This window comes from Amphibalanus amphitrite, unplaced genomic scaffold (genome assembly GCF_019059575.1).
Source record: "Amphibalanus amphitrite isolate SeventyFive unplaced genomic scaffold, NRLGWU_Aamphi_draft 000893F_arrow, whole genome shotgun sequence".
In the NCBI taxonomy this organism is placed as follows: Eukaryota; Metazoa; Arthropoda; class Thecostraca; order Balanomorpha; family Balanidae; genus Amphibalanus; species Amphibalanus amphitrite.
Genome location: NW_024882387.1, coordinates 31,659 through 173,350, shown reverse-complemented (window position 1 = coordinate 173,350; position 141,692 = coordinate 31,659). Strand labels below are relative to the sequence as shown.

The 141,692-nt window shown below is 50.0% G+C and overlaps 6 protein-coding genes and 1 non-coding gene across 12 annotated transcripts; 2 read left to right on the top strand and 5 right to left on the bottom strand.

The window, feature by feature from the left end:
• Nucleotides 1–1,089: 1,089 nt before the first annotated feature.
• On the bottom strand, nucleotides 1,090–3,997 carry LOC122367735. 3 transcript variants are annotated; one of them, XR_006254111.1, is made up of 3 exons: nucleotides 3,509–3,997; nucleotides 1,276–2,370; nucleotides 1,090–1,192 (listed from the first exon to the last, which is right to left on the bottom strand). XR_006254111.1 is itself a non-coding variant. In XM_043341091.1 (2 exons), the coding sequence occupies exons 1-2, from the start codon at nucleotides 3,683–3,685 to the stop codon at nucleotides 1,327–1,329; spliced, it is 1,221 nt and encodes a 406-aa protein (XP_043197026.1). In that variant the 5' UTR covers nucleotides 3,686–3,996; the 3' UTR covers nucleotides 1,090–1,326. The 3 variants fall into 3 exon arrangements, 2 of the variants coding, with proteins under 2 accessions (XP_043197026.1, XP_043197027.1); XM_043341091.1 differs by having other exon boundaries at nucleotides 1,090–2,370; nucleotides 3,509–3,996; XM_043341092.1 differs by lacking the exon at nucleotides 3,509–3,997 and adding an exon at nucleotides 3,397–3,489 and having other exon boundaries at nucleotides 1,090–2,370.
• A 39,022-nt stretch (nucleotides 3,998–43,019) lies between these two features.
• On the bottom strand, nucleotides 43,020–48,385 carry LOC122367739 (pupal cuticle protein-like). Its single transcript, XM_043341098.1, has 3 exons — nucleotides 48,256–48,385; nucleotides 45,913–46,022; nucleotides 43,020–43,541 (listed from the first exon to the last, which is right to left on the bottom strand). The coding sequence occupies exons 1-3, from the start codon at nucleotides 48,262–48,264 to the stop codon at nucleotides 43,358–43,360; spliced, it is 303 nt and encodes a 100-aa protein (XP_043197033.1). The 5' UTR covers nucleotides 48,265–48,385; the 3' UTR covers nucleotides 43,020–43,357.
• A 14,820-nt stretch (nucleotides 48,386–63,205) lies between these two features.
• Nucleotides 63,206–96,449, top strand: LOC122367732 (epidermal retinol dehydrogenase 2-like). 2 transcript variants are annotated; one of them, XM_043341088.1, is made up of 8 exons: nucleotides 63,206–63,510; nucleotides 78,016–78,140; nucleotides 85,833–85,943; nucleotides 89,914–90,075; nucleotides 90,756–90,838; nucleotides 91,251–91,367; nucleotides 92,185–92,327; nucleotides 95,605–96,449. In XM_043341088.1, exons 1-7 carry the CDS (start codon nucleotides 63,291–63,293, stop codon nucleotides 92,276–92,278), a joined length of 912 nt encoding a protein of 303 aa, XP_043197023.1. In that variant the 5' UTR covers nucleotides 63,206–63,290; the 3' UTR covers nucleotides 92,279–92,327; nucleotides 95,605–96,449. The 2 variants fall into 2 exon arrangements, with proteins under 2 accessions (XP_043197023.1, XP_043197022.1); XM_043341087.1 differs by lacking the exon at nucleotides 92,185–92,327.
• Nucleotides 80,050–82,885, bottom strand: LOC122367731 (L-threonine dehydratase catabolic TdcB-like). Its single transcript, XM_043341086.1, has 2 exons — nucleotides 81,824–82,885; nucleotides 80,050–81,353 (listed from the first exon to the last, which is right to left on the bottom strand). Exons 1-2 carry the CDS (start codon nucleotides 82,418–82,420, stop codon nucleotides 80,421–80,423), a joined length of 1,530 nt encoding a protein of 509 aa, XP_043197021.1. The 5' UTR covers nucleotides 82,421–82,885; the 3' UTR covers nucleotides 80,050–80,420.
• Nucleotides 96,450–96,897: 448 nt separating the features above from the next.
• On the bottom strand, nucleotides 96,898–108,205 carry LOC122367733 (translocating chain-associated membrane protein 1-like). 2 transcript variants are annotated; one of them, XM_043341090.1, is made up of 9 exons: nucleotides 108,008–108,205; nucleotides 107,108–107,284; nucleotides 104,835–104,950; nucleotides 104,254–104,395; nucleotides 103,544–103,623; nucleotides 99,783–99,892; nucleotides 98,924–99,068; nucleotides 98,429–98,586; nucleotides 96,898–97,472 (listed from the first exon to the last, which is right to left on the bottom strand). In XM_043341090.1, exons 1-9 carry the CDS (start codon nucleotides 108,131–108,133, stop codon nucleotides 97,468–97,470), a joined length of 1,059 nt encoding a protein of 352 aa, XP_043197025.1. In that variant the 5' UTR covers nucleotides 108,134–108,205; the 3' UTR covers nucleotides 96,898–97,467. The 2 variants fall into 2 exon arrangements, with proteins under 2 accessions (XP_043197025.1, XP_043197024.1); XM_043341089.1 differs by having other exon boundaries at nucleotides 96,898–97,436.
• An 871-nt stretch (nucleotides 108,206–109,076) lies between these two features.
• Nucleotides 109,077–138,274, bottom strand: LOC122367736 (serrate RNA effector molecule homolog). 2 transcript variants are annotated; one of them, XM_043341094.1, is made up of 19 exons: nucleotides 138,140–138,269; nucleotides 137,071–137,181; nucleotides 136,487–136,633; nucleotides 134,480–134,575; nucleotides 133,452–133,628; nucleotides 131,640–131,706; nucleotides 129,159–129,361; nucleotides 126,433–126,554; nucleotides 125,733–126,154; nucleotides 122,176–122,316; nucleotides 120,530–120,718; nucleotides 119,451–119,618; nucleotides 118,871–119,008; nucleotides 113,835–113,946; nucleotides 113,292–113,464; nucleotides 112,802–112,965; nucleotides 111,796–111,939; nucleotides 109,885–109,977; nucleotides 109,077–109,338 (listed from the first exon to the last, which is right to left on the bottom strand). In XM_043341094.1, the coding sequence occupies exons 2-18, from the start codon at nucleotides 137,160–137,162 to the stop codon at nucleotides 109,914–109,916; spliced, it is 2,619 nt and encodes an 872-aa protein (XP_043197029.1). In that variant the 5' UTR covers nucleotides 137,163–137,181; nucleotides 138,140–138,269; the 3' UTR covers nucleotides 109,077–109,338; nucleotides 109,885–109,913. The 2 variants fall into 2 exon arrangements, with proteins under 2 accessions (XP_043197029.1, XP_043197030.1); XM_043341095.1 differs by lacking the exon at nucleotides 109,885–109,977 and having other exon boundaries at nucleotides 138,140–138,274.
• LOC122367740 lies at nucleotides 114,264–114,355 on the top strand. Its single transcript, XR_006254112.1, has one exon. It is a non-coding gene; the product is annotated as a U6atac minor spliceosomal RNA (small nuclear RNA).
• Nucleotides 138,275–141,692: the final 3,418 nt, after the last annotated feature.

Below are 141,692 nucleotides of genomic sequence, written 5' to 3'. Positions count from 1 at the left end.
TTTTACATACCACACCTTCAAGGTCACAACGATGACATTAGAGGACCAAATTCTCCTGGTGTTGATGAAACTGCGACACAACTTTGGGCACACAGATCTAAGCGTGAGATTTAACAAGAGTGTAGCCACCGTTACAAATGTCTTCAGGACATTTGTGTCCATCTTCGCTGAGGCTCTGTTCAAGCCTATTTTTGGGAAGGGTATGCCTAGTAGAGAAAAGAATTCTCAATCTATGCCAGCATCGTTCAGGAAGTTCAGGCACTGCAGGACGACACTTGATTGCACAGAAATTAGGATTCAGCGACCTGATAGCTGTGAGGGCCGCTCAAGCACCTACAGTGCTTACAAAGCTGCCAACACCTTCAAGGTCATGGTTGGGGTGGCACCCAATGGCACTGTGAACTTTGTCAGTGACGTTTACGGCGGCAATGCCTCTGACAAGCACATCGTGGAGACTAGCGGCCTGTTGGAGCAGCTAACCACAGGCGACCTCATCCTGGCTGACAAAGGTTTTCCTATCAAGGACATTGTACCTGATGGCGTCACCGTCAACACACCTGCGTATCTATTTCAGCCTCAGTTCACCAAGCAAGAGGTGATGCACAACAGGGAAGTTGCCGAAGCCCGCGTGCACGTTGAGCGCGCGATTCAGCGGCTGAAGTATTACACCATTTTAGATGGCATACCCCACCAGTATAGGAATATGATAGACAATATAGTTCGTGTCTGTGCCTTCCTCACCACCGCCCAGAGCCCTATCATAAGCCACGAGAAACTTAGCAACATGTCCTCTTAAGCCGGGTAGCAAACTGCGCGTTATTAGTGGTATCACCCTGTTAGATGCAACGTTTGCGTAGTTATCAATTGAAGTAAGTCAATAGCATTGTCTGTGTTTTTCTCACCAACGCCCGGAGTACTATCGCGGGAAACTGTGCATTTTGTCCTAAACTGGTTTGCGAACTGTTTGATATGTCTTCACTGTCTGATGAAACACTTCTTGAGTTATAGCTGTCATGGAAGTATGATAATCTGGAAATTGTTTCAGCTGTGCGCTGTGGTACGCGACATTTACTTGTCAATAAAACTGTCCACAAACATGTATGTTTATTATTTGCATTATTTACACACAGTTTGACGTTTGAAAGTGAAACACGACAACCAGCCTGGCGCGCACCTGTACAGTGACACACATTTACTTACGCACCTGTACATTACACACAGTTTGACGTTTGAAAGTGAAACACGACAACCAGCCTGGCGCGCACCTGTACACATTACATCACAGTGGCAAATCTCATATCGCCCAGCAGGCATGAGCCCTGCGGGTTAAGCGGACCCGATGATGCTCGGCACCATGTGGACCCTATAGAACTGTTTTAGGAGTTCTAGGTTTACAGTCCATGAATCGCTTCTGGCGATGGTAACGATGTGTAAGTCACGAGTCGTCCAGACAACAAAGTCACACTTGGTGAAGCCACTTAACCACATCTGGCCCTGTACCTGGTGGAAGTAATCGTGATCTTCTTTAAGATTCAGGTTTTCGTCCAAGAAAAACTTTCCATCTGCTTGCACGGCTTCCTGGATCGTTCGACACCTGTGTGTCCACGGACACTTCACCTCTAGGAGTGTATCCCCCACTACACCATCTGGAGAGGCCCCAAGCATACCATCTTCAGAGAGAAAAATCCCATTCTCTTCCACCTTTTTTCCAGTGCGATTTTCATACGCTCGCTTTGCAGCTGCTTCGTGGGTTCGTCCCCATTTTACAGCTGCACTGCCGGATGGGTCATAGCCACCAAGGAGCCTTTTGAATAGTGACTTTGGGTATCTTCCTCTGGCAATTGCCTTCAAGACGAGGCCGAAGTTGCTCGATGTCAGCCTTCCCTTTCTAGCAACAAACCACTTGGGGTTTTTGACCTGACCACTGGTCACCCTCTGCACCTCTGCAATCTCTTCCTTTGAAAGAGACAGCATTGCTAAAAGGAAGTGGGACTTGTCAGCTGATGCATGAAACTCAGCACTAGTTAGGATGCTGTCGATGTTTGGTACCTTCTCTTCTGGGGAAGGCTGAGACTCTGGAGCCAACAGCCATGCCAGCCCACATGGCTGCTCCCTCACCTGGTCATACAGCCATGCCAGTTGGTCCTCTTTGACAGAGCTCACCAGCAAAGAACTGTCTTCCTGGGGGAACATCTCCTTTGCTTTCAACATTGTCGCGTTGCTGGATCCTCGGTTCCATTGACACTGCCGATCAGTCTGCGACCAGTTCTTCTGTGCATACAGAAGGATGGCAGCCATGTGGGAGCACCGATGCTGACCATTTGGGCATGTGCAGCTTCCATCCACTGGCTTCTTGTTCTCGACAGTGACCTGAAACACAGAATAACAACAATTTACACCTTTGCAGCAGGTAATCAGCAAGCCTTATTCAGATTTTTATTAAATACCTGCATGATATTTTTCTAACACATTAGTTCAAACCATATTCAATTAATATCAAAGTGGACGTTTCACTCAAGTGAAATGTTTATCATGAAAATAAGTTCACAAAATGAGCACAATTGATTGCAGCTGTTTATATTCATAGAACCTTCCAAATATGCATTATAATCATAGTTGATATTACAAAACATAAATGTTTTGGACAATGACTTGATGTTAGATTTTAGCAAAAAGGGATTGCTTTTTAAAAGTATATGCTGTATATCTGGGGATGCTTTAATAAAAGTAAACAAAAATAACTGAAATTTGAAAGCAAATTTCTTTGAGTGATCTTGAATGAAGTGAGACTGAAGATTAGATACATCGCCTAAACCAAATTGCCATTTCCATTTCAACTTATAAACCCTCCTATCCATTTAATTCCACTAAATGTCCATGGTTGCACAGGATGCCACACAAGTCTGCCGCACACTTGCTACGTAGATCAATTGATCTATCATTTTACTATACACTTAAATTTAAAACCAAGCTAACATCAACTACACTCCGGGCTGGAGGAGGTCAGGTCCTCCACAAACAATACCAAGTGGCCTCGGTACTGGTAGGGCAGACATAGCACGAGCTGCCATGTGAGATATCATAGGTTGAAGGTGGTAGGTTCAAGGTTGTAGGTTGTAGGAAGTAGATTGTAGGTCAGGTTACGTATCTTTGGTTAGGTGTTTTGATTTGGTTAGCAAAATGCATTCTGGGGCATATGGCAGCTCGTGCTACGTCTGCTACCGTGGCATCTCATTTTTCCTATTCAGCTTTTGCTAAGGTAAAATAATGCAAGATGCCTGTCACATGGGGATAATATAAAGAACTATGGAGTACCTATGTAGACTCGAATGAAAATATATAATGAAATGTTTCTTTTATTTGGTCATGTTCACTCAATACTTTTGCCACATTCACCTCATTCTCAATTGCAATTGCAATTTTGTTCCCACATTCATGCCACGATTTCATGAAGGCAGATTTCATAAAGTACTTGAAATGCCTATCACAAGCATGAAGAAATACTCACTTGAACATCATAGGTCCTTTTCTTCATGCTGGCCTCAACAGAAGCCACAATGTATTTGCCATCCTGCAGGGCAATGGATCGGATTTTGCCACCATCCAATGCTCTTTCACCCTTCTCAATCACACTGGACATAGTTTGAAAAAAATCACCTATGGCTGCAACACTAACGAAGGCCATGATAGCTCACACCATGCCCAAACACGTCAAACACAGCCTGCAGCCCAGAAACGTGCAAATGTCCGTAACGTACTATTGTTTTCACGTGGTTTTCACCAAATGTCACATATGCGCCACAAATGCTAACACCATTGTGAATTTAGTAGCCTCACATTTCTTTGGGCTTTTTCAGCCAAATTTCGATGAAACTTGAAGCAAATCAATTTCAGAAATGTTATTCATCCATCTAAGTTTCCAAAGAAATTCCAAATCAGGGTCGGACAATTTTTGAATCGCCACAATACACCTTTCTAGATAATCCCCTATCTCTACAGCATTAGCGCAGTCAGCTGTTGGAACCGTGACGTCACACTTAACAGCCCTATAAGTTTATCTTAACCAGTTCCACGAACGTATTATGCAAACTAAGTGTAATTACGTCAAGGAAGGTACAAAAGCGAGTTGCATCATCAGATTCCTAGCTCCGTTTGGGTTCTGATCCCCGATATAACCGTTTTTAGTGGCTGCAATGTCTAAATCTGAAACTCAAAGAAGCGTTCTAATGACCTATCTCATTGGCATCCATTCAGCAAACTTTTCGCCAAATTTGAAGTAGTTCCACAACTATTTGTCACTATCTAATTGAGTAATATTCTTTTAAAAGTTTTTCTTGGGGTAAATGACGTCCAATTTTAAATTGAAGCTATAGACGCATTCATCAACTATTCGCAAAAAAGCAATGTATGTTACGTAAGGCTAGGTGGTGCTGACTCGTCCTGAGTAGCCGTCCCATTATAAGTTTTGATGTTAAACAATAAGGTAAACCATTCATGATGAATGGAGTGGCTTGTATTGCCACAGGCAAAATTTATGGGGGTGGACAGTGGGAATATCGGCTATTGCTGCCAATGCCATCGGCAGGGTCAATAATATTCACCTGCTACAGCAGATCTGTGTTTGCCGATATGCCACACTGTGGGATGCCTCCTCGTGGCGCCCCCGGAGAGATGGTTGCCTGACGTCGAATGAACTTCACAGAGTTCGCTGCATAATTACTTTTTTAGTTTCTATTTTGTCAGTTTGAAAAGTGGTTATAAGATCAATGCAGAACGTATCATACGATCATAAATGTACGACTTGTATTGCGCTTTATAATGAGACTTCTTGACGCTTGATAATTGTTGATACCCAGCACGTTTCTAGCAGCTAACTGTTGTTAAAAATAACTTTCGCACGCAACCATCTCACTAAACGTATCCCGCTATCTCAAGCTATTCTTAGTGTTTGTTGTATTCGTTACTACACGAAAATAGCATACAGGATATACCTATCCAAAATTATGGCACGTGCCAGGACAGACCGTTGCCGGGCAATACAATAAGACATTTTTATACGGCTACCACATGGTGTGGGTCAGATATGGGGCGATTGAAAAGCACGTGCCACGTGGAAACGTGTTTGATGGGGGAACCTCGTGGAAAATCCGAGGATGCGCTTTGATTGAGGGTGGCTGCTTAAACGGCAGAAATGAATGCATCATACTTGCCGAACGGCGCCATATTTGTCTTAATAGGTCAGTGTTTGCGTTTTGCGGACGGCGTGTGTTTTTTGCGGCGGCGTTTGCGTTTTTTTCGGTGTTTGCGTTTGGTGGCGGGCGGGCGTTTTTCCGTTTTTTTTTTTTTTTTTGGTGTTTGAGTTTCGCGGCGGGCGGCTGTTTTTGCGACGTTTTGCGTTTGGCGGCGGGCGGGCGTTTTTCTGCGGCGGTATTTGCGTTTTTTGCGTTGTTTGTGTTTGGCGGCGGGCGGCGGTTTGCGGCGGGCGGCCGTTTTTTGCGGCGGTTTGAGGCGGGCGGCGTTTTGCGGTTTGCGGCGTTAAGCGATTGCCGGCGGGCGGCCGTTTTTTGCGGCGTTTTGCGGTTGGCGGCGGGCGGCCGTTTTTTGCAGCGTTTTGCGGTTGCCGGCGGGCGGCCGTTTTTTGCGGCGTTTTGCGGTTAGCGGCGGACGGCCGTTTTTTGCGGCGTTTTGCGGTTAGCGGCGGGCGGCCGTTTTTTGCGGCGTTTTGCGGTTGGCAGCGGGCGTTTTTTTGCGGCGGCGGTGTTTGCGTTTTTTGCGGTGTTCGCGTTTTGCGGCGGACGGGCGTTTTTTTGGCGTGCGATGCGGGCGGTTTGATTTTTTGCGGCGTTTTTTGAGTTTTTTTTTCTGCGGTTTTCGGCGGGCGGGCGATTTTTTTTTTTTTGCGGCATTTGCGTTGGCGTTTTGGGCGTGCGTTTTGCGCGTTTTGCGGTGTTTGCGTTTTGCGGCGGGCGGGCGGTTTTTCACAATTAAAGTCCCAACCTTCGGATCCGCAGTGCTGTTCGATAAGCGCTGCCCGGGCCTATCCGAAGGTTGGGACTTTTCAATTAAGAACAATCACTATTCTTTAGAATTGTGATTTTCTATTGAAAATCCCAACCTGAGCTACCTCTCTAGGGGGGTGTTTAGCGTTTCTGCCGCGATTTGGGACATTTTGACTCCCGCAAAAACGGCACGGTAGAATTTCTTGCCATTTTCAGCGTTTGGTCCCCTATGGGGGAGCTACCGGCTGGCATCGGTCGCTTGAAATATAATTAACCTGTTTTGGGGTAATCGGCACGTGCATTTTCCCATAAGGTTAACATGGGGAAAAATTTAAAATGCGATTTGCGCAAAAACTCCACGTTAGAAATGGATTTTTTTTTTAGGATGGGTTCTCGGGTCGGGACTCCACCTGCCGGTGGATGCCGTTTAAAATATAATTATACTTCCTTGGGGTAATCGGGACGGATAGTTACCCCATGTTGAGCCTATGGCGAATTCGAAAAATTATTTTCAAATCGATTTTGCCAAAAATTTCCACGTTAGATTTTGAAAATGTTCCAATATGTTGTGCCCCGGGGTGTCGGCTACCACGTGGTATGGGTCAGATATGGGGCGATTGAAAAGCACGTGCCACGTGCAAACGTGTTTGATGGGGTAACCTCCGGGAAAATCCGACATTGACCAACTGGGGGTCCTATGGCGTGGAAACGACTTCATCTAGCGACACCAAATCAGTGCAGCCGGTGAGCAGATGAGTCCAGCTTGTAGCACTGGTGGTCATGTGGCGCACGTGCTATTGCACGTGCCGTGGCACGGGGTCAATTTTTATTCTTAAATACACTCGCATTGTGAAATGCAAGGAATGGGGGAAATAGCCGTCAGGCCGTCAGTTTTTATGATAGAGTCGATCTGAAAACGGGTATAGACAGAGAATGAACGGTGCTAGAAAACTGCTATCTCGGATTTTTTGTAAAATGAAAAATTTAAAATTCTAGGGAAATTATATATTAGAAAGGTGAAATTTCCCTAAATTTTCCCGTTTTTCAAGTTTAGCCGTCCACTCTTCAGAGACGGTGACACCGGCCGGGGTCATCTTTTACATGCCGATGGCCACTTATATTGGTCATGACGTGGCGTGAGCCGTTAAGCTGTCAAAGGTCTGGCACGTGCCACGTGGCCACGTGTTTGAGCCGAGTACCTCCAACATAATGGTGTTTTGTCCAACTGGTGGCCGTATAACGTGGAAACAGAACCAGCCAAGAACACTAAATTGGGTCAGTCGGTGAGGGGACAGGTCCTGCTTTCATCACCAGTGGTCACGTGGCACACGTGTTCAGCTGGGCTCCTCCTTTGCGGAGATATTTTATCGTGAAATATTCAAACGTCCATAACTTTCTCAAATATGGTCCGATTGGGTTCAAATTTGGTGGATGGATGAATTGTTAAGCGACATGAACGAATGCGCCATGTTTGTTGCAGTGCGCCACGTTTGTCTCAAAGCGCCATTTTTGCCGCAAAGCGCAGAATGTGCGTAACTTTGTCGAACATTGGACGATTAGGATGCGCTGTAATTAAGGGATGGCTGCTTAAACGGCAGATATGAATGCACCACATTTGCCGCAGGGCGCCATATTTGTCTTAATGCGTCAGTGTTTGCGTTTTGCCTACGGCGGGCGCTTTTTTTGCGGCGGTGTTTGCGTTTCTTCGGTGTTTGCGTTTGACGGCGGGCGGCCGTTTTTGCGTTTTTGGCGGTGTTTGCGTTTGGCGGCGGGCGGCCGTTCTTTGCGGCGTTTTGCGGTTGGCGGCGGGCGTGCGGGCGTTGCGGGCGTTTTTTGCGGCGGTGTTTGCGTTTTTTGCGGTTTTTGTGTTTGGCGGCGGGCGGGCGGGCGATGCGGGTGTTTTTGCGGTGTTTGCGTTTGGCGGCGGACGGCCGTTTCAGCGGCGGTTTGCGGTGGGCGGCCGTTTTTTTGCGGCGTTTTGCGGTTTGCGGCGGGCGGCCGTTTTTTTTGCGGCGTTGTTGCGGTTTGCGGCGGGCGGCCGTTTTTTGCGGCGTTTTTTGTGGTTTGCGGCGGGCGGCCGTTTTTTGCGGCGTTTTGCGGTTGCCGGCGGCCGGGCGTTATTTGCGTTGTTGCGGTTTGCGGCGGGCGGCCGTTTTTTTGCGCCGTTTCGCCGTTGGCGGCGGGCGATGCGGGCGTTTTTTGAGGCGGCGGTGTTTGCGTTTTTTTTCGGTGTTTGCGTTTTGCGGCGGACGGGCTTTTTTGCGGCGTTTTTTGCGTTTTTTCTGCGGTTTTCGGCGGGCGGGCGATTGTTTTTTTTTTTGCGAAGTTTGCGTTTGCGTTTTAGGCGTGCGTTTTGCGGTGTTTGCGTTTGGCGGCGGGCGGGCGGTTTTTCACAATTAAAGTCCCAACCTTCGGATCCGCAGTGCTGTTCGACAAGCGCTGCCCGGGCCTATCCGAAGGTTGGGACTTTTCAATTAGACAATCACTATTCTTTAGAATTGTGATTTTCTATTGAAAATCCCAACCTGAGCTACCTCTCTAGGGGGGTGTTTAGCGTTTCTGCCGCGATTTTGGTCATTTTGATCCCCGCGAAAACGGCTCGATAGATTTTCTTGCCATTTTCAGCGTTTGGTCCCGTATCGGGGAGCTACCAGCTGGCATCGGTCGCTTGAAATATAATTAACCCGTTTTGGGGTAATCGGCACGTGCATTTTCCCATAGGGTTAACATGGGGAAAAATTTAAAATGCGATTTGCGCAAAAACTCCACGTTAGAAATGAATTATATTTTTAGGGTCGAATCTCGGGCCGGGACCCCACCTCATGATGGTAATTATTTAAAATATAATTAACAAAATTTTGGGTAATCGTTAAGGACAGTTACCCCATGCTGAGCCTATGGCGATTTCAAAAAATTATTTTCAAATCGATTTTGCAAAAAAATTCCACGTTAGATTTTGAAAAAGTTCCAATATGTTGTGCCCCGGGGTGTCGGCTACCACATGGTATGGGTCAGATATGGGGCGATTGAAAAGCACGTGCCACGTGCAAACGTGTTTGATGGGGTAACCTCCGGGAAAATCCGACATTGGCCAACTGGGGGTCTATGGCTCCGAAACCACTCCACCTAGCGACACCAAATCAGTGCAGCCGGTGAGCAGATGAGTCCAGCTTGTCGCACCAGTGGTCACGTGGCGTACGTGCTATTGCACGTGCCGCGGCACGGGATCAATTTTTGTTCTTAAATACACCAACATTGTGAAATGCAAGGAATGGGGGAAATAGCCGTCAGGCCGTCAGTTTTTATGATAGAGTCGATCTGAATACGGGTATAGACACAAAATGAACGGTGCTAGAAAACTGCTATCTCGGATTTTTTGTAAAATGAAAAATTAAGAATTCTAGGGAAATTATATATTAGAAAGGTGAAATTTCCCTAAATTTTCTCGTTTTTCGAGTTTAGCCGTCCACTGTTCATCAACGGTGACACCGGCCGGGATCATCTTTTACATGCTGATGGCTACATCGATGGGTCATTACGTGGCGTGAACGGTGAAGCTGTCTCAGGTCCGGCACGTGCCACGTGGCCACGTGTTTGAGTGGAGTACCTCCCAGATTATCGTGTATAAGCCAACTTGTGGCCTTATAGCACGAAAACAGCAGCAGCATAGGTGTAGCAACGTATCTCTTTGGTGAAGGATACCTTTCACCAAAGTTTTAGATTGGTGAAGGATCCTTCACCAATCTTGAGCAATGCAGGTGAGGGTCTTCACCAATGCTGGAACGACTGGGTTCGACGGTCGACCTAATGTTAAAAAAAGCAATGCCGAATGGGATGAACAAAAAGGCTAAAACGGCAACAGGTACCCAATTACCCCATCCTTTCAGTTATGAAGCGTTATGCCCACCTTTTTTGACAATTCACGCCATTTAATAAATGATAGGTAATATATAATACTGAACAAGGCCGGTGTAAATAAATTTTCAAGACCGAGGTCCATTCCTAACTGAATTTTTGAACGAGGCCGAAGGCCGAGTTCAAAAATCAGTAAGGACTGAGGTCTTGACAATTCATCACCGGCCGAGTTTGGTATGTATTTTACTGTATGCCAATGATAAAACAATTGTCTAGACCGAAGCTCTTAGCGGTTTTTTGAACGAGGCCATCCCAAAATGTTGACTTGGTAATGCATTTTTGGCCGTGGTCACTTTGCTTACACCAGTTATTACCACACCCCTCAGGCTAATGTATTTGAATAGGCCAGGCATACAGTAATATAAAATACCACACGGGGCCGGTAAATGATTTCTTGAGGACAGAGGTCGTTGTTTGATTTTCCACCCTCGGCCTTCGGCCTCGGGCGGAATATCAACAACGACCGAGGTCCTCAAGAAATCATTCCGGCCTAAGTGTGGTATTTATTTTACCATATGGTGCACGTAGTTGCAAAATGAGCCTTCTCAAAACTACGCTTCTCACCAGTTTCTTAGGATTTGGCTTTGGTGATGACAATTAATATTGCATTGAGTTTTGTTATTAAAAAATAAAAAGTAGGGAAACGCTAAGAAAAAAGTGAACAATACGTGAAGAAGTTGAATCCTTACTTCGAAATATCAGTTTCCAGCTCCCCTTATATCGTGTTCAACATCAGTACCTAACAGTGGAATCGTGAACATCAAAATGAAGTAAGAAGCACGGCACGGTAACACCCGGAGCTGTCAACACTGCCCTGTCGACTAGTCCAAAATGACGTGTACCTACCTAAATAAAAATTTGATTATTGGCGTTTATTTGCGTTTCGTACCTACGGATAGAATCGCCACATGGCCCACCAAAGTTATCGCGTCTTCTGGGCAACGCAAAGATAAAAGAAGCATAGCTAGAAATGAGCTTTGTAAGCAATGTTGAAAGACGGGTCAATGACCTCAAAACCAAGCTCAAAACAATCTGCTGGTATACGAAAAATGACCACGGGCCAAAACTGTTTCCCAGATACCTAAAGCATTAGTATGAGCGGGCCGAAAGCATATACCAACATTTTCCGAACGCTCGTGCCAATACTACCCAGCCAGCAATTCGCTTGGGCTGAACTGTGGCAAGCGTCGGGCAGCTTGGGCTTAGCTTGGGTTTGCCCACTTTGATCAAAACCAATGTATTTTTTACTAGGGCTGAGCTGGGGCATGCCGCGGCTATGCCCACGTGCGGATAGCAGTAGCTCAGCCCGACATCTGCCCGCGCATCCAAAACAGGCTTAACTTGGGCGGAGCGCGGGCTGATCAAGCTGGCTGTGTCCTTCGGCTAACTGGAGTAAAGCCGGAGCTTAGCCATACTTGTTCGGCTGTTCGCGCATGCGCAGCTCTGCGCCAATCATGTGCAGCGTTTGTGACAGTCTGCGCGCTGTGCGACGAAACGACACACCGGTGTTGGGGCATTTGATGGTTGATGTTTGGGCGCGTGTGACAGCGCGAAGAAGGGATAGTGCTCACTGCTCTTATCAAGTGGACTGGCATGGAGTTTTACGGTAGGTAAGTGTATTGAATGGTGCGCTTGATCGTATGTAAACGTCATGATTTTGACTGAGTTTGACGCCATCAAACATGAAGCTGAATAGCTGTTCAGCCTGGTGACTTATACCCTCGCTCAGAAAAGCTGCATTCCGTGCCTTTATATCTTTGTGAAATACCAGCACTTCTGACCCAGGAAAATGAAATACAAAACACAAATATTTATCTACTTGTCACCGAGCACGCTCATTCTCTGTCCGCATTTAAAATTAAATGAACATTTTATACGGATCAATGAGAAGTGCTTTTACAGCATCAATAAGTTATTTTTCAAGTAAACATGCAATGTAAATTAAACCAATTAATCTCTTTTTCAGGTACGTACCATTAGAGCAAATGGTTCCAAAAAATGGAATAGTTATACAAACCAGGACCGGGTGGACGCCGTAGTCGCCCTCGCCAAGTGGTTTAGCGGAAACTGCCTGCTTATAATTAAGTAGGTATACTTACATATACGGAAACTGCGCCGAAAGCTGGCCGACCACCTACTGCAGATGTGTGTGTGTGGAGGAGCCAGAAGTCTCCAAAGCTCCCATTCACCAGAGTGAAGTTCCTTATAAACGATTGTTTGCTTATTGCTTTAGGTATGTCTTATGAGCGATTACTTGCTGTCCTTACTTTATGCTTTCGGTTGAGTGTTTAACCAAGTATTATGAACGGGGAGGGAGGCTAACGGGTCTTGTGAGATGTGATTGTTTTATAGTTTTGATGGCGTTTTTTAATGACTCATGCCATATTACTGCTGCAGTTTGCGGTCCACTGTTTCATGTATTTGTGTTTGATTTGACGTGTCTGTAGTCGTTTGAAATATACATTCAATCAAAGTCAACCACTACTCTCCTTTTGCAATGCTCGAGCCTCGATGACCGGTTAAAGGAACTATCCCACCTTCTAAAATGTTGTTAAAACCAGTTAAATTGTGCCCGACTTTATAGATTGAATGACCAGGAACACGGTTCTGGCATTTATTTTTCATTAAACATCTTAGGCTTCCCATATTCCAAACACAAATTTTCAAATATGTGACGTCACAGCACAAAATTACCTCCTTCCACAGGCCACATTACTGTCATAAAGCTGATTCTTTTTACTCCGTAGGCACCACAACAAAGTTCAAACCAAGTTTTAAGAGATTTTTCAACGAACAAAACCATTTAAATCAGAATGACTAAACGAGGTGACGTCACACTAACGGTCGCTCCATGTTGAAGATAGGGCCTTGCGCAAGGCCCATTTTCAAATGAAGGGAACGAATTTCTTCAACACCAAGAGGCCGCGGGGGTTGCAACCTAGATAGATAGTGGTTTCTGAACCTCGCCGCAAACTTTGCTATCTCAACTCAAACCCCATGTTAAAGGTGGGATAGTCCCTTTAACAGAGCATATGAGTGACCCTAACAATTTTAAATATGCATTGAAACCGCACGACCTGCTGAAAGTGCATTGGCTGCTCCTTGCTACTTGATCCAGTGTGAAGCAAAAGCAAGATGAAGTCAAGTCGAGACTTGAGAAAACAGGAGCCGTCACTCGAGCCGAACCCGAGCAAAGCCACAGCAGTTTGCAATGTATAAACCCCATTCACTTCTATGGCTTAAGTCGGGATAGACAGGGCACACAGAGTGGGCTTGCCGGAGTTCAGCCCGCTCGGGCCCAGAGTAATCTCCATTATATAAATGGATTCACTGCTCGGGCTTAACCCGCGCCCCGTAGGGCTACCGGCGGACCCTACCACCCGTAGGGGGGGCCGTTTCGGCCCCCCCTAAGATCTCGGAAAGTTACCGGCCGATTTTCAAAATTCAAACGGCGTTCGATAGCCCCACCCGGGAACTACCATGTGACCAAATTTCATTGACCTAGGTCAAACCGATGACGTCACAGGTCAGGTCAAAGGTCAGATTTTCACCGTTCACAGGCATTTCAAGAAATGTGCTGTGAAAGCGAGTAAATTGGTAATTTATTGAAAACCATCGATGGTACATTGTTCGTCAAACACATACTTTGCTATCTGAGGTCACTGATACCAGGTCAGGTCACAGCGAGGTCAGGTCACCGGGGGTCACAATATGAATGTGTCGTGTGATACATGTTTTATGGTCCATTTTACATGACAAATGCGAATATGTGGGTTAGGCAGCCTTTGGGGCCAGCCTAGGTCACGTTTTTGTGAAGGTCAGGTCAAGGTCAGGTCAAATTAGGTCAAATTTCAAAGTTGATATTTTTGCATAAAATGGGTATCGATTCGATGCAGCTCGTCACGGGGAGTCTAATGGTGGTCTTTATTTTGCTCTACAATGTCTAGAATTGCCAAAAATTGAGTTTGAAAATTTGACGTCATCATTTTTGAACAGTTTTTTTGCTATAACTTGGCCAAAAAACGAGGTATCGATCTGAAATTTGGTATGTAGATAGAAGACGGTAGGCACTATCACATATATTCCGGTTTTTACGAAACTCAAAAAACTTTTTGGATTTTTTGGCGAATATATCCAAAAAAATGTTTTTTTGATTTTTGGGGGTCAAAACTCAAAAATTTCAAAAATTCGAGATAGCAAATTTGTAGCCCTGTCAATTCTACACCTTTTATGTCTTGATCATTTTTCTGTATCTTCAAAGCTGTAGTCCTGACAGGTCTTCTCGCGAAGGTCTTTTTTCGGTCGAAAATGACAGAACATGACGTCACTCTGACGTCATTTGTGGCCAACCTATCATACCCCTGGAAAAATTTTTGGTCACAATGTGTAAAATTGATGCCCGGAGGGGTCCTGAAAGTTTGGTGGCGATATCTCCAGCCGTTTAGGAGATATCGACCGAAAAGGACAGGGGGGGCCGTTTCGCCCCCCCCCCTACGGGGCGCGGGTTAAATCGGGCTAACGCCAATCGTCGCTCAACTAGGGCTAAACTGCGGCTGTCCGGAGCTCGCAGAGCGGGCATACCTCCGACAGAGCATGGGCTTTAGTCGGCGTTTTTGTGTCATACGCCGACTTTAGCCCAAGCCCTAGCCGACTTTAGCCCGACTAAAAATCTCGGGCAATCCGCACTTGAGCCTGCTTGGGCCCGGAGCAAAATTGCTGGCTGGGTAAAGAGCTACTCCACCATATGGTAAGGCCGAAAACTGTATTGAAGTTGGTAAACGTGTAAATGTGTCTCAGTAAATGCCGTGAATATCGAAATAAATTGGCTTGTTTTTACTCGTGGGAAAGTTGTAAGACTTTGGTCACGAAAAAATGCAGTGGAGCATACCTTTAGGTTCCAAAGGTATGCTTGGATGGTGGATACCTTTGGTAGGTATCCAAAGGTATGCTTGGATACCTAAAAATTCAATTTTAGGCGTGTAATGAAAAGTTGACGTTAATTAGATGATAATGGCGATTGGCGTGAGACATTTGCGATAAAAAAAACAGGAGTTGGCGAAATCCCCCCCCCCCCTCCACTGCGGTAAGGTCCTGCACCCTCTCCGAAGGTTCAGGTGACATCCTTCACCAATATTTTTGGCGCTCCTACACCCATGAGCAGCAGTGAGGAAGCCTGAAATGGAACAATCGGTGAGGGGACAAGCCCTGCTTGCACCACCGGTGGTCACGTGGCACACGTGCAAATCTGGGCACCTCCGTTGCGGAGATATTTTATAGTGAAATATTCAAATGTACATAACTTTTTCAGTTTAAGTCCGATTGGGCTAGAATTTGGTGGGTGGATGAATTGTTAAGCGACATGAACGAATGCGCCATGTTTGTTGCAGTGCGCCACGTTTGTCTCAAAGCGCCATTTTTGCCGCAATCGCAGAATGTGCGTAACTTTGTCGAACATGGGACGATTAGGGTGCGCTTTGATTGAGGGATGGCTGCTTAAACGGCAGATATGAATGCACCACACTTGTCGCAAGGCGCCATATTTGTCTTAATGCGTCAGTGTTTGCGTTTTGCCTACGGCGGGCGTTTTTTGCGGCGGTGTTTGCTTTTTCGGTGGTTGCGTTTGACGGCGGGCGGCCGTTTTTGCGTTTTTGGCGGTGTTTGCGTTTCGCGGCGGGCGGCCGTTTTTTTGCGGCGTTTTGCGGTTGGCGGCGGGCGTGCGTGCGTTGCGGGCATTTTTTTGCGGCGGTGTTTGCGTTTTTTGCGGTTTTTGTGTTTGGCGGCGGGCGGGCGATGTGGGTGTTTTTGCGGTGTTTGCGTTTGGCGGGGGGCGGCCGTTTTAGCGGCGGTTTGCGGTGGGCGGGCGTTTTTTGTGGCGTTTTGCGGTTTGCGGCGGGCGGCCGTTTTTTGCGGCGTTTTGCGGTTGCCGGCGGCCGGGCGTTATTTGCGTTGTTGCGATTTGCGGCGGGCGGCCGTTTTTTGCGGCGTTTCGCCGTTGGCGGCGGGCGATGCGGGCGTTTTTTTGTGGCGGCGGTGTTTGCGTTTTGCGGCGGACGGGCGTTTTTTTTGGCGGCGTTTTTTGCGTTTTTTTCTGCGGTTTTCGGAGGGCGGGCGATTGTTTTTTTGCGAAGTTTGCGTTTTCGTTTTGGGCGTGCGTTTTGCGGTGTTTGCGTTTGGCGGCGAGCGGGCGGTTTTTCACAATTAAAGTCCCAACCTTCGGATCCGCAGAGCTGTTCGACAAGCGCTGCCCGGGCCTATCCGAAGGTTGGGACTTTTCAATTAAGAACAATCACTATTCTTTAGAATTGTGATTTTCTATTGAAAATCCCAACCTGAGCTACCTCTCTAGGGGGGTGTTTAGCGTTTCTGCCGCGATTTGGGTCATCTTGATACCCTCGAAAACGGCTCGTTAGATTTTCTTGCCATTTTCAGCGTTTGGTCCCGTGTGGGGGAGCTACCGGCTGGCAAAGTTACAAAAAATATAATTGACACGTTTTGGGGTAATCGGCACGTGCATTTTCCCATAGGGTTAACATGGGGGAAAATTGGAAATTCGATTTGCGAAAAATTTCGTCAATTATATTTGCTGATATTTTTAGGGTCGGATCTTGGGCTGGCACCTCAACTTTTGGTGTTAATTATTTAAAAATCATAGGGTACAATTTCGGGTAATCGGGAAGGACAGTTACCCCATGTTGAGCCTACGGCGAATTCGAAAAATAATTTTCAAATCGATTTTAACAAAAATTTCCACGTTAGATTTTGAAAATCTTCCAATATGTTGTGCACCTGGGTGTCGGCTACCACATGGTATTGGTCAGATATGGGGCGATTGAAAAGCACGTGCCACGTGCAAACGTGTTTGATGGGGTAACCTCCGGGAAAATCCGACATTGGCCAACTTGGGGTCCTATGGCTCAGAAACCACTCTACCTAGCGACACCAAATCAGTGCAGCCGGTGAGCAGATGAGTCCAGCTTGTCGCACTAGTGGTCACGTGGCGCACGTGCTATTGCACGTGCCGTGGCACGGGGTCAATTTTGGTGCTTAAAAATACTAGCATTGTGAAATGCAAGGAATGGGGGAAATAGCCGTCAGGCCGTCAGTTTTTATGATAGAGTCGATCTGAAAACGGGTATAGACACAGAATGAGCGGTGCTAGAAAACTGCTATCTCGGATTTTTTGTAAAATGAAAAATTCAAAATTCTGGGGAAATTATATATTCGAAAGGTGAAATTTCCCTAAATTTTCCCGTTTTTGGACTTTAGCCGTCCACTGTTCAGAGACTATGAAACCGGCCGGGGTCATCTTTTACATGCTGATGGCCACGTCGATGGGTCATCACGTGGCGTGAACGGTGAAGCTATCAGAGGTCCGGCACGTGCCACGTGGCCACGTGTTTGAGTCACGTACCTCCCAGATTATCGTGTGTTGTCCGATTTGTGGCCATATAGCACGTAAACTGCACCAGTTAAGAAGCCTGAAATGGTGCAATCAGTGAGGGGACAAGTCCTGCTTGCACCACCGGTGGTCACGTGGCACACGTGCAAATCTGGGCACCTCCGTTGCGGAGATATTTTATAGTGAAATATTCAAATGTACATAACTTTGTAAGTTTAAGTCCGATTGGGCTAGAATTTGGTGGGTGGATGAATTGTTAAGCGACAGGAACGAATGCGCCACGTTTGTTGCAGTGCGCCATGTTTGTCTCAAAGCGCCATTTTTGCCGCAAATCGCAGAATATGCCTAACTTTGTCGAACATTGGACGATTACTGTGCGCTGTAATTAAGGGATGGCTGCTTAAACGGCAGATATGAATGCACCACATTTGCCGCAGGGCGCCACATTTGTCTTAATGCGTCAGTGTTTGTGTTTTGCCTACGGCGGGCGTTTTTGCGGCGGTGTTTGCGTTTTTTCGGGGTTTGCGTTTGACGGCGGGCGGCTATTTTTGCGTTTTTTTGCGGTGTTTGCGTTTGGCGGCAGGCGGCCGTTTTTGCGGCGTTTTGCGGTTTGCGGCGGGCGGGCGTGCGTTGCGGGCGTTTTTGCGGCGGTGTTTGCGTTTTTTGCGGTTTTTGTGTTTGGCGGCGGGCGGGCGGGCGATGCGGGTGTTTTTGCGTTTGGCGGCGGGCGGCCGTTTTAGCGGCGGTTTGCGGCGGGCGGCCGTTTTTTTGCGGCGTTTTGTGGTTTGCGGCGGATGGCCGTTTTTAGCGGCGTTTTGCGGTTTGCGGTGGCCGGCCGTTTTTTTGCGGCGTTTTGCGGTTGCCGGCGGCCGGCCGTTTTTTGCGGCGTTTCGCGGTTGGCGGCGGGCGATGCGTTTTTTTTTGCGGCGGCTGTGTTTGCGTTTTGCGGCGGAGGGGCGTTTTTTTGCGGCGTTTTTTTTCTGCGGTTTTCGACGGGCGGGCGATTGTTTTTTTGCGAAGTTTGCGTTTGCGTTTTGCGGTTTTGCGTTTTGCGGTTTTGCGTTCGGCGGGCGGGCGGTTTTTCACAATTCAAGTCCCAACCTTCGGATCCGCAGTGCTGTTCGACAAGCGCTGCCCGGGCTATCCGAAGGTTGGGACTTTTCAATTAGACAATCACTATTCTTTAGAATTGTGATTTTCTATTGAAAATCCCAACCTGAGCTACCTCTCTAGGGGGGTGTTTAGCGTTTCGGCCGCGATTTTGGACATTTTGATTGGGGCAAAAACGGCTAGTTAGATTTTCTTGCCATTTTCAGCGTTTGGTCCCGTGTGGGGGAGCTACCTTGTGGCAAAGTTACAAAAAATATAATTGACACGTTTTGGGGTAATCGGCACGTGCATTTTCCCATAGGGTTAACATGGGGGAAAATTGGAAATTTGATTTGCGAAAAATTTCGTCAATTATATTTGCTAATATTTTTAGGATCGGATCTAGGGCTGGCACCTCACCTTCTGGGGGTAATTATTTAAAAATCATAGGGTACAGTTTCGGGTAATCTTGACGGACAGTTACCCCATGCTGAGCCTATGGCGATTTCGAAAAATTATTTTCAAATCAATTTTGCCAGAAATTTCCACGTTAGATTTTGAAAAAGTTCCAATATGTTGTGCACCGGGGTGTCGGCTACCACATGGTATGGGTCAGATATGGGGCGATTGAAAAGCACGTGCCACGTGCAAACGTGTTTGATGGGGTAACCTCCGGGAAAATCCGACATTGGCCAACTGGGGGTCCTATGGCATGGAAACGACTTCATCTAGCGACACCAAATCAACGCAGCCGGTGAGCAGATGACTCCAGCTTGTCGCACTAGTGGTCACGTGGCGCACGTGCAATTGCACGTGCCGTGGCACGTGGTCAATTTTGGTGCTTAAATATACTAGCATTGTGAAATGCAAGGAATGGGGGAAATAGCCTTCAGGCCGTCAGTTTTTATGATAGAGTCGATCTGAATACGGGTATAGACACAAAATGAACGGTGCTAGAAAACTGCTATCTCGGATTTTTTGTAAAATGAAAAATTAAGAATTCTAGGGAAATTATATATTAGAAAGGTGAAATTTCCCTAAATTTTCTCGTTTTTCGAGTTTAGCCGTCCACTGTTCATCAACGGTGACACCGGCCGGGATCATCTTTTACATGCTGATGGCTACGTCGATGGGTCATTACGTGGCGTGAACGGTGAAGCTGTCACAGGTCCGGCACGTGCCACGTGGCCACGTGTTTGAGTGGAGTACCTCCCAGATTATCGTGTATAAGCCAACTTGTGGCCTTATAGCACGAAAACAGCAGCAGTCAGGAAGCCTGAAATGGAACAATCGGTGAGGGGACAAGCCCTGCTTGCACGACCGGTGGTCACGTGGCACACGTGCAAATCTGGGCACCTCCGCTGCGGAGATATTTTATAGTGAAATATTCAAATGTACATAACTTTGTAAGTTTAAGTCCGATTGGGCTAGAATTTGGTGAGTGGATGAATTGTTAACCGACATGAACGAATGCGCCATGTTTGTTGCAGTGCGCCACGTTTGTCTCAAAGCGCCATTTTTGCCGCAAATCGCAGAATGTGCGTAACTTTGTCGAACATGGGACGATTAGGGTGCGCTTTGATTGAGGGATGGCTGCTTAAACGGCAGATATGAATGCACTACATTTGCCGCAGGGCGCCATATTTGTCTTAATGCGTCAGTGTTTGCGTTTTGCCTACGGCGGGCGTTTTTTTGCGGCAGCGTTTGCGTTTTTTCGGGGTTTGCGTTTGACGGCGGGCGGCCGTTTTAGCGTTTTTGGCGGTGTTTGCGTTTGGCGGCGGGCGGCCGTTTTTTGCGGCGTTTTGCGGTTGGCGGCGGGCGTGCGTGCGTTGCGGGCGTTTTTTTTGCGGTGGTGTTTGCGTTTTTTGCGGTTTTTGTGTTTGGCGGCGGGCGGGAGGGCGATGCGGGTGTTTTTGCGGCGTTTGCGTTTGGCGGCGGGCGGCCGTTTTAGCGGCGGTTTGCGGTGGGCGGCCGTTTTTTTGCGGCGTTTTGCGGTTTGCGGCGGGCGGCCGTTTTTTTGCGGCGGTTTGCGGCGGGCGGCCGTTTTTTGCGGCGTTTTGCGGTTTGCGGCGGGCGGCCGTTTTTTTGCGGCGGTTTGCGGCGGGCGGCCGTTTTTTGCGGCGTTTTGCGGTTTGCGGTGGGCGGCCGTTTTTTGCGGCGTTTTGCGGTTGCCGGCGGCCGGCCTTTATTTGCGGATTTGCGGTTTGCGGCGGGCGTCCGTTTTTTTGCGGCGTTGCGCGGTTGGCGGCGGGCGATGCGTTTTTTGCGGAGGCGGTGTTTGCGTTTTGCGGCGGACGGGCGTTTTTTGCGGCGTTTTTTTTGCGTTTTTTCTGCGGTTTTTGGCGGGCGGGCCATTGTTTTTTTGCGAAGTTTGCGTTTGCGTTTTGGGCGTGCGTTTTGCGGTTTTGCGTTTGGCGGCGGGCGGGCGGTTTTTCACAATTAAAGTCCCAACCTTCGGATCCGCAGTGCTGTTCGACAAGCGCTGCCCGGGCCTATCCGAAGGTTGGGACTTTTCAATTAAGACAAATCACTATTCTTTAGAATTGTGATTTTCTATTTAGAATTGTGATTTTCTATTGAAAATCCCAACCTGAGCTACCTCTCTAGGGGGGTGTTTAGCGTTTCTGCCGCGATTTGGGTCATCTTGATACCCTCGAAAACGGATAGTTAGATTTTCTTGCCATTTTCACCGTTTGGTCCCGTGTGGGGGAGCTACCTGCTGGCAAAGTTACAAAAAATATAATTGACACGTTTTGGGGTAATCGGCACGTGCATTTTCCCATAGGGTTAACATGGGGGAAAATTTAAAATGCGATTTGCGGAAAAACTCCACGTTAGAAATGAATTATATTTTTAGGGTCGAATCTCGGGCCGGGACCCCACTTCATGGTGGTAATTATTCAAAATATAAATGACAAAATTTCGGGTAATCGGGACGGACAGTTACCCCATGCTAAGCCTATGGCGATTTCGAAAAATTATTTTCAAATCGATTTTGCAAAAAATTTCCACGTTAGATTTTGAAAATGTTTCAATATGTTGTGCCCCGGGGTGTCGGCTACCACATGGTATGGGTCAGATATGGGGCGATTGAAAAGCACGTGCCACGTGCAAACGTGTTTGATGGGGGAACCTCCAGGAAAATCCGACATTGGCCAGCTTGGGGCCCTATGGCTCCGAAACCACTCCACCCAGCGACACCAAATCAGTGCAGCCGGTGAGCAGACGAGTCCAGCTTGTCGCACCAGTGATCACGTGGCGCACGTGCTATTGCACGTGCCGTGGCACGGGGTCAATTTTGGTGCTTAAATATACTAGCATTGTGAAATGCAAGGAATGGGGGAAATAGCCGTCAGGCCGTCAGTTTTTATGATAGGGTCGATCTGAAAACGGGTATAGACACAGAATGAAGGGGGCTAAAAAACTGCTATCTCGGATTTTGTGTAAAATGAAAAATTCAAAATTCTGGGGAAATTATATATTCGAAAGGTGAAATTTCACTAAATTTTCCCGTTTTTCTAGTTTAGCCGTCCACTGTTCAGGGACGGTGACACCGGCCGGGGTCATCTTTTATATGCTGATGGCCACGTCGATGGGTCATCACGTGGCGTGAACGGTGAAGCTATGAAAGGTCCGGCACGTGTCACGTGGCCACGTGTTTGTGTCGCGTACCTCCCAGATTATCGTGTTTTTGCCGATTTGTGGCCTTATAGCACGAAAACAGCACAAGTCAGGAACACTGAAATGGTGCAGTCAGTGAGGGGACAAGTCCTGCTTGCACCACCGGTGGTCACTTGGCACACGTGCAAATCTGGGCACCTCCGTTGCGGAGATATTTTATAGTGAAATATTCAAATGTACATAACTTTTTCAGTTTAAGTCCGATTGGGCTAGAATTTGGTGGGTGGATGAACTGTTAAGCGACATGAACGAATGCGCCATGTTTGTTGCAGTGCGCCACGTTTGTCTCAAAGCGCCATTTTTGCCGCAAAGCGCAGAATGTGCGCAACTTTGTCGAACATTGGACGATTAGGATGCGCTGTAATTAAGGGATGGCTGCTTACACGGCAGATATGAATGTACCACATATGCCGCAGGGCGCCATATTTGTCTTAATGCGTCAGTGTTAGCGTTTTGCCTACGGCGGGCGTTTTTTTTTTGCGGCGGTGTTTGCGTTTTTCGGGGTTTGCGTTTGACGGCGGGCGGCCGTTTTTGCGTTTTTGGCGGTGTTTGCGTTTGGCGGCGGGCGGCCGTTTTTTGCGGCGTTTTGCGGTTGGCGGCGGGCGTGCGTGCGTTGCGGGCGTTTTTTTTTGCGGCGGTGTTTGCGTTTTTTGCGGTTTTTGTGTTTGGCGGCGGGCGGGCGGGCGATGCGGGTGTTTTTGCTGTTTGCGTTTGGCGGCGGGCGGCCGTTTTAGCGGCGGTTTGCGGCGGGCGGCCGTTTTTTGCGGCGTTTTGCGGTTTGCGGCGGGCGGCCGTTTTTTGCGGCGTTTTGTGGTTTGCGGCGGGTTGCCGTTTTCTACGGCGTTTTGCGGTTTCCGGCGGCCGGCCGTTATTTGCGGTTAGCGGCGGGCGGCGGGCGGTCGTTTTTTGCGGCGTTTAGCGGTTTGCGGCGGGCGGCCGTTTTTGCGGCGTTTTGCGGTTCGCGGCGTGCTGCCGTTTTTTGCGGCGTTTCGCGGTTGGCGGCGGGCGATGCGGGCGTTTTTTTTGCGGCGGCGGTGTTTGCGTTTTTGCGATGTTTGTGTTTTGCGGCGGACGCGCGTTTTTTTGCGGCATTTTGTGCGTTTTTTTCTGCGGTTTTCGGCGGGCGGGCGATTGTTTTTTTTTTGCGAAGTTTGCGTTTGCGTTTTGGGCGTGCGTTTTGCGGTGTTTGCGTTTGGCGGCGGGCGGGCGGTTTTTCACAATTAAAGTCCCAACCTTCGGATCCGCAGTGCTGTTCGACAAGCGCTGCCCGGGCCTATCCGAAGGTTGGGACTTTTCAATTAAGACAAATCACTATTCTTTAGAATTGTGATTTTCTATTGAAAATCCCAACCTGAGCTACCTCTCTAGGGGGGTGTTTAGCGTTTCTGCCGCGATTTGGGTCATCTTGATACCCTCGAAAACGGATAGTTAGATTTTCTTGCCATTTTCACCGTTTGGTCCCGTGTGGGGGAGCTACCTGCTGGCAAAGTTACAAAAAATATAATTGACACGTTTTGGGGTAATCGGCACGTGCATTTTCCCATAGGGTTAACATGGGGGAAAATTTAAAATGCGATTTGCGGAAAAACTCCACGTTAGAAATGAATTATATTTTTAGGGTCGAATCTCGGGCCGGGACCCCACTTCATGGTGGTAATTATTCAAAATATAAATGACAAAATTTCGGGTAATCGGGACGGACAGTTACCCCATGCTAAGCCTATGGCGATTTCGAAAAATTATTTTCAAATCGATTTTGCAAAAAATTTCCACGTTAGATTTTGAAAATGTTTCAATATGTTGTGCCCCGGGGTGTCGGCTACCACATGGTATGGGTCAGATATGGGGCGATTGAAAAGCACGTGCCACGTGCAAACGTGTTTGATGGGGGAACCTCCAGGAAAATCCGACATTGGCCAGCTTGGGGCCCTATGGCTCCGAAACCACTCCACCCAGCGACACCAAATCAGTGCAGCCGGTGAGCAGACGAGTCCAGCTTGTCGCACCAGTGATCACGTGGCGCACGTGCTATTGCACGTGCCGTGGCACGGGGTCAATTTTGGTGCTTAAATATACTAGCATTGTGAAATGCAAGGAATGGGGGAAATAGCCGTCAGGCCGTCAGTTTTTATGATAGGGTCGATCTGAAAACGGGTATAGACACAGAATGAAGGGGGCTAAAAAACTGCTATCTCGGATTTTGTGTAAAATGAAAAATTCAAAATTCTGGGGAAATTATATATTCGAAAGGTGAAATTTCACTAAATTTTCCCGTTTTTCTAGTTTAGCCGTCCACTGTTCAGGGACGGTGACACCGGCCGGGGTCATCTTTTATATGCTGATGGCCACGTCGATGGGTCATCACGTGGCGTGAACGGTGAAGCTATGAAAGGTCCGGCACGTGTCACGTGGCCACGTGTTTGTGTCGCGTACCTCCCAGATTATCGTGTTTTTGCCGATTTGTGGCCTTATAGCACGAAAACAGCACAAGTCAGGAACACTGAAATGGTGCAGTCAGTGAGGGGACAAGTCCTGCTTGCACCACCGGTGGTCACTTGGCACACGTGCAAATCTGGGCACCTCCGTTGCGGAGATATTTTATAGTGAAATATTCAAATGTACATAACTTTTTCAGTTTAAGTCCGATTGGGCTAGAATTTGGTGGGTGGATGAACTGTTAAGCGACATGAACGAATGCGCCATGTTTGTTGCAGTGCGCCACGTTTGTCTCAAAGCGCCATTTTTGCCGCAAAGCGCAGAATGTGCGCAACTTTGTCGAACATTGGACGATTAGGATGCGCTGTAATTAAGGGATGGCTGCTTACACGGCAGATATGAATGTACCACATATGCCGCAGGGCGCCATATTTGTCTTAATGCGTCAGTGTTAGCGTTTTGCCTACGGCGGGCGTTTTTTTTTGCGGCGGTGTTTGCGTTTTTCGGGGTTTGCGTTTGACGGCGGGCGGCCGTTTTTGCGTTTTTGGCGGTGTTTGCGTTTGGCGGCGGGCGGCCGTTTTTTGCGGCGTTTTGCGGTTGGCGGCGGGCGTGCGTGCGTTGCGGGCGTTTTTTTTTGCGGCGGTGTTTGCGTTTTTTGCGGTTTTTGTGTTTGGCGGCGGGCGGGCGGGCGATGCGGGTGTTTTTGCTGTTTGCGTTTGGCGGCGGGCGGCCGTTTTAGCGGCGGTTTGCGGCGGGCGGCCGTTTTTTGCGGCGTTTTGCGGTTTGCGGCGGGCGGCCGTTTTTTGCGGCGTTTTGTGGTTTGCGGCGGGTTGCCGTTTTCTACGGCGTTTTGCGGTTTCCGGCGGCCGGCCGTTATTTGCGGTTAGCGGCGGGCGGCGGGCGGTCGTTTTTTGCGGCGTTTAGCGGTTTGCGGCGGGCGGCCGTTTTTGCGGCGTTTTGCGGTTCGCGGCGTGCTGCCGTTTTTTGCGGCGTTTCGCGGTTGGCGGCGGGCGATGCGGGCGTTTTTTTTTGCGGCGGCGGTGTTTGCGTTTTTGCGATGTTTGTGTTTTGCGGCGGACGCGCGTTTTTTTGCGGCATTTTGTGCGTTTTTTTCTGCGGTTTTCGGCGGGCGGGCGATTGTTTTTTTTTTGCGAAGTTTGCGTTTGCGTTTTGGGCGTGCGTTTTGCGGTGTTTGCGTTTGGCGGCGGGCGGGCGGTTTTTCACAATTAAAGTCCCAACCTTCGGATCCGCAGTGCTGTTCGACAAGCGCTGCCCGGGCCTATCCGAAGGTTGGGACTTTTCAATTAAGAACAATCACTATTCTTTAGAATTGTGATTTTCTATTGAAAATCCCAACCTGAGCTACCTCTCTAGGGGGGTGTTTAGCGTTTCTGCCGCGATTTTGGTCATTTTGATCGCCGCCGAAACGGCACGGTAGAATTTCTTGCCATTTTCAGCGTTTGGTCCCGTATCGGGGAGCTACCGGCTGGCATCGGTCGCTTGAAATATAATTAACCCGTTTTGGGGTAATCGGCACGTGCATTTTCCCATAGGGTTAACATGGGGGAAAATTGAAAATTCGATTTGCGAAAAATTTCGTCAATTATATTTGCTGATATTTTTAGGGTCGGATCTCGGGCTGGCACCCCAACTGACGGTGGTAATTATTTAAAATATAATTGACAAAATTTCGGGTAATCGTCACAAACAGTTACCCCATGTTGAGCCTATGGCGAATTCGAAAAATTATTTTCAAATGGATTTTGCAAAAAATTTCCACGTTAGATTTTGAAAATGTTCCAATATGTTGTGCCCCGGGGTGTCGGCTACCACATGGTATGGGTCAGATATGGGGCGATTGAAAAGCACGTGCCACGTGCAAACGTGTTTGATGGGGTAACCTCCGGGAAAATCCGACATTGGCCAACTGGGGGTCCTATGGCGTGGAAACCACTCCACCTAGCGACACCAAATCAACGCAGCCGGTGAGCAGATGAGTCCAGCTTGTTGCACCAGTGGTCACGTGGCGCACGTGCTATTGCACGTGCCGTGGCACGGGGTCAATTTTTGTGCTTAAATATACTAGCATTGTGAAATGCAAGGAATGGGGGAAATACCCGTCAGGCCGTCAGTTTTTATGATAGGGTCAATCTGAAAACGGGTATAGGCACAGAATGAAGGGGGCTAGAAAACTGCTATCTCGGATTTTTTGTGAAATGAAAAATTTAAAATTCTGGGGAAATTATATATTCGAAAGGTGAAATTTCCCTAAATTTTCCAGTTTTTCGAGTTTAGCCGTCCACTGTTCAGAGACGGTGACACCGGCCGGGGTCATCTTTTACATGCTTATGGCCACGTCGATGGGTCATCACGTGGCGTGAACGGTGAAGCTATCAGAGGTCCGGCACGTGCCACGTGGCCACGTGTTTGAGTCGCGTACCTCCCAGATTACCGTGTGTTTGCCGATTTGTGGCCTTATAGCACGAAAACAGCACAAGCCAGGAACACTGAAATGGTGCAATCAGTGAGGGGACAAGTCCTGCTTGCACCACCGGTGGTCACGTGGCACACGTGCAAGTCTGGGCACCTCCGTTGCGGAGATATTTTATAGTGAAATATTCAAATGTACATAACTTTTTCAGTTTAAGTCCGATTGGGCTAGAATTTCGTGGGTGGATGAATTGTTAAGCGACATAAACGAATGCGCCACGTTTGTTGCAGTGCGCCACGTTTGTCTCAAAGCGCCATTTTTTGCCGCAAAGCGCAGAATGTGCGTAACTTTGTCGAACATTTGACGATTAGGATGCGCTGTAATTAAAGGATGGCTGCTTAAACGGCAGATATGAATGCACCACATTTGCCGCAGGGCGCCATATTTGTCTTAATGCGTCAGTGTTTGCGTTTTGCCTACGGCGGGCCTTTTTTTGCGGCGGTGTTTGCGTTTTTTTCGGTTTTTGCGTTTGGCGGCGGGCGGCCGTTTTTGCGGTGTTTGTGTTTGGCGGCGGGCGGCCGTTTTTTTTTCGGCAGTTTGCGGTTGGCCGCGGCGGGCGTGCGATGCGGGCGTTTTTTTGCGGCTGTTTTTGCGTTTTTTTGCGGTGTTTGTGTTTGGCGGCGGGCGGGCGGGCGTTGCGGGTGTTTTTGCGGTGTTTGCGTTTGGCGGCGGGCGGCCGTTTTTTTGCGGCGGTTTGCGGTGGGTGGCCGTTTTTTTTTGCGCCGTTTTGCCGTTTGCGGCGGGCGGTTGTTTTTGCGGTGTTTTGCGGTTGCCGGCGGCCGGCCGTTATTTGCGGTGTTGCGTTTGGCGGCGGGCGGCCGTTTGTTCGCGGCGTTTTGCGGTTGGCGGCGAGGGATGCGTTTTTTTTTGCGGCGGCGGTGTTTGCGTTTTTTTGCAGTGTTTGCGTTTTGCGGCGGACGGGCGTTTTTTGCGGCGTTTTTTGCGTTTTTTCTGCGGTTTTCGGCGGGCGGGCGGTTGTTTTTTTCGCGAAGTTTGCGTTGGCGTTTTGCGCGTTTCCCGGCGTTTGCGTTTTGCGGCGGGCGGGCGGTTTTTTCACAATTAAAGTCCCAACCTTCGGATCCGCAGTGCTGTTCGACAAGCGCTGCCCGGGCCTATCCGAAGGTTGGGACTTTTCAATGAGACAATCACTATTCTTTAGAATTGTGATTTTCTATTGAAAATCCCAACCTGAGCTACCTCTCTAGGGGGGTGTTTAGCGTTTCTGCCGCGATTTGGGTCATTTTGAATCCCTCAAAAACGGCACGGTAGAATTTTTTGCCATTTTCAGCGTTTGGTCCCGTATGGGGGAGCTACCGGCTGGTACCGGTCGCTTGAAATATAATTAACCCGTTTTGGGGTAATCCGCACGTGCATTTTCCCATAGGGTTAACATGGGGGAAAATTGGAAATTCGATTTGCGAAAAATTTCGTCAATTATATTTGCTGATATTTTTAGGATCGGATCTCGGGCAGGCACCCCAACTGACGGTGGTAATTATTTAAAATATAATTGACAAAATTTCGGGTAATCGTCACGAACAGTTACCCCATGTTGAGCCTATGGCGAATTTGAAAAATTATTTTCAAATCGATTTTGCAAAAAATTTCCACGTTAGATTTTGAAAATGTTCCAATATGTTGTGCCCCGGGGTGTCGGCTACCACATGGTATGGGTCAGATATGGGGCGATTGAAAAGCACGTGCCACGTGCAAACGTGTTTGATGGGGTAACCTCCGGGAAAATCCGACATTGGCCAACTGGGGGTCCTATGGCGTGGAAACCACTCCACCTAGCGACACCAAATCAACGCAGCCGGTGAGCAGATGAGTCCAGCTTGTCGCACTAGTGGTCACGTGGCGCACGTGCTATTGCACGTGCCGTGGCACGGGGTCAATTTTGGTGCTTAAATATACTAGCATTGTGAAATGCAAGGAATGGGGGAAATAGCCGTCAGGCCGTCAGTTTTTATGATAGGGTCGAGCTGAAAACGGGTATAGGCACAGAATGAAGGGGGCTAAAAAACTGCTATCTCGGATTTTTTGTAAAATGAAAAATTCAAAATTCTGGGGAAATTATATATTCGAAAGGTGAAATTTCCCTAAATTTTCCCGTTTTTCGAGTTTAGCCGTCCACTGTTCAGGGACGTTGACACCGGCCGGGGTCATCTTTTACATGCTGATGGCCACGTCGATGGGTCATCACGTGGCGTGAACGGTGAAGCTATCAAAGGTCCGGCACGTGCCACGTAGCCACGTGTTTGAGTCGCGTACCTCCCAGATTATCGTGTGTTTGCCGATTTGTGGCCTTATAGCACGAAAACAGCACAAGCCAGGAACACTGAAATGGTGCAATCAGTGAGGGGACAAGTCCTGCTTGCACCACCGGTGGTCACGTGGCACACGTGCAAATCTGGGCACCTCCGTTGCGGAGATATTTTATAGTGAAATATTCAAATGTACGTAACTTTTTCAGTTTAAGTCCGATTGGGCTAGAATTTGGTGGGTGGATGAATTGTTAAGCGACACGAACGAATGCGCAATGTTTGTTGCAGTGCGCCACGTTTGTCTCAAAGCGTCATTTTTGCCGCAAATCACAGAATGTGCGCAGCTTTATCGAACATGGGACGATTAGGATGCTCTTTGGTTGAGGGATTGCTAAACGGCAGATATGAATGCACCACACTTGCCGCAAGGCGCCATATTTGTCTTAATGCGTCAGTGTTTACGTTTAACGGACGGCGTGCGTTTTGCGGCGGTGTTTGCGTTTTTTCGGTGTTTGCGTTTGGCGGCGGGCGGCCGATTTTGCGTTTTTTGTGGTGTTTGCGTTTGCCGGCGGGCGGCCGTTTTTTTGCGGCGTTTTGCGGTTGGCGGCGGGCGTGCGTGCGTTGCGGGCGTTTTTTTGCGGCGGTGTTTGCGTTTTTTGCGGTTTTTGTGTTTGGCGGCGGGCGGGCGGGCTATGCGGGTGTTTTTGCGGTGTTTGCATTTGGCGGCGGGCGGCCGTTTTAGCGGCGGTTGGCGGCGGGCGGCCGTTTTTTGCGGCGTTTTGCGATTTGCGGCGGGTGGCCGTTTTTTGCGGCGTTTTGCGATTTGCGGCGGGCGGCCGTTTTTTGTGGCGTTTTGCAGTTTGCGGTGGGCGGCCGTTTTTTGCGGCGATCTTGTGGTTTGCGGCGGGCGGCCGTTTTTTGCGGCGTTTCGCCGTTGGCGGCGGGCGATGCGGTTTGTTTTTGCGGCGGCGGTGTTTGCGTTGTTGCGGTGTTTGCGTTTTGCGGCGGACGGGCGGTTTTTGGCGGCGTTGTTTTGCGTTTTTTTTCTGCGGTTTTCGGCGGGCGGGCGATTGTTTTTTTTTGCGGAGTTTGCGTTGACGTTTTGGTCGTGCGTTTTGCGCGTTTTGCGGTTTTGCGGCGGGCGGGCGGTTTTTCACAATTAAAGTCCCAACCTTCGGATATAGGAGACGAGGTAGAGTAATTAAATTGTCTTGAAGGTGTTAAATGATCCATACGGATCAGTTGATGACCATCGTGAACTTCTCAAGTAAGGGCATGACCTTGATCTGCGGTCACATTTTGAAGTTAAACTTTTTATGTGAAATTATAGGTATTAACATTCGATGCATGTTAACAAGAGAATGATGACAAAGTAAATGTCTCATAATTTTTCTCACCAAAGTTCTTGCAAAAGTTTTTAGCAAAACTATTTTGGTAAAATGCGACTATTTAGATGGTTTTGCCCTCTGCTCTGTTGCCAAACCATTGACATGAGGCATTGAGGTCAAATCTTAAAAGCGAAAACGTTTTGAAAGGCCTATCGAATGAGTTGTTCCGCGAAGCTCTAGCTCTTTGGTTCACTAGTTATACGGTTATTTGTGAAAATATAAAAACTAGAATTTTTTCGTCGTAATCTTGTCTTTCTGTTTATCATAATTTTATCATAATTTCATCTTCAATGACCTCAGCGATGACCTAATCGAAAAATGACCTCTACGATTCTGAAGCATCCTACAGCTATCTGTTGCTTTTCTCGTCTTTCTAGCCTTCTTAAATTATGATCGGGTTTGGCCGATACGCCCCCCCCCCCCCTGGCTGATTGCAGGCGTTAGAGAGCTATCGAACCCACTTTCAGCGCGCTATAGCTTTAAATGTCCTCGAGTGTCGAAATAGGCGAAAATTTTCCTTCGATGAACATGATGACGTGGGCTTTGGTCTGAACTGCAACATGACTGAAGTAATTTCTCCATGATTTTCGACGCTCTTTAGAAAGCCGCCTACCGCCGCACTTGTCGCTACGTGACCCTGGAGTCAGGTTAGAAGGGAATATTCAAACATCCCCTAGGGGCGTAAAACTGGAAAGCCTGGGGCCCTGCTCTGCGGGGCGCGGTCGAGCTAGGCTAGAGCCAGTTCGGGATGTTTACAAGCCCTCGTAAAGCTATCAAGAATCTGCATAGAGCACAGGCCTTCCAAGACTTGGGGGTTTAGCTATCAACAATCAACATGGTCTTTTGAGACCTGCGTGGTGGCTATCAGAGGTCGGTGGGCCCCTCAAAAGCCGGTGCAGGAGCCTCAGGTGTCAGTTTGGAGCCATCATGGACCGGCGTGGAGCCCTGATTAATACCTAGGCGTCAAACCTCTAGACGTCAGGGTGGGGCCGGGCGGTGAGGCAGGCACAGGCCTGAAGAGAAGAGGAATTTTCAGATGTCGGCTTGGCATCTTAAGGGCCCTGCGCGGCTTTCTTAGAGGCTGACATATCGTACTGCGGGACCTCCATGAGCCTCAAAAACCTCTATGGGCCCCCTCACGCTTGGGGTAGGCTTCCTGAAGCATAAAATCTCTGAGTCTTGAGATGGGCCCATTAGACATGAGCTGGGCCATCAATATACCGGGTGGCCCAGAAAAAACGTTCCCAACTTTAAATCAATATTTCTCAGAAAGTGATAAAGATACAACATTGAAACTTCGAATAGTCAATGCGGCACACATTTTCAGTAAATGGTGTGATTTTCATGGCGTTCGGTAAATAACTTTTAAAACGGTTCGTGTTTCAAGCATGCCATGTAAAAATTATTTTTTTGCTCCGATGTTTACTAAAAAATGTGAGTGAACGGGTCACTTTCACCCCGCGGCACCGCGGCCTAGAGCCATGACTTCTACTGGCAGCTAGTCTCATTGATGGGTCGGGTCTCAGGATGACACATTCCCTCAGGCAACCACGATGGCTCTGTGCCAGCGGCATCGGAAGAAGTTTCCAGTTTTCTAACCATCTTGTGGCTCAAATGCTTTCCTGGCTGACATTCCTGGGAAAAGGTAGCTTTTCAACAAGTTTTTTTATTGTCATCTGCTGGCAATGTTGTTTTTCATAAGCTTTTCTGTGGTCTTCTGGCACAGGAACCAGTCTGCTTTAGTTTGTTTTCCTTATCCGGTCGATTTACTATTTGATCTACTGAAAGGAGGGTAATCAGCAGTAATCCATGCACCGTGCCACTCCTGCTCGAAACATGATTTGGTGTTGAAACGAATGACATCCATGAGCACCATTTTGGCTCAGTATTTGAATATTTTGCACATAAGTGAGACAAAAATATTTAAAATAAGAACATACGTGTTGGTTTCATTCACGTGCTCTATTCTTTATTCTTTTTTTATAACATGGGACGTCTAACCCAATCATCACTATCGTTTGACATCGGCAAAAAAAGCAAAAACGTCTTGCTTAATTCAACTCAAGATTGCCAGCTAGAAAATGATGGTATAGTGTTATAATTTGGCATACCAATGCGCAAAGAAAAATGACGCAAGCTTGATGAAAATTTTGGCTCGTTATTTGTACTCGTATTTGATATATAGGCCTCCAAAGTTCGGAACGTTTTTTCTGGGCCACCCGGTACATGTGGTGAGTTGACCGATATCAAACATGATATCGGCTCAATCAGGATTGGGATAGGCCCTCTCAGACCCAGACCAGGCACGGAGTACGGACCCTCCCACACATAGGATGATCCTTTCATTCCTGGGATGAGTCTTCTCAGGCCTGAACTGGGCCCTCTCAGACCTGAAATGGGCCCCTCTCAGGCCTGAAATGGCCCTCTCAGGCCTGACATTAGCCCTCTCAGACCTGAAATGGGCCCCTCTCAGGCCTCAAACAGGACCTCAAGGGCCTGAAATGGGCCCTCTCAGGCCTGACATTAGCCCTCTCAGACCTGAAATGGGCCCTCTCAGACCTGAAATGGGCCCCCTCCGATAGGCGTTATCATAAGTGTATGCGCGGCCATTGGGGCGACGTAAGAAAAGAAAAAACCAACTCGCCCCAAGAACTTTAAATTATCAGTTAGCATGCACCTTTTCCTTGATGTGTAGAGAATTTACCATTATTTGTTACAGAAAATTGCATTTAAAATCTTCCATTTATGCTTTTTTCATCGTTTGCACAATATGTTCTTTAACTAAGCTAGAAACACTATAAAAATTAGAAATAGTTCCCGCATCATCAAGAACAATAGGGAAGGCTTGACGTGAATAAAATAATTTAAACGGTTTTGTAATCTATGTGAAGGCACTTCTAAAATTGCCTGTAGAAATATTGAAGGCAAAAGTTCAACTTTTTCACAAGACGGATGTCTATAAACCTATTTAACTTGTGACAACTCAGCCGGCATTTCGTCGCCTACAGCCCAGCTTTCCCTAGTGACCGATAGAGGCGCTGCTATCGATGTCCGCCCGTGCCGCCTAACGCAGCCCGGAAATGGTCCCTATCATGTCGAAAAAGGGCCCCCTCATACCGTAACTGGGCCATCTCAGATCTGAAATGGTGCCTCTTATGCCTGAAATGGGCCCCTCTCAGGCCTCAAACGGGCCCTCTCAGGCCTCAAACGGGCCCTCTCTGGCCTCAAACGGGCCCTCTCTGGCCTCAAACGGGCCCTCTCTGGCCTCAAACGGGCCCTCTCTGGCCTCAAACAGGCCCTCTAGGGCATGAAATGGGCCCTCTCAAGCTTGAAATGGCCTCCTCAGGCCTGAAATGGGCCCCTCTCAGGCCTGAAATGGGCCCTATCAAGCCTCAAACATGCCCTCTAGGGCCTGAAATGGACCCCTTCAGGCCTGAAATGGGCCCTCACAGGCATCAAATGGGCCCTCTCAGGCCTGAAATGGGCCCCTCTCAAGCCTCAAACAGGCCCTCTAGGGCCTGAAATGGGTCCTCTTAAGCTTCAACTGGGCCCTTTCAGGCCTGAAATGGGCCCTCACAGACCTGAAATGGGCGCTCTCAGGCCTGAAATGGCCCTCTCATGCCATGAAACGGGCCCTCCTATGCCTTGGATTAGGTTAATCGGGCCTTGGATGTACCCCCTTAAATCATAAAATGGGACTATAAATCCTAAAGGGGGGCTATCAGGCCTGAAAACTGTTTTTCAGTCCTATGACGGACCTTGACATTAGACTGATAAAAAATTGTCAGGCTGCATAACGTTACAGTTCGAATCAACGGTGGGCCCCTAGGATAAGAGACGGGGGTGAGATCTCACCCCTTTCACCCCCCCCCCCCTGGCTGCGCCACTGGTGGTTGCGTTAGTGCTATTAACTGTTCTATACGTCCGATGTCATGTGTTTAAACCCATTATGATCCGACCCCAGAAAGTATCCGCTCAAAATCCTGCCCCTGACAGCGTTATTGTTGAAGAAACGTCAAGTGTAGCTCCAAATATCAAGCCCCGGGAAAAACTCACGGACCCAAGTCCCTCGTGCTTACAATGGTTAAAACCGTCTCCGACCCTCGCTTCTCAGAAATCCGCAGATGCCTGATGCAAATATTTTCCAGAGGAGTTCTTTCTCCGCAGCAGAGGTACCAGTAGCGGCGCTCCCACACTCGGTCGAGCCGCCGCCGGTGCTAGTCAGCGCCACTGAGATCGGGCCGCCCCGCATCGGACACCCCACGTCCGGGCGCCCCGATAAAACTACGCTGACGCGTGGTCTGGTCAGCCCGACACCAGACGGACGACCCACAACAAGACGCGAGACGTGAGAACGTCAATGTGTCAACATCTGACACATCATCTGGCGACAGCGTGTCGACATCTGACACACGATCTGGTGTCAATGGACAATGGACTGACAAACACGTGTCAGACAGCAGCGTCAAAGGTGACCTAAACCCTCTGAACTCTCTGAACTCCCTGAACTGATGTGCCCGCGGCGGAATCTTACCAGTGATTGCGAAGCGAGAACCGAATCGATGAGCACGAGTGGGACAGTAGACTATGTTTCGTAAGCGGACAATGAAGAAGACTCTATAGACTTATAGCTACGAGGACTACAACGAAAAAGAACGGGAAATTGTGTGTTGAGGTGCTGTGTATATTGTTGTGTTAGGCGTTGTTTGTGTTGTGTCGTGTGTTGTGTACGTTATATCATGCATCATATTAGGAGTATCCCAAGCCGAAAATTTTGGTCAAAATTTCAGCTTTAAGGACCTCGCGTTGTGTTGTAACGAAATTCGTTCCTACCCCGTCCTCCACCCCCCTCTGTACCTACTTACTGCCCAGCCCCCTCGCCCACTTACAATATCCTTATATGGTCCTCACTCCTCACCTGCGTCGCCTGTCCTTGCCCGCTTCTGATTGGTGCTATGATATGACGTACATCTATATGTATGACGTGTGTGTATGACGTTTGAATATAGCGGCCGACGCCGAACGCCGAGCAGGAGCTGTGAAAGATTGATTCGAAAGCCAACCGCCGTAGTGGCCTGACGTATCGTTATTCAAAGTCTCGGCCGACTGTTTATTACTTTTGTATTCTATCGTCAAATTTGCAATACATACTTCAAGAAAAGAAAAACCGTGTTGGTTATACGGCTCGAACAAGAGGTCCCAAAACAGACTATCACAGAAGAAGAAATTGTTTATTTACTTTTTACATTTGTTACATCAGGTCAAAGTCAGGTCAAGTGAGGTCAAATTTTGAAGTTGGTTGTTAAGGCCTGAAAAGGTGTCTATCTGATGCAGTTTTTCACGGCGAATCGAATGGTGCCATTTTTGTTTCCGTACGAGGTCTAGAACTTCCAAAAAATCATTTTTCAAAATTTTTGTGTGTCGTGACGTCATAAAATTTTGAATAACTCCCACATTTTTGAATCAATTATTCTAAAAATTGGTATGTAGTGGCATCGATACACTCAAAATTTTGGATTTTTTAATTATTTTCGCCAAGAAGTCAGTTTTTTGAAAAAATTTGGGCCAAAATCCATAATTTTCAAAAAACCGAGATAGCCATTTGATAGACAAACTATAATTACGTATAACCTTTTTTGTTACGTCTTGATTCCTTTAAAAATGAAGATGTTAGCGGCGTTTGAAATTTTGCCGTTTTTGAGGCGAAAATGGCGAACATGACGTCACTAAAACGTCAATTTCTCAAAACTTTTTCGACGGATTTCGCTCAACTTTTCAGTGAACGTGTCAAATTGATGTAAGAAAGGGTACTGAAAGTTTGGCGGCGCTGCCCCCCGCCGTTTTTGAGATATTGCAAAAATTCGCGAGGGGGGTAAAATTTACCCCCCCCCCAGCCCCGCGCGGGTTAACTGGCAGTTGGAACAAAGTCAGGTCTGAGGTCACCTGAAGCAATGAGTAGATACCTACCCCTTTAGGTATATAAAAATGTTAACATTTGAAATTTGACCATTTTGACCAGACTTTGACCTGACCTTTATCAGAAAAGAGCCTTGACAGGCCCCAATGCTCGCCTTACGCACATCATTGAGTTTGAAATGTGAAATGGACCATAAAACATAAATCACACGCCCCTGCTAGAGTTGGACTCATATGTGACCCTTATCCTTAGTGAAGTGACTTATGTGACCTGACCTGGTATTAGTGACTCAACTAGCAAAATATGTATTAGAGAAACAATGCTCCATCGATGATTTTTAACCCGCGCCCTGCTGGGGGGTGTTTGAACACCCCCCCTTGTGGTTTTTCGCGAATATCTCAAAAACGGCGGCGCGGAGCGCCGCCGTTTTTGGTACACCTTATCATGCATCAATTCTACACATGTTGTCAAAATTTCAGACCAAGGTCATTCAAGGTCAGGTCACCAGGTCACTTGAAGTGACCTCACCTCATAAAAAGTTTCAATGTCTGTCATAGCTACACCGAGTGACCGATCGCTTTGACACTTTCAGCGATTGCTAAGAGCAATAGCATGTACAAAATGTATATCTCAGAATTTTGATATCGATGACCTAAGGTCAGGTCAATTTTGCGACCTCCCCATTATAAGTCAATGGGAGAAAATTGAAATGCGTCTCTTTTGGACGAAAGACATTATAAACACTCCCAAACACTGAATTACAAGTGGTTTAGACACACTGAACATGAAAATGGTGTCCGTGACCCCTGTTTATGCCCTGAGGTCATCTTAGGTCACGAATGGTATCTAACAGTTTTTCGCAAATAACTTTTGATAGAGGCATGCTAGAGCGATGAAAACACCTTAGATGTGTTCAGCTCGACGATACGGATCGACTGATATGCAACATGACCCTTTCCGGTCAGGTCATGACCTTGACCTGAGGTCAAATTTTCAAGTTGACCTTTCAAGGTCAAGTTATAGTTCATTCGATGCGTCTTGACGAGAGGAACACGATGCCGGTAAAAGTAAGCTCGTACAAGGCTTGGGTCAAAAGTTATTGCAGAAAAACTGTTTCCGAAAAAATCGGCTATTTTTGCAGTTTTTGCCCCCTGTAGGCAAAACTGTTGACGTTAGGTCAAATCTGAGGTAATTGCTCAGAAAGGGCGTTAATAGGGCTATCGAATGCGCTTTTCCGCGGCGCTGTAGCTCTATTGGTTCCCGAGTTATGCGTTGGCTTCTTGGAAATTTTCGGCATTCGACCTGGAAATCGGCGAAATTTTGCCTCCAATGACCTCTGGTGACCTGACCTTTGACCTGACCAAAAAATTGACCGAAGTGATTTCGTCATTATTTTTGACGCTCTTTCGAACGCCGCCTTCCACGTATCGCTACGTGGCCCAGGAGCCGAGTTAGAAGGGGGGGTGTTCAAACACCCCCCCCCCCCAGCAGGGCGTGGAAATCCAGGACCCCCAGCCGGGCGCGGGTTAATAGCATGCCTCTTACTCGGTGATACGTATAACACATTTCTAACTTAGAATGCCTGCTAAACGGTCAAAATGCGACTTTTCACCTGACCTGTGACGTCATCGGTTGCACTTAGGTCAATGAAATTGGATCACATGGTATAGATCCCCGGCGTGGCTATTGATCACCGTTTGAGCTTCAAAAATCGGTCGGTAGCTTTCCGAGATCTTAGCGCCGGTTGGGTGAGGTGGCGAAACGCCACCCCCTATTCCCACTCTACGGGTGACAGGGTCCGCTGATAGCCCTACTGATAGCGTAAGTATGTTAATAATACAAAAATGTGTTTAAGTTCAGGACTCCAGTTACAATGTGTATAATGCCTACGCAAACATATATGCAGCTTGTCATGACCGCCTGTGGCATGAAATGGCGCAGCGACTGACGTTTAGACAGTGCTGAGCGGTCTGATCGTGACATGCATTACAAACATAGCTGCACGCGCGGTCTGTAAGCAGAGCTCTGACTGAGTAGTGAGTTAAAGGGAATATTCCGGGAACATTTACGTTTTGAGCATAAACTGAGACAGCAATTGTATAGGTCTCGCTGAATGTTGGAGCGTCACTAGCCGTTTTCACGACGGCCATCTGGTACACATTTGATGGAAATTAGGTCGGATTTGGTCAAATTATGTTGAGTGTGTTTTAAACGTTATCAGTTTTCGCTCCACATATGCTTATTAAACCTCACGTTCCAAATTATCAGACTGTACATATGTTATGTTCGCTTAAACCACTGAAATAAGTTCATTTCACGAAGGTATTTATTGTAAGAGAGATTTGGTGCAGATTTGGTCAAATAGGTGCATTTGCCAGATAGTCCGTCGTGAAAACGACTATTTATAATTTGTTACGGTCAAACAGCCCAGGCTCTATCCAAGCATGTTTCCACTGCCTCCAGCATACCATCATTTCCACTTACCACCGGATCAGCTTATCAAGAAGTATCGCAGGTGGTATCAGTGACGTACCCAAGGGGGGGGCACGGGGGCCATGGCCCCCTCCTGAGCGCCGAAGGCGCTCAGGGGGCCCCTCAGGCCCCGGTATATTTTTTCAAACACTGGATAAAACGTCTTTTACTAGGAAGAAAAAATGATATCAAAGTTTCATTTATGTGCCCCTGGTTACCCGAGGGGCCCCTGATGGGCCCCGGTTTCCTGGGCCCCTGGTCGCCTAGGGGGCCCCTGGTAGCCGGGGCCTGGTCGCATGGGGCCCCTGATTGCCTGGGGTCCCTAGTCGCCTAGGGGGGCCCTGATAGCCGGGGGGCTGGTCGCATAGGGGCCTCTGGTCGCATGGGTCCCCTGATCGCCTGGGGCCCCTAGTCGCCAAGGGGGCCCCTGGTAGCGGGGGCTTGGTCGCATGGGGGCCCCTGGTTGCCTAGGACCCCTAAGGGCCCCTGGTTGTCTGGGGGCCCCTGGTCGCCTGGGCGGCCTGGGGGCCCCGGGTGACCTAAAGGCCCCTTCGGAAGCAGGTGGCCCCCTCCTGGGCGAAATCCTGGGTACGTGCCTGGGTGGTATGGTAACTCCAGCAGCCAGCAGGTACAGACTACATACTTACTGCATAAGGTAACCCCGGCAGTCAGGTAGGTACAGACTACATACTTACTGCATAAGGTAACTCCAGCAGCCAGCAGGTACCTACAGACTACATACTTACTGCATAAGGTAACTCCGGCAGTCAGGTAGGTACAGACTACTTACTGCATAAGGTAACTCCAGCAGCCAGCAGGTACAGACTACATACTTACTGCATAAGGTAACTCCGGCAGTCAGGTAGGTACAGACTACTTACTACATAAGGTAACTCCGGCAGTCAGCAGGTACAGACAATATACTTACTGCATAAAGTAACTCCGGCAGTCAGCAGGGTCAGACTCAGCAGCAGTGAACGTCCCGGAGCCATGTCGAGCGGAGCGCGGCAGCTCACCAGCAGTGTCCGCCGACCTCTGTACCTCGTCTGCACCCACGGTGGTCGGTCGACCGCGAACGGAGCTCTGTATATGCTGACATGGCGCCACCACAGATACACAAAACATATCCTGGACTTTGTGTGCAGAACGTCGGCGTATCGGCCGACGCGACTGGGGAGGCATTCTCGGCGGATTTTTTTAGGAGGACATAGTAGCCGTTTTCACGACGGGCTATCCGGCGAGTGCACCTGATTTGACTAAATCTTCACCTAATCTTTTTTACAGCAAATATCTTTATTCTATGAATTTATTTGAGTGTTTTAATCGATGATACTGTCTTTTAATATGACAAAGCAGGCATATAAGCAATTAGTGCAACCCGAGCTGATAGCTACTGAGAGACACACTGAACCTAATTTGACCAAATGTGCACCTGATCTGCACCAGATGTGCACCAAATGTGTACCAGATGGCCGTCGTGAAAACGGTTAGTGTCTACTCTCGAGACCCAGTCGTGATTGTGACAGAAGGGAGGCGACCGCGTCAGGTCACTGCTGGTTGGGAGCGAATTAGCGAGCTGAGCCGTAAACATAAGCAGAGCAATTAGAGGAATTTTGAAAAATAGAAATATTATTATTATCCCTCGCACGACCAGGCCATTTCTCATAACACGAACGACCAGGGGGGGGGGGGTTGTTACGACCCCCCCCCTGGCGTTTCGAAGCGGAAGGTCGTAGAGCTTAGCGGAAAAAACCAACGGATTGCTCTCAACGAGATCTCGCGATTGGTGGTATATTTTTGGTCCTAGGTCAACATTTGACCTACTTTTGACCGGTCAAAGGTCAAATTTTCGGAAAAATATACTTTTTTTCAACTTTCGGCGGCGATTGCGGCAAAACGGTGGGAGATATCGACTTGAAACCTTCACTATCGTGTTCCTTGATCAATTCTCTATCGTTTGGTATGTATTTCGTTTCCCTAGCTCTAAAAATGGCGCGTTGGGAGCGCCGGAAGTCGGCAAGGTCACAGTCGGCGGCAGAAATTCGAAAAATCAAAATTTAAATTTTTGAAATCTGATTGTATTTTTGCATTTGGGAGGTCCATTTGCTCCCTATAGAAGCTAATATTGCTGCATATTCCCATTGAGGTGACAAGAATTAGCAAAATAGTGGTTCGGGCGCTTTTCAAAAATAGTACCGGACGCTGTTCCTCTTGTGACGTCATAGCTCCGTGACCTGACCTGACCCGGTCAAATTTCTTATACCATATGATAGCCAATACTTGCCCCAACATGCATGGGAAGTTTCATCACGATCCATCAACTGATGTCCGTACCACCGGCAGGAAACCTCGGGCGTTGGCACTCAGTTAGTGAAAATCCGGCCGGAGGCTGTACCTCTTATGACGTCATAACTCCGTGACCTGACATGACCCGATCAAATTTTTTTCGGCAAAAGATGCGCAAAGGTTGCCCCAGAGGGTATTGAAAATTTCAGCCCGCTACGACAAGCCGTTTAGCGTGCACTTCGAAAAAACCTCAGGGGGGGGGGGTTGATACAACCCCCCCCCCTAGGCGTTCTAGGGTTATAAATTAAGATGCATTTTTATAGTTTAAAAAAAGAGAAAAAAATCATAGCATGCAAAAGGTGTGTGGATTTACTAATGTGTTTTTCTCAAAAGTAATCGAACCGTACACGTACACGGGTGTGCATTAAGGTTAACCTTCCAGGCGTGGGGGGGTGCATTTCCCCCCCCCTTTAGTTTTTTTCGATATAACTCGAGAACCGCTGCGCCGATCGTCACCAAACTTTCAGTACCCTCCCGGGAGCAGCTAGCGCACATGGTGACCAAACAATTGCCAAAGGCTATGATAGGTTGGCCGCTAATGACGTCAGAGTGACGTCATTTCTGCCATTTTCGACCCAAAAAAAGGTTTCGCGGGAAGAGCTGTCAGGCCTACAGCTTTAGAGATACAGGAAAATGTTTCAGACATAAAAGGTGTGGAATCAAGAGGGCTACAAAACTGCTCTTTCGGTTTTTCAATTTTTTTGGATTCTTACCCCCAAAAATAAAAAAATAGATTTTTTGAATATAATAGCCAAAAAATCCAAAAAGTTTTTTTTGAATTTCGAAAAAACGGAATATATGTGATAGTCCCTACCACCTTCTATCTACATACCAAATTTGAGATTGATAACTCTTTTTTTGGCCAAGTTATAGCGAAAAAACTGTTCAAAATTGATGACGTCAAATTTTCAAACTCAATTTTTAGTAATTCTAGACCTCGTTGCGCAAAACAAAGACCACCATTAGACTCCCCGTGACGAGCTGCATCGAATCAATACCCATTTTATGCAAAAATATCAACTTTGAAATTTGACCTTTTTTGACCTGACCTTGACCTGACCTCCATCAGAAAGTGACCTGAACTGTACCTGATGGTCTTATAACCAGCACCATTGAGTTGGAAATGAAAAACTGGCCATAAAACATGCATCGCATAACCTTAGTAAAGTTGGGCTCATGTGGTGACCCTTGGTGACCTCTGGTGACCTGACCTGTGACCTGACCTGGTATGACCAGTGACCTCTAATAGCAACATATGTACTAGACAATTGACGCCTTATCGCTGATTTTCGACAAAATGCGTTTTACTCGGTGTTATAGCGCTTTCCCTCGTGAACGGTGAAACATTTTATCTTTGACCTGACCTGTGACGTCATCGGTGACCCCGAGGTCAATGAGATTTAGTTTCCCTTCACAAATTTGACAGGGCTATCGAACGCCGTTTGAATGTTCCGGATCCGTGCAGTAGTTTCGGAGATACGAGGGGGGGGGGGGCAAAAAATACCCCCCCCCCCACCGCGCGGAAGGTGGCTGGGAGGCCCACCGCCTGCCGGGTTAAAAACAACTACCAATCTTGAAAAGTGTGAAACGAAACTGTATTGTGTATAAAAGAAACGCTTGGATTCATATAAAACAATAGTTCAATATATTTGTTATGCACCATTTTCGAAAACAGTGGGCACACCGATATACGATAGTCTTATTCACATGTGTGACGTCATCAGGGATTACGAACAGGAAACCGCCGCGTCGGCTCCTCGGCTATCACGCGAGCAAGGCTGGCCAGACGCCTTCCAGGGAGCAGCGGATGTCCGCGCCCGGGTCACGAGATGGACGCCACGGTCTCAGAGGTCGCCGTCCCCCATCACGAGATTCAAACCCCGGCCGGTCCCCGGATCATGAGATTCAAACCCCGGTCGGACCCCGGATCACGAGATGGACGCCACGGCCGGTCCCCGGATCACGAGATGGACACCACGGGCACGTAGCCGCCCTCGTCGCTGGTGTATTTGAGCAGCACCGTCTTGCCCTCGGGTGTGATCCAGGACGATTCGCCCTCGACGTAGACAGACCCCGTCTCGGGCTGGTCGCCTTTGTACGATATGCCGCTGGACCGCATCCGAATGTTGTTCGACGTCTCCATACTGTAACAATAGGATAACAGTGGTGACGAGCACTTCCAGCTTTCCAAAATCGGTTGATACAGGTTAAATTTTCTGGTGTCGAAATGTAGACGGTCTCTATTTCTTTTTGTTACAATCAATTGTGTTCTCGTCATTGCAATGCAAGACTGCAAAAAATGGATTTTCACTGAAGGGGGATGGAAAGGTTTATGTAAAGCACCCCTGTATACATAACCTACATAACTACTAGATACTAGCCGTTTTCACGACGGGCTATCCGGCGAATGCACCTGATTTGACCAAATCTGCACCCAATATATTTTACAGCAAATTTCTTCATTTTATGAATGCATTTCAGTGTTTTAATCGATGACGCTCTCTATGACAAAGCAGGCATATCAGCAATTAGTGCAACCCTAGCTGATAGCTGCTAAGAGACACACTGAACCTGATTTGACCAAATCTGCACCTAATCTGTACCAGATGTGCACCAAATGTGTACCAGATGGCCGTCGTCAAAACGGCTAATATCTCCTGCAACCTTGGTATATACCGGGTGGCCCAAAAAAAAAAAAACGTTCCGAACTTTGGAGGCCTATATCTCAAATTCGAGGGCAAATAACGAGCCAAAATTTTCATCAAGTTTGCATCACTTCATTGCGCATTGGCATGCCAAATTGTAACACTGTACCATCATTTTCAAGCCAACAATCTTATGTTGAATTGAGTAAGACGCTTTTGCTTTTTTTGCCGATGTTGAACGGAAGTGATGATTGGCTTAGACGTACCATGTTAGAAAAAAAATAGAAAAATAGACCACGTGAATGAAACCAGCACGTATGTTGTTATTTTAAATATTTTTTTATCCCACTTAGGTGCCAAATATTCAAATAATGAGCCAAAATGGTGTTAATGGATGCCATTCGTTTCAACGCTAAGTCCTGTTTCGAGCAGAAGGAGTGGCACGGTGCATGGGTTACTGCTCATCGCCCTTCCTTCAAGAAGATCAAACAGTAAATGGACCGAATAAAGAAAAAAAGCTAGACGGAATGTGTCACCCTGAGGCCTGAACCATCAATGAAACCTGTTGCCAGTAGCAGTCATGGCTGCAGGCCGTGGTGCCGAGATGGAAGTGGCCCGTTCACTCACATTTTTTAGTAAACATCTGAGCAAAAAAGTAAATTTTACATGGCATGCTAGAAACACGAACCGTTTAAAAAGTATTTGATCGAATAACATAAAAATCATACCATTCACTGAAAATATATGCCGCATTGACTATTGGAAGTTTCAGTGTTGCAACTTTATCACTTTCTGAGAAATATTGATTCAAAGTTGGGAACGTTTTTTCTGGGCCACCCGGTATTTGCGAAAAACAGGCCTCATTCAGTTTACTGATGACAAATCAACCCATATTTTTAGATGTCTTTAATGACATTCTTTGTTCTATGTGGATCCTGTTCAGTTTTAGATATAACGTGACTAATTTTATGGGCCGAGGCACTGACTGTTGATAATAGATATGCTGCTGAGTGTTGACTGGCTGCCGAGGCACTGACTGCACATTTCTGATCCTTGAGTCACGAATGCTTCGAATGTCTGAGTGCACACCAATAACGACGATAAGCTATAACAAAATGTGACTGCAATATCCTCAGTAGTACTTGTCAAGCTATGTAGTCGTGAAATGGTCTGAATCATAACAAATTTGGCATTTTAAACCAATAAATTTTTTTGTTTATAGTGCAGCAGGCATGATTATTACGCTTCATTTTAGAAAACGTGCCAGCAGCCTCTATAACAGCACACAACATTTTTGCTGCAACACCTTTCATTCGACTCATTGGACATGTCATTAAGCTGCACTCGAGGGTACTGGCAGCCCGTCACCAGCCTTGAGTTGCGGTCTCTAATCCCAATTAATCATTACCGGCGATGGCCCGGAGGCCGGCGGCACTAACCCAAGGAGAGCTAGTACATCCTGACCAGCCGCGTCGGGGGCGGCACGGTTCGACACCGCTGCGAGATCGGCAACAGAAAAATGTCATGCATACAGATACACGCCGGTGCTTACACCCCAATCCATCTAGCTTAACAAAATAAAATACTTCAGCCCTTTATGCAGGAATGATACAATAGGATGAAGTCATTCATTCTAGCAAAGGTAATGCTTTCCCCACGGTGCTGCCAAGTTCATCTACATATAGGAAGGCAAACATATGTTACATAACTCACAATACCGTGATAGTGCCGGCCCGCAGCCCCCAATTACCAGACAGGTACCGATTAGATCAGTGCGTTGTGACTTCTGTTTTCAATCTGTCGCCTACAAGGTGCCCTGCTGAGGGTCAGGTCGAGTAAGGTCAGATCAGATCAGGTCAGGTCAACTCACTCGGCCTGATAGGTGCCCTCCTCCGGGTCGATCTGGAAGTCATTGCGGAGAATCTCGGCGTCTCTCTCCGACTGGGCGGTGGCCATCACCACCAGACACAGCAGAATGGTCTGAAAACGACAGCACAGATCAGTCCTCAGCACAGCAGTCTGGAGCGGCAGCACAGATCAGTCCTCAGCACAGCAGTCTGGAATTGGCAGCACAGATCAGTCCTCAGCACAGCAGTCTAAAGCCAGCAGCACAGATCAGTCTACAGCACAGCAGTCTGGACTATGGAGCCAGCAGCACGGTCAGTGATAACAGTCTGAAACGGCAATCCAGTGAAGCCTGTAGCGCACGCCTGCGCAATCGTAATGTAACATGCCTCTGGTAATTAGAAGGATGAAGAATAACCTGTTGCTCATTTCTATCAGAAATAGAAAAAATAAACCAATATATATTCTATTTCCAATATATATTTTTTCTATTTCTGATAGAAATGAGCAACAGGTTATTCTTCATCCTTCTAATAATCTTATTAACAATGCTCAGCACAACGTTCAAATACCTGAAATGCCTCTGGTACCTACTGCACGAAAATAATCTACATATTATGAGGTCACATATAACTTGAGAAGCGGAAGATGAGATGTTCTTGTTTCGGATAAATACCATCAGTTGTTTTCTTCTGCTGATTATACACATAAAGCGTCATGTATCCGCAAAAGACCGTATTTCTCTCTGATCAGGCATTAGCTCACCCTGACAGGGGAAACTACAATAAATTTTGAAGACAACTCACGCTAATTGTCCAGCGGGGCAAACAAAGCAGCTCAATGTGCACGCCACATGGCTTGTGATGCGGAAAGAAGGCTCATCCGCTTTCATTCGGCTAGTTGTGGTTTCTAGGCAGGTAATGGCAGAAAGGTTATTACCCCCATCATTTTCAGAAATGCGAGACATTCAAGCGCTGCCACCTAACATGAATGGAGCATTGCATTAGACGAATTTTGACTTTTGAGGAAAGAAATGCTGTTTGATACGGGCATTGCGCTTTACGGTTGTCATTTATTACATTTGAAGTTTTTTTTTACTAAACCAAAAAAAATCTCAGTTTGACCTGCGCCAGATTAGCATGGTCAGGTCATAACGCCTGGAGGCTAAAGGGAGGGGCTCGTTTTTACGCTTTCCTCTGACTCGGTTCTTTGGACGCGAAGCGACACGTGGTGTCACTTTAAACCAAAAGTTCCCAAGTTAGACATTATTGGCTTACGCACCTCGTGAAATGATAGAGGGATAAGGACACATAGCAGGCAATTGATACCTTTTCAAAGGTCGTTTGTTCACATTTTCACCAATCTAGGGTCAAGGTTTGCAAATATTGTTTTACATGCAAATATAAACAGGTCGAGGCACTAACGGCGGCACAAGGCGGTGGGGAGTGGGACTTTTTTTTTGCCCCCCCCCCTCCAGACTTTGCAATATATCTCCAGAACCGCTGCGCCGATCGTCACCAAACTTTCAGTACTCTCCCGGGCATCAATTTTACACATTGTGACCAAAAACTTTTCCAAAAGCTATGATATGTTTTGACGTCAAAATGACGTCATGTTCTGCCGTCTTCGAACCAAAAAAGGTTTCGCAGGAAGAGCTGTCAGGCCTATAGCTTTGAAGATACCGAAAAACGTTTAAAACATAAAAAGTGTAGAACTAGTAGGACTAAAAAAAAAATGATATTTCGGAATTTTGATTTTCTAAAAGGTTGACCAAAAAAATAAAAAAATATAAATTTTTGAACATAATTGCCAAGAGATTCAGAAAGTTTTCGATTTTCGCAAAAAAAAATAATAACTATATGTGATGTGATATGTGATGTTATATGTGATGTGATAGCCCTTACCAACTTCTACTTATATACCAAATTTTAGATCGATAGCTCTATTTTGGCCAAGTTAGAGCGTAAAACTGTTCAAAAATGATGACGTAAAATTTTTCAACTCAATTTTTAGCAATTCTAGACCGCGTAGCGAAAAACAAATACCACAGACCACCATTAGACTCGCCGTGACGAGCTGCATCGAATCAATACCCATTTTATGCAAAATATCAGCTTTAAAATTTGACCTTTTTTACCTGACCTTGACCTGACCTCCACCAGAAAGTGACCTAAACCGTTCCTGATGGTCTTATAACCAACACCATTGAGTTTGAAATGAACACTACTGTTATTTCATCTATGGTTTCTCCAACTAACTAGCAGCACACAGTCATTCTTTGTTTCCCACCACAGATGCACATCCTCTAAGTATATGGACGTGTTCCCCAATGCCCAGCACGGCACCACCCTCTGGCCCCTGGTCTCACCGTTCTCATGGTGACTGCTGTGTTCGGACGGTGCGCTGCTGACAGACCTCACTGGCTACTGTGCCGCCGCGACCGGTCCCGGCCTTATATTGGCGTCCGCAAACCGTCACCGATCGCCGCTCAGTGTCGTCAATGTCTCACAGTGGGGAGGGGGGGATGCCGTCTCATTGCAGAGGCTGACGGGATGAAATAGATGATCAGAAACTACATACTTGTAGTTGTAGCGGCCGGTTATGAAAAGTAACATCACAATGCGCTTGATCTCGGAGATATGCGAAATGTAACAGGCATCCGAGTGAAATGCAGGTCAATGGGCTTCTATTTTGTTTAGATTAGCACAATAGCATTTTTGATTGTTTTGATTGGCAGCGTGATCATATATACAGATGATGTTCAACGTGGAATTCAATAAATGCGATAGCAAATCCCAGCTTGTAGTTTGCTTTTCTCAATCTTGACCCACTTACATCACAGATACCTATAAGGTATATTTTTGGTAGGATTACCTATTACCTAAGCTAATATGCATTTCATTAAAGATTATAATATGCATAGATGCACATGAATGACGGCTCATGAGATCATGCATTGGCCGATGAAAAATCGTTTTAACACCAATGCACCTTATACCACTTGAACTCAGACCAAATGACGTTAGGTAGGTATTTATGCTTTCATAGATGGACAATTGGACAGCGCACACTCCATAAGAGCACATAAGAGCCTACTGAATGAAGTAAGACTCGGATACCACCAACTAATGACGATGAATTGCCCTTCATGAGCAAAGTGCACTGGCATGGTCTGTGCTTCCATGTGTACAAACAACAGGTTGACTCTGGTGCAGCAAAAAAGCGGCATTTGGTTGGAAAGTTCTATGCAGCCGGGCAGCAGTCGTTGGGACGTGGTCATCCATCTGAGTTGGTGGGACTATCGTCTGCTGGAGGAGCTTGTCGTGTCGGCGTGGTCAGAACTCTGCTGGCCCAGGTCACCCTACCGGCTACTAACTCTCTGGAAACACCTCCGCCCGTTCCAACCGCACGAGACAAAGCAGGAGCCCGAGCCGCCTCGACGAGCCCCGTGTCGCCGCTCATCCTGCTAGCTCTTCAAGCAGCAGTGGCCGCCGCGGAGTGGAGAACTTCCTCTTAGTCCTGCGGGTCGTGGAGTACGCCGATATGATCGCCGAGGTGCTCACGTTGATGGTGCAGTGTGTCGCTGGTGCAGAGTACGACACCGAGGACCCGGCCCCCACCCCCCACATGGTTCAGGTTTGGCCCCATACGGTGTGGACTGGAGAAGCAATAGGTCTGAGCTCCGGCGATATGACTCACATGGTCACATAGTCACACAGTCACACAGCCACTCACAGTCACACAGTCACAGTCACACAGCCACTCACAGTCACTCACAATCACAAGCACACAGCCACAGTTACTCACACAGTCACACAGTCACTCACATTCACACAGTCACTCACAGTCACACAGTTACTCACGCAATCACACAGTCCCTCACATTCACACAGTCACTCACAGTCACAAGCACACAGCCACAGTCAACCACACAGTCACACAGTCACTCACAGTCACACAGTCACTCACAGTCACACAGCCACTCACAGTCACGCCCCGAAGTCGGAGGAACGGGACGGTTCTCGTCGGCAGTCACCGGTATCATCTGGTCATGGCGGCCCTGCGGTCCATCCGCCACCGTTTGAGCGCAATAAACCCGCAACGGGACTGCTGAATGTCAACTGCTATTGTCGTCAAACGTACAAAACAAACGTAAGTCGGTCAGAATGGGCCGATTTTTGTGTTTGGAGCAGTGAGATCCGTTTCAGAAATGGGCGCCTAGGTTTGACATACACATTTTTGACAAAAAAATAGACATGCGTCATTATCGAATTAGTTAATTTAATTAGGACAGCCTGAAATTTAGATTAGTTCAATCCCTGTGGCCCGTTATCTTGCTAACGATGGAGGGCGCCTGCGCGGCGATCGCTCCCGGATGTCATCTGTAATCCGTCTACACAGATCGACTGGCGACCGCACAGACGTTTAAACACTTTTCAGCCTTGAAAAGTGTGGGAACCATGAGGGTCGGTGCTAAAAATGGCGCTAAAAATATTGATTGACAGTCATGGATCTGGAAAGATAGACATCTATTGGATGATATATACTAAACGTTTACAGATGATGGGAGTTCGAGTCCCGAGGACAGCCTTGGTGACGTAATGCCGATCCGGGTGGTAGGGGTGAGTCAGTTAAAGGAAATAGTTCACTTTCACGAAATTATTTTTTTTTGCAATGGATTTATGATTTTTTATGTTCAAAATAATCAGCAAAGAAAATAAAACCTATTTATAACAAAAGATTATTTTCTATATTTTGATATAAGAAGAACTTTTCAGTTTCTGTAAGGCACAGGCGATCCAGTATGAAAAGAGCATGGGTTCCGAAAATTCTTCAGAAACTAGAGAAATTATCGCGGCCACCGGCATTTGGGCGATCTGCTGCTGCTGAATGTCCTTATTGATCAGTACGAGAATTTCTCTAGAGTTCTCGTAGATAATTTCTCTAGTTTCTGAAGAATTTTCGGTACCCATGCTCTTTTCATACTGGATTGGAATATATGCAAGGCACACATCCTCAACGCAAGACACCTTTTTCGGGACGAGAAATAGAATATCTTTGCCTAGGGTGATCGTTGGGCTGTAAAAGCTCCTGATTTATGCTCGTCTCAGCCCAGGCTACGGAACTGCTATTCCAGTTCAAAACCCATGTTAAAAAGTGAACTATTTCCTTTAAAGGGACCCCCAGGCCAGAGTGCTCTGGACTATTGCTACTATAAGACCTATCAGAGTACAAACTTATTGATAAGTGATTTACCTACGTTTATCAATAGGCCATTATTAGAAGGACAAAGCTAATGTCATAGAAGTTCAGGCTTCGTTTAAAAAGGGTTAAATCAACTTTATAGGCATAAATTTTATTTAAAAAGCCGGAACTTATTTAAAAAAGCGTGGCTCAGTAAAACACTTTCAAAATGTCTGTTTAATCCGCGCACCGATGCGGGGGGGGGCGGTTATCCACCCCATCCCCTGATGTTTTTCATGAATAGCGGAAAAACCGTCGCGTATGGTGCCGTAGAATTTGGTATGACAATTCCCTCATCAATTTGACACATGGTGTGCAAGTTTAAATCCCTTATCGTTAAAGGTAAGGTCAGCAGGTCACTTTGAATGACCCGACTTCAGATCACTTCTTTTGCAATTTTATCACCGTGTCATAACTACAGTATATGACCGAAACTTTTAATTAAAAGTTGCAGGATGTAATAAAGCCGTTGTTAGCTACAATATGTCCATCTCGGAATTTTGAAATCGATGACCTGAGGTCAGGTCAATTTCTTGACCTCCCTATACTAAGTCAATTTAACCCTCGCATGTGTAGGGGGGGTCGGATGGACCCCCCCCCCATGGTTTTTCGCGAATAACTCGCGTAAAAAGCGGCCGATCGCGACGAAACTTTCAGTACCCTCGCATTGATTAATTTTACACCTACCCTGAAAATTTCATGACCCTGACCCAAATGACCTTTGACCTGTGACCTCTTTTCCGAGACCATGTTTGGTCGGAATCGCGATTTCGCGTATGTCGGCTCGCACTAGCCGCGTGTTTGCAAGCTTTTCGTGGTTTCAAACGTTCAAACATGTGATTTGATGTTACTCCAGTGTGTGTCAAGGTCACCTGAAGGTCAGGTCAGGTCATTGACCTTTGGTGACCTCGGGTGACCTCGGTTCACTTTTTCGAGTTTTACATGTTTCTAGGCTAGTTTTTGGAGCTGAATTCGAATTTAGCAACCATTTGAACATTTACGAAGTAGTTTTGGTGACTTCGTAACATGTTACGAAGCTGTCAGAGGCGGTTGACACGTACTACGAATACCCGTCACGACGCCTACTGGTTGACCTGACCTGACCTGACCCGACCTGGTCTAAATGCTTCAAGACATCATCTGTGATCAAAACTAACACGATATTCGTGATCAGCACCCCGAAAAACCCCTTAGCAGCCACACTTTACGACTTTCTAACAGGTCCCGATTTTCCCGACTTTGGGTCATTGACCTGACCTGGAAGGTCAACCAATGACCTAGGACCTTAAAATTGGGTATCATCGGCTTCCTCTCGTCACGGGCAACACGCTCGTTTTTTCCGCGAAGCTCTAGCTCGATCAGGGGCCAAACGGCAAGGGGGGGGGTCCAACCGACCCCCCCCCCCCCTACACATTAGAAGCTGGAAAACGCCGCACACATGCGAGGGTTAAAAAACAACTGCCTGATTTTGTTCACTGAAGCGCGTCGTAATGGCCAATTATACCATGAATGACTGTGTATATGATCAACCTTGACTACCTTGATGTCTTGTTCGCTATCGGACAACTGTAAGATTATGTGACGTCATGAAAGCTGACCAAGCGTTTTTATCAATAATGCCTTACAAAAAAAGAGATACAGCCACACAAATGGTCTCACTGTGTTCAAATCGTCAAGGCACATCGAATGATATGCATAATGACCTTGAGGTTACGTGACCTGTCCTGAGGTCATCCTTTGATCTTGACCTTTCGAGTTCAATACACACACAGTTCGATGCGGATTGACGGGAGGATCACTATGGTGCCATTAGTTTCTACCTAGCTTGATTACTTGAAAAGCTATTTGTGAAAAAGGTCCCTTCATCTCTGGCGCCACTGTTTTGAGTTTTTTACCCCTGTAACGTTATTTTTAGCTAACCGGAAAATGACTCGGATAAAAATTGTAGACCATGTCCGTCTGTATCTCATGCCGTTTACCGCCTGTCACTAGGTTGCTTCATTCTCGAGATATCACGGGGGGGGGGCAGGTATTTGCCAGCCCGGTCGGTGCGCCTTTTAAAGCTGTATTCGGAAAAAAATATTTGATATTTAAAGTAATATTTGAATTAAAAAAAAAAATATTTAACGAGCGACCAGGCGAACTTATCTAATTCCAGTTTGAGGAAAAATCGCAGTGTAAGCGGCCGGTGCGGCCACTACGATTTTATCCTATCTCGGGGACAAATCGACTGATCAACAAAAAGTCTGCCGAATCAGACATTTAATCCCATAAATCATGAAGTTTATTGCATTTCACGTATATGTACTACTGCCACGACACGACGTACTCGCTTCAGGGGGGGGGGCAATATGCCCCCCACCCCCTGTGGTGTTTCCTGAATATCGCGCCGCCAAATTTTCTGTACCTTCCCGGGCATCAATATGACACCTTCACACAAAATTTCAATGTTAGGTCACCCTAGGTCAGGAGTTATTGAGGTCAAAATGAGGTCATGTTTGAGCAAAAATGAGCAAAAAACATACATGAAATATTGAAACGCTCACAATTGCTACAGTTTACAAGCAATGTCAAAGTTTTATGTGGTCGTGTAGAAGAAAAACGGCGCTACAAAAATTTCTTTTTCGGATTTTAACAATTTTGTTACAAGCTCAAAAAATAAAAAATAAAAAAATTTGTTTCATAAAAAGCGAAAAGTCCCATGTTTTCGAATTAAAAAAAAAGGATATATGTATATGATAGTCCCTAAACTCTCCTATCTCCATACCAAATTTAGATCTAGATAGATCTAAATTTCTAATTTAGAACTAAATTTAGATCTCTTTGGCCAAGTTATAGCGAGAAAAAAAAACAGTTCAAAATTGATGAAGTCAAATTTCTGAACTCATTTGTTAGTCATTCTGGAGCACGTAACGTAAAACAAAGACTACCATTAGACCCCCTGTGACGAGCTGCATCGAATTGATACCCATTTTATGCAAAATTATCAAGTTTGAAGTATGACCTAACTTGACCTGACCTTGGCATCACCTTCACCAGATCATAACCTAAACTGGTCCTTAACCCGGCACCGCCTGGGCTATTTCCGTACCCACATCAGCCTGGGGGGGGGTCGGATCCGACCCCCCCTGTTATCTCGAGAACCAATGGTCGTATCGAGCCCCGCGAGGCGGCGTTCGAAAGGTCTCTACGAGACCTTGCCAAAGCACTCTTAAGATTTTAAGATTGAGGTCAACTTTTGGGTCAAGGTCAGGTCAAAGGTCAAATTCAGGAGTTTTGCATGATTAGGCTTACGGACAGCGGAATCGATAGCTGCTGCTCGAAACTCACCACAAATGACCTCAAAGACCTAGTGAAGGCACCATGTGCGTATAGGGGTCATACTAAGTACGGGTCAAGGTCAGGTCAGGTCACGAAAGGTCACGGTTTTCACTTTCTGCTACATGGGCGTGCGACACATGTTTTATGGCTTATTTTTCACGCCAAATCCGATGGTAATGGTTATATGTGACCCCAAGTCACTGTGCTGGTGATAAGTGTGCATTGAAAGCATAAAAAATCGTTAATTCCATACATAACTAAACGAGAGCTAAGAAAAAAAGTCAATTTTTCAACTTTTTATTTTTGACATAAAAATGCACTTTTCTAGACGAGCTTTGTCCCAGGAATCTAGTGGTGCCATTTGTTTTCAGATGCGATGTTCAGAAGTGCCTCTAATTCGCGAAAATGCTTATGACGTCACCATGCCCTATGCATGTTGGAGCTATTTTTTACAATTTGGGGGTCAAAAATCAAGATAGAAAGTTGAAATTTGGGACATCTAATGTTCTAATAGAGCTCTATAACATATATTCCGGTTTTTGGAAATTCTCAAAATTTTGGATTTTATTAGCTGTTTTCCAAAAAATACAGTTTTTTGAATTTTTTGGGGTGAAAAACGCATTTTATGGAAAATCCGAGATAGCCATTTTGAAGAATACGTTGAGCTGCGTCTTTTTATGTCCTTAATTTGCAATTTGCTTAAAACCTCGATTTTTGGCGATTTTTTAAACATTTACCATTTTTTGACTGAAAACGCCATGTAGTTACATCACTAAAATCGATATATCTAAAAAATTTTGAAAATTTTTTTCTTAAAAATTGCACAGGAGACGTCAAATTCATGGGGGAGAAGGTATGCGAAGTTTCAAGTTGATAGCGCAAGCGGTTCATGAGTTATTCAAGAAAAACGGAGGGGGGTCGGATCCGACCCCCCCCCCAGGCGGTCGCGGGTTAACCTTCCAGGCGGTGGGGGTGAAGGGGCATTTTTTGCCCCCCCCCCCTTTAGTTTTTTCTCGATATATCTCCAGAACCGCTGCGCCAATCGTCACCAAACTTTCAGTACCTGCATCGGTTTGATACCCATTTTATGCAAAACAATCAACTTTGAAACTTGACATTTTTTTACCTGACCTCGACCTGACCTCCACCAGAAAGTGACCTAAACTGTACCTGATGGTCTTATAACCAACACCATTTAGTTGGAAATGAAAAATGGCCATAATGGACAGGGCTATCAAACGCCGTTTGAATTTTACGGATCCGTCCAGTAGTTTCGGAGATATGGGGTGGCAAAAAAATGTCCGCCCCCCCCCCCCCCCCCACCGCGCGGAAGGTGGTCGGGAGGCCCACCGCCTACCGGGTTAAGGTTGCCTGACCCACATAATCGCATTTGTCATGTAAAATGGAACGTAAACATGCATCACACGACACTTTCGTATCGTGAAATTCAGTGACTGGACCTCTGTGACCTGACCTGGTATTAGTGACCTCAAATAGCAAAATATGTGTTTGATGGACAATTTGATATCGATGATTTTCAATAATATGATGCCTTTTTACTCGATTTTACAACACATTTCTTTAAATGGCGGTGAACGGTGAATACTCGACATTTGACCTGAACTGTGACGTCATCGGTTAGATCGAGGTCAATTAAATTGGGTGACAAGGTAGTTATTTGTTGGGGCTATCCAACACCGTTTGCTGCTTGTCGCTATATTGCGTGGTTCTCGAGATCTTAGGAGGGGGGGGGGGCAAAATGCCCCTTCCCAAACGTTGCTTGCTTGGCTGCTCCCCAACGTTGCTTGGGCCTTGGCAGACTCCAACGGGGCGCGGGCTACCGAAGTTGTTTTGCTTATAATGGCATACATGAGAGAGCGGATCACCGCGCTCAAAACATGGCCTGTAGGTATGTAGGCACTGGACGCCCACCGGGCGACGTATGTACATGGTGATCAATAAAGAATGACATAAACTTAGCCCCCAGGAGAAGCACATAATACCTACATATTTTAACACATAAATAGCACACCGTTAGAAAGAGAAATGTGGGACATTTGACGCAATATAAACCGAAGTCAGTTGTGACACTTCGTTTGTCTACAGGAGGTGCTCGAAGAGATCTCGTTTCTCCGCTCGGCTGAGCCCGGCCATGACCTACGATCCGGGCGCCTTCTTGTATGGAATCAACTGCTGTGGATTATTCGGCTACCAGGAGACTATATCCTTCCTGTGGGTGCTTGCTGTAGCGCAAACCACTTCTCGTCACTCCAGATCATCCGTTCGAAACATTCTTCCGCTTGATTGAGCCAGAAGATGCACGCTTCCAGCCTCGACACAATACTGTCATCGGAGAGGATGGTCGTTAGGATCGGGCGATATGGTTTCCAGTCCAGTTTCTTGTACAGAATCGCCCACACATTCCTAAAAGTCATTCCCAGGTTTCCTGAAGCACTGCGAAACTGGGTGTTGAGCCGATTTTTTGCAGAATTGTCAGACTCTCTGCACCTCGTAAGTACCGGCAAGGGCCCAGCATCCCTGGTCACCCTGCAGTCCAGAGTTTTTCCTGCCTGGACTTGAGCTTGTGGCCCCAAGCAGCTAAAAAAAAAATCGTGGAGAGAACTCAAGACCCTTGATGAGCTGAATGCTGTCGTTAGTCGTCGAAGACTACACCCTCACGATGGTCGGTAACCATCTGAGACGCATGGCGCGGCACACCTGGCGCCGGGCCGAGCTCCGCTGCGCTTAGAGGGATGGGCACTTCGAGCACCTCCTATAGACAAACGAAGTGTCACAACCGACTTTCGTTTGGGTAATGTCAAATGTCCAACATTTCTCTTCCTAACGGTGTGCTGTTTATGCATTAAAATATGTATTATGTGCCTCTCGTGGGGGCTAACTTTATGTCATTCTTTATTGATCACCCTGTATTTTCATGCACCACTTCTGGGGCTAGGTTTGTTTTCAAAGGCAGTGCAGCGGCCGCTTCTATACCTGAGGAACGGCTGAGTGGAGTTTAGTCGAAGCTGATACGCGTCTGTATGTAGGCAATCGGGGTGGCCTACCCACGTTAGTTCCGTCATCCGTGTACTTACCTGCTCATGAGCATATTTTAGTGCTATATAGGCTAAAATAAAAGTGCCGATTGAAGGGATAATCAGTGACATTCTTCAGAGCTACCTATTCGTTTTATCTGCACCTTTGTTCAGCAACAAATTATGCTTGACTTGAGAGTTGAGGTAAGCTCTAAATTGCAAGGCTTTGAGTTGTCAGATCCGGTTGGTATCCTCAAACGTTGGAGGACTATCGCTCCACCCCCCCCCCCCCCACACACACACACCCTCCTAATCGGTTATTATTGAATGGACAAATGACAATGACCTTCGCTGACTACTTACTGCTACCTGGGGTTATGCAGTGCAGTCATGGTTACTACTCCCAGGTCCCTCTTGGACTGGATAATACCAGCGCTACCTCGCAGCAGTGTCTCTAACTAGAGTTTTACAGTTCTGCTCACCAGAGCTGTGCAGATCCACTCACCCACCAACCATCAGCGCCATCTCTGCCTACCAAGCCCAGGGCGAGCAAAGCCCTATAGGGCGAGGAGGGGAGGGCAGCGTGAACGATCCCCATATCACCGTCCCCCTAATTTAACCCGGGAGTTGCTGGGGTATATCGCCACCCACCGTTTGCTGGGGGGGGGGGCGTTAAACGCCCCCAGCCGATAACTCGAGAACCAATAGGCGCAGCGAAACGCACGAGGCGGCAAACGAAAGATCGCGACGAGACGCTTCAGATGAGTACTTTAAAGTTGAATTTTGAGGTCACAGGTCGGGTCAAGGTCAGGTCAAACACCTGAAATCGGGCTTTCAGTAGCATGGACTTCAGGACTTCGCAATGGGCGCCTCTCGTCATAAAATCTGCCAAGACGGTGCGCAATCCATCAAATAAGGCCTACAAGAGTGTCAGCTCCATGTAGGGGTCAGTCATGCATAGGTCAAGGTCAAGGTCAGGTCAACCGGGTAGGCACATATCCCCGAAAATCAAAACTGATATTCGCAGCCTGTGACACATGTTTTATGGGTAATTTAGAGCGTAGAACACGATGGTCACATTCATTTTATCATATGTGTACGTGTTTGGCTAAAAAAGTTAAATTTAAGAAATGCATTTATCATGGTCGTGAAGTAGTCACGAGAAATTGCCAAGATTCAGTTCAAGATTTTAGAAAATTCGGAACGATAATCAATAATCGAAGATAGCCATTTGATTGTTCGTGGTATTGGCAGTCTAATGGCGTTTACGCCATGTCTGTATGTCTATTCTGTGATTTTATATGATTTTTTGAACATATGCCGTTTTTGGTCGAAAACTCAGAAATCATGACGTCACTAAAACCTCGATATCTCAAAAATTTTCCGACCGATTTTTTTGAAACTTTGTCACAATACACTTCAATCAATTCCCTTCAGGTACCCGAAATTTGGCGCGCCTGCGGCGCGCCGTTTTTATGCTATGACCCGGCGAAAAAAGTGGGGGCGTTTAACGCCCCCCCCCCCAGCAGAGTTGTCAGATCCGGTTGGTATCCTCAAACGTTGGAGGACTATCGCTCCACCCCCCCCCCCCCCCCCCACACACACACCCTCCTAATCGGTTATTATTGAATGGACAAATGACAATGACCTTCGCTGACTACTTACTGCTACCTGGGGTTATGCAGTGCAGTCATGGTTACTACTCCCAGGTCCCTCTTGGACTGGATAATACCAGCGCTACCTCGCAGCAGTGTCTCTAACTAGAGTTTTACAGTTCTGCTCACCAGAGCTGTGCAGATCCACTCACCCACCAACCATCAGCGCCATCTCTGCCTACCAAGCCCAGGGCGAGCAAAGCCCTATAGGGCGAGGAGGGGAGGGCAGCGTGAACGATCCCCATATCACCGTCCCCCTAATTTAACCAGAACTTCGCGAAAAAAGGAGCGTATGCTGCATAGGCGTAGGAACAGGGGGCGGGGTCTAGGGCTCCATAATTTGCAGCCATTTTAAAAGTAAAATCTTTATTTTTTATCTAAATACAAAACTAAGAGGTGAAAATGGTTCACCAATGTGAGATGAGCAGTTGAGCACAAAACTGCAAATGATTTCTTCATAGAGGTGTTGGGGCTCCCACATTGAAGTTTCACTGCCCCCCCCCCCACACACACACACACTTTTCGTTAGGTTCCTACGCCCTCGGTACCTATGCTGTGCGGTTTTGAGAGGAAGCGGCAGGAATCCATTTTAACCCGCGACGCTTCCTGAAGGGGTCTGCCGAGCAACGCGGTCTGATGGGGGGGGGCATTTTAGACCCCCCTAAGATCTCGAGAACCAGGCAACATAGCGACAAGCGGCAAGGATAGCCCAAACGAGGAACTACCTTGTGACCCAATTTCATTGACTTCGGTCTAACCGATGACATCACATGTCAGGTCAAATGTCGAATTTTCACCGTTTACAGGCTTTTCAAGAAATGCGCTGTAAAATCGAGTAACATGCATGTCATTGAAAATAATCGATGGGGAATGGTCCATAAAACACATATTTGCTATTTGAGGTCACTGATACCATGTCAGGTGGCAGAGGTCAGGTCACTGAGGGTCAAATATATAAAAATATCATGTGATGGATGTTTTATGGTCCATTTTACATAACAAATACGATTATGTGGGTTATGCAACCTTTGGGGCCAGTTTAGGTTATGTTCTGGCGAAGGTCAGGTCAAGGTCAGGTCAAATTAGTTCAAACTTCAAGCTTGATATTTTGCATAAAAGGGGTATCGATTCGATGCAGCTCGTCACGGGGAGTCTATTGGTGGTCTTTGTGTTGCGCCACGTGATTCAGAATTGCTAAAAAATTGAGTTCAAAATTTGACGTCATCAATTTTGAAGTTTTTTCGCTATAACTTAGCCAAAAATGGAGGTATGGACCTAAAATTTGGTAAGTAGATAGAAAACGGTAGGGACTATTGTATATTCCGTTTTTTTCGAAATTCGATAATTTTTTGGGATTTTTTTTTTTGCTATTTTATCAAACAAATCGAATTTATAATCTTTTGGGTCAAAATAACAAAACTTTGGAAATACGAGATCGCAGTGTAGTAGCGCCGTCTTTTCTCTACCTGACCATATAAAAACTTTGAAATTGCTCGTTAACTGTAGCTTTTGTCAGCGTTTCAAAATTTCATGTTTTTTGCTCATTTTTGCGCGAACATGGCCTCAGTTTGACCTAAAAAACTCCTCACCTAAGATGACCTATGACTTGAAATTTTGTATGAAGGTGTCAAATTGATGTCTCAAAAGCAGGGATGCGGAGCCGTGGAAATTTCAGACGGCTCCGGCTAAGGCTCCGGCTCCGGAGAAAAAAATCGGCTCCGGTTCCGGCTCCGCGTAAAATGGTCCGGCTCCGGTGGTTCCGACTCCGGCTCCGGCTCCAGTGCTCAGTGCACCCCTGTGCAATTAAATACGTGTGGAAAAAAGACGATGGGATTGGTATGTACACGTTGCTTCTGTATTTGCATAAAATGGCTATTTTGAATACCACATGTACTTTCACTGCCTTGCACTGTCAAACCGAACTAGGTCAATAATTTTTACCTCTTCAAAAAAAAAAAAATAATAATAATAAAAAGGAGCCGGAGTTGCCCTTTTTGACAGCTCCGGCTCCGGCTCCGGTTCCGGGCTATATTGTTTCACGGCTCCGGCTCCGGCTTCAGCTCCGGGCAAAATATGCCGTCTCTGGCGGCTCCGGCTCCAGCTCCGGCTCTGGCTTAGCATCCCTGCTCAAAAGGTACCGAAAATTTGGCGGCGCTGCACCCACGCCCCCCCCCCCCCATCAGGGCGTGGGCTTAAGTCATAGAATAGCCGGCTACCTCTCAGGTCAGGTCAAAAGCTTGAAAATGTAGGAGCAGGCCCATGGGCTTCAGTCAGTATATTAGGTAAGAGCCTAACTTTGCTAAACCAAAAGATTCAGTGTGAGTGTGACTTTGGTGCAATTTTGGAAGCAGTTTGTGTGCCTAATCCTATGTATCATGTTGCGAAGCTGCCAAGTGTCAAGCGATGGCTGGTGGAATGGCTTCTGGTTGACCTGACCTGACCTGACCGGACCCAACCTACCCAAAATGCATGAATACCTACCTATATTATCTTTGATAGGTACTATAGAAAATGTCAAAATGTGAAGTCGGGACCTCGAAAAAATCTCATGAACACTTACGGTTCGGGTGTCGTTGTATTGACGCTGTTTGTATTGACGTTGTATCCCTCGCCGGACCTATTGGTTTTCTACATACGCGCCGGCCGAGGGGGGGGGGGGCGAGTACGACCCCCTCGCCGTTTCGCCCCTGGTGGAGCTAGCGCGTCGCGGAAAAAACGAGCGGGTGCGCCGTTACGAGACGCAGAGATTGCTACCCAACTTTAAGGTCCTAGGTCAACCAGTGACCTCTGAGGTCAGGTCAAGTACCCCAAGGTACGGTTCAGTTTTTTGGTGAATAACTTCGCAAAAAACGGCCGCAGAGCCGCGATTTCGGCAGCACCGTGTTCGCCTCGCTCAGGCGCGTCGAATGATATACTTTTTGTTCGGGTCAGGTCAACTTGGGGTGTTGACCTCAGGTCAAGGTCAGGTCAGCACCCCCGGATCACAAAGTTGGTCGAAAGAGGTCAATGGTCATGTCGCATATCATTCGATTCGGCAGGTCTTCCAGAGTCCATTGGTGGCTTTCCCGACTCGCTAGCTCAATTTGATCAAGAGTTATTGACGAAAAAACAATATGACCTTGATGACGTCATAAATGACGTCACGCAAGGTCAAAATTGCAAAAGTGACGCATCTAACCTTGCAAGGAGTGCATCAAATCACGATTCTGTGTGCTTGAGATAGTTGGAGATCGTTCCCGGCGCCAGAATAGCAGTTTTCATTTTTCCCCATTGACTTATAATGGTGAGGTCACGAAAATGACCTGACCTCATATGACCTTTAGGAAAAATCCGAGATATGCAAGTTGTGAGACTCATAATGGATACTATATCCTGCAAGTTTCATTTGCCTGTGGCATCTCCTCTGACAGTGAGGGCGTTGCGAAGTTGCGACATCTGAAGACCGTGCAGAGGTTCACTTATGACGTCATAGGTCAGTGACCTGACCTGAACAAAAAATTCAGTTGGTTTCAAAAGATCCGGCTTGAATCAAAGGTCAGGTATGCCAAGTTTCAGCTCTCTATCCCCAGCGTGTTCGGAGCTATCGCGAAAACACCCTATGGGGGGGGGGGCGGCACCCGCCCCCCCCCCCCTCGGCCGGCGAGGGGTAGGTATTGACACCATAGACATCAACATTAGACGGTATAGAAAAAGCAATACCTACGGGCCTACGGGAGGTACACATTATGTCAATGTAGACGTTAGATTACGTGAAAGAGAACTGCATAAAGACGAAGGGTAAGTTCACTTGATTTGAATTGTTGACCTGAGTACGAGTGACCTGGGTCTGACATTTGTACTCCTACATGTCGGGCTAAGACGCACCATGAGGTGTGTCAAAAACCATAGGGGTAGAGTAAAAACACTCCTCCCCACGACAGTGTTATATCCGATCACCAATCGTCGATCGGCAATGACTGCACCCCAACTGCCCCCGTATCGGTCGAATGGCGCACCAATCGCAGCCGTCCGCGGAGTGACGTCACCGGCCGGGAGGATCGACCGGCCGGTGCGGTGACGGCAGTGCAGTCAGAGGTTGGTCGGCCCGCGGAGAGTTTGAGTTTGTTTGGCACCGATTTGGAGTGGCGGCTCTCCCCCGGCGTGTTACCATGGAGACGGTGCTGAACGGGCTGCTGTGCGTGGCGCAGGCGCTCTTCCTCTGGCTGCAGTCGGTGGTGCTGTTCTTTGTGCCGGCCAAATACCGGGAGAAGTCGGTGTCGGGCGATGTGGCGCTGATCACCGGCGCCGGCAGCGGCATCGGCCGACTGCTGGCCCTCCGGCTGGCCAAGAGGGGCGCCCGCATCGTCACCTGGGACGTCAACGCGGAGGGTGAGTGGGCAGCGGTCGCCGGAGGGTGAGTGGGCAGCGGTCGCCGGAGGGTGAGTGGGCAGCGGTCGCCGGAGAGGAGAGCGATCCGCGGCTGGTTTAGAGGTCGCTGCAGCGTGCAGCGCAGCGAGGTCTGCAGGCGCAATCTACCTCTGATATCATATCCTGATTCCCTGACAAGTAACAGAAGCACTGTGATGTGTCGTGTGTTGTGCTCCCCTCGGCTGCGCGGGGGCTGAGAGGGGCACCATCCCCTCCCCAGGAGCCCCCCACCCCCGGCCGACACGGACCTTTGTACTGTCACCACTCACCAGCTGCCCTTACCGGCCCCAGCGCCCCATTCCGACCGGGCCACAGCGCGCGGTGAATGGCCGGGCCCGCTGTCAGGCACCCGCCCCGTCCCGGCGGGGCTAGCTAGATAAGCCCGGGCGCCCGCTTTTTGTGTGCCGAGTGACGACTGACGGCCGCCGGCGGACCCAGGCACCGACCCGGGCCGCCGGCGGGCCCAGGCGCTGCCATGGGCTGGATCCAGGCGGTGGTGTAGGACGGATCCAGGCGCTGCCATGGGCTGGATCCAGGCTATGGTGTAGGACGGATACAAGCGCTGCCATTGGGCGGATCCAGGCGCTGCCATGTGCCGCATCTAGGTGGTGTTGTAGGACGGATCCAGGTGCTGCCATGGGCTGGATCCAGGCGGTGGTGTAGGACGGATCCAGGCGCTGCCATGGAGCGGATCTAGACTGTGTTAAGGGGCAGATCCAGGAATTGCTATCATGTGGCGTTAAAATCAGTACCTACCTAGCCGCCGAAAATTTATATGACTGACTTTGACTTCTCTTCGACTATTTCGGAGTTATTCGGACACCGCCTTTCCCAGGCAAGCCCAAATATACATAACCTTATACCTACATCATACATCATAGATCAACTGCAGGGTGCAGAGATAAGGACGTTCCACATGAGTTCACCTGAAGCCCAGCGACATTGAACCCCACTCCGAGCAGTCCGAAGACTGAGGATTGTGGGTTCTGTCGGCTTTCGTGGTGGACTGGACGACTTGCTGCGGTTGGTCCTGCATCTGAGCCGCCCAGCGAGTTAAACAAACCTGAACCAATGTAAACAACATAATGCCGAGAGGTCATTGCCCTGCAGGAAGAGGATTGGGTTGGGCGTTCTTATGTAACCATTATTTAAGGTTCTTAGCAATGCTCTTATACAATCTTAACCCTCGCACGACCAGGCCATTTCTCATAACACGAACGACCAGGGGGGGGGGTTGTTACGACCCCCCCCCCTGGCGTTTCGAAACGGAAGGTCGTAGAGCTTAGCGGAAAAAACCAACGGATTGCTCTCAACGAGATCTCGCGATTGGTGGTATATTTTTTGGTCCTAGGTCAACATTTGACCTACTTATGACCGGTCAAAGGTCAAATTTTCCGAAAAAATCAAACTTTTCCAACTTTCCGCGGCGATTGCGGCAAAACGGTGGGAGATATCGACTTGAAACCTTCACAATCGTGTTCCTTGATCAATTCTCTATCGTTTGGTATGTATTTCGTTTCCCTAGCTCTAAAAATGGCGCGTTGGGAGCGCCGGAAGTCGGCAAGGTCACAGTCGGCGGCAGAAATTCGAAAAATCAAAATTTAAATTTTTGAAATCTGATTGTATTTTTGGATTTGGGAGGTCCATTTGCTCCCTATAGAAGCTAATATTGCTGCATATTCCCATTGAGGTGACAAGAATTAGCAAAATAGTGGTTCGGGCGCTTTTCAAAAATAGTACCGAACGCTGTTCCTCTTGTGACGTCATAGCTCCGTGACCTGACCTGACCCGGTCAATTTTCTTGCACCACACGATAGCCAATGCTTGCCCCAACATGCATGGGAAGTTTCATCATGATCCATCAAACAATGTGGGTATCACCGGCAGAAAACCTAGGGATTCGGCGCACACGTTTGGTAACTGTCGGCCGGAGGCTGTACCTCTTATGACGTCATAACTCCGTGACCTGACATGACCCGATCAATTTTTTTTCGGCAAAAGATGCGCAAAGGTTGCCCCAGAGGGTATTGAAAATTTCAGCCCGCTACGACAAGCCGTTTAGCGTGCACTTCGAAAAAACCTCAGGGGGGGGGGTTGATACAACCCCCCCCCTAGGCGTTCTAGGGTTAACCCTCGCCGGACCTATTGGTTTTCTACATACGCGCCGGCCGAGGGGGGGGGGGCGGGTACGACCCCCCCCTCGCCGTTTCGCCCCTGGTAGAGCTAGCGCGTCGCGGAAAAAAACGAGCGTGTGCGCCGTTACGAGACGCAGAGATTGGTACCCGATTTTAAGGTCCTAGGTCAACCGGTGACCTCTGAGGTCGGGTCAAGTGCCCCAAGGTACGGTTCAGTTTTTGGTGAATAACTTCGCAAAAAACGGCCGCAGAGCCGCGATTTTGGCAGCATCGTGTTCGTCTCGCTCAGGCGCGTCGAATGATATACTTTTTGTCCGGGTCAGGTCAACTTTGGGTGTTGACCTCAGGTCAAGGTCAGGTCAGCACCCCCAGGTCACGAAGTTGGTCGAAAGAGGTCATGTCGCATATCATTCGATTCGGCAGGTCTTCCTGAGTCCATTGGTGGCTTTCCCGACTCGCTAGCTCAATTTGATCAAGAGTTATTGACGAAAAACTAATATGGCCTTGATGACGTCATAAATGACGTCACGCAAGGTCAACATTGCAAAAGTGACGCATCTAACCTTGCAAGGAGTGCATCAAATCACGATTCTGTGTGCTTGAGATAGTTGGAGATCGTTCCCGGCGCCAGAATAGCAGTTTTCATTTTTCCCCGTTGACTTATAATGGTGAGGTCACGAAAATGACCTGACCTCATATGACCTTTAGGAAAAATCCGAGATACACAAGTTGTGGGACTCATAATGGATACTAGATCCTGCAAGTTTCATTTCCCTGTGACATCTCCTCTGGCAGTGAGGGCGTTGCGAAGTTGCGACATCTGAAGACCGTGCAGAGGTTCACTTATGACGTCATAGGTCAGTGACCTGACCTGACCCAAAAATGCGGTTGGTGTCAAAAGATCCGGCTTGGATCAAAGGTCAGGTATGCCAAGTTTCAGCTCGCTATCGCCAGCGTGTTCGGAGCTATCGCGAAAAAATCCTATGGGGGGGCGGCACCCCCCCTCGGCCGGCGAGGGTTAATTCGTAATGCTTCATTGTCTTGCGCCTCTCAGTCATACAATGCTCGTACGGATCAATCCATATTTTTGCCTGCATAATCTATAATCGTTTCGCAATACTGCATCTCAAGATAGCCTATTGTAGGAAAACGGCCGCCCAAATGTAGCTGGAGCTTCTCAGAAAAAGAGGGTGTGTGACGTAGCGACCGGTGACCAGAGACAAATTGATCAATTTGCCAGTAACCTCTGAGGTTAGGTCTATGGCTCTATGGTTGATATTTTTGCAAATATCTTCTTTGCCACTTGTGTGTTGATCTCAGGTCAATATCAGGACAAAACCAGTCCGGTCAATGCGGTTAGGTCATGAGACTGATAGAAGGTCACGTACCTTCTAGGTACTAGGTACTAGGTACTACCTAGTACCTATGCATGTCAACAGCTTGCCGTAAACTCATTTACCGCAGTTCATTTATACTTGCCTCGTCCGTAATCCCGAAGAAAATTTGATATTCATTTTTGTCACAAGGCCGGCCCAGATTCGTGATGGTACTATTGGCGTGCAGGGTGATTCGAGCTGATTTTGCTCCTGAATGGATGGCTTGGCAATAAAAATGCTGAAAAATGCGATTGTTGCGAAGCAAAGCTGAATGATGGGACTCTCTCTACCTATGGGCAGGGGCTGAAGGAACTGATCAGTTTGCACCAACAGAGCTCTCCCTTCCACTCATGCGAAGTGGTCTACCGTGCCGACAAAAGTCCAGGCCCACATCATAACGCCACACTGAACGGGGTTTCCCGCGCTTTCGCGCCGTTTCACTCTCCACGAGGTCGCTTCGTTCTGTCGCGCGTGCAGACTCGCGTCATCCAGTTTTCTTCTCTCAGAGGCCATTGACCCTGTCTGGTCGGCATGACTGGGAGGGGCTCGGGGCAGTCATCTCACGCCGCCGCGCCGCCGCTGCTTGCTCAGTTGCTGGTCCGCTGGTCCGCCGTCGCCCGACCCTCGCTGTCATGACCGAACGGTAACGAGCGCCTCGGGCTGTGGGCCATCTTCCTCCCAGCAGTGGTGTGAGTGTGTGCACTGTGCACCGTGCGTGTGCACTGTGCGCCGTGCGCTCTGCGTAGGTATGGGGTATAGGAAGTGCGGGATGATTGGGATGAATTGATGGTCGGTCTCTGCTCGCTATAATATGATAATGGGCTGAAGTGGAACCACATACAAACCCATCATTTCTAGTCGCATGTTATTATGCAGTGACTATTCGACACATATCTAGCACCATCCACATGGGCAACTCTGGACTGTAGAAATGTTTTTTATTTGAGTTAAGCCCCATAATCTCTGGCCTGCCCGTTGCCACGAAAATGTCTGAGCGATATCTGCACGCTTGGTTTTGAAGACCGCTAGTGTCACCGTTAGCACCTCATCTTAGCTTTATAAAGTGATATAATGTTATTTGAATATTATCTTCAGAGTTCAGCGAGGATGACTTAGCCGATTACAGATTACAGATATATTCAGACAAGGTCCTCTCAATAGTGAGGCTTTTCACATGTCCACGTCATGATAGTGTGATACAAAACGAGGAACAGTGTGCAGCACGCATAATTCCCACACACGCACCCATACATGCTATTGCTCATGTCTGTTGCTTAGACAGCAGCACCTTTCGGATGTTCGCCCGGTACGACAATGTCCCTGGTTCTACTCCAAGTTCGTTCATACGAGTCACACCTCGGTAGCACAATCTACGTCTTCCCGACTCCGTTCGAATGAAGGGGAGGGTGAGGTAGCTGGCCTGCCTAGTGTTGTGCCGGTGCCGCTGGCTAGCCCGCTGCCCCAGCGTACCTTTGAGGTACTCCGGCGATGTATATCTTGATGACAGCATTTTTAATCGAAAGCCTCAAAGACCGTCCAGCAAGCTCGAAATGATTCAAGGTCCTTTTTGGACGCCATGGTTAGTTTAAATGACTTCAATCGACGGGACCTTATTCGGGCCCTGAGGGCGTCGGGTTCGCATTGCCAAATGCCTTTCTAGTGTCACTGCTCGGGTGTAAGGTCACTGTTTGTCACTTTGTGTTAGCGGCCGTTCAGTTGGGGCCGATATGGCACGGCACGGCGGGAGTCCGTGCTGTTGGCACCAGAGATTGTGAACAACAGTTTTGTCAGTGTGCTCTGTTATCACGACTGGTAGGGACTTCCTCTGGGCTGTAATGCGCACTGAGCAGGGGCGGATCGGGCGAGGATCCCTGGCAGAGCAGCTATGCCGCCGGAGGGGAGGGGCTAAGAGGCAGTGGGGTGGGCTAAGCCGTAAGTGGCTAAGGGCAGTGGGGCAGACGTGAGACGGGGTCCCTGACAGGGTAGCTATACCCCTCCTGCTATGTAGCTTGCAGCGGGGAGCCGGTGACCCCTGGCAGCGCATCTGTGACCCTGGCAGCGCAGCGCTGGCGGGCCCCTCCTTCGTCACTTCAGTGATATGTGTCTGCACTCTGCAGACATGTTCGCAAAACTCAACCGCTGCGGCGTGACTGGGCGTCGAAGGGGGAAAACATGGCAGTAATGCATGTCAAAAACCTCGCCTGCAGCTGCGGCAGGACTGTGGCTTGTGATGGCTGGGTGCTGTGTCGGACAGTTTCTCCATCCGGGACTACCGGGATATCCCTGCGGTCTGGAAACCGGAGGCAGTCCTTTGATACGAAGGAGCTGTGACCATGGTGACATTCGAGCTGGCGTTGTGATTTTAGCAAACATGTTTGATGTCATCGTAACCTACCAGCTGTCTCTTCTGGTTCCATGTGATGTGGTTCTGGACCGAGTCGACAGTCGTGTCAGACTGAGGGCGTCAGACTGAGTTCAACCGAGTCTGGTATCAGAGTCAGCCTGCTGATCCTCAGTGGCTCGACTCCGGGTCTGGTAGAATCAGTCTGAGTCTACTGGTCGCTGACCACCCCCAGCGGCCAGAGTCTGGTATTAGGGTCAGTCTGCTGATCGCTGACGGCCGGGGTGTGGTATCAGAGTTAGCCTGCTGATCGCTGATGGCCCCCAGCGGCCAAAGTCTGGTATCAGAGTCAGCCTGCTGATCCCCAGTGGCCCGACTCCGAGTCTGGTATAATCAGTCTGAGTCTGCTGGTCGGCCCCCCAGTGGCCGGAGTCTGGTATCAGAGTCAGTCTGCTGATCGCTGACGGCCCCCAGAGCCGGAGTCTGGTATCAGAGTCAGTCTGCTGATCGCTGACGGCCCCTAGAGTCAGAGTCTGGTATCAGAGTCAGTCTGCTGATCGCTGACGGCCCCCGGTGGCCCTGACGCTGTCTGGTCGGCGTATCGCCGTGACCAAAGTCCGTCCGGGTGCGTCGCTCGCGCTGCCGAAGGCCGCGACGCTGGGACAGTGTCAGATAAACTCAGATCATCAATCAGTATATTGCCTGGCTCGGACTGGCTCAACGCTACTCGGTGAGCCAGCACTTGCACTTTGAGCCGCCGGATTCGAACGCCGATGGTTGGTTCTGGTAAAGGCAAAGGGCTTCCAAGTTAAAACAGCCTTACCAAATGCGGTGACCTCAATACCTATACCTATTTCGGGCGCTGTGGGTCTCGATTACCACATTGCTATCCAATGTGCAATTCGTTGCCTTGCTCTGTGTAGAGTGAGGCATAGGCAAGCCCTGGCTCATGCTCTGAATTGCATGCAAAGCGTCAACATGAATTGCATGAGCCACGGGGCCTTATATGGTGGGCTATGCATATCGTGGCCACGCCACTCTGTATTGTTTACAGCGGCGCTGCGGCCTATGTTTTAGTCACCTCGGCGTTCAGGGGCTAGTATTGCGGCTGGATGACCATTCAGCCAAGGCCGCTTCGCGTATCCGAGAGGGTCGGTACAACTCTATGGATCCCAGATACCTTTCCGAGGGATCTCTCATGCGGATCCCGGAGACCTTTCTTGAGACTCGGTGAATCCCGAACTCCTGCCCAAGCGGTCACCGGGTCCGCGGCCCGCGGGACCTCGCGAACGAGGCCGGTCGTCTACTGCGTCTACCCTGAACCCGCTCCTATTGTGTCCTCGCCGAGCTAGCTCATCCTCCGGCAGCGTCCTCGCGGTGTCCTCGTCATCCGGGGATGTCCTCGCGGTATCCTCGTCCTCCGGGGATGTCCTCGTGTCCTCACGGTACCAGTCGTCCTCCTGTACCCTGCCCTCGTGGTGCCCTCGTGCCACCATGTCACGGCCATCGCTGCGCCCCGTCGGTTCACTACCGGCCGCTCCCGAGTACCTACCACTCACCGACTGGCCAAACGGGTTGGACCGGTGACATTTTTCGACCGTGGCGGCGGCGGCACGTCCGCCGCTGCCGGCCCGACAGGTCCCGGCGGAGGCCGTATAGTATGACGTCAGAGGGAAGAGACCCACGCCGGAAGGCTCTACGGGCCTACCGGTAGGTATGCTGAGTGCGCTGCTCCTCACTCGCTGCAACCTTGACAGTAAGACTTGACAACCTTGACTTGACAGATGACAGATGGCGTATCGCTTGCAGGATCGATACCAGCTGAAAAAAATGTGATCCGTCTTCGGTTCAGCAGGATTGGTATCCGTAAATTATGGCGTTCCCGAAGGTAGTCGTTCTTTGCACGCCCATTGTTCAGCTCCTTTCCTAGCCTGTGTGCATGTTCATTGGTAGCCATCGTCAACGTTATTCGGGGAAATGGACAAGGGCTTGCTGTCCTATACATTAATCATTTGTCCTACTGGCGGAAGTAAAGACTTAGGCGGATTTTCCCTCATTTTGGGACCCATCGACGTTTATTAACCAGCTATAGCAGGTGTATGTGGTTTATGAGACAAAGTGTATGGTATTGCATTTGATATTAAAACGATTATATTAATATGAAATTGCTCATCGAGTGAACGGGCGACCTCAGCTGCTGCCCCCGCCGAGCCATTGTCATTCATGGTTATTCACTAGTCCGCTGCAATTTATGTTCCACTGAAGGCTGAAGGTCATCAGCTCCACACGGAAACCATTGTCTGCAGCAGTCGTGCCTGGCTCCATCTGATGACGCGGCATTGAGCCGATCTAACCTTTGTGGGAGTACCCGCTCCCTTCCTGATCCTATCTGACCTTCACTCGCTGTCACAGGACCTGCAAGGACCAGCGTGTCACCCGACATTAGGTATAGCACTGCATACTGCAGTGCATAGTGTTCTCTATCGTTTGACCTGGCAAGACCCGGCCCGGCAGGAGACGTGTTCACTTCAGTCATTTGTCCTGACCTGAACCACCTCGGCAGGAGTCATATTCAGTCATTTGACCTGTCGTGACCTGGCCTGGTAGGAGACGTGTCCTTTTATTTGACCTGCCGTGCAGGGGCGTAGGATCCTATACAGTTGGGGGGCTTCAGCCCCCCCCAACCTGCTGGTCAGCCCCCCCAACTTGCCAGGCAGCCCCCCCCCCAACATTATAAAATATGGACAAATTAAAGAAAGCTCAACTTGGCAAAGTTACAATTTTGGGTAGTAGTAAAGCAGGCGTCACACTTCTTTTTGCAACCAAGGAGATGCGCTGTAGGTTAGGCTGTAGGGTGTAGGTTTTAGGTTTTAGGTGGTAGATTTTAGGTTGTAAGTTGCATGTTTTTGGTTGTAGGTTGTAGGTGAGTTTAGGTTAGGTTTGGTTAGGTTTTGTTTGGTTTGGTCCGATTAGAAAGCATCTCTGGAGTCTCGGTAAAGCGCCTCTCTGCTTTACGACTAACTACCCAATTTTGGCCTTAAAACTAACTGGGGGCTTTGAAAATGTGCATTACAATGGAGGGGGTAAATTTAATTTATAAAATGACTTTCGAGTCATTAGAAAGAACATACTAGCAAAACAAAACCAGGAGGGTACACATAAAAATCAACTGTGGTTTTAGCAAGCCTGAAATAATCAATTGGTCAGCATGTTACAGACACCAGTAGGTACAGCAGGCGTCACCAAGCAACTTCGGTTGCCGTTGCGGTATTTTACAAGAACGGTTATCTCACCTCCCGAACGTTGTCACACCGTTTTTGTAACAAGACTATAAATAGTAAAATAGAGGTGAAATCAAGGCCGGTGAAATATCGTCAGCTGATTATGTTTATGATTATGTCAAATCTTTAAAATGATAACGTCATAATGAATAAAAATGAACTGGCATTATCTTAAAAGGATTTGGTGAAAGAAATTTCACGTTCACTAACTTTTAAATGTTTTTTCATCTTTTTTTTCTAAGATATCTCTTATATCTCGCCTTCAGAAGAAGGCCAAATCCTTTTTACGGAATTTGACGCCATCGCAGGCATAACCAGCTGACGATACATCACAAAACCTTTGGATGTTACTATACGTGCCTTCGGCACCCGGATAATCAGGGAAAATTATCCGGCATCAGCGATAATTATCGGGGATTACGTTCGGTATCGCGGTAATGAGACATGTTGAAGATAGGCACCCACCAATAATTTTCCGGCCGAGAATATCCAAACGATATTTTCCGAATACCGAACGCACGCTAAAGCGGCGCAGAAAGCAGAAAAACACAACAAAACAAAGGCGCGACACTTAACAGCTTCGTTCCGTTTGTTTAGGGATGGGTGCAAGGCCATGTGGGTGGAACTCGGACGATAGGACGAACGATGAGGACAATTGTTCAGGGACGTACCCAAGATGGACGGGGTGCCCCCCCCCTCGGGGTTTTCAGGAGGCCCCCGTGGGCCGAAGGCCACGGGGCCAAAATCACGTCGGAGGCGAAATAAATTCAAGGGAATCCCAAAAATCACGTCAGGATATTCAGGGCCTCTGACCAGCCCGACAGCTAGGGTCCTTCTTACTTCCTGGGGCCTCCTGTGAATAACTGCTAGTGTCTGTGTCTGACCGCTAGGGCCCCTCTGACTCCTCAGTAGAGAGGAGGCCCTCTGTAAGAGGAGAGGAGGCCCCTCTGTAGAGAGGAGGCCCCTTTAGAGAGGAGGCCCTCTGTAGAAAGGAGGCCCTCTGTAGAGAAGAGACCATCTGTAGAAAGAAGGCCCTGTGTAGAGAGGAGGCCCTCTGTAGAAAGGAGACCGCCTGAAAGCAGAAGGCCCTCTGAAGAGAGGAGGCCCGCTGTAGAGAGGAGGCCCTCTGAAGAGAGGATGCCGTCTGTAGAGAGGACTCCCTCAGTAGAGAGGAGGCCGGAGGCCCTTTGCAGAGATGAGGTCCTCTGTAGAGAGGAGGTCCTCTGACGAAAGGGTGCCCTCTGAAAGAGATAGACCCTCAGTAGAAAGGAAGTCCTCTGTAGAGAGGAGGCCTTCTGTAGTTGATAGGCCCTGTGAAAAGAGGAGGCCCACAGTAGAGAGGAGGCCCTCTGTGTTTTGATTTTTTTTTTTTTGCAAATTTGTGTACGTACAGGTCAATACGAGATCGTGACTGTAATTACACCAACCAACCGTGTCAAATTGAATCGGAATTCATATGTGTACTATGGAGTGTGAAGGAACTCCGGCTTGTACTACCATACTAAAAGAGTTGTAAAATTTGTGATTTGGAGCAGTGTTTTGACAAATGCTTTTTGCAAATTTTCTCGGCGCTCCGCGCCTCCGATTCATGCACCAATCAATTAGAAAGGTCGTGACTGTAATAACACCAACCGTGTCAAATTGAATCAAAATTCCCAAAGTGTATAGTCGACTACAGAATGATCCACTCCTCAGAAGCTATCAGTTGACTGGAGCGTTAGTTGTGCCGTTTATCACGCAATTAAGCGCCTGTCGATTGTGAGCATTAGGACAAAGTTATAATTTGTGAACTCAGCCCGTGTGATGCGGCACAGCCTACCACTCCAGGCAAATATTTGCCTGTGAAAAGTGGAACATCATTCTTAAAAAAAACTTTTTTTTGCAAATTTTCGCAGCGCTTCGCGCCGCCGGTTCGTTAACAGGTCAATAAGAGAGATCGCTACTGTATGCTACTAATGCATTAGGCTAAAAGTGCGGTAACAATATCAACTTCTATGTTTTTAAGTCGGTCGATACGCCCCCCCCCCCCCAAGTAAGAAATCCGTGGCGACGCACTTGCATAGGTGGATTTAACTAAAACTACTGAGCCGAGTAACTTGTAACGATAAAGCTTCATCTTATAGAAACGACGAAGACGAAATGCCTTTTGATCTCGACATACTCGCTCCCCTCCCCCGGTCGTCAGAATTCATCCATCAGACCCGTCATGTCGGCCGACCTGTAACCCCCCCCCACAAAAACGTTCGCCTAGATCCTCCCTTGCCCTCTGTAGAGAGGAGGCGCCCTGTAGAGAGGAAGCCCCCCCCCCGGATCCTCCGCCCCCCCCCCCCTGGCCAAATCCTAGGTACGTGCCTGCAATTGTTTCGTGCATTTTGGGAGTATTCGTGTGGCTACACGACCTACAACTTTAAAAACAAATTATGCTTCCAATGATATGCAGAATGCGGGGGTTTTGCGAAATACTACAACAGAAATTGTTCTGTGACTGTCCTGTTTTACCGATCACGATCCGCCTAGGGTGAAGTCGTATAAGAGTACGCACTTAGTGGATTTGTTGCTCTCATTTGTTTAATATTTGAAAGAAAGAAATCGCAAATAGGGAATATTAAAGTTCATTGAATTAGCCATCATCCCATGGGGCAACGATCCTTCAGCGTAAATGGAAGTGGTCTAAAACTGACATTTTCTGAACCGCTGCAGTTGCGTACTCTTACCATATGGGGTGTGTAAGATTACGCACGCCAGGCGGGTGGAGTACGCAAGCATATGAACGCACACCTATGTAGCTTGTACTGTCCAAATGCTTAACTTCAAACTCAGAGGGCATTTAAGTTAATTCTAGTATCCAAAAAGAAAAACATAAAATAAATCTTTCAAGTCTATAAATCAGTAAATAATCATGTCGTGTGTTTCTTTAAAAACATCAAACATGCACAATTAAAAGGGAGAATAACTCGTATTTGGAAGAATTTCGGGTACGCATCTGCATCACAGTGCTCCATTGATGATATACCTACAAAACAAACGTCATTGAGCGATAGATTAATAATTGTATATTTCTGTATATTCGATTTAATGTATAATTCTGCGTACTCTTACCCTCCTGAACAGTGCGTCCTCTTACCGTACATGCAATTCGCGCACAAAACAACCCCGAAACGTTGTGCAAAACTTCGCAAACAGAATATTGCACTGCACAGTATTTCCCCAGATAACCTCACAAGTTTCCCACAACAATCGCGGAAATGTACCTTATCTGAACTGCCAAGTATCAACATTATTGTACCATACCATAATAATATCATAACGCTCGAAAATAATATTCATCGCCTTAAACTCAACAGCGTCGCCGCTCAACGCCCACGTTCCGTTGGTGACAAGCACGCACTGGCGGCTTCATGTCACTTCATGAACTCGACAAACCCGCGTTGCTAAGCAACCGAAACAGCTGATGCGTACTCTTATCGCCCGCGTACTCTTACCCGCCCTTACCCTACTTTGTCGATACCGCTATCGTGGCCCTAGAAGTAGTCGAGGAGGTCCCTGAAACAGCCAAAAGGGAGCCATTAAACAGTCTACAATCTTTACACAAAAACTTGACCCTTCCGAAATGAAGTGGGTGATTGGTGAAAAATGAGTAGGTACCTAGATATTAGGAAATTGCAGGGGTACCTCCAAGGAACCCCTAAAACAGTTTGCCAAACTAGGGGATAGGAATCTAAATACTGAATCAATCAAGAAATTGAATCTCTCATCAGCCTTAAGTATAAGAAGAGCATACATATACCGTTTTAGTGGCTGGCATCACTTTGCATTTGAAAAGAGCGGGAACATACACTGCATAAATGTGGTTGCAAAACGTTGAGCCGGAATATAAATACCTACGCCTTATTTTATAAGCCTGAACTTGGATCCAGGGGGAGAGAATAAGTCATATCACTCAAGTCATAGACCCGCTTTTCACCACCATGGTCCACGCTCCCTCCCCCCCCCCGGTCAACACCTTTTCCACTGCTGATTTTTTCCTCCCCCCCCCCGCTCAGCACCTTTCGTCGCCGCCCCACCGGCGCGGCATCCGGGGTTCAGCCCCCCCAACCTATTTTGCGATCCTACACCCCTGCTGCCGTGTCATTCGACCCACTTCTCCAGCCAGCACGAGAAGCGTTCAGTCATTTGACCTGGTGTGACCTGACCCGGCAGCAGTCACGAAAGTGTTAACCCTCGCCCTGGCAGGGCCTTTTTCATAACACGGCCTGGCAGGGGGGGGGGTCGATGCGACCCCCCCCTCGCGATTGGCTCCTATGGCACCTAGAAACACCAAATTTGGTAGGTAGGTGGGCCCCCCGGAGTTCTCGCCCCTGTGCAAATTTGGTTGCTCTAGGTCAATATTTAGGGGGGTTTTGGGGGGTATAAATGTAAAAATTTCGCTAAAAACAGGTCAAAAGTTTTTCGCTTATAACTTTTGATCTAATTAAGATAGAGCAAAAAGAAAAGCACCAGTGAACTCAGCACGTCAAGGCGCGTCGAATGATGTACTTTTTAGCTTGCTTAAGTGTACTTAAAGTTTTTCTTAAATTTTAAGTAAACTTTAAGTAATGAATTAAGTTTAAGTTAACCAAATTGCATCATATCGCATATCATTCGATTCGGCTGATCACCAGGAACACAATGACACCATTTTTTAAGCTCTAGCGTCATTATGTGCCAAGTTATTGGCAAAAACGTCATTTGACCTCAGTTGACCTCATTTGACCTGACCCATGGATAAGTACGCCAAACAAAGAAGCACCAAGTGACCTGCTGTTAAGAACTGTGGTTTCAAAGCACAAAAGTGATAGAACGAAGCGGATATCTCCAGTATTTTCCGAATTTAGTATTTTCCCATAGGCTTAACATTACGACGTAATGACCTCTAACTGACCTCAGGTCAGTGACCTCAAAAAACCCGAACTATATGTTATACAACTCGGTGAACTTAGCACATCCTGAAAGTTTGAAGGAAATCAGTCCAAAACTGTGAGTTGGACAGGTGCAAAAAGAAAATTGAAATTTGACCATGACCTTGTACCGGTTTTTCTGACCTGGTGACCTGACCCAAGGTCACCCGGACCTGAAATTTTCAGGTCATATGTAAAAAGGTTGCCCCATAAGCTGTGCCAAATTTGGCGGCGCTGCGCGCCGCCGTTTTTACGCTATCTTCGAAAAACCTTAGGGGGGGGGTCGCATCGACCCCCCCCCTGCCAGGGCGAGGGTTAAGTCTTTTGCCCTGTTATGACCCATCCCCGTTGGAAAGTGTTTAGTCGTTTGTTGACCTGACCTGACCCGGCCTGCAGGTAACGAGGAGACGGTGCGCCAGATCCGCGCCGCCGGCGGCGAGGCCCACGCCTACACCTGCGATCTGTCCAACCGGGAGGTCATCTACAAGACGGCTGAGCGGGTCAAACGCGAGGTCGGAAAGGTGAGAGCTGCTCACAGGGGTGACATAGGTGAGAACTCCCCGTGAGATCAGGTGAGTGAGAGCTTCCAGGCGATATCGGATATGTGTGAGTGAGAGCTCAAGGGTCAAATGCATGAGCTCAGAAAGCTAGATTCTTATCCCTCGCCCGCACATGCCATTTTCCCATCCTAGAACGCACATGGGGGGGGGGGGGGTGGTTGCCACCCCCCCCGCGCCATTTCGTTCCTGTTGGAGATAGAGCTTAGCAGTAAAGACCAAAAAGATTCTTTGGGAAGAGACGAATCCAATGATACCCAGTTTTACCTTCTCAGGTCAGTCATTGACCTTCCAGGTCAGGTCAAACTAAAAAATGTTGCTGTTTTGGGTCACCGTTGGATATCAAGTGCGCTGCTTATCAAATACCGATGACGATGCTGTTTTCTGGTGTCAAGCCAGCTAGAACCTCTTTGTCACACTATCTGACCAGAATTTTGCTGCTGAGGTCATTTCAGGTCAAGTTAGGTCAAGGTCAATTATATGTGTTTGTATGTCTGTGTGTGTCTGTGTGTATACTGATGTGTGCACCGATTGTTTTTGGGTCCATATCACATGAAATCAAGATCTGAGAAGCTTTTACCAAAAATGCAGTCAAAAAACTTCACAAAAAGTAAATTCAGCTTGCCTAAAACGCAATTATCTTAGATGACCTAGGTTGACCTTGACCCTGACCTTGACCCCTGTACATCGTCGAACAACATGTTCCATGATAGGTGGGAGGTAAGACTGGCAAAAAAGGCCGAAATCAGGGTGTCAAAAGCTCACAAGGCCCATGGCAAAAGCAAGATGTTGAGAATTGGCCATTTGGGTCATGACATGACCTGAAAAACAAGGTCATATCTCCGAAACCAAAAATCACAGAAACTTGAAATTTTCAGTGGACATCAAGAAAGGATAGACGAGCAGCTATACGAAAAATCAGCCTTCTAGCTCTAAAAATGTTGAGTGCAGAGCAGAAAGACTGCCTGGGGGGGTGGCAACCACCCCCCCCCCCCATGTGCGGGCGAGGGTTATGGGGGGGGGGGGTCGACGACTAGGTCAGATAGAGGAGCGCTCCCAACGAGGTGAGGTAGGTAAGCGATAACTCACCTTCAGGGATCAGATGCGAGGTCAAATGGGTGAGACGGCCAACAGGGGTCAGATGGCTAAGACTGCCTTCATGGTCTAAACGTGAGGCCGGGTAGGGGATAGATTATCCGTTACGGCTCGCACTGGGGTCGGGAAAGGGAGATCCTTCCAAAAGTGACTCGAATTGTTGGAAGATGAGCAGCGGTCACGGCTCTCTATAGCCACTCTTCAGCTGTGGATCGGAGAGATACGAGCTCCTCACATGGACCAGAGCCAGCCATACCACCCACGTTGTGTGTCTCTGAGACGCGGCGGCCGGACGAGCTCTGTTTACTCGACTCCCGCGCAGGGCTGACGAGGCAGGACAGTCTGTGTCGCTCTTGGTCCCATTCCAAAAACAGGCTGCGTGCTGGTCGCCGTCGACCCCCACTAGTTTCAGTGGGTTATGAGAGCTCCGTAGCCACCGTGCTCGATATTAGCCCTGATACTTTGAAGCTAAGATGCTCTTCATCTCACTCGGGGTCGATGTCAAGAAAACAGTGCGTCTCTTTTATAACTCACAAATTATAAATAATGCCTTATGATTATCCTCCCTCATGACAAAACAACACCAATGGAGCAGAAAAAAATGTTCCCTGACCAATAATGACCATGGGATATCCTTTTGACCAGAAAGATCATCCTTTATGTTTTGTACATACAAAATGTGGCTAAGCATGTTGGCTACGTATTGCATCCATCCCGTCTAAGTTTATCACTGACATTTTTCGTCAGATATGGCCCCATAAACGTCTTAAAAGCAATGTGAAAACAACTGATGTATTTATACAGGTGCTGGCCGAAATGCATGACTGTTCACTCGCTCAGCTACTGCGAGCTCTGAATAATTTAGCCATGCAAATCGCGCCAGTGTCTGGTCAGTGGTCAGGCCAGTCATCCTCCATTTAACAGCTTCGTGCCGATCACGGCCTCCAAACGCGGCCCCGGATACACATTTCCTCCCTCCGCCTTTGTCCTGCCGCGGTCCGCGACGCTCGGGGTGTCCCCGGCTGCACGGTAGATATTCTGTCCCCGATACGTGTCACGCCGCGGGGACAGTGCGCAGTGCCCTCTGTCGTCCGCCCGGTCCTCCGTCTGAGACGACACGCCGGGCGCGGTGCTGCCGCCTGGCGCCGCTCAGTCGTAGGTGCCGCAGACGGGTCCGAACCGCACGAACTCGTAGGCAGTGCACAGGGCGTCCCGCAGCCGGTACGTCTCCGCCGCGTTGATGGTCTCGGCCACCACCTTGACCTCGACGCTGTAGATGTCGTTGCGGATCCAGGCGCGCTCGTGCATGATGTCCTTGATGCTGACGCCGAGTTTGGCGAGGAGCCGCGTCAGCTCGGCGATCCCGCCGGGCCGGTCGCTGACCGTGACGGTGAACTTGCAGAGGCGACCCTCGGCGGCCAGGCCGCGCTCCAGGCACCTGCCCAGGATGGTGGTGTCGATGTTGCCGCCGCACAGCGGCACCACCACGCGCTTGCCGCGCAGCTCGGGCAGTGCGCCGGACAGGATGGCGGCCAGGCCGCACGCGCCGGCGCCCTCCACCACGGCCTTTTCGACCTCGACCAGACGCAGGATGCTGATGGCGATCTGCTCCTCAGACACCTGCACCATCTTGTCGATGAGCGGCGCGGCGGTGGCGAAGGCGTTGACGCCGACCAGCGGCACGGCCAGGCCGTCGGCGAGGGTCGAGTGGCAGCGCGTGTGCACGGGGCTGCCGTGCTCCACCGCCGCTGAGAAAGAGGCGCACTTCTCCGACTCGACCCCAATTACCAGCACGTTGGGGTTGAGCGACTTCACTGCGAGCGCCACGCCTGCGATGAGTCCGCCGCCACCGACGGGCACCACCACGGCGTCCAGGTTCGACACCTGCTCCATCATCTCCAGGCCCATGGTGCCCTGGCCGGCCAGGATGTTGGGGTGGTCGTAGCCGTTGATGTACATCATGCCGTCCTCCTTGGCCATGGTCATGGCGATCTCCTTGGACTGGGCCAGGTCGTCGCCGCGCACGATGACGTTTGCGCCAAAGTTACGGCACGACTGGACCTTCATGATGGGCGCGATGATCTGCGGACAGAGGTTAGCGATCAGATCTCACGGATCAGCGGACTGAGACGACACTGGACCACTGGTCTCACCGGCAGCGACGGTAAGCCAGGCGAACTTAGGTTAACTACGGTAAACGATGTCAAATCAAAGCCGCGAGCTCGTCAAGTGGTAGACGAATCAGTCGAGCAGGGACTGTCACGATATAAGGTCGGCAATCAGTCAGTTGGGATTATTTGTCTTGTTAAGTTATCATTTTCCGTTTTCAACATTCTGAAGTATTATCACTCTTCATCATCTGCTCTCAGCATGCTTCCCTCATTTTCTGTTTATGAATGTAAGAATGCCCGTTCAAGTTATTTCCCCTACTTTCCCTTTCCGTCGGTTCCGGCTATCTCTTATGCATATATCCGCACACCCACGTCCTTCGCCCCCGCCTCCCATATCCCTCCTCCCCTTCGGCCCCTCCCCTCCTCCCACCCAGTACGTACTGGCATGACGACGGTGACGCTGACGCCCAGCTCCCGGCCGTGGTAACAGAGTGCCAGCGCGTGATTACCGGCCGAGGCGGCGACGACGCCCGCCTTCCGCTGGTCCGCCGTCAGCATCATCAGCGTGTATCGCGCGCCGCGCTCCTTGAAGCTCCCCGTGTACTGCATGTAGTCCTTCTTAAAGAACAGCTGCATGTTGCACTCCTCGGAGATGTAGGAGCGCGTGCACGGCGTGGACATGATGCCCGATTTGATCTTGTAGGCGGCCTCGCAGACGTCCTGGAAGTGTAGTGTGCGCGGGTTGGCCGGGTCGCACCACGGGTCGAACATGACGGTGTCGTCGGCTAGTCGCTGGCTGGGCTGGCGGCGCCGCGGCAGCTCGGGAGAGCTGTCCGAGCCGGACACATAGGGCACGCTGTCGGCCGGCAGGCTCAGCTGCGCCATCTCCGAGGTGGCCACGAAGTACTTGTCCGGGTAGGAGCTGGCCGCGCTGCCATTGGCGATAGGGTCGGTCTTCTGCGGCACGGCTATGGACGGCGTCGGAGTGCCGTTGCAGTCTGCTGCCGGCGCGGTGGGGTCGGCGATCGGCGGGGCCATCTCAGGTCAGAGTTTAACTCAGGGATGAGCTCCTGCCCCCCGCAACAGACGCTGTACTGGAGAGGGACCAGTGATCACTTCTGACGGATGAGGCGATTTGTTGCTGGTCACTTGCCCACCAGACACGAGAGGCTCGGATGTTACTCGGAGCGACGTGGCACCAACACTGACCGGCGGCCGGCGGCTGGCCTGGCTCTAAGGCCCGGCACCGTGTCACCAGACGTCCCTCTCCGCACCCCTCCCTGCTCGCGCAGGCCACTATTCAGGCCGACCTTCGGCGTCCGAGAACGCCACTGCCTAACGAGTGTTGGCAGCATGTGCGCACCTCGCGGCGTGTCACGTGCCTGGCGCGCTTTCGGACTGTCCCGGGTCGTCCATCCCGGCCCCGGGCGCCGTCACTACCGTCCCGCCCCCAGCAGTGACCTATACCCTGACCAACGCGCCCCATACGCCGCGGTCAGTTGTGCTGGCCCGTCCCCAGTCCTTGCGCACTTTCCCTCGCCCCGTCATCTGGCGTTTCTCTGATACAGACCATCTGCAAGCGGATGCGTGTGATATATGTGTTTATGTGATGCGCGCCAACTCTCGCCAGTTATGACCAGAGCTGCCACTTGCAGCTTGCGTGAAAACCATCCAGTTATGTCTGTACTTCATCCCTAAATGTTGACGCGTAGCACGATTTTATTTGCTTTTTATGTTCGCAGTCACTCAAGCATGAAAATATTTGCAGCTATACTGCGCCTTGCGGCCAGCGCGGTGCGAGTGAACTTAGACAAACTTTGAAAAGAGGCGACCAGAAGGGCGCAAAGTGAAAGGGGCGGAGTGAAAATTAAGAATCAAACTAGCGAACTTATGCTCCTAATATTAAATATTTAGCGTTGAAATCACTGCTGTCTCGATAACTCGTGAGCCCAGCAAATTACCTGCTAAACAGCGCATTCAATAAACTCCATGTCAACGCTACTCAGCATAATGATTTTGGTCCTTCCAGATTCGGAAGGACGTGACACGGAATGTCAAATTCGCATCTCCACATGGCTGATACATGTCACCGTGTAGTTATTTGGCCTCTGACCATCAGCAGCGGGCCAATCCTGGAAAACCGTTCCACCCTGCGAAACCCGATCAGCCGGCCACTGCAGTGTGCAATGTGCAACTGAGTTGGACCCTTCGTCCTTCACCTCGGTCGCTTTGGAGCTGGGACTGGGCCGGGCCGAGATGACCCGTAATCTCGGCCACTTTGGGATCACTCCTCTGCTGAACGAAGCCGGCCTGTTACCGGGTGGGTCCGTCGGGTTCGCCAGACCAGACACACGGGGAGCGGGGCCGGCAGGTCCGCGTGACATACCCGGCGTGTCCTCTCGCCGGCTGTTTTTGTGTTGGTTCTCCCGCGACAGTGGCCGGTGCCAAGTGGGGGCTGGCGGCGGCTGATAGCTCGGGTCCGTCTAAATAGAACTGACCTCGAGGGTTAGACCCACAGAGTGACAGAGTGAGGACAGACCCGGCAGACGCGGCAGTGGCGAGCTGACAGCTGACCCGGTCTGTAACCTAGCCTTCTTGAGCCGTCTTGACCTGCCGGAACACCGAACCAAAGCGTCCCCGCCCGATATGATCATGATGGTCGTTGGTCAGTGTCGCGCTCTGAACGAGGTCACGAGCAAAGTCACCGTCTTGGTCAGGGGCTGGGTCATGAGGTGCAGGTCTTCTGATCTACATTGAGAACTCAGAAGGACCATGTGACCCCCTCTGGCACTGTCAGGGTGCCAAGGTCAATCCGTGGAAACATACGCAGTGGGCTGACAGCATCTCGGCCGTGATTGGTCCGCTCCAGGGGTGTGTCTGATGACGTCAGCCACCGCCGGCTGCTCAGGCCTGGACTCGAGCCATCAGGCACTTATGTAATTATCGTAAATTGTCGTCTATCAACTGAGCTTGGAAGGCATCGGCTGAATGAACGATACTACCGTCTAGTCCTGAGAACGTTTTTATAAGTGCGTAATAATACTTTGATTTTGCTTAGATACGCGTTTAACTACTGGTCAAATAAAAAAGTGAATATTATGTTAGGCTGTTGCTGCATTTCATGAACCCTTGGCGGTGTTTCACGGGCTGCTGCTACCACGCTGCTATCAAATTGCGCGAGCTGACGTCACACTTGTGGTAGTGTTGGAGCAATGGGCCTGTTGATGTCTCCATGTGAAAACCCAATTTGACAAGTCGTAAAATCGGCGTGCTGCTATCACCGGTGAAACAGGGCCCTTGGCACTCGGTCACGTAAGTGTAAAACGGTCGGTCACGTCATGTAAAAGCCGCTGTTGGTATTTCCACCGCTCGTTCCCGCTCTGCTATATCCGCCACAGCTGCGAGCTGCCTGATAACTAGACACAGCTGTATCCGCCACGCGGGGCCGCTCCGCACGCTCGTCCCGCCATGAACGATCGAGACTGACATTGAAGGGCTGGTGAACAAAGGCCAAATGAGTACAGTAGAACCGTGGGTGCAGACTAGGCCAAAGCTGACGTTGCCGGAGAAGGCTAGGCCAGGGCTGATGATGTAGGGTCAGACAAGGTTAGGTCAGGTCAGCCCGGCGGGATCAGGTCGTTCATGGACCAATGTCTCCTGTGCTTGTGTAAATGTGGTGCGTCGATAGGCCGTACTGTAGATCCTCATCTGTGCCATCCGGTACCTACGTGTCCGGTAGGGTCTGATCTGGCCAACAGACCACCAGGTCGGGCCGGGAAACCAGCCGCGTACCATCTGTGCACGTGCTCGGCTGCGGTCACGGCACGGATGGCACGAACTCCGTGCGGGGCGGGATACGGATGGCACGGACCGCGTCCCACGGTCAGTCAGGGCCCCTCAGCGACTGCTCAGCCGCTTTAGTGATGCGGATGTGCCCAAAGATCAGCGGCGAAGTCCTGTGTTAGCATAGGCATCCACTGCGTCAGCACTACAAACATCGGCTCATAGCATAGTCATTAGAACAAACATGCTGGGATTTGCCTACGGGCTACGAGGCCCCGTGTCCCGTGGTAACGAATGCACTGCTTATGTCCCAGCCACGTGCAGTGCACTGCATGGAAAACACATAGGTACCCACTCGCTCAGCAGAAGAGCAGTCACTGGTCGGTACTCCGGGACACCACCCTTTGGTTTTTCCCGTATCATTTCGTCATCTAGTTAATATTTATCAAAATCTCCTTCAGCAGCTTCTCCCGACAGATGACAAGTCCCGGTAGACATATATTGACCTCTTTTGATCTCGTTTGACCTTATTTGACCTTATTTGACCTCGAGGTCAACCTTAGTTGACCTCGTTTGACCTTTGTTGATCTGGTTTGACCTTTGTTGACCTCGCTTGACCTCGTGTGATCTCGTTTGACCTCATTTGACCTCGGTTGACCTTGTCTAGGTGACCATTCTGGTGAACAATGCCGGCATGGTGACGGGGAAGCCGCTGTTGGACATCCCCGACAACCTGATCGAGAAGACCTTCGAGGTCAACACGCTGGCACACTTCTGGGTAAGTCGGCGCGCCGTCCACCTGTCCGCTGTGGTTTCTGATTGAATAGGTTACTTTTGATGGTCACAAGGTGAGTGCTTAGAGTGCTCTGTGTTGAGGTTGGTGAAACTTGTCCAATTTAGTAACGTACTGTTTATGATTTTTTTTTTCTGTTCAAAACTTTATACCACTATATTGCCGACACTCGACAGTTGCTTATCTATGTATTATTACTTATAATTTGTACCTATAAACAATAGTTAAACCTGTTCACATGTCAAACATATGTACAGTCACCTGTACCTACAGCATGCTGTAGGAAGTAGGAATGTAGTTGCTAGTATGTTATTGTCATCTTAGTACGTCCACTTGTGTTTTATATAGGGTAAGGTGCCTAATTAGCGACCCCCTTAATTTGAACCGTCATTGCTCACGCTCTGTAGGTGCCACTGTGTTACTGGCTTGATTTTCGGAGAAATTGTTCATTTTTCTATTGAAATATAGTCATTTTCTGCCCCAATATTCACTAACTTATTTGTAGTGAGCATTTTGGCAAACCATTGCAAAAAAAAAACGCTAATAGGGAACTCTTCCCGATTAGCGACCGGGGAGGGTCGCTAATAAGTCTATGGGTTTCCCCATATTAAAAATGGCAAAAAATGCGACGCCTGAAAAGATGAAATATGATCTCAAAAAAGGTAACCTATACGCAAAGCACTCAATCACTCGAACAGGAACGTTTATCCAACACATTTACGTAAGTAAAAACTGATCACGTGATGCACCGAAGGCGAAAAGAAGGCGGAAACCCAAATTTTGGGGCTATCTTGTATGATATTCGAGATCCGCGCTGAATTCGGCACCCCTGCAGTCGGTGACGACATTTGGCATCCCCTGCCACACATTGTAAGCTTCAGCAACACCTCATTTTCATTTCTCTCTTTTCCCCTTTCTTTCCCTTCTTGAGCTATTTGCGACCATGTCAGGCGCAAATAGGAAATATGAGTTGCGACACATTTTTAGCCGCCATGCTGTGCACAGTTGAGCGATTCACTATGGGAAAACGGCAATCAATTAAAAAAGGAATGTCGATTAAGAATAAAAAAGGTGCATCATCCTAATGTGCATCGCTTTTCGTCAGAGAGGGCCCAAACACACACGTTTTGGATAAGAAACTCGTCATTTTTATTTAAACTCATCTGAAACGTCCCACCAGAAACATCGACGACCGGAAAATAATTTAATTTGATAACCAAAGTATGGCTGACCTTTTGACGATGTTTTTACCCCGTTTTCTCCTGCCAGTTTTTCTGTAGGGAGGTGGGTCGCAAATCGGAAAGGGTCGCTAATTAGGCACCTTACCCTATGTTTTAAGTGTCTTTTATCCATATTGTGTCTTTTACCGGTTTAACCCTATTAGTGGCAGGGGGGGTTGTTTTTATCCACCCCTCAGGTTTTTCGGAAATATCCCCGAAACCGCTGAAGCTACGATGCTGAAATTTTCTGACTTTTCCTAAAACTAAATTGGGCACATTCCCTGAAAATTTCAAGTTCATAACTTTACCAGGGGCGGCTCCAGAGCACTGGGAATTGGGGGGTCCTATTCGTGAAGCGAGTCATTTGGGCGAAGATCACGATGCTGCACCAGTTTTACGAACAGTGAATAAAAGGTATCATGTGATAACATATACAGTTATTGTGCATCCTCTTTTGACACGTTTTTGCTTTAATAGGCGGATCCAGGCGTCCAAAAAGGGGGTTATGTAATATGTTTTACCTCCCAACATAGGTGCCCTGACACCGCCTATGCATTACCAATGCAATTTTAGTCGTTCTCTCATAAGAAAATTATAACATAACAAGACCATTACCACCCTTTTTAGAAACAGTACCAACAAAAACCTTATTTACTATACTTTTTGTGTACCCCCAATCTCAATGATCTGTATCCGCCTATGATTTTTGAAAATGCATATTTTTAGGATCCATGTGAATTCCTGGTTCAATCTCTATCGATCGGCAAAAGTTGCGTTAAGATTGGTTCAGAAACCTGGCCGTGATAAACAGTCTAAAATGTATCTGCAATTTGCCCGTGTTTACCCCCCTCTACCCCCCCCCCCCCTATTGACATTTTTTAATTTTTATTTTTTTAGAAATGTAGATCATGTTGAGCGAAATCGAATGCCGTTTGAATTTTGAAAATCGGCCCGTTAGATCTCGAGATATCAAGGGGGGGGGGGTCGTAAACAGCCCCCCCTGCCACTAATAGGGGGTAGCCAGGAGCCTGCCACTAATAGGGTTAATGTCTTCTGCCCATATTGTTGAAGCGAGCACATGAAAAACCAGTGATAAACTGGATGAGCTTTAATTATACTCTGATTCGGATTCTGGTAGTGGGACATGCTTCAGTCTTCGCTTCAGTCAACGCCCTATTCCTATTACATCTGGCTCGAAAAAAAAAAAATCGAGAGTCGTGGCGTATCGCGCTATCGCGGGTAGACGCCCGGTCTGGTTCTCAATCTCATCTGAAGTGGATCACAAGAGGCCTCATATGACATTTTCAAATATGAAGAATGGACACTCGAGAGACCCTATCAGCACCACGCTAAGCCGCTCACATGAGATGTCATTCATGGATTAGCAGTGTCTCGTGTACCTAAAGCTATACCTAAACCCTCGCCCGTATAGGGGGGGGGGGGTCGAACGGACCCCCCCCCCATGGTTTTTCGCGAATAACTCGCGTAAAAAGCGGCCGATCGCGACGAAACTTTCAGTACCCTCGCGTTCATCAATTTCACACCTACCCTGAAAATTTCATGACCCTGAACCAAATGACCTTTGACCTGTGACCTACTATTCGAGACCATGTTTGGCTGGAATCGCAATTCGGCGTATGTCGGCTCGCATTAGCCGCGCGTTTGCAGTCTTTTCGTGGTTTCAAGCGTTCAAACATGTGATATGATGTTGCTCCCATGCATTAGGGTGGGTGTCAAGGTCACCTGAAGGTCAGGTCAGGTCATTGACCTTTGATGACCTCGGTTCACTTTTTCGAGTTTTACATGTTTCTAGGCCAGTTTTTTTAGCTGAATTCGAATTTAGCAACCATATGAACATTTACGAAGTAGTTTTGGTGCCTTCGTAACATGTTACGAAGCTGTCAGAGGCGGTTGCCACCTACTACAAATACCCTTACTGGTTGACCTGACCTGACCTGACCCGACCTGGCCTAAATACATGAAGACATCATCGGTGATCAAAACTAACATGATATTCGTGATCAGCACCCCGAAAAACCTCATGGCAGCCACACTTTACGACGTTCTAACAGGGCCCGATTTTCCCGCCTTTGGGGTCATTGACCTGACCTGCAAGGTCAACCAATGACCTAGGACCTTAAAATTGGGTATCATCGGCTTCCTCTCGTCACGGGCAACACGCTCGTTTTTCCGCGAAGCTCTAGCTCGATCAGGGGCGAAACGGCAAGGGGGGGGGGTCCAACGGACCCCCCCCCCCTATACGTTCGCGGCTGGAAAAACACCAATACGGGCGAGGGTTAAAGCGTCTTCGTTTGGTTTTATATGGCGAGAACCATAACTGAATCGTTATGCGATATGGACTGAATTTACTTCCATGAATGGCAAGAGACAAGAGACATGAATGGCAAAAGAGATGAATGCAAGGGGGACCAGTAGCAATGGTGGTTTACTCAAAACTGTCGTGTTAAATCACATTTTTATACCAACTTACGTTACTCTGACCAAGCGGACCTCCGAATAACTGTATTTCCTGCTCCTAGATGTCGCTAGTAGTTCAGCGCCTAAAAGCATGCTGTGCCGCAATGACTGACCGGATTCTGGCTTTTTTACGGACGCTGTTCCAACTGCACCATGCCACGCCGGGGCTGCCGATGACCTCCACTGACCCCTGCTGACCTCAGCTGTCCTACGCTGACCTCTGCTGACCCTTGCTGACCCTCCACCCCGCCCTGCAGACGTGCAAGGCGTTCCTGCCGGACATGATGATCGCCAAGAAGGGTCACGTGGTGAACATCGCCAGTCTGGCCGGCCTGCAGGGCATGGGCCGCCTCACCGACTACTGCGCCTCAAAGTTCGCCGCCGTCGGCTTCCACGAGTCCCTCACCGTCGAACTGAAGGTAATAAACTACCTAATTATCTTTGGCCTCGGAGTTCAATAATTAAATTCAACTTTCCCAAAATAACTTTGAGATAGGTATGTTGCAGTCGCTTTGTTAAAAAATAAATGCGCTGACTTTTAGTTATACCTATAAATACAAACAGAAAGATCATTATTGAATCGCATTTATGAAATGTTTTATGGCATGCGTCTAAATCTATTTTAAGCACGAGCAAAGCCGATTTATCATCGCGCTGGGCCATTTGCAAACATATTGTTTGAACAATGCCAATATCGCGCATCTGATTTATTTGCTCTTTCCATGTCGGTGGGGCGCTGTATCTTATCGTTGCCCCGGCCGTGTCACCCTGTCGCCCCTTATCAGAGCGGCCCGGCTTGCTCGGGGTGACCGTCTCTGTTTACATTGCCGATGTGCAGCGCTCCCCGGCCCCAGCCCTCCGGCCTCCAATCCCCGGTCTCAGCCGCTCATCCCCACACTTCAGCCTCCATCCCCGCCCCAGGTTCCCAGCCCCTGCAGCCCCAGCCTCTCAGCCCCTGGCCCAGCCTGCCTGTGGATAGCCACTTCCGAGTGCTGTTTGCAATGGCGAATGGCGATATTTCACAATCAGCTATCGGTGCTGTTCGCGTGGCCCCTGCACCCTGCACCTTCCGGCTCTGACCTACGCATGCGTGCCCCAGGTCGGAGGTCACGAGGGCGTGAAGACGACCGTCATCTGCCCGTTCTTCATCAACACGGGCATGTTCGATGGCGCCAAGTCTAAGTGAGTAAGCCGTGTCCGTCCCCTTTGAGACCGTACGGGCACTTCTAGCTCACAAGACTCTGGAGTGCTTCGTGTCAGCACCTAGCAGCTGTAAATGGCGACACTGGCTTATGCGTGCTGAGTCATTATCCCAGCTGTTACTGGCGCTTTGCAGGCTGACTCACGCTCTGACGCGCCGGATTACGCCAGTGTTTTCCCTGAGAAAGTGTTGGGGGTTTCCATGGGAAAATGTGGGAAATGAGTGTTTCTCCGGGATAGTCTGATTGGAGCCGAGTGTTCTCTGCGAGTTTCTGATGGATTAAATTGGTGACCCGAGTCACGAGGGACCACCGTCAGGTAACCACGTCACATTTTCTGCGGCCGGGTACGGTAATCGCAGTGTTAAAATGGCGTGCCCTGTTCATTGTTTCAGCATCATCCCGTTCTTGGAGCCTGAGTACGTGGCTGAGCGGATAGAGCAGGCCATTCTGCTGAACGAGGAGCAGGTCCTCATCCCCGGCTACCTGTCGGCGCTCTTCTACCTCAAACTGTGAGTATACGGCCACCGAACTAAGCACCCGCCCTGCCTGAGCAGTGAGCAGTGACCTGACCTCGCGTGTAACGGGCGCGGCACACCGCAAGCCTTGGGAAAGCACCGGTCCGCAATTCGTGGGAAGGCCCTAGCCTGCCGTGAGCGTTCGTTCACAGTTCACAGGGCGACCGGTCGAGTCTGGCGGCCGTGCCGCTCGAGCGGTGACCGCGGCCCCTTCACCCGGTGCTGCAGCGCGGCGGAGCATCCCACCTCCGCTCGTTGTGGTCTCTGCAGTGGCTGCGGAATGTGCGAGGTCGCGGCTGCCGGCGACTCTGTGTCAGCTCTGTGTTGGGTGGTAATGGTGCCGCTACAGTAGAACGAGTGCGCATGACTGTATATAACGATGCTCTGTTATGAAGTGTGCTTATGTGGCTCAGGTCAGAAGGTGTTGCGCCAATGACCTTTACTGTGTCTCTTCCCGGTTTGGACCGCACCCCTGCTGCTTCCCCAGGATTCGGAGAAGGGAGAAGTCTCTCAGTCATCCACTTGCTGGCAGAGCGTCTATCCTTTCATGCACAGGGAACCTATAGGCAAAGGCGCTATAGAAGACGTACGACACTCGTCTATAGTTTTGATTGTCCCGACTGGGCTATCAGAGGTCTTCCCCTCCCATTTCTCCCACCTGGGATGAACCGGCACCGGAATGATGCACGTCGCTGTGGGTTTTATGTGGGAATCGAGCGCCCCACCGCCGAGTTTCCCGGGGAGAAGCAGCAGGGGTACGCCCCCCCACCCCGACTCCCCTCGCTCCCTGCTGACCGGGCCGCTGCGCCAGGGCCATGCCTTGGCGCGCCTACTGGACGCTGGGGCTGGCCTTCAAGGTGGAGCGCGCTATGGACACGTTCACCGGCCGAACCAAGCAGGCGTAGTGGGGCGGTGGGGCCCGCCGCCGCCGCCGCCTGTCGCGCCTCCCTCCAGGTGGGATCGTCGGGCCGGCTTGAGACGAACACGCACCACGTGCATGAGCTGTTCACGGCGTCCAATCTTGCAACAGGTCGAACATGCCTGCACCGGCTAATGCTGCCTTATTGTGTCGGGCCGTCCGTGCCGTATACTTCCTGCTTGTACCGCCTACATGCTGGCTGAGCTGATTGTACCGTGCCGTCTTGTCTGCTTGATCGCTCGAGAAGCCTGCCGCCTTTAGGTACGCTCTTTGTGCTGTTTGCATGCGTCCTCTACTTTGTGCGTGCTTGTTCCTCTTCATCTGGGTTGTACACCGGGGTTGCATGATGACAATCTTCATCGCATTGCTTGGATTGGCCGCTTGTCTAGAAGTTGGGTTGTATCATTTCTTCACCGTACAGGCAATCGAATGCACCTGGATCGTGCATCATGACATCGTGAACGTTGCCCTCGCCATCTCCCTATATAACTCCGCAAGGCACATTATAACCTTACTTTCAAGACATCCCTCAAGCTTATCAAAAACCGCATGTCGATGCGATAAATAACTCAACTCTAATGGGTCGAGAGCGGAGAGACAATGGGTTACCAACCGTTAACTTCAGGGACCCGAGACGTTCCGTAATCTGTATTCCGCCCCCCCCCCCTCCCTGTTCACTGCTATAGCCTATAGATCTGTCTGAAATCGCACCCACCACCGAGAGTTAGTGTCCGCCCGTCCCGTCGTGAACATCCCGGCTCCCTCTCCCTACACTATTCCCTCTCCTCTGCAACTACCTCCTCCCTACAAACGTTTATCTGCCGAGTTTAACGCAGGCGGCCAGCATTCCCCACTGCCTTCACGAAAATAAGTGTAGGGGAGAGTGGGGCACATTCGTGCAAAAAATGGATAAACCCATATATCTGTTCTTTGGTTAGTGCAATGGCAAAATTGTTGATTGTAGTATGGAAAGGAAGTATTGCAGATAGTTTTCCTCTTTAAAAGTTATCCTATAAAATTATTGCTTCCATTAGAAAAAATGACTTTTATTAACTCTGAACATTTGCACGAAACTGCCCCACCTATGGGGCACATTCGTTCAAGAGATGGGGCACTTCCGTTCACCCGGCAAAATTCGAGAAATTACCGGGCATTACCAGAAATTTACCAAAGGAAATTGGCAGGGGGTCATTTCACTTGATTCCTTTCGACAAGAATGCATTGCACAACAAATGTAGAAAGAATGGGCTGGCCAACAAGAATGTGCCAACTGCCGGCCTCCGTGACCTCGCCAAGTTCGCGTGAATTGCTCGTCACGACGTCGCAAGCAGTCGAGACTGAGTCAGGCGAGCGTCATTAGAGAAACCTACTACAGATAAAGTCATAAATCGCAAAAACTAAAAAAAAAATATGCACGAATGTGCCCCCAGGCAGTGCGTACACGAACCTGCCCCACAACGTTATTAGTAATATATTTCAAAATTTCTTTTTGAAAAAATGACACTTTTTCAACAAACAAGTTTGCAGCAGTTCCGTGAATAGAGTGGGCTTCTTCACCCCCAATTTTGAAAAGCTGAACCACATTTCCGAGTCAGGATCACGAAAATGGATGATATGAGAAAAGTTTGGAAAGCTCATGAATATTACAAATTTGCGTTTTTATCAAGCATGACAGCAGGTACAGTGTTGTCTTCTACGGTGAACGAAGGGCGGCAATGATAGACATATTTCCATAATTTACCTTGAGCTCGTGCAGTCACTCGTGTTCCCATAAACTGCTGAAAACGAATGTGCCCCATGCACGAATGTGCCCCACTCTCCCCTAGAGTCTACCTCAGTTGCACGGTTAACCCTAGAACGCCTAGGGGGGGGGGGGGGTTGTATCAACCCCCCCCCCCTGAGGTTTTTTCGAAGTGCACGCTAAACGGCTTGTCGTAGCGGGCTGAAATTTTCAATACCCTCTGGGGCAACCTTTGCGCATCTTTTGCCGAAAAAAATTGATCGGGTCATGTCAGGTCACGGAGTTATGACGTCATAAGAGGTACAGCCTCCGGCCGGATTTTCACAAACTGAGTGCCAACGCCCGAGGTTTCCTGCCGGTGGTACGGACATCGGTTGATGGATCGTGATGAAACTTCCCATGCATGTTGGGGCAAGTATTGGCTATCATATGGTATAAGAAATTTGACCGGGTCAGGTCAGGTCACGGAGCTATGACGTCACAAGAGGAACAGCGTCCGGTACTATTTTTGAAAAGCGCCCGAACCACTATTTTGCTAATTCTTGTCACCTCAATGGGAATATGCAGCAATATTAGCTTCTATAGGGAGCAAATGGACCTCCCAAATCCAAAAATACAATCAGATTTCAAAAATTTAAATTTTGATTTTTCGAATTTCTGCCGCCGACTGTGACCTTGCCGACTTCCGGCGCTCCCAACGCGCCATTTTTAGAGCTAGGGAAACGAAATACATACCAAACGATAGAGAATTGATCAAAGAACACGATAGTGAAGGTTTCAAGTCGATATCTCCCACCGTTTTGCCGCAATCGCCGCCGAAAGTTGAAAAATTCTATTTTTCCGAAAATTTGACCTTTGACCGGTCAAAAGTAGGTCAAATGTTGACCTAGGACCAAAAAATATACCACCAATCGCGAGATCTCGTTGAGAGCAATCCGTTGGTTTTTTCCGCTAAGCTCTACGACCTTCCGTTTCGAAACGCCAGGGGGGGGGGTCGTAACAACCCCCCCCCCCCTGGTCGTTCGTGTTATGAGAAATGGCCTGGTCATGCGAGGGTTAATTATCCGTGTCCAAGTGCACGGATAATTGCCAGCTTTCATCCTCATGCCATCATTTCGAGCGAGCGCCATGTGCAGAGTTGCAGCGAGCGGCGTCCATCCACCCTTCCCCGTAGGCAGGTTTGTGCAGACTGCATATACGGACATGGGGACGGGGAGACACGCACTCAGTTGTAGTGTTTAGCATGTAAATGGGCGATAAGTGCCCATGAGTGGCGTACTTTGGTAGTGCTTGAAGTTTATAAATGGATTCAACTAGTCCTGAAGTCAGGCCAACGAGGGATAATTTGGCGAACGTTTCATCCCCTTCCCCCCATGCATATGTAGTTTTCATTGCCAGTGTGGAAGCATAACGATGCACATCAGTACACTTATTGTGACTTGCCTTGGTCATTTTTGACTTTAATGGAGTTGAAGTGCGTTAAGAAGCCTACCGTAGACTCTGACATGGTCTTTCAGACTGGTTCCGCTCTCACCGCCCCGTCTAACATCTGTGCCCCGCGCTGATGACAGGTCGCTGAACTACGCTGTTCTGTACGAGATCGGGAAACTGCTCCGACTGCACAACCCCATGGAGACTTTCCGCGGCCGCCAGCCACCCGTCACCAATGGAGTCACCAACGGAACTGCCAATGGCGGCACCAATGGCGTCACCAATGGTCACGCTAATGGCATCACCAATGGTGCTGCGAACGGTTCCAGTAACGGCGTCACCCGTCACCGCCAAAACGGCTCAGCGGCGGTGGAGGACCACTGAGTGTGACACAGGCGAGCACTGGGATAGGAGACTTTTCGAGGTGTGACCCGAGGGACTTCAGCCGCGCTGCCAGTGACCCGGGGCGGGGTCGTGACAGCCAGGGGTTGGGTGCTGGCGAAGGACGTGCGAGTTCAGAGGAGGGAGGGGGCACGACAGGCGGCGTCAGGTCAGAGGCGGACGCAGGTTGAGTCCACCGACCAGACAGGGGAGGGAGGGGAGGGGATCAGGGAACCATCCATGACACTGTGTAATTGCGCTTTGAAGACCCGCTGCCCGATGTCCAGCCGCCTGGCTGGTATATGCGAGCTGAGATCGTGGGGCTTCTATGTCAGTCATGCTGCCCACTGGCCTCCTGGGGCGTGGAATGCCGCTCGCTGGGACACAAATCGTGCCTATGGGGTGCAGCCAGAGGAGGGGCTGTGGCGATGGCAGAAGTGCTGCCATCGGAAATTCGGGGTAGGTAGTAGGGAGTGATCGGACCACAAATACGAAACCTCACTGGGGGTGATACACGTGCCAATCCTGTTGATTATTTGGTGAGTGGTGACCACTGGGGACACGGCATGCAATGGGGATGACACGAAATATATCGCTATGTATCGATTCGTTTTTCGTTCGCTGAGAAGCGGACGTAAAAGAGAAAAAAGAAGCCACCCTTCTCGTGAGAATGCAATAAAGCAATTATAACTGCACGAACGCAAAGCAATCGAACATTGGGAGCCTGCCGTATCGTCATGGTCATATCCGTGCCTTGCCACCCTCTGCCAGCCAGTCATGGCCGTCCCTGGGCAATCGTTTGGCTTCGGCGGTGTCCACGCCCCACTGACTCCGCCCACGGCGTGCAGACCGGTTTGACTCCGTCCCCTCCCCTGCAGCTTTGGACCCATGCCAGCTCGTTGTCCTATGCGTCAGCCCGAGCTGTGCCCCGCCCGTCACGTCAGCCGCCCCCCCCCCCCCCCGCTGCCAGACTAGTGAGCAACGTGCGGATCAGCGAGCCCTCCCCCCTCCCCCTCCTCGGTCGCACAGTACCCAACCACAAACAATGAGCAGAAACAGCAATACTCCCGTGTATTCGGCGCAGGCCGGCGGCGACCGAGCCCCGGGACAGGGGCGCCGGCCGCCGCCGAGCGCCGGCCTTCACACGATAATTTACAGACAACAGGGACGACAACGCGCCGACAGCGGAGAGGCGAGCCCCCCTGTCACACCAACCCAGCCACAGGCCGCTCAGCCCGAACAACAACGCAGCGCAACGGTCAATAAAACCCGGCCCGGCCGGCGGCGCCGCCCGCCGCGGCTCGCGCTCACACCTGGAATGGGCCCGGTCGGGCGGCCGGCGCGGCGTCCAGTCACCAGTGTCCCGCCACCCGTCAGAGAACGCACCACTACCCCCGGAGAGAGCGGCCTACCGAGTCAGTCTCCCAGACCACCCCGGGCCGCGCCCGGCCTCACAGGTCCAAAAATAGTCATGTGCGCGCCGCGCCGCGCCGTGCGTCCGGCGGCGCCTACTTGCGCTGTCTCAGCTGCTTCTTAGTGTTCTGATCGACCTCGGGCAGCTCGGAGACATCCTCGTCCAGCTGTTTCTTGCCTACAGGGAGAAACACCCGCGCGTCAGCCAGTTACGCTGCAAAGAGAGACGGGAAGGCATGCAGAAAACAGAGAGATAGCGGAGACAGAGAACCAGCCGGCGGGACAGACAGCCACGACATCTAGAGGCGGCTCCAGGCACTACCGGTGCTAAGCGGAAGGAGGGGGAGCCCGCAGGCGGCTGGCAAAACTAAAACATCGCCAGGGCGAGAAAAGGTGACCAAAAATTAGTCTGCTTAGGCCAAAGCAAAATAAAGACCCCATGTTTAAACTTGAAAGAAACTCCGTAACGGCACAGACCAGCCACGTGTCAGTGTTAGGCTGAAGCAGTTGCGGTGTAGTGTGCACTAATCAAATTGACCAGAAAATGCCAAAGCAGACTGTAAATTTTCCTACTAAGATAGCCAAAGAGCACACATCTTCATAATGATTTCTGTGCGAGATGCACCGCACAGTTTGGCAATCGCGTAAATATATTGTCAGCCCTTACGGCAATATCAAAACTGCAAAACATGTCACTATTCTGGTAGACTGAGCATTCATTATTCTAATACAAGCAAACCAAGAGAAAGAGAAGAGATACAGATGAGTTATTGCATGATTGTGAAAAGTTAATGGACATGCACACGACAGATAGTGTGAAGAATTCCGAAGACACTGATAAGTTACGTCTCCCCAGCACCGACACTGTTCGCTGACGCAGAAGAAATGATCGTTATGTCTCCGAAATTTAGTTAGTGCTTTCACAAATTTCCCCTAAAACGTTAGTTAATGGCGATGTTTCAGAAAGAACCACGCAAAAACCTGACAAATTCTTTAGAGCACATTCTTAACACCCGTTATCAAATAAAACGTTAGTAATTAGCCGTACCCACATAGGCGGTAAATAGGCGTAAATAGGCGTAGTAGTGCAACGAGAATAAGACAGTCACAGACGCCATGCCTTCTATGCTACTTTCCTACTATTTTTCATCTTCCATCTACGTTACTCACTCTTCTTCTCCTTGGGTTTCTTGTCCTTCTTGGCGGGCGCCGCCTTCTTGGGGGCCGGTTTGAGGGCGGCCTGTTCGCGCATGCGCCGCAGGTGGTAGGTGATGAAGTGCCACATCATCCAGGCCTGCAGCAGGCAGATGCCCGCCAGACAGTTGACCCTGCGCGGAACACAGACACGGCAGGGGTCAGTTCAGGACTCACACGACCGCAGGGGTCCGAACAGGTCACAGACACGGTGGCAAGAATCAGCATAGTGACTCTTCGTGTAGTGGCTATCTTATGAGCTGTCATAGACCAGGAACAATTAATCACACCGTGAACCGGTCACGGATCAACTATCAAGTGATACGTAACTTCTAGCCGGGTTGGTGCCCCTGGTGCTGCTTCCTAGGAGATGACAGACCAGGGCAGCTAGTCATGGGTCCGCACGGGTCGCCGCGCCGCGGACCATGGGACTGGCGAGTCACAACAGGCCCCAATTTGGACTCGACTCACCTGACCAGGTAGGTGTTGAAGTTGCCGGTGGCCAGGTCGAGACCCGGGTTCTCGGAGCGCGCCAGTCCGAACCAGAAGGTCAGCACCGAGAGCACGATGGTGGAGAGGCGAGCCAACGTGAACAGTACGTTAAACAGCAGGAACCCTGCCGACGGCGGGAAACAGCGTCAGTACAGTGTGAACAGCACGTTAAACAGCAGGACACCTGCCGACGGCAAGACAAAAGAGAGTCAGTAAGGGACAAAGCACATCAGTGCCGGACAGCACGTCAGAACGGTTCTGTTGTACGTCAGTTCACAGAACGGTTAGCAAGGGATGGACTGCTAAAATAAGTCAGGACGGCACAGAACATTTTAGTTCGAGACGGAAGGAGCACGACAAAAATCACACAAGAGTATGACACAAGCTACCACATACAAACCAATCACAATTTCACGTAATACAATCGGCCCAGGGCCCGGGGGACAAAGTGGGACCAGCAGCCCCTATCTCAATTTAGCGGAACAGGTGAGGCGGGCGCCCCCAGCCGTGACCCACCCTTGCCCTCCAGCTGATCACCGCACCGACAGAGGTCGCTAGTGATAATTCCCTGGTGGCCGATCCAGGTAACACACAGATATCGTGAGAGGGGGAGTCACAGGGAAAAGCCGCGGTCCACCCGCAGAACGGGGCAGCGATGATGACGAAACAGAGCATGACTGTGTCACGATATCGTGTGAAAACACTGAGGCAGCTACCAAGGACGAGAAGTGGAGCGGAAAAGCGCCACTCAGCAGCACAGCTGCAGCAGAATCCCTCAGCAGACTCAGCGGGACTGCACTGCGGCCGTTCCGGGGAGGTAGGTCGGGTGGGGTCTCACCTTTGGCGGCCATCTCGGTTTTGTCGGCGAAGTGCAGCAGCCTGGAGGCGTGCACCACCGCCTCGACCGTGTAGTGGATGACCAGCAGCACCAGCGCCACGCGCGTCAGACTGCGGGAAACGGGGGCAGGGAGGTCAGACACGGGCGCAGAGGGAGGTCAGATATAGGGTCAGAGCCTCAGAGGGAAGTCAGAAATAGGGTCACAGGGAGAGATCAGACATGGGGTTGGAGGGAGAGGTTAGACGGCGGGACACGAAATCCGAGAACGGCCAGACATTCTGTCAGATTTGGCTAGTTGATAAAGAGCAATCAGACGAACGCCAGACAAGCGGACATTGGGCCAGACATGATGAGGTTTGACTAAGTGGGACACAAGTTATTGAACAAGATTAACCCGCGCCCAGATGGGGTCTGCCGAGCAACGCGGTCTGATGGGGGGGGGGGGGGGAACCTCAGATCTCGAGAACCACGCAACATAGCGACAAGCGGTAAACGGTGTTGGATAGCCCCAACGGGGAACTACCTTGTGACCCAATTTCATTGACCTCGGTCAAACCGATGACGTCACAGGTCAGGTCAAAGGTCGAATTTTCACCGTTTACAGGCATTTCAAGAAATGCGTTGTAAAATCGAGTAAAATGCATATCATTGAAAATCATCGATGGAGAAATGTTCTTCAAACACATATTTTGCTATTTGAGGTCACTGATACCATGTCAGGTCACAGAGGTCAGGTCACTGGGGGGTCACAATATGAAAGTGTCGTGTGATACATGTTTTATGGTCAATTTTACATGACAAATACGATTATGTGGGTCAGACAGACTTTAGGGCCAGCTTAGGTCACGTTTTGGTCAAGGTCAGGTCAAGGTCAGGTCAAGGTCAGGTCAAATTAGGTCAAATTTCAAAGTTGATATTTTTGCATAAAATGGGTATCGATTCGATGCAGCTCGTCACGGGGAGTTCAATGGTGGTCTCCGTTTTGCGCTACGAGGTCTAGAATTGCTAAAAAATTGAGTTCAAAAATTTGACGTCATCAATTTTTAACAGTTTTTTTTTCGCTATAACTTGGCCAAAAAAGAGGTATCGATCTAAAATTTGCTATGTATATTGAAGGGCGCAGGGAATATCACATATATTCCGGTTTTTCGAAATTCGAAAAAAAAATTGGAAATTTTTTGAGTTTTTCTAAAAAAAAATCAATTTTTTTGATATATGGGGGTCAAAATCCCAAAATTTCGAAAATCCGAGATAGCAGTTTTGTAGCGCCGTCTTTTCTCTACACAACCACATAAAGAACTTTAAAATTGCTTGTTAACCCGCGCCCCACTGGGGGGCTATTTATAGCCCCCCCTCCCGTTTTTCTGCAATAACTTCCAAACCGCTTGACGAATCGACGCCAAACTTTCAGGACCTTCGGCTGCATCAATTTGACACCTTGCGTCAAAATTTGAACTTCGTAGCTACCATAGGTCGGCCGGAAATGACGTCAGAGTGACGTCATGTTCGTCCGATTTCGACGAAAAACATTGAACCACGGCAATCGCTCCCAAGAGCTCAGTTTTTAAGCTAGATCCAATTTCTTTGCATGAAAGGACTCAGAATTGACCGCGCTATCAAACTGCTATCTCGGATTTTCAAAATTTTGAAAATTTTAAAATTTTATATAATAATATTCAAAATTTATATTTTTATATTTTTTCAAAAAGTTTTTGACTTTTCGAAAATACCGGAATATATGTGACAGAACGCATGATGTTGACTAACTCTAGCAAGTTTTAGCTAAATATCTTCAAAAATGACCAAGTTATACGCATTATTGCAAAAACTTCACAATTATTAATTTTTCAAATCAATTTTTCAGTACGTATTTGACATCGTACACCAATATAAATGGCACCATCGTGTTTCTGAGCTCAAACTGCATCCATTCGACACCTTTTTTGTTGAAAAATGTAAACTTCAAAATTTGACCTTTTTTGACCTGAAAGTGACCTGACCTAAGCTAAATTCGACTCCAAATGACCTCGAATGACACAGACGACATCAAATTCGAAATCTATGGCCTAAATGGACCATAAAACATGTGTCACGTGACCGAGACATGATATAATATTTTCGTGACCTGTGATGACCTGACCCTGACCTGAAAATCAAAGTACAAGTTTGGTACCCTCAAAGTATCTAGAGCATCTCTTCACGAGTGTGGAAACCAAAAATGAGCCTGATCTGACTTGTAAGACGGCGGCCAGAGCCAAAAATGTGAACAAGCCCAAATGCTAATAATTTTTACTTTGATCTGACCTGTGACGTCATCGGTGACCTCGAGGTCAATGAAATTAGGGTTCGCTCGACAGTTTTTCCGGGGCTATCAGACGCCGTTTGAATTTTGACGATCGGCCCAGTAGTTTCGGAGTTAGGAGGGGGGGGGGGCTATGAATAGCCCCCCCCCCAGTAGGGCGTGTTATACACAGACCCCAGTGGGGCGCGGGTTAACTATAGAATTGGTGAGCGTTTCAAGATGTCAAGTTTTTTGCTCATTTTTACTCGAACATGACCTCAGTTTGACCTCAATAACTCCTGACCTGAGGTGACCTGTGACTTGAAATTTTGTGTGAAGGTGTCAAATTGATGCCCGGTAAGGTACCCAAAATTTGGCGGCGCTGCGCGCCGCCGTTTTCTCGCTATTTAAGAAAAACCACAGGGGGGGCAAAATGGCCCCCCATCAGGGCGCGGGTTAAGCAGAGAGCATATGCGATACGCTATTGTACGAAAAGGCTCAGGGAAAGACACGCAAGGACGGGACGAGTTTCACTCGGACAAAGGCTTTCTAGACGAGGAACACGTTCGGTCGCTGGAAGGTTGTACGTAGTCACAGCATGCCAAATACAGAAAATAAATGTAACATCGAAGGTACCTATGCCTGACATAATCCAGTGAACCCGACAGCTGGATGTCATCACACGGTATTGATCCATCAATACACAACCTTCCCGAGTTCTATTAGCCGGTACCGACAGCACTCCCGCTCAGTCTCCAATTAATCCCGCCCACACGGGTCTTATACCATACATTGCGGACCGATATAACTTCTCAGACGCCACGTGCGTCGTACACGGTAGACTGAGCGCACCGATACCACCCAGGTGTCCGCTCCCACGGCCACGGTCGGCCACGGTCGGACGAACTGAGTCGGCAGGACTGCGGCGCGTACCGAACGGGAGACCCAAAGGATCACGGACACTGACTCGGGGACCCACCAGAGCCTGACACTGACTCGGGGACCCAAGAGGATCCGAACTCTCACTTAGGGAACCACTGAACCCGGACACTCACTACGTTTCCATGACACGTCTAAATCGATTTAGCGAAATTTCACGCGCGTTTTTCTCGGAACCTATTTACCTTATGCAAAAAAATGAGCGTATATATGGTTTTAGCTAGCACTTATCTTTTATCTACATTTTAAAATTATGCCTAAATGCTATGATGGAGCAAATCCATTTGTCAAAATCGGCAGCTTGTGCCATGGAAACGTAGCCAATGAGTCGGTAGACCTGGAAGTAGGCCAAAACCTTTACGCTCCAGATCCAAACACTCGCTCGGCTCAGGGAAGCCACCGGGACCCCCAACTCTCACTCAGGGACCTACCGGACCCTGAATACTGACTCAGGGGACCCGGCAGGACTTCGACACTCACTCAGGGGACCCAGCGGCAATCTGACACTAACTCAGGGGCCCACCGGCACTCTGACACTCACTTGGTGACGTAGGCGGTAGTGATGAACACCAGGTAGAGCACAGCGTACTGGATGCGAGCCGGCCAGTCCTCCTTCCGGACCTGACGGTGCCGCAGGGCGGGGGTCATAAACTCAATATGCTAGCGCACGGCGCAGACAAAAGAAACGGTAATCGTTATCTACAGTGAGCGGAAACTTTTGTTCGGTCCATTTAACTGGGTAAACAATGTTGATGGAATGGGAGACCAGTGTTAGTGAGAGACAGCAAACACGAGTTAAATTTTGATTTGCATGATTCTAAAAAGTAAATGAAATGACGGTCACTCATGTCGGCGTTTTCCACCGGCCGGCCGGGCCGGCCGGACGGGCCGGCCGCCGGCCCGTCCACGCGCCGGCCGGAGAGAGCCGTACGGGGAAATATCGATCTAAGCTCTGCTATGAGCGAGCACGCTGCAGGCTAGATCCGGTCTCAGATAAGGGGCTCTAAGGCGGCGGGATATAAACTGCCGAGTGACGAGCATGGGGAGATACCGTGCACACTGCGGGACCCACGAACAGCGACTGCACTCGACAGGCACGACGCATGAACACTTTCCCTCGAGCGACTGCCGTTATTGGCAAACTACGCCGGCAGCGGGGACTGTACCTTATTGTATTTACATTTAAGAGCGATTTCTGAAGTACAGGCCGGGAGAGCGTGCGGACCGGCACGGGACCGGCACATGGCGTACCTTCTGGAAGTAGAGCTCGGGGAAAGTGTGCAGCCAGTAGGAGATCTGTGTGATGAAGAAGAATTTGTACATGAAGGCCATCTGGGTGTGGCCCTCCGGGTAGTTCTCCCACAGCGAGCTGATGTTGGTCAAAATGTTCTCCCTGAAAAAACGCCCGTCATCATGGAACTTAGCAAGGGAAACCATGACACGATGCTATATTTTTCAGGTCAGCCTTAAATGCACATGTTAATCAATCAGTGTTCCATGACTGTAAACTGTGTTCCGATTATGATATGTTGCTGTTTGTATCCATACACCCTATCCGTTTGGCATGATTGTGGGCTCACTTTCCCGTTTGGATGTGCTCTCATACACCGGGCGAGCTCTTTCTATGCAGGTTCCTTCCCTTCTCTATTCCTCTTCTCATTAGGCTACTCTCAGACCAAGGGAACCCCAAACAGGTGAGTTGAACAGGCAAGTTCAACAGCACATGGCACATTTGACTGACAAGCCATCTGCCAAGATGTGATGAAAAAGAAAGTAATGTCTATAAAAGCCCACCCTTTGGAAGCAGGCAGTTGAAGTGCGTGCCACCCTACCTGAATATGATGTGTCCTCCCCAGGCCACCGAGGTCAGGTAGAACACAAGCAGCTGACCAGACTCGGTGAACCGACTGTGACGCGTCTTGCTCCGGTGCATCTTCTTATTGATTTTCTGAAAAACACGCACACAATAAGGATGGAAAATCCATTGCTTTTTAAAATGATAGTACCTTAAAAAATTGACATGGTCAATAGATAATGTCCACATCAGACTTTATGCTTTATACACCAATAATCAGCACTCTGGAAGCAGTAGGTAGTACCTATCCCAATTCTAGTACACCTTTTTGCGTTGTTCGATGGCCAATCGTCATAACCATTTCGGCATCAGTTTGGACAAGCGTCATTCAAAATAACCCATCGGCGATGTGCATCACTGTTTGACGGTCGGCAAAACAGGCTGGACTCCATTTAACCATTCTGCATAACTCTTTGTCATTGAGCACAATGTTCGTCATAGGCAAAACACTTTGTCAGATTGTCATAATGCTTCGACATTTCACAAAATGGTTAGTCGATGTGCAAAATTCATCGGTACTGTGCGTAAACAATGACTGTTTATTTAAAACTTTCGTCAATGATCAAAATGTCAATGATGTACTGCTTATCTAGCCATATTCAATGTTTAACGTTAATCACGCATTCAGGGATGAGGCTTATTACGGAGCGAGCGAAGCGAGCGGAGTCTCATACTGAATTAAGGGAAAATCCTGAGTATGAGCGGCCGGCCGGCCGTGGGGACGGTCTTCAAAAGCTAATTTCTTAGGAACGGGACATCCGATTGACAAGCGGTCTTCTTTACTGAATGTCACTTGGACGTAAAAGTTATGTGGTGTGATGGCCACCATGCGTTCTTGCCAACCACCGCACGTGGCGCGTGGTAAAGTTGGACATTTTTTAAGAGCCCCCAAAATTGCAACCTCAATAACGGCACAACGGTTGGGCCGATTGCATTGAAACTCGGTACACAGTTAGGTCTCCATCAGATAATTCATCTGCATGTGTTAAGGTTGGGGTGCTACAGCACGTGCGCACGTGCAGGGGGCGCTCCCAGATCTCGAGAACGGCTGGGCCGATTGCGCTCAAATTTGGTACACGGTTGGGGACCAGTTACATAGTAGGGTGCCGTGCAAAAGTCAGTTTGGACCCCGCTTGCACGTGCGCACGTGCAGTGTGCCGATTCCAGATCTCGAGAACGGCTAGGCCGATTGCGCTGAAATTTGGCACATCGCTAAAGACCGGTTAGTAGGGTGCAGTGCACAAGTTAGTTGGAGGTACCTACCCCCTCGCAATTTCGCACGTGCAAGGCCCATCCTCTCGCTCGCTCCGTTGGTCACCCAAAAGGCGTTTTACTGGTGACAGTTCCAGCGCAATTTGCAACCAATTAACCATTGAATTCCGAAAAAGGCAGTTATACCATAGCTACGAGGAGACTGCCGGCGCCATACCGAGTAGGCATGTAGATTAGATTCTTGAGCGTCGGACTCCTAAACGCTTCGATACAAACCACGAAGTCGGCCGTCATTATCGCGTCACTGCCCGTGCGATGTCAAGGGACAACGCCTCGGGCGGCCGCGCCGGTCGGACTTGCGAGGGAATGGCTGACAGATGGCAAGCCGGGCCCTGCCGGCCGGACACCTTGGTTTTGGGGCGGGGCTGACTTATCCAGCCTGTTGCCTGTTCCTTGGTGTTTGAGGCGGGGTTAATTTATCCAGCCTGTTGCTCTGTTGCCTGTCCATTTTTCAATCAACCGATAACATGTCAGCTACGTCCATCTACATTGTACCTATGGCGCTCATGAACGCTACCGATTTTTATGTGGATCAATGGTCTACGAGTTTCGCCACCTATGCCTCGCACTGCACTGTACAAACGCGGTCATATTTACATATACTTCTCTGTAAAGGGGCGATCTGTTTTTAGTTTTGACGAAATGTTATGAGGAATGCCGAAATTAGCATGGGGATGTTTTGGTGAACGACGAAGGGATATTAACGAATGACGAAGCATTTATCCAAATCGTCAAAGGTTTTGCCGGAACTCAATCAGTTATAGCGAATAGCGAAGGTAATACCAACTGACGAACTGTGGAGTGGGATCAGCATTCCGTTTTGCCCAAATGCTGAAGGTTTTGCCGGAATGCCTCTCACTGGCGCCACCTATGTGCTGATCGGACGAATGGGTTTTGCTGATTGGCCATCGAACAACGCAAAAAGGTGTACTTAACTTCATGATAGTTGTAAACCCAGAATGCATTGAAAATACTTACATCAATAACAAACTCCTGGACGATGGCATGGATAACAATGCAGATGAGGAAGTAGAAGAAGATGACACACAGGTCCTGGATACCATTGGTATACAGGAACACTGGAGGCTCGTTCTCATTCTCGATGGTGACATTGTGCTGGAGAGCGATGAATTTTGTGGCAAATGGAGATGTTACCTGAAAAGAGGATGGTATGAGTCAGTAGTAATCAAAGGATCATCTTCATTTGCACACTGGTTCAATGCGATGCTATCATTAACCGCAAAAGGGCCCAATGAAAGCAGTAACTGCCCATTCACAGGGAACCAGCTTTATTCAACAACGAAACAAGAAAATACATTTATTGAACATATCATGGAAGTAAACACTTAGTCCAGGTGGTGGTGCAAAAGCTGGTGCTTAACTCGAAGTACCGCCACCTGGCGACATAACTAAAATAAATTAGTGTGGTCCAGTCCAGAGCTGTGGTAGGTCGGGTCAGCTGTCACAGCCATTGGCAGTGCTAATAAGCGGGACGGCGCCGTTCCAGAGATATTAGTTTCTGACTGATCCCTAGAAGCTAACTAATAATCAGAACTATTAATTGCAAAGATCAGCACCAAAATTATGCACTTGGAAATCAAGAGCTAAAGGTAGGTAGGTAAGGTGGTAACTGGTAGGTAGCAATAGCATAAGAGCCTTGAGCCATGGGAAGCCAACCATCCCCAGCAAACTTCTAACCCCCAAAAACAATAAATGACATTCAAAACAATAATCTTTTAAACCCTCAATATGATTGAAAACATTCTAAATCCACTGAATGAATGCATGTAAAGGTTAATATGAGCTCCTAACACTAAACATACTCATGAAAAACCTCTAGCATATGGACGTTGAGTGCAACCACATTTTCAAGCTCACCTGGAACATCAATCCCACAATAAACACCATTGCGATGCAGGACACAATATCTTCATGATTTTGGATGATAAACTCATGGCTGAAAATAGGCGGACTTTTCGCTGATTTTCTTCCTTTCGGTCCCATCTTGCTGGAAGCCCGGCGCTCTCACGGGAGTCGGCCGCAAAGAACACAGCGCCGGCAAGCGTCTCTGGAGCACCAAATAACTTTCCCTTTCGTGTGCCATATCTAGGCTAAAATTCGCCAATTTATTCTTTGGCTATAAAATAAGCGGCCTAAAATTGCATCAACAATTTCGACTAAAACGTTAAACCGGGTGATTTTGCATTTTCTGCAAATTTCATCAGCAGTATCATCCGTAAAAATCGAGATGAAACCGTGAAAAGGGCTTAAAAACACGGTGTGAAAGAAAATAGGCTTCCCGATATGCCTATTTCTGGGCGGATATACGCCAACACTCCGCCAAAGTTGGCAGCGGTGAAATCCCCCAACGCCAAGTTGTCACCGAGTGGCAGCAGCTGGGGCGCTGGCGCATGTGTACGAGAGGAGGGCCGAGGCCGGCCTCCGGCCATAACACGGGCACGGGGAGGTCCAGCCCCGCCCACCAACTGCATCTGACATTGAGTTCTCGATTCGATTCGGAATACGATAAGAAAAAAATCATCGCCTTCAGGCTCAGCCACTTACGGAAGATCGGCTCGCAGATCCGTACGCAGCCAAACCATGGCCGCATGACCTGAGCGAAAGATAACGGTCTTATTGACACTGCCCCCGGCGGGGCTCTGGTCTAGTGGAGCCGTATGTACTCGCCCAACGCACTGCCGCAGACATATGTGCGGCATTGCAGCCTATCGATCTCGATATAACACGATGCAAACGTTATGAAAACATATTGACTCGCACCGGCCGAATGTTTTCTGAATAGCTCCGTTGCAAATGGGATTCAGTGCGACTCCCAGCACCGGCTTCGTTCGGGGTCTGGTTTGCATACGAGTCATCGGTATTCGCTACCCACGGAGCGCAGGCGGCGGTATATCAGAAGCTATGTCTCATCGACACAAACACTGGCGACATTTGGGTGAGTTTATTGACACGTGAAATCGGTCACGGGAGTATCGACGGCCGCCGCGGGCCCGCTCGGCTACGGGCGGCTGCTCGCGCTGCGGCGGCTCGGCCCGTCCGCGCGGGACACCTCAGACAGCAGCGGCGGCACATTCGCAGGTAAAACACCGGCCGGCGGCGGCGACATGCTGGCTGCGGGCGGCCCCTAGAACTCGTCCAGCTCCTTCGGTGCGTCCAGGTCCCGGTAACTGCTCAGAGGACGCACATGGCTGAAACGGGACACACAGACACGGGCAGGTTAGCAGAGACCCTCAGCATGTGCAGCGGCGCTGCGTCACTCGGCGGTAACCAATCAGCGCCACCGGCCGGCGGACGTTCACCAATGGCAGCCGCTGATTGGTCAACAGTAGCCAACCAGCGATACCGGCCGGCGCCCGCCGACCAATAGCGGCCGGCGCGATCGCTGATTGGTCCACAGAGACCAATCAGCGACGCCGGGCCGCCTCGGGTGCGGCGTTTCAACACTGAACGAAGCTGCTCGAAAGTCGAATCATGAATCACATTCGTGAGGCGATATTTTACGGCCCCCAAAAAGAAAGCATGTGCGACGCTTCAGCATTTATGTCGCAAAACGTTCACCAATTTCGATCATCAAATAAAACGCGTATTTAAAATTTCCCGCCACCATTTAATTGCACCAAACTATAGATAATCCCTCGTAAAGGTAATGATTCGCCCACGAGACACCTCTTTCAATGCGGAAACGTCGGCGAGAGGCGGCGCGGCGCGGCGCCGGCGGCACCCTCGATACCTACGTGGTCGTCGTCGTCGGCGACTGTGGGAATTACAACAAGTCAACGTCGGGCGGCGCGTCCAGGTCCCGGTAGTCGACGATGGATCGCGGGTCCCTGCGGCGACACACAGACGGTGCCGGGGCGCGTCAGTGGCCGCTTACTCATAGTGATACGGCGGGGACACATGCGTACCGCTCCTGGTGGGTTACCGGTGACACGAGACAGAGTACCGAGACAGACAGAGAGCAGGCAGCGCGGCAGAACGGATACAGAGGTACGACATAATCATCAACAGTGTAATATAAGCGGCAGAAACGTGGCGAACAGAACAAAACAAGCAGGCTGCGAGATAAGTGGTGACAACTGAGGCGAATCAAGCATGCAGGCACTGTGCTGTGCAGGCAACAACGAACCAACTGAACACTGGCATCTGTTGATTAACGACCTACGAATTTGGCGCACCACCCTGCCCCGCCACGTGATTTTTGTGGCGCAAAAAGTCTTTGTCGGGGCCAAAGCGTTCGGAAATTGCCTCTCAAAGTGCCAAAGTGTCTTTGTTCACGTGGCGGGGCGGCGGGCGGATAACAATGTCTGTGATCACAAACTTGGCTCGGCGCGGCGGCGGCGGCGGCTGGAGCGGCTGTGGAGGCCAGAATCCCGGCGAGGAGGCGGCGGCGCCGGCCGGGAACAGGACGTGTCCGTGGAACGGGTGGGGCGGGTGGGGGAAGCGGGGCGGCGGGCCGCCCGACGGGCCCGGAGCGGCCAGCCAGCCGCCCCTGTCCGACAGCGGGTCAGTGGTCAGAGAGGGCAGGGAGGTCACGAGAAGGGGATGACAGGACAGAGGAAGGATAGGGGAAAGGAAGGGATGATAGGGTGAAAGAGAAGGCAAGAAAGAACCCTGAGCAAGCTAGATGCTGAAAGGAGAGAGGAAAAAAAGGTAACATATGCAACGGACAGCCGATAGGCGCCCTGAGGACGCTTAAATATTATAGAAAGAGACATAAGTCAATCACTTCGGAGGCAAGAAAGAAGAATTAGAAATGAAGAGAGAAAAGTTGCATGTTAACTTGGGGAGAACAAACGGACAAAGAAAAGGCAGAAGAGCACGACAAGATGGTGGGACCAAGAATAATTAATATAGGCAGGTGATGTGACATGAGTGAGAAAGATAATTACAAGTAGTGCTGAGTAAATTAAGAGAAACGGTAGGACACAAATAGCTTCAAGAACAAATGCTACGGAAGGAAAATGGTGCATCATTATTGAGATACAATACAACCAGAACAAGAGGTAGGTAGGCACGAATCAAGTAGAAATATGAGAAGGTAGTATGATAGGATGATATCAACAGTCGAAAACAGTTTCAAGGACCAATGTGATTCTGGAAAAAGGAGCAGAGAAAGACAGGTCCATGAAAAACTAGGGGAAGGTCCATGCGGCGCGACATGCCCGTGCGTTTCTCCGGCGTGTATGACAGACATAACAGACAGCTGATGGTAAGTCGGATGGTTATGGCGGCGAGGCCGGCCCAGCCCACAGAGGCGCCAGACGATATTCGCCACACGCCTCCGGACGTGTGGCAGCACCTACGAGGAGTCCGTACAGCATCTGCACGGGAGTGATGACGGAACGGCACTGAGGTCCACCTGCTGACGCTAGTGACACGAGATGCCGTTCGCGCGTGCGCTACCTGCTAAACGTTAGTGACGCGGGAATAACTGGGCTCGGCTCCAGCCGCCCACCTGTCACACAGCATCCTTAGCGTGACACTCAGACACGGTTACATCCATCCACTGGCCTCTCTGTGCACCCTGCTCCGTCATGACCCCGGCCACCCCCCAGCCAGACTCTCTGTAAGCAGCAGCTATGTTGACAGACCGTGACTGTGACAGTGACAGTGACAGTGACCACGGCACGGACGTCATCACTCACCGTCTGGCGCCGTAAGGGCGCGGCGGTCGCGGGTAGGCGTCCCGCGGCGGCAGGTACGGCTCCCGGTAGTAGGGGTCGCGCGGCGGCGGCGGCTGGTAACCGCCGTACATCGGAGGACGCTGGTAGCCACCGTAACCGCCGTAACTGCGAGCAGGGGGGAGGGGGAGGGGGGATCAGCTGGTGCCTGGTAACACACGGGTGAAAAGGGAGGGGTGGCGAACATATTATGATAACATACCATAGTACGATTGCTAGCTGAAAATAATTAAAACTAGGATTTCAGCGCATGTGTTTCAGTCGGCATAAACCCACTGTACCGACCTGACTCATCTGTCCAACATATCTAAGTCCTGAACCATTTCAAACGACATCCGCTACTTTAAGTACTGACTTATAACTACGGGGCTTTTCCAAGCATTACACGCAGCTATGCGGCCTGCTCCACCCAGTTCCTGATTCTGTCTGAGTCTGATAAAACCACAGTGTACGCACTGGTGCGGCGGCGATCTAGACTGAGTCCAGCCGAGCCCCCTCCCTTCCCTCCACCTCCCCGGTTAAGTACGCACTGGTGCGGCGGCGGCGGCGGTCCCGGCTGGGTCGAGCCCCCTCCCACTCCCACCCCTATACCCCTGGCTGGGTACGTGGTACGAACTGGTGCGGCGGCGGCGGTGGTCCCGGCTGGGTCCTGAGTCCCCTCCCTCCCCTATAACCCCCGGCTGGGTACGCACTGGTGCGGCGGCGGCGGCGGTCCCGGCTGGGTCCTGAGCCCCCTCCCTGTCCTATGCCCCCGGTAAATACGCACTGGTGCGGCGGCGGCGGCGGTCGCGGCTGGCCGAGCCCCCCTCCCCCTCCCCGGTTAAATACGCACTGGTGCGGCGGCGGCGGCGGTCGCGGCTGGCCGAGCCCCCCTCCCCCTCCCCGGTTAAATACGCACTGGTGCGGCGGCGGCGGCGGTCCCGGCTGGGTCCTGAGCCCCCTCCCTCCCCCTCCCCGGTTTAGTACGCACTGGTGCGGCGGCGGCGGCGGTCCCGGCTGGCCGTATGGTGCCCCGTGGAACGGCGCCGGCGGGTCCTCCTTGCGGCTGGGCCCGGCGCCGCCCGCCTTGGCCGACGGGTGCTCGGGCAGCTGGGGCCGCTTCGGGTCGCGCAGGTAGTTGTTGAAGAACTCCACCTGGTGCAGGACACCAGAGGTCAGCAAAGGGGGCACCAGAGAGGGACCTGGCGTAGAGTGATCTACAATAAGCGGCCTACGAGGTGCCGGGGAGCTATCGAGTCATAGTCACGGCAGATGTTGGTCCTAGACCCCAGTTTACGATACATCCCTCGGTCGTTCGAAAAGAAAGCAGCGCTGCAAAGTTGTCAGTGGATGAACAGAAGGGTCAACTGGAGTGATATTCACTTCAGTGTGCTAGTATGATCAATATTGATAACCAAACATATTCTATTCCCATAACTCAGAGCTCAAGAAGTCCCTCAAATAGTGACCGTTTCACTGACCTCCTTTTTCACTTCCTCCACCTTCTCGGCGTGTTTGTTGAAGATGTGTTTGCGCACAAAGTCGGGTCCTTTGAACTTTTTGTTGCTGAGCGGGCACAGCCACTTGTCTTTGGCCAGCTCCTGAGTGTTGGCCTGCACGAACTTCTCCACCTCCTCCTCTGGGTCCTTCAGAACTGCGGAACGAGGTCAGGTCAGGTCAGGTCAGGTGGGGGTCCTTCACAACTGCGGACCAAGGGCAGATTAGGCAGGGGTCCTCCGCGGCACTGACGGTGTCAGGTCACGTGGGGTCCCTCACAAGAGTGAGCCAAGCCCGCGGGGGAGGGGTTGGTTCAGCCACCGTCCACACTGATCGACATCTGGTGGAATTCAGTCCACACTACACAGTGGACACCGAACAAGGCCCTGGGCCAGTGGACTGCGCACACTGGGCAGTCGACTGCGGACACTGGGCAGGTGTCTAACGAGCCACCCTCCCACACGTTGAACCGTCACAGCTCCTGCTGAGGCCGGCGGATCGAGTCGGAGCGGCGAGACGGTACTCACTGAGGCCGTTCTTTTTGCACTCGTCGTCCACCCAGCGGGTCAGCGGCAGAAGGAACGAGCCGATCTTGTTCTCAAACGACGAGATGTAGTCCTGCACCTCCGTACTGGTCACCTGAGGCAGTGGAGGAGCGAGGTCAGATACGCCACGGCAGCGCCACACACGCAGTTCAGGTTAGCGAGAGGGACAACAGATGGCAGCACTACCGCGGCTGCCACTGAGAAATCGACCAAAAGTAGCGCTTCCATATTCCAAAACTTGCAATTATGCCAAAATAAGCGAGGCGAAATGGAGAGAAAGCAGAAGGTGCTACAAACGAACATTTAATTGATACACTAATTAAGAAATCATACCTAGAGATACAAAACTCGATATGTAAGCACAACTCAACTATGCTGCATATATAGCACACGATTCTCCACAGAACCTTCGTGTTGTATGAAAGGAGAGCTAGTTAGCACTCCCCTAGACAAGGACGGAATACAAACACATATGGATGACGGCACATCATCCATCCGTTTTTAGAGTTCACGATCAGCAGAAGAGTTGCAACGCATCGGCATTCGGCATCCTCGCTTACAGACTTATTACTAGCCTACAGATCGAGAGGTGCTAGGACCTTCAACTCAGCGCACTTCATGATTACGAAACCTAAATGTCTTATGGAACGATTCGACTCAGAGCCCTTCCTAAATACGAAACAAATCTCGTGCGAAGCGGGAGTCAAGCAACATGTAAATTATAACAACGTTCAGTGACACGCTGAGAATAGATAATTAGAAAAATTCGGTCAACAGGGAAAACAATGCAATGAATAATTCACCCCAGCATGCTGGAGATTTGCACTGAACTACTTCCGCGACTTATCCCACAATTAATTAGGCAGTAGCACATTTGTACCCACAGCTCATGAGCTGATAAAACCCGACTAATGAGGCAGGCGCCAGCACGGCACACGCGAGCATGGAGTCCGCACTACGGGTAAGGAATTGATTTAAAATGCCACGTGTCATGTAGCTTAATTCGGCCTTCAATTTTTATGAAGCTCTACATCTGAGAGATTTCGAATAGATAAACACATAACAATAAATAGTATTACACTGGAAAAACTTTCTCACAATAACGCATCAGTATCCGATTCCGAAGGTCAAGAGCTTCGCAAATCCTAAAATTATACCACGTACTCCTCGAAAAGGGTAGATCTTTCTGCCCAAGATGAAAGCACGTCTTGAAACCTTCACAATGAAAGCACACACAGCACAAATGATGAGCCTTTGATGGTCGCTGTCTCGGTCGTCGCTGCACGGAGGAACGCGCGTGGAAGTGTGATTGAGCCTCTCGCTCTGGTGCGCACAGACGCCCGCCGGCTTTCATGCTGTCTGAAAACTACTGCGTGACGACGGAGCAACGACGAACAGCCAGCGAGATGAGAGGAACACTTGCCTTTCTTCAGCGGCAAACAACGCAATTAAAACAGAAACAGCAAACGCACACTCGCTTGACAGCGGCTGCACTCAGGACAGTACTTTTTCACACAGATAGACAGATTTTTACAAGGCTTGGAAGGTGCAAGCAAGGCTCGTAAAGGTTTAATGCCACTCTGGGGCTTCCACCACTCACAGTATTACCGCCTTCGTCTCTGCAACCGGCACTGTGCAAGGTCCGTGCGGGCTCAGCCCCGGCGACTCTCTAAGGTGTCTGCCCAGACCAATGTCTCCCCCCTAATTCCTATAATCCTTCCGGCTCTGAAATGGTCTCATTGGACCGAACAAACCCCAACAAAACAAACAAACGAGGTCCGCCAAAGCCGAGACCTTGCAATGTTCCCCGCTCCCTCGTCTATCCTGCGTAAGGTATGTTTGGACGGTACTGTCGACTATCGTCATGGTAAAGCACACCCAGGTTTGCTCCACCATGCCAGTCTCTGGTCGTTGTCGGCGTTTCTTTATCGAAACATAAATAAATACATGAAATATTCAAATGATTACAATAATAATTACTGGTAACATTAAACTGATTTTGTAGTTGGTATTTCATGTGATGCTTTTATGTGCTTATTACACAATCTTCCGTCTAATATCCCCCTTGTCAAGGCGGCTCTATCCACCATTTTTCTCGGTGTAAAATATCCAAGGATTTTCAGTGAGCACGTTCATATTTCAGCCACGCTGGTCTCGCTGCGGCTGTGAATGGCGTGCTTCCCTGCACCCTATGTCCGGGCCGCAGACTGACGAGCCACCGTTATCGGCCGCCGTCCGCCGGGCCGCCGGGGCCCTCTCCGCTCCTCCGTCCGCCGGGCCGCCGGGGCCCCTGCGCTCCGCCGTCCGCCGGGCCGCCGGGGCCCTGTCCGCTCCGCCGTCCGCCGGGCCCCCTCCGCTCCTCCGCTCCGCCGGGTCGCCGGGGCCCCTGCGCTCCTCCCGCCGCCGCCAGCAGAGCGCCGACAGTCGAATGGAGGGTCCCAGATGGACCACAGATCCCCAACCGAGCGCGGCGCACAGCGCGAGACCTCACCGACACCGACCCTCCGCCGGCGAGCGCCGTCACATTTTACTTGCAGATATGAACGGACAATTTATTCATGGAAAGTAGAGAAAAGAGGAGACCTAGAGCCCCCTTGATGCGCAGAAAATCCGTCCAACAGTGCCGGGGAACAAGCACGCCTGAAATTCATGGGCCCACCAATGCAGCACGAACGTTTCATATAAAGCGCCATTCGAAACATTATGCTTGGTTCCATCTAATCATAACATTAATTACCAAAGTCCGTGAGCAGTGAGCACTTTAGTGGTCTGTAGCCATTGGCAGCTGAAATCAGCACCAGGGTTGTCAGATACATTTCTGATCTAAGAAGCCACTTAACGTGTTTGTTGGTCTGCTTTCCGCCTCCCTCAGTTAGGGTACTCGCCATGGGAGACTGACTGACATCCCAGTCGTACCCGTTAACCCGCGCACCGACGGGGGTCTGCGCCAACTTCGCACCGACGGGGGGGGGGCGGATGACCGCCCCCCCCCTGAGATCTCGAGAACGAAGCAAGATAGCGACAAGCGGTAAACGGCATCGGATACGCACGGCCAAGATCTACAATTTTTACTAAGGTCATTTTCAGGTCAGGTCAAAGATGACGTCACAGGGGTCGAAAAAGTCAAAATGGCGGCGCTAGATATGGAGAGAGTTTTTCTCGAATAACTTTCGAATTAGTCAAGATAGGAACAAACTAAGGGCATCATCGTGATCCTCTCGTCTATCCGCATCGAATGATATATATGTTGACCTCGAAAGGTCAAGGTCAAAGGTTGACCTCAGGTCACGTGACCTCGAGGTCATCATGTATATCATTCGATGCGTCTTGACGAGCTGAACACAATGAGACCATCTGCGCGGCTGTATCTTGTTCCTGTACGGAGTTATTGGCCAAAAACCTTTGGTGACCTTTGATGACGTCACATGACCTCACAGCTGCCCAACAGCAAAACCGACCTCAAGGTAGTGAAGGTTGATCGTATTTGAAGTCATGTATGGTATATGGGGCCATTCCGACCCGTTTTAGTGGTAAAAACAGGGAGTTGATTTTTCCCCCATTGACTTATAATGGGGAGGTCGCGAAATTGACCTGACCTTAGGTCACCGATATCAAAATTCCGAGATATACAAATTGTAGCTACTAATGACCTTATAATATCCTGCGACTTTCAAAGGCCTCCGACATCTACTGTAGCTCTGGCACGGTGACAAAGTTGCAAAAAAGTGACTTGAGGTTGGGTCATTCAAAGTGACCTGGTGACCTGACCTTAAAAGGTAGGAGGTTCAAACTTGCACACCATGTGTAAAATTGATGAGGTTATAGTCATACCAAATTAGCGCCGCGGTTTTCCCGCTATTCACGAAAAACCTCAGGGGGGGGGGGCGGATATCCGCCCCCCCCCCCCCGTCGGTGCGCGGGTTAATAGCGAATCGCGTGATACGGTAACCATCCACCCACACACATGAATCATCCAATCACCCACCAACCTTTAACCCTATTCCTGGCGGGGGGGGGCCTCAGGAGCCCCCCCCCTGAGGTTTTTTGGTTATTTCTCCCAAACGCGTTGAGCTAGGAAGCTCAAATTTTCTGACTTTTCCTAAAAGGCTTCTACGCAACATGTCTGAAAATTTTGAGTTGATCTGACCTCAGGTCAGGTCACCAGAGGCGGTTTGGTGACCCTACCTCAGAAAAGTTTGCAATCACGCCAGAGCTAGAGTTTTTGACCGATCAATTTCTTCTCTTCAGGCTTTAGTTAGGGTACCAGTATGTGCAATTTGTATATCTCGGAATTTTGATATCGGTGACCTAAGGTCAGGTCAGTTTCGCGACCTCCCCATTATAAGTCAATGGGGGAAAAATCAACTCCCTGTTTTTACCACTAAAACGGGTCGGAATGGCCCCATATACCATACATGACTTCATATACGATCAACCTTCACTACCTTGAGGTCTGTTTTGCTGTTGGGCAGCTGTGAGGTCATGTGACGTCATCAAAGGTCACCAAAGGTTTTTGGCCAATAACTCCGTACAGGAACAAGATACAGACGCGTGGATGGTCTCATTGTGTTCAGCTCGTCAAGACGCATCGAATGATATACATGATGACCTCGAGGTCACGTGACCTGAGGTCAACCTTTGACCTTGACCTTTCGAGGTCAACATATATATCATTCGATGCGGATTGACGAGAGGATCACGATGATGCCCTTAGTTTGTTCCTATTTTGACTAATTCGAAAGTTATTCGAGAAAAACTCTCTCCATATCTAGCGCCGCCATTTTGACTTTTTCGACCCCTGTGACGTCATCTTTGACCTGACCTGAAAATGACCTTAGTAAAAATTGTAGATCTTGACCGTGCGTATCCGATGCCGTTTACCGTTTGTCGCTGCGATGTGTAGTTTTTGAGATCTGAAGGGGGGGCCGAATCGCCCCCCCCCCGCCAGTTTCTTGTCCCGGCGGAGCCCGCCAGGAATAGGGTTAAGCTGGCCTGCGCGCGTGAAACACGGCACGTACCTTTGAGCTGGGCGGCAGGCCGCGCGCGTGTATGATGCCGCACCGGTTGGGCATCTCGTCCTCATTGGGGTACTCGGAGTGGTTGTAGTAATCGACAGAGTGGACCACGCGCAGGTAGAGCAGCAGGCGGTCCAGCACCTGACGCCAGGGGGGCGGGACGGTCAGAGCGGGGCCGGGGCGGGTCAGGGAGGGTCAGGTCAGGTCGGGTCAGGTCACAGTTGGAAGGGCTGGGTATTACTAGCCAGGGAACATCAACGAATTCAAGTTTCGTCCTTCTTGTCAGAAATAGAAGCCAACAAGAAATGAATTTGCGTCTCATCCATCAAGGTTGACATATAAAGCGCGTTAGCATTACAAGAACACGAAACGTAGCATATGGACCATTCCAGATCAAGTTTCACTTCAGGTAACATCACAGAGAAAATACGAGGGCTGAAAGATACCGGAAGCTGCGTGCAAGCCACGATACTTTTGATAAGTGCCGAAAATTACCACATTGTTTATCGCCTGTAGGATTTTGGCTTACGCTGGTAACTGTCCCCGGCGTCCGACCGACGCCGACCGACGACCCTTGCCATACCTTGATGAGTTCGTCGTCCCTCTCGATGGTGTCGCCGCCGGCGGGCGCCTCCTCCTGGCTGGAGGCGCTCACCCCGAGCAGCTCCTCCTCCTCAGCCGAGGCCTCCTCGATCAGGTAGTCGGTGATGTTGCGCAGGATCGGGTTGTTGCTCGACACGCCGTACGACGGCTGCGTGATGACACGGTAACATATACCGGTCAGCGGAGGCGGGAGACGAATGATCGGCAAACTTTTAGCATCACCGATAAACACTTTCTACTGCCAGCTACATTTGCTTGAAACGATGAAGGTGGAGGAGAAACAAGATTAAACGCGGAACAACTTCTCATGAGAGTAAATCATTGACCTATAGAGTAAACTCCTAGATGGGCAGCTCCTTCACTCCATCGTCGTTTCGGCACCACCAATCAAGTCAGCTCCGGCTCCTGACCCGCGGCATCTCTGTCCCCCTGATCATCCCCCCTTCCCTCTCCGATCACCGCTGCCAGCACCTCCCCCTGCCATCGTTGGGCGCGCCCCGGGGCGGCCATTTGGCCCTGCCCGGAACGAACGGCCGGCTCCAGCGGCGGCGTGCCGGAAGACGGCCGCGCGCCGGAACTAATCCGCGCCAGATGAGGAGCCGATCAGAGGCGCCGCGCCGGCGGAACCGCGCCGCCGCTGCGGCCGTCCTCTGATCGGGAGTGTACACTGTTCGGGGAGCGCATAAACGGACCGGCCGGCCCCGGTAACGGCCGGGAGATGGTCATGGAGCCGCCAGCGGATACGGCCGGACGGGGACTACCTCCGGCGTACCGGCAGCGGCACAGGGAGTTCCTACAGAGGGAGGGGGAGTCGCTGCAGTGCTAGGTAGAGGAGACCCACGGTGTAGCGAAGGAGGACGCTACTTCTCGCAACGGTCGGCTGAGAAGTAGCGGGCCAAAGTTTGGACATCCAAGAGGAACGATTACCTTCATTCAGTGCACTTTTATATCATATTGCCTGACCGTGCGCGCAATCATAATTTCGCTGCATCTTTCCCCTTCGTCGGTCCCGACATCTCACCGCGACCTTTCGGGGTAGACAGAGGGGCTTCGACTGACCTGCTGTCCCCTCTGCTCGGCGTCCGGGTCGGGCCACAGCTGGTAGCGCGAGTCCAGGTTCTGGATTATTTTGGCCGCCAGTTTGATGTCGGCGCGCACCACCTGTTTGTGCGAGGTGATGCCGTTCACGGTGCGCACTCGGCGCGACAGGTCCCGGTTCACGATGGCGCCCAGCTCACAGTCGCGCAGCTGAAGGAGCAGAAAGACATAGTCAGGCAGAGTCACACAGATAGACAGACATAGACGAACAGCCAGACAGTCACAGGCAGTGACCACGCGTATCCATCGGTGATCCTACCTCAGCCAGCACATACTAGCCGAATATGACACACATGTATACTCGGCAATCGGACCTTCCATTAGGACCTTCTATTGCCCGGTAAAGCCTACGTGCAACATTCTACACGGAACCGCCCCAAAATCCGCCGACGGCGTCCTGGAGCACAAATTAGCCGCCTCCGCCGCCGCGGGATCGCCCTGGCACTCTGAACTTTCCGCTGTAATGAGATGCGGCCACCTGGGTCTGAAAATGTTGAGCGTTATGTGACCGCGGCGTCCCGGCGGGCGGCACCAATTGATTCCCTCCCGGCGGAGGAGGCGGCATATGGCCATCAGGGCCACCCGGTGTCACCAGGCTCGTCAGTTCAGCACAGAGACACGACCCTGGCCGCCCCGGGTGACAGTGACGCCACAGACAGCAATCTGTATCCAGCCGACACGGGACGGGGAAAATGGAGAACCCGTGACCAAACAACGCGCCGACAGGCTAGCTGAGATACAATTAATCCCCAGAACAGCTGCGGCTACTTTCGGTCAAATATTTCTCAAAATACCTACAGCAACAAAACGGGATCCTCTCAACATTCCGAGTGGAGCGATCCCCTAACATATCAAATCATCCCCGTCCTTGGATTCTGGTCACTTCTGCCCTGAGGTCAGGTAAGACAACGATACCCCCCCCCCAACCCTGCACAGGTGCTACGACCAAACGGTAGCGTGTTATTGGGGATTCCTCGCGTCAGAATCAAACAAAATAATCCACTCGTAAATCAGAATATTTCACCCCCGACCCACAAACACAGGTGACATCCGATGGGGGTTAGCGCTGGTATACTAATATCCATAGCACATGCTAATGCCAGTTCAGTGGAGCCAGGAGTTACACGGTGTGCAGGAAGTCTGTGAGGGATTCAAGCTCAGGGAAAGCCCAATACCGAGGTGTTAGGCGTTAGCAGTACCCATTTCCCAATTTCATATTTACTCCACTGGGGGATAAATAATACTGCACCCGTCGAACAGATAACTAAACGAACAATGAGTGACAAACAGAGTACGTCAACAAACAGCTGTCACAAACAGGCTACTGCCCCGTAACGCAAACAGATGTGGTCATCCAGCGGACAGAGTTGGTCAGTACAGAGGCCAGCCGAATCAAAGTCAGCAGCAACGCCCCACTCCCTGACAGCTAGCCCAGCTTCCATTCCATCCCATTAAATCGTCGCTACGGTGTAAATTCAGCCATCAGTCACATATGTCAAATATGCCGCTCCCGACGAAGGAGACCGGGGGGGGGGGGGGGGGGTGGAGCGAGCCAGGGAGAAGGGAAGCTGCAGGGCTGGGGGCGCAGGGGCAGGGGCGGCACTCACCCGGATGTTGTTGAGGTTCCAGCAGATCTCCTTGATGTTCACCTGGCGCTCGAAGGTGACCCAGCCGCGCCGGAACCAGCGCCGCTCCGGCTGCGGGTCGGCGATCGCCGCCCGCAGGAAGCCCGGGTACCGCCGGCACATCTGACGGCGCATGGCGGGGCAGGTCAGGTCAGGTCAGACAAGGTCAGGTCACGTCACGTTACGTCACGTAACATCTGAAAAATCAGTTCAGTGATAAGATTGGAATGACCAGAGGGTATAAACCAGACCCAAGCAGAGTTCGTTGAGCACTGAGCAGTGGTCCTCTGGCCTACATCCCCCGTTGTCCCTAATCGGAGCAAACTCTCACGTCGGTGGCAAAATTCAGAACGGAAAGAACTTAATTTTTGCGTAAGCTCCTAAGGCCTTCACTTAGTGAATCATTTACATCTGATTGAATCAATCACAATCACATCTGAATCAATTACCTACATCTGATGTAAAGACCCTTACCCCTCAACTCAACGATAGCTTATAGTCATTCAAACGGTCCCCACACAAAACGCGGCCACCCAGACGCAGAACCCCGGCCGGGCGCCGCCGACAGACCCCGCCCGGCTGTCGGCCGGATTAGTTCGGGTAAACAGCGGCGAGCCGGTCCAAACTCGGCCCCAGGCCCGGATAATAGGGCTAGTTGACAGCAGTTGGCCAACGCGTCCTAACTACGCCGCTTCAGACGTCCAACTTTGCAGGCACGTAGTGGAAGACTCAAACCATGCTCCGGGCGCTCAGCCAAAAGCGATGTCGCTGTTTAACGTACAGTGTAGTCTAGTTTGGCGAATAGAAATCGCGCCGTCTCAGAAATTAACCCCGGATTGAATACGATAACGATGATCACGTTACACGTAACATCAATAACTCTACTAATCACAATGCAATTTCTTGAACATCATATGTCAACGCGGGGATTGTAAATTGGTCCCAAACAGCAACCTAAAAAAAAAAATCACTAAAAACATATCAGAACATATTCTACAAAACGCTTTTACGAAGTTCGGTCTAGTAGCCCCAAACAGGGTCAAGGTCCGAATCGACGTCCAAGTTCCCTCAACTCCGCTCAGCGATAACCCCGCACCATTCGTCAGCGACCCCATCAGCTGGCGGGCGGGACATATGTGGCGCCCGTTTGGCTGCCGTTCCAATTCCGGCGCGGCTGTCGGTAGTTGCGGCGTATGCTGCGCGCCGGCCGCCGCAGGGGTCGTGGGCCGCTCGTAACCACATTTTACGCCCCCGGCCGCACCGCCGGCAGATTCGGCGCCCGTTACTGCACTCATGCAGAATTCAGCGGCGAGGCCGTCCGCCGGGCCGGCTCGGTCGCCATCGTATGACGCCGACACAGCCCGGCAGGCCGACGGGCCACCCCTCTAACGGCAGAGCACAGTGGCACCGACCCGGTCCCAGCCGGTCCGAAACTGCCCGATAACAGCCGAGCCGCCAGCAGTCGAGCCGGCACTCCATCCGCCCCTCCGTGCCAACACGAACATCAACTCCATCGCCAGCCGGGACAAAGAGCCATTCCACCGCGGCAGCTTCCGACCCAGAACGGCCGCTACTTGTCACACGCACATACCGTGCCCAAACTCATTTCGACGCCTCGCCACAGATAAATGAAGTCAATAAAATATGAAAAGAGCACATCAACTACAAAATAGACAAGAGTCGGGCCGAATTCGCGGCTTCTAGAAACCAAAAGTGGTGCAATCATCTCACCAATGTTCCAAGTTGGTGCGAGTGTTGGTGGCTGCATGGCGGACAGCAGCGGCCGGGAAAAGTCCAGAGAGTCTTTGGACAAGAGCAAGCTAACTCGATTGTTGCCTAAGTGCCACACCAAAACAGAGCCACCAGGCTATTCCATCTGGCGCGCGCGTCTTTCTATTGTCACAACCACTGAAGGAGGCACTTAGGACGCGAGAGGCGAGGCTACGCGTCTGAGTTCATTCCATTGTTTGTGTCTGCCGCGGGTAGGAACGAACTAATTCTGGTCCAAATACCGTCTTCAGGCTGACAAAAACGCACAGACGCCGTCCGTCAGTGCTCGAGCACAGCGCAATGCTCTCAGCGGTACCAATCAGGAATCAATAGAGAGCTAGCATGCGCGGCGCCGGCCGGATACTACTCAATGGGCGGCATTGAGACGCCGCCGCCGGTTACACGCTATCGGTCCCGAATATTTCGTATTGTCTTGATACTAGCATGAAATGATTTCAATTTTCAAAACAACCAGGCTCATAACTCCATGCATAGGTACACAGCATTGCACAACGCCGGGTTTGCAAATTATGATTAGCTATTTAGCGCAATGAACATAAAACATAATCAAACTTGCGACTGCCACTTTCTCCGCACGGATATGCAGGTCCTGCGCAGTTGTTTCATTGTTGGTGAGCTTTCTGTTGTGAAGACAGACGGACAAACATAATTTTCCACTAAATTACATTCGCACTTATGAAAGCAGGGCACACAGCTGCGAAGTTGTGTTTCAACTCAAAGCATTTACCACCGACCAGCCGTCTGTTGATGTCAGGGTTGGCAAGGGGTGGCAAAAACTGTTTTTTGCCAGTGGTTTTAACCGGTTTAAACCGGCTGGCAGAAACCCCGGTGGCAAAAACTGGCAAAAACTGAATAAAACTCAGGTGGCCCAAACCACAACTTTTCTAGTTAGGAATGGATCTGAAATGTACAAATGCATTTCTGGATGTTATAGAGATGCACCAATTACCAAACATTCTGAAGTTTGCCTCATTACTTATCCCTGCTTAAAATGTCTAAGCATGTCGGTAGACATCCCCCACAGAATGCATTTCCATGTAGGGGAGAGTGGGGCAAAGCTGCCACGGTAGGGTGCCGTGCGCATATCAGTGGCAGATACCCCTTCGCACTTCTGATTGTGCAGGACTCACTCTTGCACTGGCTCATTTGTCAACCCCAAAAGGCGTCTTACTGGTTCCTTATGGAAAGCCCATGAAAGTGTTTTTGAGTTATAGAACACTTCAACGGTCAATGTCACCTGTTTGAAAGCGTAAAGCTTTCACCGAATTCTCCTTAAAATGTTTCATGTTCAAATCCATGTCTAGGCATATCATTGTGATGGTTTTTAGTTTTTGCCAGTTTTTGCCACTTTTTGCCGGTTAAAGCCGGTTTAAACCGGCAAATGGCATAAACTAGTTTTTGCCGGCAAAAATGCCAACCCTGGTTGATGTTGGGTGCCCCTCTCCCCCTCCCCCCCCCCCCCCCACACCACCACCACTGCACGTCCCCCCCCCCCATTCATTCACCGCCTCCACCTCCTGCTTGGTGATGGTGGGCGCCGCCCCCCCCACCCCCACCCCACTCACCGCCTCCACCTCCTGTTTGGTGATGGTGGGCGCCACCCCCCCCCCCTGAATCCCCCCCCCACTTACCGCCTCCACCTCCTGTTTGGTGATGGTGGGCGCTCCCCCCTCCCCCACAGTCACCGCCTCCACCTGTTTGGTGATGGTGGGCGCCCCCTCCCCTGAATCCCCCCCCCCTTCACTCACCGCCTCCACCTCCTGTTTGGTGATGGTGGGCGCCAGGTTGCGCAGGAAGATGGACGTGGTCCGGTGCAGCGGCCGCGGCCGGCGCTCGTCCGCCTTGGCCTCGGTCTTCTCCGCCGCCTTCTCGCCATCCTCCTCCCGCTTGGCCTTCTCGTCGCCGTCGGCGGCCGCCTCTGCGGGTGCCGTGTCTCCGGGTGGCCGCGGCGAGGCCGGCTCGGGCCGACCATCCAGCTCGCCGCCCTCATCGGCCGACACCGGCTCCGTCTTGTTGGCCTCGCCGTCGGCGGCGGCGGCGGCGGCGGCGGTGCCGTTCTCGGCGCCCGGAGGGGCGGGCTCGGCGGGCTCGTCCGGCTCGTCACTGTCCGAGGAGGACGAGCTCGAGCTGCTGCCGCTGTTGTACTCGTACTTGCGCTTCTTGGTCTCCTCTGCCGGAGGTGGGTGGGGGTTAGAACACACGGGAGACAGAGCAGAGCGCGATGGGGTGCGAATGTTCGGCTGCACGTCACTAATCGCAATACAGGGAAGACAAGAGACAGCAACACTTAACATGTGATGGCTTTACAATAAAATCGAGCCATTTATGATACGACATAACCAAATTATTATCATTCTACTCTCATGAGACAAAGAAAGCAAGAAAAAGACAAAAGCAAACGCAGTATGAATATTCAGATCAGGGTGTGCCCGGACGAAGATGACGTACCGCCCTTCTTCTTCAGAAATTCCTTAGCCTTCTCTTGGAGTGCCTTTTGTTCGTCAGTCAGAGGCAGCTTGGAGAGGTCCTCCGTCTTCGCCTTATCCGCCTCCTCCTTCTTCTTCTTGTCCCTGAAATCGGGGGTAAAAAAACACGTCAGTGTCAGCGCTATCCTAATCACCTCAGGTACTGACGGCAGACGATAACTAGCGGCATCTTAATTAACTCCGAGCGCCGTGGGCATCGTCCGCTTTAATCGCCGACTGTCCGCCGTTTATCGGTCAGTTGACTCTTGTTATCGTATCCGTTAGAACTTAACAAACAAGTTTTGATGGAGATTGAAAAGATGCCTACTTTTGCTCTGGTCTGGTGTGTTTGGGCTGAAAAGCACTTCGTGGGAGTCCACAAACCGGTAAGTGGCAGCACCATGTAAGAGCACGTCCAATGTGTAATGTGTATGGAAACAAAGCATGAAGCCCTCACAGGCAGCCAGCGTCCACATAGTATCGAAACCCAGTGCCGACCAGCGAAAATCCACAATAAACGAATGTAAAGGTCTCTGATATCCATGAGCTCTGGAGTCCACGTCTCAGCACATACGTCGGCCGCTGGGTAACTGATGGGGGTCCCGACACCAATGGTACCATTCGATTGGCGGCTCCCCACAGTCACCTGAGTCAGGCCAAACCAAATGGTCCAAATGCATACTGAATAGCGCAGAAAAGTGGCCCTTATACACCGGCACCACTCTGCCGTGACATTCTAACAGCTCGTGCCAGACTTTTCGATGAACTACGTGGAACTACGTAAACGAGATGGAAGTTTTCTATAGACGCGTGGCCTAGTTTCGGAATGGCCATACTCTTTTAACGAGCACTCATGTTCGCCGCTCCACGGCCCCGAACATCCTACCCAGAGAACGAAGAGCTCACAAAACGCCGACAGGCAGCGCCAGAAGAGCACAAACGTCGATGAGTTTGAGCAGCACAAATAAGAATATAATTGGAAGAGCAACAGATCATGAGTGTAATCATGCACAATTTTCATCGAAGTTGTCTCTTCCTTTCAGATCAAATGCATCGAGCAGCATATCAGTAATTAGAAAAGCAGCCGCCTTGGCATAAATACCTAATTATGGACACTTCGTTCTTTGATCGCTGGTTCGAAACATGTTCGGAAGCGCTCTCAGCGATGTGGCGTCATAGGGCGGGCATCAATTCCACAATTTGGACGGGAATCTGTCGTTATCAGGCAGTCAGCGTTCCTTACGGGGTAATTTCACGCGGCGCGCTGCTCGGATGCCGACGGGACCATTTAGCCGATAAAAACGGCCATTTGTCGGCCGGAGGGAGTGGCCCGATCGGCGGCACGAGCCAGAGCGGCGGAAAATGCGCCCAACGGCAGTCGGAACGGCTCTATTCCGCGCCGCTGTATGGACGACGCCGGCCATCGGCGAGGGACACCACGGGAGGGACTCGTAGCACAGAGACGGTATGATAGGGTGACCGACTTCCGACACTCGCATCGCCTCTCAGTCGCGGGAAATGCAGAAGGAACACCACCACAGTGATGTTTTCGAGTTCGGAGAGTGACAGCAGTAGCACCCATCCGGCAGTGAGTGACACTGTATCGAAATGTTGAGTGGTATACCGGCCAGGGCGAGACAAATCCGGTGCGGGACGCCTATGTGATGCGATATTGTAGAGCACACAAAGAAAATGCAACAAATAGGCTTACGAAATCTGATTCTATATCAAAGGATTTCTTTTTCACTCGTATCCTACGCTTTGACGCTCTCAGATCTCATGCTTTTTTGTTCTACACACAGTAAAACACCTCTCGAATGTCGTCAGAGAAAAAAAAAAACGAATAATAGAATAAAAGTGAAAAGGGCAAGCCAATTAAGTTACAAATAACAGACTTCATTATTTCTGACTGCATGTCATTGATAGTTGAAAAATAGCATAGATTGGCCTGCGCCCTGGTGGAACGAAATCTATATGGAGAACCGAGTTCGCTCCCGCAGCCACCACGGGCGGCGTCAACAAGTGACCCTTCCACTGGCGGGCACCGGATGGGGGACCGAACCACAGAGCGGCGCAAAGTCCTGCCCCCGGTACCGAGCCGAACCAGACGACACCCCGCCCACCTGTGGGCAGCGGTGGCGGGCTGCGCTCGTAAACCAGTCGCCTCGGCACACAGAAATGGCCGCCGACTCCGCCGCGCCGACAGACCCCATTCGCCACCACATGAACACCGGATTCGGAGCTCCGCGAGAATATCAAAGTGTCGCGATATGCCCGGCGGCGAGGCGACGTGCCCATTGGATGGCCATAACGCTCAAATGGCCGCAGTACGGCCGTCTGGCGCGAGACGTCTCGGTTTGACAGAGTCGTCAGGATGACTGCCACCGCGCCGGCTGACCATAAAACCGTCGCGAGAGAGGCTGGCGGCCACAGGTGGTCGATACTGGAGACCGCTCTCGATATGGGGTGACAATCGCAGTACTGGAGTAGCCCTATGATACAGACACCACCAGCCCTTGATGGAATGCTTCAGGTAACGACGACAAATGACTAACCGTCCAATTCGAAAATACGCAGCAAACACAGAGAAATATCTCATGCTTGAAGCAACGTGGTCAAAAAAGGGGTAAAAAAATCCACAGCACACCACATCCTCCCTACCTCGACCACACAGATCCCATTCCCTGTCGACCCTCCCCCGCCACTCACTGATCGAGGACGAATGTCTTCTGCGGCGGCCGGTCGGCCGGGTCCTCCTCAGGCAGGTCGAGCACGGTCATGTCAAAGTCGGAGCCGCCCTCCAGACGGATCACCACCGAGTCCAGGAAGCGCAGCAGCAGCTCGGCCTGATCGCCGTCCAGACGGGTATCGGGCTGCGCCTCCAGACGCTCCAGAAACACGTCCACGCGACGCTGCAGAGAGAAGGAGGGAAGGGTTATCCAGACGGGTGTCCGGCTGCGCCTCCAGACGCTCCAGAAACACGTCCACGCGACGCTGCAGAGAGAAGGAGGGAAGGGTTATCCAGACGGGTGTCCGGCTGCGCCTCCAGACGCTCAAGAAACACGTCCACGCGACGCTGCAGAGAAAAGGAGGGAGACGTTAAAGGCGCCAATCCCGAGTACAGGTCGGCGCTTTAGAGCGATGTTAAACAGGATACATGAACCATTGCTAGGGGAGGGACTCAGATTAAGTTCGATTACATAATCTCTTAGAACGTAGAATTTAAAACATCAGCTGAAAACAGACGTCATACATTTTCACCTAAAAGTTGGTGTACTATGTTACGTATTTATAACGCCAAATCTGCAGGCATAAATGTACAGGGATAGATGAACCGATAATATGTCCTAATCATTAGGTTTGGGTAACACGTTGAGCGATGTAAACATGGGCAGTATCGATAACAGACCACCGGCCTTGATCAAACCGTTCCGGGACATCAGTTTATTTTCCAGTAATTACCGCAAAATTATCCGATCAGTTGGCTCCACAAAGTGGGTTGAAAGTTTCTGCTGGCGGGACGTCACTGCCTCGCACTAACTGGCTAATACCCCTTTTCTGCTTATCTGCGAATAAACCAATCACAGCATCTAGCACGATTGAGAAAAATACCGGGAAATTAACTCCTGCATATCATGTAGGTGATATTTTAGGAGAATGTCGTCCTGAGCCTGGTATAATGGACCATTTAATCTGCTTCCTTATTCTTAAATCCATAGCTCAGAATCAACTCACTCTATTCATCAAATAGAAATGAAAAACATACATTCATTAAAGATCAAAGACTGCATGAGCTGAGTATAAGGGGTGGCGGCGGCGGCGCTGTCCCCTAGCGACTCGGAGCGCCGCCCTGGCCGCTCGCATCTCACATAGTTGGCTAGTAATGGCCTGCAGCCATTGAGTTACGGCCAGAGGTGCGATACTTTACCACATTACGACCCACACTGTAGAGCCACCACTCGGTCTAAATATGACGCGGTATTTTAGGGCCGGCGGTCAGAAGCCACGGCGCTCTCTGTTTTATGCGGACACCATGTCAAAGTTGGCAAATAAATTTAAATGCTTCAGCAAATTATTTGAAAAGAAGCATATTATCTAAAATATCTGAACAGGAAATTATTAACACCGAGACATCAGATAGTGCCACCAGGCAACCAAGAGAAATTGCTGAAAGAAGCACGCCTGGCAAACCATACAATGCAGGCGTAATAAATGAACGGCGGTCCGATAAAAAAAAAAACGCCCCGCGCAGCTTCGGCAGGAGCGCACCAGTCCACCTTTACGGCTCGGGTTGCGGTCCATCCTTTACCAAGACCCAGTAGCTAGGACGGGAGTGGTGTCATCAAAGACAGGAAGTGTGTGTGTGGGTGAGGGGACGGGCGACGCTCCAACGCGTCTCAATGGCCCCGCGCCGCCGCACGAACAAAAGGAGCTTGTCAAGCCGAGTCATATATTATTCAGTAACAACACAAAGGATATATGGCGCAAAAGATTTGAACTGAGATGAATAACACTCATTGAATAGGTATATCTGAAAAGTACCTACATTAATCAAAACCGTCGATGCTTTCAAACCAAGCATTTCGCCGAATATGTGCATCGCAATCACAAGCTTACTCGGTGATAAAATAAACATGAAATCGAGAACAATGATAATTGTATAGTTGTTGTTTTTGGGGCGTTTGAACTACAAGGCAATTACGCGTCACGAAATCGTTTGATGATTGAGAAGACTTAATGCTTAAGAAATGAGGGGCCCCGAGATAAGAAGTTCTATGAATCTAAAATGTAAATACAAGACGAACAGAGCGGCGCTCAACTGCAAGAGGCACCGCCTCAAATTTATAAATGAATGAACAAAACGCGTCTTTTTTGCCACGCACAGCCGCCTGCAGGCTTTCATGTTGCTGAGGAAATAGCACGGATGCAAGCGTGGGCCGGATTGTGTTCGCGAGAACAAAGAAATTGTTGGGTTAGCATCCAATTACAAAAAGATCAATAGCTCTAAAGCAGCACGCACGACAAAAGGCAGACTGATTAAAACGCTGGATCCTTTAGGAAACAGCGACGCCCCTACTGCAGCGGCGAACGGCCGGCGGGCCGGCCAGTCAGACCGATCCACAGCCGTGCGTGCCGCCGCGCTAATAAGACCTATCACACCCGCACCCGCACCGTCAGGAGCCAGCTCACCTTCAGGTTGGCGATCTGCTCCTCCTGGCGCTTCACGCACTCCTCTGGGTGGTACTTGGCCTTGAACCTGCCGTCAGCCAGGAGCCAGGTCAGACGGGCCAGGGAGGGGAGCGGGGACTCAACACACGCCTCAGACGGACGTGGAGAAAAAGACGCTCCGCCGCCCAATAAGAAAAAATACACGGCAGATAAAAACATTAGGGGTTGGTCTAGTGAGAGAACAGGACGGGATGAGTTAATATGAAGGGACAGGACGAGCTGGAGCAGTACAAGGCAGGACAGCGCAGCAGAACAGAACACATCAGGGCAGAACTGAGCAGGACCGTATGCGGATTGCGGATCGAGGCCAAATTTGCAGCAGCTTGAAAGGTCGAACTGTCACAGCTCAGCATCATAGTTATGCCAAAAGAAAGTCACACAGAAGCACGCATACACGGACCACACAGCGAGCCAGGCGGCCACCACCATCCCCGCGGCCGACCGCCAGACGCCCCCTTACCTGACAGTGAGCCGGCGCCCAGCAGGCGCGCACTCTCCACTCGCGCTCGCTCGTATATCGCGCGCGACGCGGGCCTCGGTGGACCCCCTAGCTATCCTACGACTCGCATTACTAACTGCATTGCGCGCAGTGTCCTAGCTAACGCGGCTGGCATTCGCGGAGGTGGCGGCGGTGGTTGGAGCCGGTGTCTGCGGCCCTTCGGCGTCTTCAGAGGCGGAGTCGGACTGCAGGGCTACTCTGTGGAGGCAGACGGCGGGTTAGTAGGCCGGCGCGGCGGCCCGAGCCAGCCCGACAGGTGGGTCGGACCGCCGGCCGCCAGACACGGAGGGCCCCGAACCAACGGGACCAGCAGCCCCAGACTGAGGGTCCAGGACCTTGACAGGCCGGGCCAGCCAGACACGGGGGACCCCGGACCACAGGGGACCACCCAGAGAGGGAGGGCCCTGGACCATGGGACCGGCCTCGAGACGGATCATCAGGGACCAGCCCCCAGACAGACGGGACCAATCCAGAAACGGAGGGTCCCCGGACCGCGGGACCAGAACCGACACATAGGGACCAGGACCATTTAATCTGGACCACAGAGACAGGTAGGAACCCACACCATCAAAATAGTTACTTGGGCCACCACAGTCAGTACTGCATGGACATGGGCCAGCCACTGTAACAAAACATCGCTCAGCATCTATGGGAAGAAGTGTCTAGCCGTAGAAGAAGTTTATGATACCTTGGCTAAAATTCTGGAGGCATACTATAGATCTACGGGAAAATACTTAACCATTATCGAAATGATAATCTTAAAAAAGTTTATAGTAAAAACGAAAGCCAAGGAGACAGATAAGCCAAGGAGAGCTGGAAGGAGTCATCATTTGGGTCGCCGCACCACTCGCCATTGTCACTCGCAATCTTCTTCATCACTTTTGTCACTGTTCCGTCACTGTTCCATCACTGTTCGCCACTGTTCGCCACTGTTCGCCACTGTTCGATCGCTCTGCATTCACCACTCTGCCTTTGCCGCGCGCGTCACCACTGGTTCACTGCACTGCCTCGCAACACTCTCCTTTTTCCATCCGCAAACCGCCGCGACACGCCGGGGAGATCTCTCAACGGCCATCATGAAACGTGGAAAACTAGCGCTACTGGAGATCTAGGCTACTGGAAAACTAGCTCTTTGAGCAACAACTGGGCATAGACTGCAGGTTCACTGAACCCTGAGGAGCGACTGAAGGTCCTACTGGCGCCGAGAGGCGGCTCTACAGTAACACCGACCGGCGGTGGGGAGCCGTGCCGGACAGCCCGAGCGAGCCACTCACCATTCCTCCTCCTTGTGCGCCAGGAAGAACTCGTTGAGTTGCTGCCGACGGAAGTCGAGCTTGTACTCGGTGTACTTTTTGATGGCCTCGTCGTCCGTGATCATGTCGTCCTGAGAGGCCAGGAACGCCTTGAACGTCATCATCGGCGGCTGACTGGGCCCGTCCGCGTCAGAATAGCTGCAAAGACAGCAGACAGGGATGGGGGTGAACGGGAAACGGGGATCGTCAAAACCATTGTATGTGTAACTTCGAACCAGCCATGTGGCGCAGCTTGGCGACTCGTTGGCTTAACAAGCTGTTAGCAAAACATCAGTTTATCATTCGTGTTCTTTTTCACAGCAATATTTAGCGGTAAGTAAGGTTTATTTTACTTCAATTTCGTTCTCAAAGAAGTAAGCGATCTGTTTAGAATTCCAAAAATTTCCATAAACATTCCCTATGACCGACAGCCCGGCTGTTGTGTCCCACTGTGGGCCGTTTATCTTTCGGCGGTGATTTTCGGGACCAGGGCGACTACCCGCGGCGTTCCCAGCGTGGACTCCATCAATCCGCGCGGGATGAAAGCCGACTGCGCCAGGCCGACCAGCGGGAATCAGCTTTCAAAGGAGTTATATTTGTGTTCAGAAGTTCACCACAGGTTCGGGGAACGTGTGGGCGGCCGGCAGAGCGACGTCGCAGACAGAGGCCAACCGTGATCGGAAAGACTGGTCCACAGGTGCACTGACCCAAGCCTCATAATTGGAATGTAGGCGTCGTTCGGTATACGTTGCAATTTGCAAAAGCAAGTGAAATTTTGAGAAGCGAAATGATGAGGGCAGATAAAGCGAAACCGGTACGCATGTTTTCTTTCATCCACGTGGGTGCAGTATGGCCGGAGGGTGCCGTAAGTGTAGTGTGTGCAGACTGCAGACTGCAGTTAGGTAGGTGTATGTCATACAGTGAGTGGATGAGCGCAGCCGGGTGGGTGTGGCGTGTACAGCTCAGACCAACTGGCTCGCAGTTTCACTCAGCCCGCGCCGACCACTCACCCGCCGCCGAAGGGAGCCACGGCCGGCGCTCCGCCGCCACCTCCGTATCCGTCCCCGGCGCCGTAGCCAGTGGGGAAGCGCCGCTCGCCGCCGCCCCTGCCGAGAGAAACAGGACAACCGTGAGAGATCGGACCGCACACAGCCCGGGATAGGAGCGCAGTCCAGAATCGCACCGAACACAACACAGGTTAGAACCAGAAATAGCCCTGCATAGGACCGCAACCTAAAGTCGGACCACACACAACACAGGATCGGACCGGCGAGCGCAGGTAGCCCGGGATGGGACCACAGCCCGCGTACAGCGAACACCAGGCGGCTCAGCGCGCTCCTCTCGCAAACGGGCAGCAATGCGTTTCTATAACGACCCGGGTTAGCGAAACGTGCTCACTATGCATTTTTGAAACCAGCAGAGTGATGAGGCGGACTGAGCGCGTCGTCAGCCGGCGGCCAGGTCGGCTGCGCGGGCCCGTCTGTTCTAAGGAGATGAGCACATTTCGGGCCGATTTGCAGCGATCCCCATCCGTCGAGGCTAAATCCCGGGGGAGCAGCTGTCGGCTGGAGGACATCACACAGGCCGCCGCACAGGCAGGCGACCCGCGGCTCCCTGGGTCCCAGCGGCTCCGTCAGTTCGGCCGAGAGTGCCAGGAGGAAGGACCTCAGGGAGACAGATGTGGAAGATATGGGTATTAAGAAAACATTTCCATCGATGATACCAAGCCTAGACATTGAATGCCAAGGCTTATTACCGAAACATATTACCCAAACATGTTTGTGAGCCAGCAGCAGTTTTTTCACATTCCCCTCTATCAAGTTATTCATCAGTACCTATCAGGTTCCATCAGGTTGGGGTGTTTTTAACAGTTGGGCTCCCCTTCCATCCCCCCCCTCCCCCCCCCCCCCCCAGAAGCATATCATAAGTTCGTGAACCCCACAACGCCCACAAGAGGCGACTACGCGGATATTGATCATATGTAGCTGTGGCGAGTTAAAATTGGATAGAGGTCACCGGCCAATTAGTTGAACAGCACCCCTCCTGGGCCGCCTCAGTTCATGAGCTGGGTTTACGGCTCACCGTTACCTCGTTCAAGTTGTAAAACTGCGCCGTCTTTAACCCGTGCCCGCCCACTCAGTGACCGGGAACTTCTCCATTAACAGGCGCCCCCAATGGCACAGGTCGAGCCCGTGCAGAGGGGTCACTGTTACCCTTCGCGGAGACGCAGGGCAGTCGCTCAGAGCGGCATCTCGAACAGAACACCGCGCTCAGCGCAGTACAGACTGTACTGCGCACTGCGCATTACACACTGAGTGTGTAATACAGCACAGCACAGCGCAGCACAGCAGAGGTTCGGCGGTATCAGCAGTCTCTGAAACAGCCCTTACTGCGGAGCAGTCCTACGTCTGTCTGTTCCATGGAGCCAATCCCAACTGGGCCGATATGAACGGGACACGGACGGCGGATATGGGAGCTCTGCTCGGCGGCAGTCCCGCTCGCCATTACCGAGTCCATAGTCTATCTGATAAAGGACCCACACCTCATCGGAATGGGTGATTGGGCGTTATTCCAGGGTACTGTTACCGTGCTAACCCGCCAAACTTATTGGCTGTATAGCATGAACACGAGCGCACAGGATTGGAAGTAAAGCTGAATGTAAGCCCGGAATCCAGGCTCGGGGCGTCTCTTTGAATGTGCATCTAACAACAGCCAGGGTTCGAGGATTGGATGAAAGATGGCAGACTCTACACATAAGCTGCAATTCACTGATATAAAAATATATCACCATTTCAGACAAAACAAACACTTAAGATAAGGAGTCAGGAGACTCTATTACCTAGCAAATTCCAATCAGAAAAGCCCTTGCCTGTAAAATGATGATGCGACTGACTCAAATATCTATTTCCCATCCTCTGAGCCTCCCCCAGTCATCTCCCCCAAGCGCACACCATATAGGAACACTATAAGTATATACACCAGTTGGGGTTTGGGGCGCCCTGTAGCCGTCCACTCACCAGTCGGCGCGCATCCGTTTGTGCGGCGGCGGCGAGAGGTCGGGACCGGGGCTGTAGCCGCGCGGCTCCCGGCCCCGGTACGCGTCCATTCTGTAGTCGCCGCGGCTGCGGATCTGACCGCCGCCGGCCCGGCCGCGGTCGTATTCTCTGCCGGCCGGGCACCGGGTCACAGTCACGGGTCGAGCGTAACGCACCGGAGTCGAGGATGGCAACACGTGGAGTAATGGACACGACAACATATGGGCACCCACTAACAACGCCTAGGTATTTGTAAATCTGGTTTTACTTTGATGTCACAAAAAGAAGTAAAGAGGATTAAAAAAGATCAAAGGGGCTTCAGAAAAAAGAAAGTATAATGGGAAAACAAGATAGGCATACTAGAATCTAGATAGTACACAAAATGAATGGTTCTTTTCAGATTCAACAACTATTGAAACCGTGATCTGATGTGCTAGCTTGTACAAAACAACAAATGGAACAAATGGATGCCATTAGAAAAACGACCAAATGTCTCACAAAGCAGCATATAAGCGGGACAACACTCAGTGGCTACAGCAGCTCACCGCCGCGCTAGCCGCCCTTACATGTCATCGCGTCTGGGCCGGGCGTCCCCAGTGCGCTCTCCACGGAACTTGTCCCTGCGGCGCCGGTCGTACTCGTCATCGGAGTCAGCCATCGCAGCCGCAGCACAGGAGCTGAAACGCAGAGCATCAGCCGTTACTGGGGAGTGTCAGACACTGTAAGGCCGCTCCACACTGGACCTTGCATGCAGGTAATTTGACTACATTTGACATCATTTGACCTTGAAGATATTGACCTAGGGTCATGAAATTCACACACAACAGAGTCCCCCAGGGCCTTCACCTACCCTCCAAATTTCGTCTTTCTAGCTCCAGTGGCAGCTGAGATCTTAGAGGGGGGCGACATCCACCCCCCTTTCCACTGGGCGTAGTACTCGCAACCCTTCCACTGCGCGTGTTAAAATGTCATTATTTCTATTATCTTGAATATGGTCTTTCCAATTGTGGTACAATTATTTATTGTAATGAAATTAAATCTTTTAACAATTTTCATTCAAAATACCTACCGATCCATTTATGGAATGGCCAGCTGATTGTGACGCCCGGTACCTGCAGAAAAGCCGTTTTCTATTGCCATTATAGTGAATTTGCCAAATTTGATCAAATCACATTGATTCCTAGTGGAAAATGAAATGGAAGCTTTCCGTCTGCGATAACAAGTGGACGTGATACCTACCGTAAGTACAGGCATGTTAAACCGTTTTCCACCCTTAGTAGCGAGGGCTGCATTTATACCCATATAGGGCCATCAAAAGTATATTTCTTGACTAATCCATTTTTGGATCATTGCCTCGTAGTTCCCCCAACTGATCTAGCCGTTCTGGGGAAGCAATGATAGTTACATAACTCATTCATATATAATTTCATGAAATATAAACAGCGACCTTGGAAATAATTGCAATTTTCACTACGCTTTGGCATTGTCGCAGATCAGGGTTGTGGTTGCCTTTTCCTGAGCGAACGAATCATAGATAACGTGGAATCAGAATGGCTTGTCGTGGGCCGGAAGCAGCACTGACTGACGAAACGAAGAGCGTAAAATAACTACAGAGGTATGAACAAATATACTTACTATTATATTATCAAGGATGACTTTTCGATGGCAATCAGTTAACAATCATACAGCATATAAAAAATTAATTCATTCTATCTACAGAGCCGCTGCGCGGCGTTCTCCGGCGTCACGCCAATGTTTGTGTCAATCCTGGCGCAGTGCGACTTTCATGAGATAAAGGACACCGGCACTAAATCAACTGCCGGGCAAATATACATTGACAACTACATTCTCTTTGAGTATTTTCAAAAGTGTATTTTATCATTAAGAAAGAGAAATTAGCATCAAAAGACGTTCAAAATGTTTTCGTTATTGAGGTGCTTTTTTGTCTTGATAGCAATACCTGTCAACTTAAGAAGCCAAAAGGCCATCGAAGACGAAGAGCTATGGGACGATAGGATATGTCGCTGACATTGGGCAGTGCGAACCAGTGACCACCGACGAGCGGCAGAGACGGTCTCGGTGGGGCGGAAATATCCCGATGGGACGGGAATGCTCCGATGGGACAGTTCACCCATGCCACTCAAGTGGTTACCCCGGACAGGGTGGGGTGTAATCCAACGAGGACTTGCCCTCGCCACTGCACCCTTTCCGCCGGTCGCGAAAGGGAAGGCTTGAGAGGGGAGGATCAAGGATACGCCGATGCGGATGAGTGCGGATGCGGATGCAAATTAGGACCGGGCGGGGGCGGAGAGTCGCTATTAGGAGTTCAGGTTTAGGTAGGACCAGGTCCAGACATATCTAGGTAAAGGTAGTCGGTAGAAAAGACAAGCCAACTTGGCACCGGGACCGGAGAAGGGGAGGCTGATAGGCCTATCAGCCACTCTACTGCACTCTCCTCCCTCTCTCTCTCTCTCTCTCTCTCTCTCTCTCTCTCTCTCTCTCTCTCTCTCTCTCTCTCTCTCTCTCTCTCTCTCTCTCTCTCTCTCTCTCTCTCTCTCTCTCTCTCTCTCTCTCTCTCTCTCTCTCTCTCTCTCTCTCTCTCTCTCTCTCTCTCTCTCTCTCTCTCTCTCTCTCTCTCTCTCTCTCTCTCTCTCTCTCTCTCTCTCTCTCTCTCTCTCTCTCTCTCTCTCTCTCTCTCTCTCTCTCTCTCTCTCTCTCTCTCTCTCTCTCTCTCTCTCTCTCTCCCTCACTATACAGTATACACACCAGCTCGCAATATCTACCTCCACCGAGTCGATCTCTTCAGCGCGGCGGTCCTCACCGGCGGGTGAGGAGTGCCCTCTCCATATCCCAGATGCACTGTTGCCCCATAACCCCGGCGTTGACGATGCCGGCGCGGATCGTCGATCTGTCTCTCCGCTCGATCGGCGCCAAGGACGTCGGCCGCGACGCCCGTCGGCTCCGTCATTTAGCGTCCGGTGCCGGTGGCGACACCGTCTCGGCTCTGATCCCCCGCGGGAGGCGATCATCGGGCGGCCGCTCCCGTGGAGGCGATCCCGGCGCGGCACGGCGGCCATCCTGGCGCGGCACGGCGGCCACCCCGGCGCGGCGACGTAGACACATCGCTCCGAATCTCCCGGTCCGGGATATACGAGTATGGATGATGTGACCGCGGCCGGGAGACGGTGATTTCCGGCAGTACACAACTGCTAAATTGCTGGCGGGAATCGTTTGAGATCGAGCGCTCGACTGTTTTAGTCCCGATGGGACGGGTTATAGTGCGCTGATATGCGAGAATGTGTCGGGTCGCCTTTATTGGCCAGTGGTCTCGAGAAACATGTCACAGGTCAAAGATCATTTTGATTAGGACTATGACTTATGAGTATCGACATAGAATAACTCGGCATCCTGAAACTGTTGTCGCTATCCGTCGCGCTTTGAGCACGATTTACCTACCTTGTAATCGTCGCTTTGGACACGATTTGATGAAAATCGAGAGGCATCTCCCACTTATGTGCGGGGTTAAAATAAACTGGTTTGTCCCGCCAGGACAGTGCAGGATGCTGAATAAGGTTTTTTAGGTCTTTATAGTAAAATGGAAATAAAGTCATGTGGAGGCGTTACGCGCAGTCATTTTGCAACTTTTTGCTATTCGTTGAAAACGCAAGGGTGTGCAAGTGCATCATCGCCCACTCTCCTCCCCCCTTAGGCCTTAACCTTAACCCTCGCCGGCCGAGGGGGGGGGGGCGGGTGCCGCCCCCCCCATAGGGTTTTTTCGCGATAGCTCCGAACACGCTGGCGATAGAGAGCTGAAACTTGGCATACCTGACCTTTGATCCAAGCCGGATCTTTTGACACCAACCGCATTTTTGGGTCAGGTCAGGTCACTGACCTATGACGTCATAAGTGAACCTCTGCACGGTCTTCAGATGTCGCAACTTCGCAACGCCCTCACTGCCAGAGGAGATGTCACAGGGAAATGAAACTTGCAGGATCTAGTATCCATTATGAGTCCCACAACTTGTATATCTCGGATTTTTCCTAAAGGTCATATGAGGTCAGGTCATTTTCGTGACCTCACCAGTCACCATTATAAGTCAATGGGGAAAAATGAAAACTGCTATTCTGGCGCCGGGAACGATCTCCAACTATCTCAAGCACACAGAATCGTGACTTGATGCACTCCTTGCAAGGTTAGATGCGTCACTTTTGCAATGTTGACCTTGCGTGACGTCATTTATGACGTCATCAAGGTCAAATTAGTTTTTCGTCAATAACTCTTGATCAAATTGAGCTAGCGAGTCGGGAAAGGCACCAATGGACTCAGGAAGGCCTGCCGAATCGAATGATATGCGACATGACCTCTTTCGACCAACTTCGTGACCTGGGGGTGCTGACCTGACCTTGACCTGAGGTCAACACCCCAAGTTGACCTGACCCGGACAAAAAGTATATCATTCGACGCGCCTGAGCGAGGCGAACACGATGCTGCCAAAATCGGCGCTCTGCGGCCGTTTTTTTGCGAAGTTATTCACCAAAAACTGAACCGTACCCTGGGGCACTTGACCTGACCTCAGAGGTCACCGGTTGACCTAGGACCTTAAAATCGGGTACCAAGCTCTGCGTCTCGTAACGGCGCACACGCTCGTTTTTTCCGCGACGCGCTAGCTCCACCAGGGGCGAAACGGCGAGGGGGGGTCGTACCCGCCCCCCCCCCCCCTCGGCCGGCGCGTATGTAGAAAACCAATAGGTCCGGCGAGGGTTAATTAGGATGTGCTCTTCCAACCGAGTGTTTCAGGCAAATGAAAGAAGCTCTGCTGATTCCTTGGAAACCGTGTTAGTATGTAGTTTGGAAACCATTAACCCTATTCCTGGCGGGCTCCGCCGGGACAAGAAACTGGCGGGGGGGGGCCGATTCGGCCCCCCCCCCCCCTGAGATCTCGAGAACGAAGCAAGATAGCGACAAGCGGTAAACGGCATCGGATACGCATGGACAAGGTCTACAATTTTTACTAAGGTCATTTTCAGGTCAGGTCAAAGATGACGTCACAGGGGTCGAAAAAGTCAAAATGGCGGCGCTAGATATGGAGAGAGTTTTTCTCGAATAACTTTCGAATTAGTCAAGATAGGAACAAACTAAGGGCATCATCGTGATCCTCTCGTCAATCCGCATCGAATGATATATATG

Bases quoted from the DNA above. Each gene is read 5' to 3' on its own strand.
- LOC122367735 (XM_043341091.1), bottom strand. From the start codon at position 3,685: ATGGCCTTCGTTAGTGTTGCAGCCATAGGTGATTTTTTTCAAACTATG. The intron at 2,371-3,508 runs GTGAGTATTTCT...TCTGTGTTTCAG, and splicing joins AAAGGACCTATGATGTTCAA to GTCACTGTCGAGAACAAGAA.
- LOC122367739 (XM_043341098.1), bottom strand. The intron at 43,542-45,912 runs GTGAGTTGACCT...CTATTGTTACAG, and splicing joins GAGGGCACCTATCAGGCCGA to TATGGAGACGTCGAACAACA.
- LOC122367732 (XM_043341087.1), top strand. From the start codon at position 63,291: ATGGAGACGGTGCTGAACGGGCTGCTGTGCGTGGCGCAGGCGCTCTTC. The intron at 63,511-78,015 runs GTGAGTGGGCAG...CCCGGCCTGCAG, and splicing joins CTGGGACGTCAACGCGGAGG to GTAACGAGGAGACGGTGCGC. The intron at 91,368-95,604 runs GTGAGTATACGG...CGCTGATGACAG, and splicing joins GCGCTCTTCTACCTCAAACT to GTCGCTGAACTACGCTGTTC.
- LOC122367731 (XM_043341086.1), bottom strand. From the start codon at position 82,420: ATGGCCCCGCCGATCGCCGACCCCACCGCGCCGGCAGCAGACTGCAAC. The intron at 81,354-81,823 runs GTACGTACTGGG...CTCTGTCCGCAG, and splicing joins GCGTCACCGTCGTCATGCCA to ATCATCGCGCCCATCATGAA.
- LOC122367733 (XM_043341089.1), bottom strand. From the start codon at position 108,133: ATGGGACCGAAAGGAAGAAAATCAGCGAAAAGTCCGCCTATTTTCAGC. The intron at 107,285-108,007 runs GTGAGCTTGAAA...TCCTCTTTTCAG, and splicing joins TTGTGGGATTGATGTTCCAG to GTAACATCTCCATTTGCCAC. The intron at 97,437-98,428 runs GTGAGTAACGTA...TTCTCCCTGTAG, and splicing joins GAAACCCAAGGAGAAGAAGA to GCAAGAAACAGCTGGACGAG.
- LOC122367736 (XM_043341095.1), bottom strand. From the start codon at position 137,162: ATGGCTGACTCCGATGACGAGTACGACCGGCGCCGCAGGGACAAGTTC. The intron at 119,009-119,450 runs GTATGGCAAGGG...CCCTGGCGTCAG, and splicing joins GGGACGACGAACTCATCAAG to GTGCTGGACCGCCTGCTGCT. The intron at 113,947-118,870 runs GTACGTGCCGTG...CCACTGCCTCAG, and splicing joins GCCTGCCGCCCAGCTCAAAG to GTGACCAGTACGGAGGTGCA.